At 45.0% G+C, this 134,041-nt stretch overlaps 1 protein-coding gene across 1 annotated transcript; it reads right to left on the minus strand.

Moving 5' to 3' along the window:
- Window positions 1–39,777: 39,777 nt before the first annotated feature.
- On the minus strand, window positions 39,778–121,637 carry LOC137421085 (pleckstrin homology domain-containing family A member 1). The gene is made up of 11 exons (XM_078771916.1): window positions 121,484–121,637; window positions 116,182–116,238; window positions 113,536–113,581; window positions 112,954–113,051; window positions 108,367–108,480; window positions 106,903–107,019; window positions 94,689–94,757; window positions 89,867–89,931; window positions 89,663–89,726; window positions 76,343–76,423; window positions 39,778–40,160 (listed from the first exon to the last, which is right to left on the minus strand). The coding sequence occupies exons 1-11, from the start codon at window positions 121,622–121,624 to the stop codon at window positions 40,089–40,091; spliced, it is 924 nt and encodes a 307-aa protein (XP_078628042.1). The 5' UTR covers window positions 121,625–121,637; the 3' UTR covers window positions 39,778–40,088.
- Window positions 121,638–134,041: the final 12,404 nt, after the last annotated feature.

The following is a 134,041-nucleotide window of genomic DNA, read 5'->3' on the forward strand; positions in this document are numbered from 1 at the left end:
ACTCACTTTTCTAAATTTCGTTTTAAATCACTATCACTATCACTATCACCATCACCCGTCTACTTATTACATCCTCTCGGTGCGCCAATTCACGTCTACAGCCCGGCTTCGTACAGCCGAGCAATGAACGCGGATTCTTTTGTGCCGGCGGCTGGATGCGTCCCGCATTCGGGGCAGGGGCGGGGGCTTACCCGGGCCGAGATCCCACGCACCACCTCGGCGTGGAGCCATCCAATGTCCCGATCTCGACCTGCCGGCACGTCTCAACAAAACGTGGTCGCCATAACGACCCTTCCTATCCAGCTGCCCGCTCCGCCTAGTGGAGCTTGGACGCGGCCTTTCCAAGCGAGGCACAGCGTGGATCGCGTACGGCGGTTCTTTCGAAACCGCCGTGGTTCGGATCCCCGCTGGTCCTCGCGGCACGCGAAGCTGCCCGACGCGCACCGAGGGCCCGATTCGGCTATAAGTCGCCCTAACCGCTAAACCGGTTACCGTCGACGCTTCACCTGGACGCTTACATGCATACGCTACCCCTTTCTTGCTCATACATGCAGCCATCTCCCTGCTCTTGGTCGTACCTTCTCTAACACACCTCGGTACACTCATTCCGCTCACCGACTTGGTCACACACCTGACCACCGAACACCTTGGCACACATTCGTCGCTCGCACACCTCACCAACACACCTCTTCGCGCCCCTTTCTCGGTCACCTCCTTTGTGACAATCACAGGTGTGCTCTCACCCGCACACCCAACCGCGTGCCTCACGACCAACTCAAGTGTGCATCCCCACAAACGCTCTACCATTCGAGGTGTGCATCCTTCCATTCCAGGTGTACATCCTCGCTCACCTGTCACAACCAACTCACGCTCCGTTTCACTCTCACTACTCTCACCTCCACTCTTGACAACGCACTCACCCTTCCTCTCGACAGCGCACTCTTTCCTCATGCACCCGTCCGTTACACACCTCTCTCGTGCACACTTTTTCGTTACTTCCTCCGTAACACTCACCACACCGCGCTTCCATGTACCCCCTCGCACACGCGCTTCGACCAACTCACTCTTGACGGCACACTCACTCCTTGGCGTGCACTTTTTCCTCACACACCCCATGGTCGGACATTCTCGCACACCTCTTTTTTCACACACCAGACCTGTCGCACACTTCACCAACGGCCTTTCACGAACACCCGGATCCAAAGCAACCCCCAAGCCGACTGAAGCTTTCCTCACATCATATACATTGCCACTCACCTCCGTACTTCGTCGTCGCACCTCCTCTGCCACCTGCAAACTTTTTATTTGGTTAGTGAGCACCTCATCATGATTTGAACACAGACCTTGTACATATTCCATTACCTCCTCCTGGATTTCTCTCTTAGTTTCTGTCCGTCCCTTCTTAATTTCACTCACCTCTTCTTCCACTTCCTCTAGTTTTTGTTTAACCTCTTTTATTTCTCGGTGCGTCTCCTCAAGTTCGTCCTCTAAGGCTACCGTGACCGTCTCTATGTGCTTCCTCACCTGCCGGTCCTTTGTCTCCATTATCTCTGTCACCTCGTCCACCCTCATTGTCAGTTCCTCACGTACCATCTGACATTGCCTCTGTGTCGCTATCAAGTCATTTTTAATTTCTTTTTGTGTCGCCTTTAACCCTCCGAGTACTGCAGTGTTCCTTTGAACCTGCTCCACTAACTTCGTTTGTCCCTCTGTCAGCTGTTCCACCTCCTCCGTCAGATCTTCTATTCCCCCTTGTAACTTTGCCGTATTATTTCTCACTTCTTTCTCCATACGCTTCTCACCTCGCTTTACCTCCTCGCGTAGCCCCGAAACCTCCTCACTTACCCCTCGTCGTATTTCCTCCATCTCTTTTATAGATGCCACCCTCATCTGTCCCAATTCATCCCTCTGAGCATCCAGTTTGGTTTCTACCCCGATTTTCACCTCCTCTATCTGCTCTCCCATTTGTTTGATTTCCCTGGCAGATTGTTCCCCTATTTCCCGCAATTTGTCCTCCATCCTATTTTATAACCCCATTAACCCATTTTTCATCCCCTCTATCTGATTCTCCTGGGCAGCCATTCTGTTTTCTACCCCCGTTAACCCATTTTTCACCTCTTTTATCCCGTTGTCTAACCCCTCAAAATTATTGTCTAACTTCCCAAATTTCTTGTCTAACCCCTCACCGGTACTCCTCGCTTCGTCCCTCATTACCCCCATTTGGCCCTCCAATCGCTCACTATCAGCCCTCGCTCCGTCCCTCATTACCCCCATTTGGTTTCCCATTACCCCCAATTGGCCCTCCAATCGCTCACTCTGAGCATCCATCCGGTTCCCCATTACCCCCATTTGCTCACTCTGCAGTTTGAGGGACGCCTGCATTTGCGCCATAAATTGCTCCATGAGGGCCTGCATTTGGGCCATCCCTCCCACTTGTGCAGCGGGTGCGGCCGCCGTAGCTATGTGCGAGGCGCCATTTTGTGCGTCTGATACTCCCTCAACCGCCTCCTCATTGCTCCCCTCCATTTGATCCTGGGTTACTCCTAACCCCTCCTCTAGCTCACCCACAGGCATTCGATCGCCTTGATTGTCCATGGCGCGATCTCAAAATTCGGGTTTTGCTTTATAAAACAAAATAAATTTCGGCAGCTTGTAATGTTGAGCGCGTTAAGCGCGCTTCGGGTCCGATTTCGGGTCCGATCTCCCTCCTCGACACCAATTGTTACTCTAATAGTACAATTGGTGTTCCAAAATTTGGGCCTAACAAATTTAGTCCCAGGTCCGAATCCAACTCCTCGACACCAAATGTTACAGACGCGGCTTTAAATGTTATATTGACCGAGCGGTGGTGTATTTAACCGCGTCCGAACAGTTACTCCCCGATTAGAACCCGATTCCACCCGACGTTGACCAGATCGCCCCACAGATATTCAATCGGGAAATCTCTAAAGCGACCGAAAGAGAAGGAAAAGAAGAAGAAGAAGAATACGGAGGAAGAACAGATTTATTATACACACACAAGCAATGGATGGAAGAAGCAGTAACACAGCGAATCGTTAACTTACACTATTCATTTTTACTTAGCCCCAAGACAACGAGCAGGACAGGACGTTCACACTTACACAGGGGATAATGCAGGTATGTAGGGCTTGAGGTGGATTGCTTGATAGGGAGGCAAAGTCGGGAGGCAGCAGCTCGCAATTCCTCACGGTTTTGGCGGGAAAACCCTCCGTCGTGTATCCGCTGCGGTAGACGTCACGCGCTGGTTCGGCACACCTGCTCCTCTTCTTGTGGTGGAGCCGTCTCCCTCCTTTCAGCGCGTCTCTCCAAAGCTGGTTTCCTTGCCGAGTACCTCTCCTCTTTGGCTTGGAGCGTTTCGCATCTCACCGCTCCTCTTGGTGCCGCCTCTTTGCTCCTCCCAGGTCATCTCCCAAGGCCTCTGGTAAAGCAGTCCCTTACAGTCGCTTTTATCACCTCGGGCGAAATCAAGCCGCCGGCTCCGAGGGCACGCCTACCGGGTCGCTCACCGCGGTGTTGATTGGCTGTTAGGGCTGGTTCACTCCTTCCCTCTTATGACGAGGTGGAGACACGCCTTTCTTCCCCAACCCTACCTCGTGGCCAATGGTGGTTGAAGAAAACCGCCCAAAATGCGGAAGGCAATTGAAAGGGAGGTTTTGGGGAAATTGGAAGGGCCTACGCTTATTTTGTTTGATACAATGCAAAGTCAATCTAGTGGGAAACACATATTTAGCCTACATGGAATAAGGAAATACACTATTTAAAAGATATATCGTGACCTGCGTGTAAGTTTCATGGAATTAACTAGGACGGCTGCGACCATTATTTACATTACGAGGATGTTACCATACTTTTGTAACGTTCACATTGTAACGTTTCCACATTCGTTACAATATATATATATATATATATATATATATATATATATATATATACATATGTTGGAACCCATCTGTGGATCGGTCCCATCGGCCGATGGGTCTGACCCGTTTGCGGATCCGCAGATGGGTCGCCCGACCCATCTGTGGATGCACGAGAAATGACAATGCAGACCCATCGGCCGATGGGTCTGCGCCATCTGCGGATGTGTTGTTCACCTTGAAGGAATGTGTATGCATCAATGGTGGATGAGTATGCTTATTTGAACCTAAAAATAAGCAATTGATGTCAAACGGTTATCGACAAACCACATGTCACGGACTGCTTTATAAACATTTATGACATCAATTGCTTATTTTTAGGTTCAAATAAACATACTCATCCACCATTGATGCATACACATTCCTTCAAGGTGAACAACACATCCGCAGATGGCGCAGACCCATCGGCCGATGGGTCTGCATTGTCATTTCTCGTGCATCCACAGATGGGTCGGGCGACCCATCTGCGGATCCGCAAGCGGGTCAGACCCATCGGCGGATGGGACCGATCCACAGATGGGTTCCAACATATACATATATATACGCATATTTTTTTGACTGCATAAAACACATGGAAGGCCTTTGCTCCCGCTTACGAAACACAATACCAAACTCGGAACGAAAATCCATGAAATAATTTCCATCGGAGAAAAGTTGGGATAAAATCTTTCAACATGAGGGATGCCAAAAGATAATTTAAGGCAGTGATAACCAAAAGGGTTTGAAGTAGGTCTAAATGATGCATTGAATCAGGAAGCATGGCAAGCTGTCAAAGAAAATGGCTTTATCTCCCTCATTGCTTGATATCTCTGGCAGGAAGAGCTTGGCTAGGTTACCAGAAGACAGGCCGGAATGTTTTACGGATGCGCGCACATCTACTTCGGATAGACAGCAACCTGCTTGTGGTGACAACTATCTGTCCCAAAGCTGAGAATGCTAAACAACAGGAATCCTTGGCACAGCAGTAGGCCTTGAATTAAATATAAGAATGCCATCTATTTATTCATTCACATGGGAGGAAGGGTTGGAGGGTCCCAAAGAAAGAGAAATACAAAATATAAATGGATGCTGTGTCTTCAGTTTATACCATAAAGATTGTCACCGTAAGAGATTCCTTTAAAACGCAGGAATGTGGACAGTCACCACCATTAATGTTAACTTGAGATTCCTGTACTTCGGAGTAAACAAGCACATCCTCTGAAAAACATCTGCCTTCTGAGAGACTGTGTGCGCATTTCCCAGATAAATGCTCACATTTAGGGGAAACCGAAGGAGCCCGAAGAACGTTGCTCTCGACATCCCACTGGTGAGTGAGTTAGCGTTATGTACGTTCTAACCAAGTCGCACTGAATCATCCTGAGCACCTACAAAGCATCCGGTGTTGCTAAACATGCCCCGTGGGTTAAGCTCGGCTTGGCAAAAACCTAGGAGGAACTTGCACTTGGACAATAATGGCCGACACGGTTATTCTGATGCAACTTCCAGGCTGGAGACCCAAGGGCAGACCAAAAAGGTAATTGGCTGAATCTGGCTTTTGGCGAGTTTGTGGAGTCAATCGATCCAAGGCAATGCGTAATCCCAGAAACCACAAAAACAAACATGACCTTTGCTGTGGCACCCTGAGTTCTTCCTTGGAATGTAGACCAGGTTGTTGCCAAAAAGACTGCAGTGCATCAGTTCTCATGATTTGCAACTTTCGTCAAACTGATAATTCTCCAACCCGAAGCAGCAACGTCTTCGAACCGCAGACTCAACTGCACAGCGGCCACATGCGGAGGAACATCCAGGGCCAAGTTTTCACAAGCATCTTGCATCTGCAAACACATCTGGATTGCCCAAATCATTACGTCTCCTTGACTAAAAGGTCACTAGACTAGAAACCCAAGAACCTTCTCCCGCATCGAAAAGATGACGCCAATCCGTAGTTTCCACGGAATAATCGCCTTTAGAAGAAATAGAAGACACCACGGTGTAATTGAAACGGCCCTTGAACAATTCCCGTTTTGTTTGGGAAAACGATTGTCAAAGCAACAGGTCCTGTTGCTCCGCGACGCAAGACTTATGGCCGCCCGAGACGTCAGCGGTCGCATTTAAGTTTCACGAGATTGCAGTAATGGCTGATCAGTCATTACAAGTTTTTATTGAGGAAGAATCATTGTAACCCAAAAGGGGATAAAAACAACGGAAAATGATGCACAGACTCCAAAACGTGAGTTTTTCACGTATCACGGATGTTTTCATTATTTAATGATGGCAACATCACCAAATCAGGGAATGGTTTCTGATGATCATACATAAAGTAGAAGGTCTTATTACAACAACAATACGTAAATAAAGTTTCATCTTAAAAAACTTTAGAAACAACTTTTTTTTTCCGAAACTTTTGTTTAAGAAACTTTTCCTTTTGGAGTACAGAGGGATCACAATATATAGGGCTAAAGGCAGAGGATGTTCACCATCTTACTCATGACATCGTGCGGAATGAAGGCAAACGGGCAGAACCTGGGAACACAAACCATTCCAGGTCAAAAGCAATGGGAATAAAACCAAAGGTCATAAAAGTTCATTTTTGTGCTTTACAAAAATATCATTGGAACTTCCCTTTCTCCCTCTCATCGATCTTTTCTCATCTTATTTCCCCTGCCTCTCCACTCCTCTCTCCCTCCTTCGCACGTTATTCAGACATCATGCCTTTGACTACCCAATAATACACATGAGTCCTTGAATGTGTCCTTGGTTTGGTCATGCACTGATATAAGGAGCGCAAAAGGAACACCTTTACTGTCATTATGACTCCTCAATCGGATCGGAATAAACTCAATCAGATATAAACTCCTCAATCGGATCGGAATAAACTCAATCAGATATAAACTCCTCAATCGGATCGGAATAAACTCAATCAGATATAAACTCCTCAATCGGATCGGAATAAACTCAATCAGATATAAACTCCTCAATCGGATCGGAATAAACTCAATCAGATTTCAACTCCTCAATCGGATCGGAATAAACTCAATCAGATTTCAACTCCTCAATCGGATCGGAATAAACTCAATCAGATATAAACTCCTCAATCGGATCGGAATAAATTCAATCAGATATAAACTCCTCAATCGGATCGGAATAAACTCAATCAGATAAAAACTCCTCAATCGGATCGGAATAAACTCAATCAGATATAAACTCCTCAATCGGATCGGAATAAACTCAATCAGATATAAACTCCTCAATCGGATCGGAATAAACTCAATCAGATATAAACTCCTCAATCGGATCGGAATAAACTCAATCAGATATAAACTCCTCAATCGGATCGGAATAAACTCAATCAAATATAAACTCCTCAATCGGATCGGAATAAACTCAATCAGATATAAACTCCTCAATCAGATCGGAATAAACTCAATCAGATATAAACTCCTCAATTGGATCGGAATAAACTCAATCAGATAAAAATTCCTCAATCGGATCGGAATAAACTCAATCAGATATAAACTCCTCAATCGGATCGGAATAAACTCAATCAGATATAAATTCCTCAATCGGATCGGAATAAACTCAATCAAATATAAACTCCTCAATCGGATCAGAATAAACTCAATCAGATATAAACTCCTCAATCAGATCAGAATAAACTCAATCAGATATAAACTCCTCAATCGGATCAGAATAAACTCAATCAGATATAAACTCCTCAATCGGATTGGAATAAACTCAATCAGATATAAACTCCTCAATCGGATCAGAATAAACTCAATCAGATATAAACTCCTCAATCGGATTGGAATAAACTCAATCAGATATAAACTCCTCAATCGGATCGGAATAAACTCAATCAGATATAAACTCCTCAATCGGATCGGAATAAACTCAATCAGATATAAACTCCTCAATCGGATCGGAATAAACTCAATCAGATATAAACTCCTCAATCGGATTGGAATAAACTCAACCAGATATAAACACCTCAATCGGATCGGAATAAACTCAATCAGATATAAACTCCTCAATCGGATCGGAATAAACTCAATCAGATATAAACTCCTCAATCGGATCGGAATAAACTCAATCAGATATAAACTCCTCAATCGGATCGGAATAAACTCAATCAGATATAAACTCCTCAATCGGATCGGAATAAACTCAATCAGATATAAACTCCTCAATCGGATCGGAATAAACTCAATCAGATATAAACTCCTCAATTGGATCGGAATAAACTCAATCAGATATAAATTCCTCAATCGGATCGGAATAAACTCAATCAGATATAAACTCCTCAATCGGATCGGAATAAACTCAATCAGATATAAACTCCTCAATCGGATCAGAATAAACTCAATCAGATATAAATTCCTCAATCGGATCGGAATAAACTCAATCAGATAAAAACTCCTCAATCAGATCGGAATAAACTCAATCAGATATAAACTCCTCAATCGGATCGGAATAAACTCAATCAGATATAAACTCCTCAATCGGATCGGAATAAACTCAATCAGATATAAACTCCTCAATCGGATCGGAATAAACTCAATCAGATATAAACTCCTCAATCGGATCAGAATAAACTCAATCAGATATAAATTCCTCAATCGGATCGGAATAAACTCAATCAGATAAAAACTCCTCAATCGGATCGGAATAAACTCAATCAGATATAAACTCCTCAATCGGATCGGAATAAACTCATTCAGATATAAACTCCTCAATCGGATCGGAATAAACTCAATCAGATATAAACTCCTCAATCGGATCGGAATAAACTCAATCAGATAAAAACTCCTCAATCGGATCGGAATAAACTCAATCAGATATAAACTCCTCAATCGGATTGGAATAAACTCATTCAGATATAAACTCCTCAATCGGATCGGAATAAACTCAATCAGATATAAACTCCTCAATCGGATCGGAATAAACTCAATCAGATATAAATTCCTCAATCGGATCGGAATAAACTCAATCAGATATAAACTCCTCAATCGGATCGGAATAAACTCAATCAGATATAAATTCCTCAATCGGATCGGAATAAACTCAATCAGATATAAACTCCTCAATCGGATCAGAATAAACTCAATCAGATATAAACTCCTCAATCGGATCGGAATAAACTCAATCAGATATAAACTCCTCAATCGGATCGGAATAAACTCAATCAGATATAAACTCCTCAATCGGATCGGAATAAACTCAATCAGATATAAACTCCTCAATCGGATCAGAATAAACTCAATCAGATATAAATTCCTCAATCGGATCGGAATAAACTCAATCAGATAAAAACTCCTCAATCGGATCGGAATAAACTCAATCAGATATAAACTCCTCAATCGGATCAGAATAAACTCAATCAGATATAAACTCCTCAATCGGATCAGAATAAACTCAATCAGATATAAACTCCTCAATCGGATCGGAATAAACTCAATCAGATATAAACTCCTCAATCGGATCGGAATAAACTCAATCAGATATAAACTCCTCAATCGGATCAGAATAAACTCAATCAGATATAAATTCCTCAATCGGATCGGAATAAACTCAATCAGATAAAAACTCCTCAATCGGATCGGAATAAACTCAATCAGATATAAACTCCTCAATCGGATCGGAATAAACTCATTCAGATATAAACTCCTCAATCGGATCGGAATAAACTCAATCAGATATAAACTCCTCAATCGGATCGGAATAAACTCAATCAGATAAAAACTCCTCAATCGGATCGGAATAAACTCAGATATAAACTCCTCAATCGGATCGGAATAAACTCAATCAGATATAAACTCCTCAATCGGATCGGAATAAACTCAATCAGATATAAATTCCTCAATCGGATCGGAATAAACTCAATCAGATATAAACTCCTCAATCGGATCGGAATAAACTCAATCAGATATAAATTCCTCAATCGGATCGGAATAAACTCAATCAGATATAAACTCCTCAATCGGATCGGAATAAACTCAATCAGATATAAACTCCTCAATCGGATCGGAATAAACTCAATCAGATATAAACTCCTCAATCGGATCGGAATAAACTCAATCAGATATAAACTCCTCAATCGGATCAGAATAAACTCAATCAGATATAAATTCCTCAATCGGATCGGAATAAACTCAATCAGATAAAAACTCCTCAATCGGATCGGAATAAACTCATTCAGATATAAACTCCTCAATCGGATCGGAATAAACTCATTCAGATATAAACTCCTCAATCGGATCGGAATAAACTCATTCAGATATAAATTCCTCAATCGGATCGGAATAAACTCAATCAGCTAAAAACTCCTCAATCGGATCGGAATAAACTCATTCAGATATAAACTCCTCAATCGGATCGGAATAAACTCAATCAGATATAAATTCCTCAATCGGATCGGAATAAACTCAATCAGATATAAACTCCTCAATCGGATCGGAATAAACTCAATCAGATATAAACTCCTCAATCGGAAGTCCTCCCGTTGACTAAGAGTGTGTTGTAACACCGTCTGTCTGTCTGTGAGCACAATATGTCAAAAAGTTGTGGACTGTTGCAAGAGGAAGAGGAAACCTGCACATGGATCACGTTCTGAGAGGGTTCAACGCTCTCATCTGCTGTCAAGGAATACCATGAGAAGACAAGACAGCACTTGATAGCCGCGGCTATAAACAAGGACTTGGTGTTTATACAGGTAACCACCGACGATAGAACTTGTCTTCTTTTTACGAAAGACACCATGGGATCTATAAGGTCCACCGGATAATGATCTTCACCTTGTATTGGAGGCAAAAATGAAGGACGAGAGCAGCAAAACGAAAGATGCGAAAGGAATCGAAATCATACTACCGGAAATGAATGTATTTATCAAAACGCAATTCTGTAATTATATATATATATATACACACACACACACACACATAAATATGTATGTGTATGTGTATGTATGAGGATGTATGTGGTCATAAAGTATAACATAACATTCTCTTTGCTAAATCCCCCACTTGACTTTCTCTCTCTCTCCATCCCCCTCCTGCCTTCCTAATAAAGTGCAGCACTCTCCTCCCACACCTCTCTGTCGCGCTCTCCCCTCCTCTCTCTAACCCTTCCTCTTTCTCTAATTCTCACCCCCTCCCGCACAGAGTTTATAGTAACGCGTGGTGAGGCGTCGCTCTCCAACCACCCCCTTCCTTGCTCACCCTCCCCCTCTACTCCTTCCTCGCTCACTCATCCTCCTCCCCCGTCCACTTCCTCGCTCACCCCCTTCACCCCTCCTCTCTCTCCTCCTCCTCTCCACCTCTTTCCTCCTCCCCCTCCCCTCTCTCCCCTCTCTCCTTCCCCCTCTCCCTCCACCCTCTCCTCCCCCACTCTCCCTCCCCTTTCTCTCCCACCTTCTCCCTCCCTCTTTCTCTCACCCATCCTCTTCCTCTGAATAAGATATGTTAATGATGTCATCGGTGCCTTCGTTGTGACGTCATAATTCGACAAATACAACACATCCATCCGATCGCTATTTTAAAATTTCAGCGACTGTTGGTCTGATGGACACTAAATTTTCACCATCGGAGCGCCTCATCCTTTAGAATATTTTCTTGATAATCATGACGTCATAGGTCATGTGGTACAGGCGCAATCTTGGAAAAAAAACAAAAAATGTTGCACCTCTATATCTCCAAAACCGCTGCACGGAAAAAATTGAAACATGGCTCATTGTAAAGAACTCCATATGGAGAAAAGGTGTTGTTAACGATGACGTCATTGGTGCCATAATGATGACGTCATAATTGGACAGGGACAACGCTTAGTTTGAAAAGTATTGAGCGTGATCGATACAACAATTATCTATCTATAATTCCACTAATCTCTGTGTGTATGTTTGTTTGTATGTTTGTATGTTTGTATGTTTGTATGTTTGTCTGTGACCGCTGTTTCTCGACAACTACCGGTCCGATATACTTGAAACTTGCCAGGTATATTGCTGGGGACCCGAGGATGTGCCTTTTCAAGGTTTTAAATTAATCGCAGAAGTAGTTACCGAGCTATGTCCAAAAAACGATTCAACCAATCAGAGAGCAGCGAGCTATCACGTGTGCCAAACGTGGCGAACAGACTCTGCCTCGGATGGCACATTTGAGAGCGTATTCATTTATTTCCCGTCGGCAAACTATGTTGCCGTTAAACTATGTTTTAAAACTAATAAAAACTAATTTGCGATTCATCGTATTCATCGCTTCACATTTGCGACAGTGAAGACTTCACTTCCGGCAGCCAATCACAGGACGCGTTGTTGCGAGCCCGAGAGCCTGCGCCATTACGGTTCGTAATTCGATTTCTTCTGGAGAAAATAATAATTTCTCGATTTCTTATGCGCATTATTTCTCCCAATTCAGTCAGAGCGAAGGGCGGAAGCGAAGAGCGTTGTTTTTTTTGTTTACGGGCGTACGGGCGGGGTAGAGCGTACGGGTAGCGTTTTTTTTTTTTTTTGGCAAGGAACGGGCACCCACGTACGGGCGAGCTATGGCGATTTAGCCGTTCGCCGTTCGCTTTGGCGTTGCGAATGGGCCAAACCATTTCATGTAAATAGAGGGGGGGGTTCTGTGGTCGTTGCGAATGGACCAAACCATTTCATGTAAATAGAGTGGGGGGGGGGATATAATTTTAGATATATATATAGTACGGGCATATATATAGTACGGGCATGCCCTAGTATTAGAAAATACCAGCAACGGTACCCGCTCTATGGGCGGGGCTTCAATTGGAAGGCTCAAATGAAAAGGCAAAATATCAGAAATTGAAGGCTTTTTTCATTTAAACGATTCATATAAACATCAGTTGAATCCTATCACACGCAAATCATCAAAATCTAAACAGTACATGGCGCCCATTTTGAAAAAAGATTGAATTCTGTAACACGGAAGCGGCCGCTACACCTGTTTCTCAGTCGCTTTGCACACGCTTCCATGTTACTTCGGAGCCGCACGTTTATATAGGAAGAGTTCGTCAGGAGTCGATCTACTCTCCTGGTACGTAGAATAAACAGTATTTGTAGAATTTCAACAAAAGCCACATCACTGTTCATATCGGTAAATATTATTCCATCGTGTTTGGAAAAACTGGAAAATTGGAAAACTTGGAAAAACAATATAGCCTATTTTACTCCCAGGGGACCCAGGAATACCCACCCAAAATATCGTTGCGATCGGTTGAGCCGTTTTTGCGGTACCTTCAAACGGACGGACGGACATTTGGTGAATTAGAGTAAAGATAAATTTATGATGTCATCACTCACGTGGCCATATTGGATCAAATTTTTTTAAATGTTCAAAAACAGAAGAGTTGGCTCACAACAAGTTGACTGTGCAGGGTAAATATTCCATGAATACCATCGAGTTAAAAAGTGTACAGAGTGAAACCTTCTCAAGCCCATCATATGTCAAGTTTCCTTCAATAGTTTCATTCCTTGTCATGAAGCCATGTCGAATCCAGACAATCGTTCAGAGTTTCTATGTGCCCAATCTTTCCTTCCGGTCGAGTCCTTCATCAAAACAGATGTTTTTAATCACCATTAATGAATGAATCCTTCTCATCAACAGGGCCTGACTGGTTCTCACTCCAGTAGCAAAACCAACGAGCAATAAAAGCACAACAAAAGAGTGACCAGCTCCAAGTTAAACAATAAAACAGTACATGTTTAATATGGAACACGCAGTTCCAAAAGATAACATGGAGACGTTATTGTTATGTAATCCTGTGTGTGATATGAGGTCACAAACACCGAGGGAACCATTTGTACATTCATGTCGTTTACACTTTCTCATATTGCGTCATCATGTGCAAGAGCAGACAATGTTCCAAAATATCAAACCAAATAAGTGCAACGTCACACTCTCCTCCAAGATGTCCAGCCTGGGTTTGAATCCCGACCCAGATATAAACTGTCATCCAGGTAATTCACAGGTTAGGATGATCCACCGATGTGTGGGGTGTCGCTCTGGTGGACGTTAAAATGTCGTCGATCTGTCAGTATTATCTGGTGGACGTTAAAATGTCGTCGATCTGTCAGTATTATCTGGTGGACATTAAAATGTCGGCGATCTGTCAGTATTATCTGGTGGACGTTAAAATGTCGTCGATCTGTCAGTATTATCTGGTGGATGTTAAAATGGCGTCCTATCTGTCAACATTATCTGGTGGACATTAAAATGGCCTCCCATCTGTCAGCATTATCTGGTGGACGTCAAAATGGCGTCCTATCTGTCAGCATTATCTGGTGGACGTAAAAAATGGCGTCCTTTCTGTCAGCATTATCTGGTGGTCGTCAAAATGGCATCCTATCTGTCAGCATTATCTGGTGGTCATTAAAATGGCATCCTATCTGTTAGCATTAGCTGGAGGACGTAAAAATGGCGTCCTATCTGTCAGCATTATCTGGTGGATGTTAAAATGGCGTCCTATCCGTCAGCATTATCTGGTGGACATTAAAATGGCGTCCTATCTGTCAGCATTATCTGGTGGATGTTAAAATGGCGTCCTATCTGTCAGCATTATCTGCTGGACGTTAAAAATGGCGTCCTTTCTGTCAGCATTATCTGGTGGTCGTCAAAATGGCATCCTATTTGTCAGCATTATCTGGTGGTCATTAAAATGGCGTCTTATCTGTTAGCATTAGCTGGAGGACGTTAAAATGGCGTCCTATCTGTCAGCATTATCTGATGTATGTTAGAAATTGCGTCCTATCTGTCAGCATTATCTGGTGGACGTTAAAATAACGTCCTATCTGTCAGCATTAGCTGGTGGACGTTAAAATGGCGTCCTATCTGTCAGCATTATCTGGTGGACGTTAAAATAATGTCCTGTCTGTCAGCATTATCTGGTGGACGTTAAAATGGCGTCCTGTCTGTCAGCATTAGCTGGTGGACGTTACAATGACGCCCTATCTGTCAGCATTATCTGGTGGACGTTAAAATGGCGTCCTATCTGTCAGCATTATCTGCTGGACGTTAAAATGGCGTCTTATCTGTCAGCATTATCTGGTGGACGTTAAAATGGCGTCCTATCTGTCAGCATTATCTGGTGGACGTTAACATGGCGCCCGATCTGTCAGCATTAGCTGGTGGTCATTAAAATGGCGTCCTATCTGTCAGCATTATCTGGTGGATGTTACAATGGCGTCCTATCTGTCAGCATTATCTGGTGGACGTTAAAATGGCACCCTATCTGTCAGCATTAGCTGGTGGTCATTAAAATGGCGTCCTATCTCTCAGCATTATCTGGTGGATGTTAAAATGGCGTCCTATCTGTTAGCATTAGCTGGAGGACGTTAAAATGGCGTCCTATCTGTCAGCATTATCTGATGTATGTTAGAAATTGCGTCCTATCTGTCAGCATTATCTGGTGGACGTTAAAATGGCGTCCTATCTTTCAGCATTAGCTGGTGGTCGTTAAAATGGCGTCCGATCTGTCAGCATTATCTGGTGGACGTTAAAATGGTGTCCTGTCTGTCAGCATTAGCTGGTGGACGTTACAATGGCGCCCTATCTGTCAGCATTATCTGGTGGACGTTAAAATGGCGTCCTATCTGTCAGCATTATCTGGTGGACATTAAAATGGAGTCCTATCTGTCAGCATTATCTGGTGGACGTTAAAATGGCGTCCGATCTGTCATCATTATCTGGTGGATGTTAAAATGGCATCCTGTCTGACAGCATTATCTGTTGGAAGTTAAAATGGCATCCAATCTGTCAGCATTAGCTGGTGGTCGTTAAAATGGCGTCCTATCTGTCAGCATTATCTGGTGGACGTTAAAATGGCGTCCTGTAAGCATTATCTGGTGGTCGTTAAAATGGCGTCCTGTCAGCATTATCTGGTGGACATTAAAACGGCGTCCTATCTGTCAGCATTATCTGGTGGACGTTAAAATGGCGTCCTATCTGTCAGCATTATCTGGTGGATGTTAAAATGGCGTCCTATCTGTCAGCATTATCTCGTGGATGTTAAAATGGCGTCCTATCTGTCAGCATTATCTGGTGGATGTTAAAATGGCGTCCTGTCTGTCAGCATTATCTGGTGGACGTTAAAATGGCGTCCTGTCTGACAGCATTATCTGGTGGATCTTAAAATGGCATCCTGTCTGTCAGGATTAGCTGGTGGATGTTAAAATGGCGTCCTATCTGTCAGCATTATCTGGTGGTCGTTAAAATGGCGTTCTGTCTGTCAGCATTATCTGGTGGATGTGAAAATGGCGTCCTATCTTTCAGCATTATCTGGTGGTCATTAAAATAACGTCCTATCTGTCAGCATTATCTGGTGGAGGTTAAAATGCCGTCCTATCTGTCAGCATTATCTGGTGGGCGTTAAAATGCCGTCCTATCTGTCAGCATTAACTGGTGGATGTTAAAATGGCGTCCTATCTGTCAGCATTATCTGGTGGATGTTAAAATGGCGTCCTATCTGTCAGCATTATCTGGTGGATGTCAAAGTGGCGTCCTATCTGTCAGTATTAGCTGGTGGATGTTAAAATGGCGTCCTATCTGTCAGCATTATCTGGTGGATGTTAAAATGGCGTCCCATCTGTTGGCATTATCTGGTGGATGTTAAAATGGCGTCCTATCTGTCAGCATTATCTGGTGGACGTTAAAATGGCGTCCAATCTGTCAGTATTATCTGGTGGGCGTTAAAATGGCGTCCTGTCTGTCAGCATTATCTGGTGGTCGGTAAAATGGCGTCATATCTGTCAGCATTAGCTGGTGGTCATTAAAATGGCGTCCTGTCTGTCAGCATTATCTGGTGGACGTTAAAATGGCGTCCTATCTGTCAGCATTATCTGGTGGATGTTAAAATGGCGTCCTATCTGTCAGCATTTTCTGGTGGATGTTAAAATGGCGTCCTATCTGTCAGCATTATCTGGTTGACGTTCAAATGGCATCCTGTCTGTCAGCCTTATCTGGTGGAAGTTAAAATGGCGTCCTGTCTGTCAGCTTTAGCTGGTGGACGTTAAAATGGCGTCCAATGTCAGCATTATCTGTTGGACGTTAAAATGGCGTGCTGTCAGCATTATCTGGTGGACGTTAAAATGACGTCCTATATGTCAGCATTATCTGGTGGACGTTAAAATGGCGTCCTATCTGTCAGCATTAGCTGGTGGACGTTAAAATTCCATCCAATCTGTCAGCATTATCTAGTGGACGTTAAAATGGTGTCCTATATGTCAGCATTAGCTAGTGGTCATTAAAATGGCGTCCTATCCGTCAGCATTATCTGGTGGACGTTAAAATGGCGTCCTATCTGTCAGCATTATCTGGTGGACGTTAAAATAGCGTCCTATCTGTCAGCATTATCTGGTGGATGATAAAATGGCATCCTGTCTGTCAGCATTATCTGTTGGACGTTAAAATGGCGTCCTATCTGTCAGCATTAGATGGTGGACGTTAAAATGGCGTCCAATGTCAGCATTATCTGGTGGACGTTAAAATGGCGTCCTATATGTCAGCATTATCTGGTGGACGATAAAATGGCGTCCTATCTGTCAGCATTAGCTGGTGGATGTTAAAAATGGCGTCCTTTCTATCAGCATTATCTGGTGGTCGTCAAAATGCCATCCTATCTGTTAGCATTAGCTGGAGGACGTTAAAATGGCGTCCTATCTGTCAGCATTATCTGATGTATGTTAGAAATTGCGTCCTTTCTGTCAGCATTATCTGGTGGACGTTAAAATGGCGTCCTATCTGTCAGCATTAGCTGGTGGTCGTTAAAATGGCGTCCGATCTGTCAGCATTATCTGGTGGAAGTTAAAATGGCGTCCTGTCTGTCAGCATTAGCTGGTGGACGTTACAATGGCGCCCTATCTGTCAGCATTATCTGGTGGACGTTAAAATGGCGTCCTATCTGTCAACATTATCTGGTGGACGTTAAAATGGCGTCCTAACTGTCAGCATTATCTGGTGGACATTAAAATGGCGTCCTATCTGTCACCATTATCTGGTGGACGTTAAAATGGCGCCCTATCTGTCAGCATTAGCTGGTGGTCATTAAAATGGCGTCCTATCTGTCAGCATTATCTGGTGGATGTTAAAATGGCGTCCTGTCTGTCAGCATTATCTGGTGGACTTTAAAATGGCGCCCTATCTGTCAGCATTAGCTGGTGGTCATTAAAATGGCGTCCTATCTGTCAGCATTATCTGGTGGATGTTAAAATGGCGTCCTATCTGTCAGCATTATCTGGTGGATGTTAAAATGGCGTCCTATCTGTCAGCATTAGCTGGTGGTCGTTAAAGTGGCGTCCTATCTGTCAGCATCATCTGGTGGACGTTAAAATGGCGTCCTGTCAGCATTATCTGGTGGACATTAAAATGGCGTCCTATCTGTCAGCATTATCTGGTGGACGTTAAAATAGCGTCCTATCTGTCAGCATTATCTGGTGGAAGTTAAAATGGCGTCCTATCTGTCAGAATTATCTGGTGGATGTTAAAATGGCGTCCTGTCTGTCAGCATTATCTGGTGGACATTAAAATGGCGTCCTGTCTGACAGCATTATCTGGTGGATTTTAAAATGGCGTCCTGTCTGTCAGTATTACTGGTGGATGTTAAAATGGCGTCCTATCTGTCAGCATTATCTGGTGGATGTTAAAATGGCGTCCTATCTGTCAGCATTATCTGGTGGATGTTAAAATGGCGTCCTATCTGTCAGAATTATCTGGTGGACGTTAAAATGGCGTCCTATCTGTCAGCATTATCTGCTGGATGTTAAAATGGTGTCCTATCTATCAGCATTATCTGGTGGACGTTAAAATGGCGTCCTGTCAGCATTATCTGGTGTCCGTTAAAATGGCGTCCTGTAAGCATTATCTGGTGGTCGTTAAAATGGCGTCCTGTCAGCATTATCTGGTGGACGTTAAAATGGCGTCCTATCTGTCAGCATTAGCTGGTGGTCGTTAAAATGGCGTCCTATCCATCAGCATTATCTCGTGGACGTTAAAATGGCATCCTATCTGTCAGCATTATCTGGTGGATGTTAAAATGGCGTCCTATCTGTCAGCATTATCTGCTAGATGTTAAAATGGCGTCCTATCTGTCAGCATTATCTGGTGGATGTTAAAATGGCGTCCTATCTGTCAGCATTATCTGGTGGATGTTAAAATGGCGTCCTATCTGTCAGCATTATCTGGTGGAAGTTAAAATGTCGTCGATCTGTCAGTATTATCTGGTGGACGTTAAAATAGCGTCTGATCTGTCAGCATTAGCTGGTGGACGTTAAAAATCCCAGTGTCCTTCAGGAAGTTATCAGCGCCCCCCTGAACAAATCACAAATTTCGATTAGTCACCAGCTTTACCTCACCATTTGAAGGACAGTGTGCTCGGAGAAACAGCGTTACCTTCTGTCACTGCATGCAATCAGACCCGTCGCGTCGAACCCTGACTGAGGAACTATAAATGGTGAGCACGCTATCAAATTGATGAACTATCCTGCTAATTCCAAAATCATGACCTAGAACCGAACACGAATTTGTGTTCCTTTGAAAATTGCTTCAGGACCTCAGCTTATAACACATCAGCGGTGTATCCATCCACCTTTCATAAGAGAGTAGGCTACCGGTAGTTGTGGCAAAGGAAGTTTCACAGCAAGAAATACACAAGTGATGTTGGAAGTTAGGTAAAACTTGCACATGTGAGCACATGGGGTTTTGTTCTCTTCCCCCCTTTTAAATAATTCTCTATTTCTTCCATCAACAGATGCTCGCAGACCGTTAACGCGATCACCTTACATGGACACGGTTGTGGGGCAATCGGGACAGGTACAGCAAGTGCTGAATACTTCTGGTAAATTTGATCGAGTCCCCACTCCGCAGGCTGCTGGGGTATAAAATACAATAGAGCAGTGAATCTCCTCTCTCTCTCTCCTGAAGGCTGCCTTAGAACAGGGAGTCAGAGAGATGCTGCCCATGACCTTTCCCCGCTCGAAGTCGGAATTCATGTCCGTATCTCTTTTGCTTTCTTTTCGCATCTCAAGTCTGTCTCATTTTACACCCCCGTTTCAACATCTACCCCTCCTCAGACCAAAATGCTTCTTCTGCATCGTCATTTTACCTCACGCTGGCTCCAGCGGCTGCCTCAACATGACACGCCATTTTCAGCACCCAGGCAAGGTCTGCCTTACCGACACCAACACCCATCACGTCAGGCAGACGAGTCCTCAGAAGCCCTGTAAAGCATCATGTGGGTCAGACGGGGCAGCAGTGGTGTTGCCCAACATCACAACGCTCCCGACCAAGAGGAGGGAGGAAAGAAGCGCGAAGAGTGGATGCAGGTGGCTGGGCTGTGGTAACGGTCACTTATGCTGGGGGAAATCGCAGATTTTCTAAGGTGCATTCTAGACCCCATACCCTTTCTCTACCCTCATCCTCTACATTCACTCTTTACCTCAACCCCAAACTATCTGTGTCCTTCATGCGGGTGTCAGGATCGGTTTCGATGTAAGTGAATGCTGTACGTGTTGCCATGTGGTAATATTCATGGACTTCATTGTTCCTTCTGACATTTCCCACTCTTTCACTTCATTGCTGTGTTTGTAATAAATGAATGAAAGTGTTGATTCGTGCCTTGATTTATCCTGCTTGGGGTTGGTCTGAAATAGCGTTCCCGGGGGCAATTGGTCCGAGTTTGTAATTGTAATGGTAGCTCACATAATGTAGCACACGACATTTGTTTGCTAAACTAATTAATTACCCACCGCGTAGTTGCTGGCATTTTGCCTCATTTCACTCACCGGCATGGTAAACCGACCTTAGGTAAAACTCAAACATCACCTCTCTGCCAATAACCTGTATGAAACATTCCAATCCGGCTTCCGCTCCAACCACAGTACTGAAACTGCTCTCCTCAAAATCACCAACGACCTTCTCCTCTCCTCTGACGCTGGCAACCTCAACATTCTCATCCTCCTCGACCTCAGCGCCGCCTTTGACACCATCGATCACACCATCCTCCTCACCCGACTTGAAACCACCTTTAACATTACCGGCACTGCCCTCTCTTGGATTAAATCATACCTCTCTGACAGACGTCAGTTCATCTCCATCAATAACTGCAAATCCCCTACTGCTCCCCTCCCCCAAGGTTCAGTTCTTGGCCCCCTCCTCTTCATCCTTTACTTGTCCCCCCTCGGTCACTTAATCCGCCGTCATGGTCTCCAATTCCACTGCTTCGCCGATGACATCCAGCTTTTCATCTCCACCAAGTCCATCTCCACCGCCACCCACTCTATCCTGACAAACTGCATCACTGAAATAAAATCCTGGCTTCAAATCAACTTCCTCAAACTTAACTGTGATAAATCTGAAATAATCATCATTGGCCCAAAAACGCTCACCAAGTCCACCCATAACTTTGCCCTCAACATCAATGTTTTCCCAGTATCCACCTCCCCTCACATCCGGAATCTTGGCATCATCTTTGACCAAACCCTCTCCTTCGACAAATACACTAAACAGATCACAAAGACAGCCTTCTTTCACCTGAAAAACATCGCCCGTCTCCGTCCATCCCTCTCCTCCGTGGCTGCAGAAACCCTCATCCACGCCTTCATCACTTCCCGTCTGGACTACTGCAATAGCCTCCTTTATGGTTCACCCTCAACAATCACCAATAAACTCCAATACATTCAGAACTCCGCTGCCCGTCTACTCACCCATTCCCGGACCCGTGACCACATCACCCCCGTCCTTTACAAGCTTCACTGGCTCCCCATCTCCCAGAGAATCCAGTACAAAATCCTCCTCTTGACCTACAAAGCCCTCCATAACCTGGCCCCATCCTACCTGGCTGACCTCCTCTCCAGACACACTCCCACCCGCAACCTCCGCTCTGCTGGTACCAACCTCCTGACCCCCCCCCATCCGGACCAAATTTAGATCCTGGGGGGACAGGGCCTTCTCCATCGCTGCTCCCACCCTCTGGAACTCGCTACCTCACACCATCAGAGACTCCTCCTCACTCACCACATTCAAAACATCACTCAAGACCCACCTGTTCAACACTGCATTCAACATTTAACCCACAGCATCTAACCCCTGACTATCTCCTCTCCTTCTCCCTCCTTTGTGCTTTGAATATTTCCCTATTGATTCTTCTTTTTTTGCAATTGTTTTTATGTTTTGCTATGCATTATGTTTTGCACTCTGTCAAAGCGTCTTTGGGCTTCCTGAAAAGCGCTATATAAAATAAATGCATTATTATTATTATTATTAGGCACGGAGATCTAACCAGAGTTGAGAGTTGCAAATGGCGGCCATGGTCTCTCGTAGGCATTCCCTCCTCTTGGAGTTATCCAGAAAGGTGACGTTGGTAACAATGAGCTATTCCCTTCTCAACAGTGCACAGGCCTGGGAGTGTGCGTGAGTGTATCAATTTCAGGCTGGCCAGACCGGTCAAGTCCATTGTCGAATGTCAACCATTGGACACAGCTTAATGCATCGCTGGAGGTTCTTTGTCAGTCCTTTGGTTGACTGGGGTGGCCACTGCTGGAAGGTGTAGTATACTTGTGTAGCACTTCATGGGGCAGTAGCATACTTGTAAAGAGCTTCATGGGAAATATCCAGCATTCCATCTGTTTTTCCCCATACAAAACACATCTATTGAACAGAGAGATGAGAGAGATCACCTTTAGAGGCGATTTTTCCCCGCAGAGCAGGGGTTGGCCTTTTTTGGGCACCGTGGTCCCCTTTTTTGAAGCAATGTTTTATGGCCGGATGCCCTTCCTGCCGCCAACCCTGATAGTCACCTTTTTGTGACACAGGGAATTACCAGTGAACTGGTACTCAATTTGCCTACCTCGGAAGGATGACAGGCTGAGTCAACCAGCCTGGCGTTAATTCAGCAATCGACCGGGATTCAAACCCAGGATCGTAGGATCCCAAGCCGGCACCCTAACCACTAAGCCAACACCAGCCAACACCATCTGTTTTTCCCATACAGAATACAACTCTTGAACCTGTATCAAAATTTGTTAAAGCCACAGTCAAGTCACTATGACAGGTGCTTGTTGTGTGCCAATGACCTACTACCACAGGTGGTTGTTGTGTGACAATGACCTACTACCACAGGTGCTTGTTGTGTAACAATGTGGTGGAACTCACATATGTTAAACACACTCATACTGCCTTCATGATGCAACAACTCCTTATTGCCACCCTGGTACATGTTGAATGATCACAGGCATAAACTAGATGGTATTTATAGAATAATTACCCCACACAGTCAACTTGGTGTGAGCCAACTCTTCTGTTTATTAAAGGTTTTTTATTTCTTTGATCCAACATGGCTACCATACCACGTGACCAATGACATCATACATTTACATTCTCTAATATAATTGTTACGTAGATCATGCTCATTAACTTTCAAACTGATCGACCAAGCGTTGTACTTGTCGAAGTAAGGCACCAATGACGTCATCGTTAACAACACTTATTCCCCGTGGGGAGTACGTGACAATGAACCATGTTTCAATTTTTTCCATTGAGTGGTTTCGTAGATATAGAGGTGCAACGTTTTTACAAGATGGCGTCCATACCATGTGACATATGACGTCATAATTATCACTAAAAATTATACAGGAGGAGGAGCTCCTATTTGTGTCAATTGGACCAACATTTGCTGAGAAAATGAATTTTAAAAATGCAGGCACGTACATACGCCACACGTACACACCCAACCCATTACTTAACCCCGCTTTTCGCTTTGCGAGCGCAGGGTAATAAAGCCCGATGGGAATAGCCAAGGTTTTTCTGGCCATGTGTATTTTTTGAAGAAGAAATGTATTTTTATAGAATTTTTTTTTTGAAACGTTTGTTCACCAAGTTTTAAGCTTCTAAGCACGATCTGCACACATGGGTGCATGTGCAACTGGTAAGCCCTACTGTGGTTATAACCCAGAAAGAAAACTTTGAGGCCTCGAGGGTCTGTTAAAACCACGCAAACGAAAAGGAAAGCCAAGGCCTAGTCAGCAGACAGCTGTGTGAGTTGGGCCTTTGTCCAACACTGGCCTGGGAGGGAAATTGCAGCCGTTACCTTTCCCGACATATTCCCTTCCATAACAAGTGGTGTGAAAATGTGTATTTTTGTTTAATTTTAATAGAGAAGAAAATTACAAAATTGCACTTCCAAAAATATGGTCAAAAATCGTATAGAAATTAAATCCATCTACTAAATTGTGATGAAGAAGATCGAACAAGGACATTTTCCATTGGACGCATCAATGGTAGCTTGTTGAAGCATCACAAACCTTTGAATAGTACATGTTGCACATCATGGGGATGAGGTAACTACAAGTAAGAGAGCCAGAATTAGCCAAACTGAGCAAAAATATTTTGATTTATAAGAATATGCAAGGAAACGTGGACAACGACAACGTTAAATTAATCCATCACCAATTCACTTGTTTCTTTTGAACTTAATTAGCCCGTGCTCTGCAGGAGATGGGGTTTTGCAATCACTTCTGTGTGTCTCTGAGTGTCTGTCTGTTTGTCTGTCTGTCCGTCCGTCGGTCCAGACGGTAACTTTCTTTTTACCATTTCACCAAATTTTCACCAAAACTTTATTATGGTAATACGGAGAAGGCAAATTAATAATTTCCTCAAAAGGTCAAAGGTCAGCATCATATAAAATCATCAATTTTTATCCAATTGACCTGAAATTGAAATTTACCATTTGCGTTTTTCATCAAATTTTCAACAAAGCTTTATTATGAGAATATGGAGAGGGCAAAATAATAAATTGGTCAAAAGGTCAAAAGTCAGCATCACATAAAATCGTTAATTTTCATCCGATTGCCGTGAAATTTTAAGAATCTGCATATTTGGTTACTGAATTAGTTCACCAATCAAAAGCTAGAAGCCGATTGGGGTTTTTTTTCGATCTAAAGGTCAACGGTCGAGGTTGTGTAAAATCAATTTTCACCCGATGGACCTGGAATTCAAAGAAATTGCATACCAGGTCACTGAATTGGGTAGGAGTTGATTTATAAATAAATAAATAAAAAAATAAAAAAGGGCAAGGGTCAATGTTCCATAAAATCATAAATTTTCATCCAATTGAACTGAAATTAAGAATTTGCATATTGGGTCACAGAATTGGTTCACCAATCAAAAGCCAGGTTTTTTTTTTTTTTTTTTTTTAGCTCTAAAGCTCAAAGGTCAAGACTGCATAAAATCATCAATTTTCATTTTGTATTAAAAACAAAACAAAAACGTATTCGTTATTTTGAGCATACGGAAGAAGGCAAAGACGTCTGAATACAAACGGATGCAGACGGGCATTGCATTTTCAGATGCTTTCTCGTTTCTTTGAATTCAATAAACTTTTTTTGCTTAAGTCGGAGACCAGCACCCAATGTCCTATTCTTGTGAACGTCACTCTGTAGAATGTCCTAGTGGCAAACGCTGCCCCCTCCATTGACGACAGGCTCAATACAACACCCTGTGCCTGCAAAGCACCAGAACGGCAGCTTATAGTCAGTTATGTAAGCGAAGCAAGTTAGACGAATCAAAAAACAAACAAAAAAAAAAACCGAGTGATTAGAGACAACACTGTCTGACATTGGGCCAGCATGCCTTGACATTAGGAAGCAAAACAACACCAGCTGCAGGCCATTACAGTAAAGCACAACACATAGCAATGACCATCTGTATACTCAAGACCCATTGCACCAATGGCAGTCTTCTAATCATTTGGGCCTGCCAAAACGGTTCCCTGGAGTGTCTGGAAAGAGCGTGGCAATCCATTGTGGAACAAGCCATGGTGTCCAAGATGCTCCATGACCCACGGATCAACGTACAGGGGATAGTTTGGCAGGCACTCGTTTCAATATTTGTGGTTTCCTTCTGCATTCATGGTCTGGTGGAGTCTGTACCAGCCTCTCCCACCCAACCACAATGTGATTGCAAAGCAGAAGAATGGCCTGCTTGCAACACAATACCATATTATCAGACATCAAGGCTGGTGATTACGCAATAGGTGGCAGACACAGACAACCACAGAGCAGCTGCAAAACTAAACTTGGACCCAGAATACATTTTACATCCATCCACATCTCTGGCATGTGTTAACAAGAGCATCCATGTCCATTTGGATGATTAGAAGGAAGTCCAGATCACTGGAGAACTCAAAATGCATGTTCACGCTAAGTCAGTTCCTGGGGTTTGTCATCAAGTGACTGTTACTTACATGTGAAGTGTTCCATTGGGTCCACAGCAGCTGGTATCTTTGGTTTTTCTGCAATTTCAAATGGAATTGACCGTTTTCAACTGAGATTATATAATTAACTGTTATAGTGATGGCAGCAATTCCTGGAAGAGGACCAATAGATCGAGTAAGAGTAGTCATGGAAGCAAAAGCCACAGTCGACGATGGGATGATCGAGACTTTTTAATGATTGCTGTCTACATGGTTTACAAAGTCCAGTTACCTCCTGATAATTATCTACCGGATACATTTTATATACACAGATATGTTAATTAATTAATTAATTTTAGCCTTTCCTCTTGTGTGTTCATTATATTCATTTATCAAGTTCTGTGGAGGAGGTAACAGAACTTTGTAAATACCCTGTATATTAAAAGGCTGAATTATTATTTGACTTTAGCCGCTTCTTAAGGTGGAGTGTTTCCGGACATCACTGCCGCATGCAAACTACTGCGGCCACCCAATGTGATTTAATAGACACTGATGGTAATAACCTGGAACGGTTGAACAACCTCGAGTTGGTGTTTATACAGAGGAAGCATTTTGTTAGACACAGTCATTTTTGGAAACATGGAGTAAAAGATCACATTCTCCACTTAGGATGCTTGTCACCCACTGTCCATAAACTCCAAGAGGTGTGTGTGTTTTGTGCGGTGTGTATGTGTATATGTGTATATGTGTATATGTGTATATGTGTATATGTGTATATGTGTATATGTGTATATGTGTATATATGTGTGTGTGTGTGTGTGTGTGTGTGTGTGTGTGTGTGTGTGTGTGTGTGTGTGTGTGTGTGTGTGTGTGTGTGTGTGTGTGTGAATGGGGGGGAGGCACTTTCCCCTTCCTCTTCTCACCGTTTCATTCAGCTTGTTCCTTTCCATTCTGCTGTCAGCTGATTCCCGATCCTCACCCATGCTACTATATTAATTAGAGTATTTATCCTACCCTACCCCTGCCTCCCTCACCCCCAGACGTATGATGAAGGTGATTTGTGTTCTGCAGTTTTGCAGTTCTGCAGTTCTGATGATGAAGATGCAGATGAAGTTCTGCAGTCTCAAATAGAGATTTAAAGAGCTTTGAAGACAAATTAATTCCAGGTTTTACTGCCATTTCACTCAGCGTCCATTACGTCACCCGATCTATCACATCACATTAGTTATTCGTGCCTGAAGTTATTTTCAATTTTGTTTAACTGCTAGGCAGGCAGACCGAGTAAAAATATTATCTCACTCTGCGCACGTGCAATCAGGACGAACTCAGTGCCAAGGTATGGCAAAACATCAAACTTTTCTTCATATTCATATTCTTGTTTAAAATATAACATTTAATTTAAATAATAAATCATGCAGTTTCGGCGTCTAAATTATTTTCTCGAAGTCAATTCTGCATTTTAGGTGTCTAAATTCAGGGAAGTTTCATGGTATTATATAAAGCATTAATTTCAATAAAATTAACATGTTCAAGAGCAAAAAATATTGTTTCGATTTAAAAGTGAATAATCCTGTGAGCAGGCATAAATTGCTCTTGTGCTCTCACTCACACTGCCATCACAAATAACCAGGAATAATTTGGACACCTAAAATATGGTGTCCTAAAATATGGTGTAACTAAAATATACAAAATATCTAAAATATAGTACTTAAAATATACCAAAAATATGCAAATACACAAAATATATAAAATATAGCATATAAAATATCCCACAAATATGCAGATGTGTTAACTAAAATATACAAAATATATAATATATAGTATATAAAATATCCCAAAAATATGCAGATATATTAACTAAATTCTTGTATACAAAATTTATAAAATATTTTATTTAAAATATACCTAAAATATGCAAATACACATTTTTGAAAATATAGTATATGAAATATACCAAAGATTTGCAGATATAATTTGGACACCTAAAATATGCAGATATAATAACTAAATATACAAAATATTGTATTTAAAATATACCTAAAATATGCAAGTACACAAAATATATAAAATACAGTACAGTGCATAAAATATCCCAAAAATATGCAAATATATCAACTAAAACAGACAAAATGTATAACATATAGTGTATAAAATATCCCAAAAATATGCAGATATAATAACTAAAATATACAAAATATAGTACTTAAAACTTACACTACATGACCAAAAGTATGTGGACACCCGAACATCTCATTACAAAATCATGGGCATTAATATGGAGTTGGTCCCCCCCTTTGCTGCTACAACAGCCTCCACTCTTCTGGAAAGGCTTTCCACTAAATCATCGATTCCCAACCGTTTTCTGATCGAGTACCACTTGGAGGTCCCGTACCGTCGCCGCGTACCACCTGGTTCCAGAAAAACTCAATCCGCGTACCACCTGGTTCCAGAAAAACTCAATTCGATAAGATATCAGGCTTATTTCAATTTAATGCGAGGGCTGCATCTGTTTCTTCTCCAACAGCTGGTCGATGCGGGGCATAACTTTGCTCACAGCACATCGGAAATCATGAAATATATCAGAAATCAGAAATAAAAAAATTATCAGGCCAAATCATTTTCTTTAAAGGTTGAGTCGCGAACCACCTGGAAGGCCCTCGCGTACCACTAGTGGTACACGTACCACAGGTTGGGAACCATTGCACTAAATGTTGGAACATTGCTGTGGGGATTTGCTTCTATTCAGCCACAAGAGCACGAGTGAGGTCGGGCAATGATGTTGGGCGATTAGGCCTGGCTCGCAGTCAGCGTTACAATTCATCCCAAAGGTGTTCGATGGGGTTGAGGTGAGGGCTCTGTGCAGGCCAGTCAAGTTCTTCCACACCAATCTCTACAAACCATTTCTGTCTTGCAGGAAACAGGAAAGGGCTTTCCCCAAACTGTTGCCATAAAGTTGGAAGCACACAATCGTCTAGAATGTCAGTGTATGCTGTAGCATTAAGATTTCCCATCACTGAAACTGAGGGGCCCAGCCCGAACAATGAAAATCAGCCCCAGACCATTAACCCTCCTCCACCAAACTTTACAGTTGGCACTATGCATTCGGGTAGGCAGCATTCTCCTGGCATCCACCAAACGCATGTCAGTCCGTTGGACTGCCAGATGGTGAAGCATGATTCATCACTCCAGAGAACGCGTTTCCACTGCTCCAGAGTCCAATGGCGGCGAGCTTTACACCACTCCAGCCGATGCTTGGCATTGCGCATGGTGATCGCATGGTGATCTTAGGATTGTGCGGCTGCTCGGCCATGGAAACCCATTTCATAAAGCTCCCGACAGTTGTTCAGTTGTTCTGCTGACGTTGCTTCCAGAGGCAGTTTGGAACTCGGTAGTGAGTGTTGCAATCAAGGACAGACAATTTGTGCATGCTACGCGCTTCAGCACTCGGTGGTCCCGTTCTTTGAGCTTGTGTGGCCAACACTTCACGGCTGAGCTGTTGTTGCTCCTAGATGTTTCCACTTCACAATAACCGCACTTACAATTGACCGGGGCAGCTCTAGCAGGGCAGAAATTTAACAAACTGACTTGTTGGAAAGGTGGCACCCGATGACGGTGCCACGTTGAAAGTCACTGAGCACTTGAGTATGGCCCATTCTACTGCCAATGTTTGTCTACGGAGATTGCATGGCTGTGCGCTTGCTTATATATATACCTGTCAGCAATGGGTGTGGCTGAAACAGCCGAATCCACTAATTAGAAGGGGTGTCCGCATACTTTTGGTCATGTAGTGTACCTAAGATGCAGAAATAATTTGGATACCTAAACTATGCAGATATAACTAAAATACACAAAATATATAAAATATAGCACATAAAAATATCCCTAAAATATGCAGATATAATTTCTAAAACACACAAAATACCAACATTCCTCTATTTACACTCATTCGTTTCACACATTTTCGGTTTAACGCCATGGAAGAATTAGGGAACACTTCGATTTATTCCTCCTATACTCTGTTTAACACCTATTAATGCCATTTACCACCTTTAATATTTACATTTAAATTAATGTGAAAAAACATTCGTTTTACGCCTTTTCGCTTTACACCCCGATTTGCAAGAACGCACCCTGGAAGTAAATAGAGGAATACCTATATATAAAATATCCCAAAAATATGCAGACATGACAACTAAAATATACAAAATATATAAAATATCGTACTTACGAATAAAATATACCTAATATAAGCAGAAATAATTTAGACACCAAAAATGCAAGATTGGCTAAATAAGTAGTTCCTCGTTCAAAAACTGATAAGATGGACAAACGGACAGAAACAAACCAATTGCTCAACTCTACTTTTTGCTTTGCGCGCGTGGGGCAACTCAGGGACCAGGAAGTGTCATTGAGGCAGAAATAAGCACCTTGGTTTCTGAAGATCTTGGGTACGAGTTGTACATCCCATGTAGGTGGCCTCTACCTGCTGCCCCATTCAGCAGTGGCTACATTGGCCTCAACCCAACTATATGCCCACTTTCACAAAAGATCTTCCACAGATCTCCAGATGTTTAAAAGTTTGATCCAAAGCACAGAGGCGACAGATGGCTTTACACTCCCGTTGAAAGATGCTGTGCTTCATGATGCGCCCTACTGGATCAGGTCTCAATTTTTCCAGCACGCACAAACACCTCTGAGTTCATGGACAGTGCATGACGAGTATCCTGAATGAATAAACGGGATCATTACTCCATGTTCACAAACGATTTTTTTTGAAGGTAATAGTGTACCTTCAGGCCCATCGACACCCTGCGGCTTCAGCCGTGAATTTTTTGGCAAGGGACATGCAAGGCAAGTTTTATGGCAGCTTTTGAACAGGTTACACATCTTCAAAAACTCTGACGTCAGCCATTGTGAGATGTGAGTGCGGCTTAGAAGAAAAAAAACAAAAACAAAGAAAACAAAACAAAACAGGTGAGCATGTGCTGAAGATCATATGACCAAGTATAATGGATCTTGCAGCAACTTGCCGAAATGAAAACAAAAATATAGAATAAAAATAAATCGCTGCAAGATGGCTTTTTGGCACAGCTGTAAAGCATTTGCAGGAAAAGAGATTGCCAAAGAAAGTAACGCCCCAGCAATAGTTGCAGGAAAGAGGATGCAGGGCAGGGTCTTGGACATAGAGTATACTGTTGTACAAGATAACTGTTTGTGAATGGATCTGGTTTCATTCAAAACATCATCCCTCACTTCATTAAATGGGAAAAAGGAAGAAGGTGGAGGATGCATTCCAAACAGTCGTTGGGTTTGGGCCCAAACACAATTTCATTTTTCCACCAGCTTGAGCTTGCCTTGGTTTTAAATATTCAATATATTTGGATCCCAAAGTACAATTCATCTTCAAGTCAGATATGTACATGAAGGATAAAATTCAATTGTAAATCAGAGAATACTTTTACGTTTGTCGGGGGTAGGCAGCGATGACTTTAGACCAGGTAGATTTGTATAGATTAGTGTGCGCCGATTGTCACGAAGGAGGACAACCACCATGTAATAAGTAGGGGTTTTGTTTAGCCGTTTGTCGCGTAAGAGTGAACAATTGTGGCCATACGAGGATGGCCCTTGTGTTAACTAGTTGTAGGGATTATGTTAACTACTACCTTGTTTGTCAAACCTCTAATTTACATCCCTTGTCCCTTATGGCACCGCATTAGACACGTAGAGCAGGAACTCTCCATTAACTGCTTTAAATAACAATAAAAACCAACCGGAAGCCGGTTCTGAGCACTGCCGATGGCACGGCAACCAGCTACATCACCACAGGATCAGGCAGGCCGAAAGCTACACCTCGACGAGACACAATTGGTCAGGGTTGTGATTGACAGGCAGACTGCGTCACGAAGGCGGACTGCGTGTTGAGTGGTGGTGAGCTGAGCCTGTGGTGTCGACCTACGGGGATTGGAGAAGCACCGATGACATGAGAAGTTGGCCGAGAAAAGAACGAGCTGATGGACTTTTGGCCCACTTGGTACTAGACTTTGGTGGGAGACGGCTGTGCGGACATTTCTCTCTTCATTGGGCTTCATCGCAGCAGCCGTGTTCAGGGACCTTGCTGGTGGTCGTAAAGAGGCAGAGCGCCAAGAACGAAGAGCCACGGTTGATGTGCCGAATTTGTGTGGACAGGCAAGGCTGGGGAGCAGGCTGCACGCCTGCTTGTTCGCCTCGTGTGGGAGGCCTTCATCGATGCCTAGTGGACAAGGGCGCATCGAGGCCTTCTTCCCGCCAAGGCAGAAGCGGCGTTGGGCCTGCACGCTCGGGGCCTGACATTACTGACAAGACACCGATCCGAGTTAAGTCATCACCATTAAATTACACCATTATTTTCCAGTTCTTTTTTTACATTCCCCTTTGTTCGTGTTTAAGTCTGGTGTGGAGGATCCCATAGGAATTTAGTTGTACCATCGCGCTTTCTTGTTGATCAGAAATTTTATTTTAATAAATCATTGTCATTTTTTTGTACATTTTAAAGCTGTTTTTGTTTGAGTTTATTTATGGCAGGTTTGAGGACTGCCGGTGGGATCCGTGCAGGTAAGCGCTCTTCAACATCCTCCTCATCCTCCTCCCCACGTGTTTTAACTCCGCCACATTTGAAGAACGCCTTGGGGTAACAGCTTGTTCGGCTATCCGTTCCTTGGAAAGATTTTAAATCACCAGGAACGCGATAATGCTATATAAATAAATATGTACATACATATGTATATAGATATGTATGTATGTATGTAACTATGTATGTATGTATGTATGTATGTATGTATGTATGTATGTATGTATGTATGTATGTATGTATGTAACTATGTACGTAGTGTGTTCAAAAAGTATCCGACCTTTGTTCATAAAAGATACTCGCATCCAGATAAAAACATCTTTTATAATCTCGTTCAAAGTAGTCCCCTTGGGCTGCCACACACTTCTCCCAACGGTTCTGCCACTGTCGGAAGCAGCGCTGGAACGCCTCTTTTGGGATGGCGCGCAGCTGGTCCGTCGCATTCCGCATGAAGTCTTCTCTGGAGTCGAAGAAGACGGTCAGCATGACTTTGACATTGCTGCGGACCTGCCTTGCTTTTATTGGCCTCGGGGATGTTGGATGCTTCCATTGTGACGACTGCAACTTGGTTTCTGGGTCGTACCCATAAACCCAGGACTCAACGCCAGTGATCACTGTGTTGAGGAAGCTGGGATCGCTGTTCACAGTCTCCAGCATGTCCTGTGCGATCTCCAAACGGAGTTGCTTCTGCTCAATCGTTAGCAGCTTTGGTACGAACTTCGCTGAGATTCTCCTGAAGCCCAAATCCTCCTTCATAATGGAATGAACGGTGTTGAATCTTGCGGATCGTTTCCACTTGGGAATCGCCAAGCTTTACACAAAATTTGATGCAGTAGCGTTGTTCAAGTTTTTCCGTCATTTTGTCAAAAACGAAAATCCGACGGCGCTCAATTACACTTCCTCACTCATCGGCGGTCTGCCGTCGAATGACAGCTTCTGCAGGTGGGAAAAAATTCACCCGTGCGCATTAGGATCACCTACATACGTGCACCAATCAACGCCTCCCTAGCTTCTTTTTTTTACGCACGAAAAATAAAGGTCGGATACTTTTTGAACACAGTAGTATATATACATATATATACATATATATACATATATATACATATACATACATATATATACATATATATATATATATATATATTGTTACGGACCACGGATAAGATGTTAATTTGCCGAGCGGATGGCGCCGCGGCCCGAACCGTTTTTACAATGACTAGACCCGATCCTGAAACGTTGGCCAAATCGTGCCACAGATGTTCAATTGGGAAAAGACAAAGACGACACGGATGTGAAGAAGAGGAAGACGAAGGCAAAAAGGTTTGAAATACGATTATTATTTATTACTATTTACAGGATTGAAAGAAACCAAGGAAGAAGGAAGGACAACAAAATAAAGACAGAAAGAGGGACGGACCAGAAGGACACAGTGAAAACTTAGCTTACCTATTCAGTCTTACTTAACCCAGGACAGAACAAACAAAAGACGACTCACACGAATGGGGAATGGAGGCAGGAGTGAATGGCTGGACCGGGAGGAAGGTTCAGCTCGGACCAGAGGACGGCCGGGCCGGGAGGGAGCAGCCGCCACCCTTCCTCAACAGCAACCTGCCGTCAACGCTCAAGCTGCGGCGGTCAAAGCTGCGATGGTTCAAAGCTGCTGTGGTTCAAGCTCCGGTGGTTCAAGCTGCTGTGGTTCAAACTCCTGTGGTTCAAGCTCCGGTGGTTCAAACTGCTGCCGTGGGGACGTCGTGTGCTTTCTCAGGACTCCTGTTCATCACTCCTGTGCACTTGTGTCAAAGGCTTCCCCCGCGCTTCTTTCGCGCACTTGTGTCAAAGGCTTCCCCCGCGCACTTGTGTCAAAGGCTTCCCCCGCGCTTCTTGTCAACCGCTTCCACGTGCCCTTTTTATAACGCCGCGGGCGATCAAGCCGCCCGCCGCTAGAACACGCCCATCGGTGAGCTCGCCTCGGCCCTGATTGGTCGGCACGGCCCTCTGGCTCCACCCTTGATGACGATGGGCGGGCACGCCCAGGATTCGGCAGCTCCTCCCCCTTCTTCTCCGAGCCTACCTTGTGGCTAATGGAGTCGCGGTGAATGCAGTTGGCAATTGAGGCTTGATCCAGTTGGCAATTGGCAATGCAGTTGGCAATTGATCCACGATCACAAATCCTTAGCCTAATACACAGAATAAGGAAATAACTGTCAACAAGGAGGAAATCTATGATTGGCTAACGTGAGTGCTTATGAAATAACTACGGAACGACCTTTGACCTTTATACACAGACTGGAGGCAGGAGGGTCCAGAATAAAACAATCAAAAAAAACACAATCCTCATATCCACAACAATATATATATATATATATATATATAAAAAGCTCGCAGTGTTAGTGTGAGAAATCTCTGAGGATATCCCAGAGACTCAATAGCTCAGTGGGCTGTCACCGCGTAAGTGATGAGGGTCCCGGGTTGTGTCAGAATTTTTTCACGCTAGCCCCACGCAGGAATTTACTTCCTGTTTCTCATATATATATATATATATATATATATATATATATATATATATATATATATATATATATATATATATATATATATATATATATATATATATATATACACATGACATTAATTGGACATTCCTTGGAGTTGTGAAAACACAAACACCATGTCTATTCTTTTTAAAGGCCATTTTGGAGCAAAGCATTTGTTTTGTTTGTCAAACTGAACAGATACCGAAGGGTGACGACGCCACACCGTGGGTAACGGAGGTGTTACAACCAACGCGTTTTCTCCATCGTGGGAAACACGGAATCATCATCCTCTCATTTCCAGAACCTTATTGCACATTTTTTGTGTTATACATATTACATACATACAAGGCAATTTTTAATCCCCATCTTGCCACCTGCCATTTTTTCACAACAGCTGTCCAAATTAGATCAATACATGACATCATAGTTTGGCTTCATAATATATTATATTACTGCAATATTAAGACTTTTCAGTAAAAATACTTTGATGTACTCGTACAGGTGTGTTTATTATTTTTATTTTCTATTAAAATCTCTTCATAATTCAAATTTTTCTCCCGTGTGCCTACCACTTGAACATGTGACAGCTGAACAGTTAAAAATAAGAAATAAATTATGCCAGCAGATATCGCCCTTAACTCATATGACAAAGTTTTACGTCGACATACCGACATTGTTCTTGAATGGTAGATTTTATTCAAGGGTTGAAGTATTACGGATAACGCGGCGTTTGTCATATTGAGCATTGCAGAGATTCATCACATTCCGAGCTCATTCCATAAACACCTTAGTCAGTGGGAGGGAAATTGAATAACTTTAGTCTCAAATTGAGATAATTGGTTTAACATTTATTTTTGAATATGACGGTCTAATTATACATTCTTGGCAAAGTTGACGTCAACACCAACAAAAAACGTTGAAAGGAGCCTTTGGTATACAAAACGGTATTTCTTTGATTCCATTTGAAACTTCACCTCATAGCCACCGTACAAAGAGAAATGAGATGAAACGTAATGCCTCCGATGACCTTTGTCAGCGGAGGCATAAAAAGTTTATCAAAAGGTGAAAACTGATTGTGGTGTCTTGAAACGTGTGATGGTAAGAATTCAAAACTCTCAATTAAGTAACGATGATCTCATCACATCAAAAATACCTTTATTTTCCGAAAATCCACCCACCCCTCCCCAACCGCAATAATACAAATAATCATGGCATTTCCAATAATAAGAAGGCATTATGGTGAACCTCTGTCAAAACCCTGTTCAATCTGTTAATGCTTTACCTTCATATATCTCTTACAAACTGTCTGGGGGGAAAAAAACTTTTACAGCTAGTCACAGGGTTGAAAGTCATGAGAGCCATGGTCCGTTTTGTTACATTGTACTGCATGCTTGTGCGAGTAAAGTGGCCGTTATTTCACCAAAACTTCCATTATACATCAACAACAACAAAAAAATACAAACATCCAATCCATACGTACCAAAGGGAACAAATTCACCACTCGCATGCTTTGCATCAATTCAGCGATACATTTTTTTTTAAATTGCACATAATATTTCCAGGAGTAACAAAATGGTGGAATATCAGATGGCATTCATGCATCATATAATTTGGTTAGAGTGTATGTATATATATATATATATATATATATATATATATATATATATATATATATATATATATATATATATATATATATATATATATATATATATGGCATGTTTGTTTGGTGCTGTGGATTCTGGATGTGTTGTTGTTGTTGTTCGCACTGGCTGGGGGTGGGGGTATGTACGCATCCAGGTGCAGTTGCTGCATGTGGATGTGGATGTGCCCCTGCTGGCCCACCTTAGCTGACCGTATCGAGGTTGAAGGGCCGAAACTGGATGATGCTGGGGACCTCGACTGAGGACCCGGTCAGTGCGGCACACTTGTGACCAGGTGTGTTTTGAACTTATATATATATATATACAGTCACGTGAAAAAGTAAGTACACCCCATGTATAGTTTTGACTTTTTCCACATATTTCAACATACAGCTATTTGATCTTCATTTCAACAATATTGACAGATAAAGGTGATATCATATAACAAATATCATGAAACATTTACATTTTGTAGTCCATTGTATAATTTAAATAAACATAAATGTAAATTTCGAATGTGGAAAAAGTAAGTACACCCCTACATTTATCACTACTTCAAATACCTAAAATTAGAATCAGGTGCACCAGCTCAGGTGCAAATGATTAGAACATTGTTGGAGAGGATCTTGGAGGAACCTGTGTTATTTAAACCTCAGACATTTAGTTTGATTTGCTCTTTGTTGTTGAAGTGTGCGGCGTCACCATGTCTAGATCAAAAGAGCTCTCTGAGGCCTTCAGAAAGAAGGTCATAGATGCCTACGAGTCTGGGAAGGGATTAAAAAAGATCTCCAAACAATTTGAAATCAATCATTCGACTGTCCGGAAGATCATCTACAAGTGGAGAACATTCCAAACAACTGCCAACTTGTTCAGGCCAGGCCGCCCCAGCAAGTTCAGCCCGAGAGCAGACCGCAAGATGCTGAAAGAAGTCTCCAAGAACCCCAGAATGTCATGACGGGACCAACAGGTAGCTCTTGCCACTGTTGATGTCAAAGTGCACGAGTCTACCATTAGAAAGAGGCTGCACAAATTTGATCTACATGGAAGGTGTGCCAGGAGGAAACCATTACTGTCCAGAAAGAACATCAGGGCAAGACTAAAGTTTGCCAATGAACACCTTGGCAAAGACCAGCACTTCTGGAACAATGTGCTCTGGACAGATGAGTCAAAGGTAGAGCTATTTGGGCACAGTACCAGAAGACATGTTTGGCGAAAATCAAAGACAGCATTTCACCACATGAACCTGACACCAACTGTAAAGCATGGTGGTGGAAATATTATGGTTTGGGGCAGCTTTGCTGCATCAGGGCCTGGGCAGCTCACCATTATATAATCCACTATGAATTCTTCATTGTACCAGAGGGTGCTTGAGGATAATGTGAGGCCACCTGTCGGAAAGTTGAAGCTCAACCGAAGATGGACCTTGCAACATGACAATGACCCTAAACAAACCAGTAAATCCACCAAGGAATGGCTGAAAAGAAAGAAATGGAGGGTGCTGGAATGGCCAAGTCAAAGCCCGGATCTAAATCCCATCGAGATGTTGTGGGGGGGTTTGAAACGAGCTGTGCATGCAAGAAACCCTCAAACATCGCACAGCTGAAAGAATTCTGCATGGAGGAGTGGGCAAAAATTTCTCCCAGTTGATGTCAGAGACTGGTAGACAGTTATAAGAAACGCTTACGTGAGGTTGTATCTGCCAAAGGGGGCAATACCACCTATTAGAGCCAAGGGTGTACTTACTTTTTCCACATGTGAAATTTGCATTTATGTTTATTTAAATTACACAATGGACTGAATGAATGAATGAATGAATGAATATGAATGAATGATCGTTTTTAAGGCCATTTTCCCCGCTAGAGCGGGGGTTAGCCTCACGGGCCCCATGACAATCATGGTTCCCTGTTTGAGGCAATGTTTTTATGGCCGGATGCCCTTCCTGACGCCAACCCTTGGTCGCCTCTTACGATGCGCAGGGATATGCTGTACCTATTCTAAACCGGGGTACACACCGGGATCATTCATCCCAGCAAGCTGGTACTCAATTTGCCGACCTCGGAAGGATGACAGGCTGAGTCAACCCCCCTGGCGTTAATTCAGCGATCGATCGGGATTCGAACCCAGGATCCGAGGATCCCAAGCCAGCACCCTAACCGCTAAGCCAACACCAGGCTAAATTATACAATGGACTACAAAATGTAAATGTTTCATGATATTTGTTGTATTATATCACCTTTATCTCTCAATATTGTTGAAATGAAGATCAAATAGCTGTATGTTGAAACAAGTTGAAAAAGTCAAAACTTTACATGGGGTATACTTATTTTTTCACGTGACTGCATATATATATATATACATACATACATATACATACATATATACATACATATATATACATATATATATATATATATATATATATATATATATATATATATATATATATACATACATATATATATATATATATATATATATATATACATACATATATATATATATACATACATATACATACATATATATATATATACATACATATATATATATATATATATATATATATATATATATATATATATATATATATATATATATATATACATATATATATACATATATACATATACATATACATATATTATATATATATATATACATATATACATATATATATATATACATATATATATATACATATACATATACATATATATATATATACATATATATATATACATATACATATACATATATATATATATACATATATATATATACATATATATATATATATATATATATATATATATATATATATATACATATATATATATACATATACATATACATATATATATATATATATATATATATATATATATATATATATATATATAGTATTTTCACTGAGAAAACTAAAACAGCTGGATAATGGGAAAGGATATGCATTAGACAAGAGTAACTTCGAAGTTATCCATGTCTTTTACTGTCTTCTGTGTTTGGGAATCTGAAGTCATGGCCTCTGTGACATCTTTTGGAGCCTGTGCTGGCCCCTGGCAGTGACTGTTAACTTTGTTCGTCAAATACCTACCTGAGTTTTCCTTCAATCCTTTTGGCCTGCAAGGCTCTGTACTCTGAGATAGCTCTCCCTTTCTGCCAACAGTGGGTTCTTGACTTTTGGACGTCGGACTAGGTGGTGTAGTTAAGTGAGACACGGGAGGACTTTGTCAGAAGGACTCGAAACCTTTTCCTTCACTCCCCCTCCATTCGGTTTCTGTGGAACACAGTTTTTTTGACAGAATTTAAACAAAACAAGTGAAAAGTTGTAAAAAAAAAAATTCAATGTAAAAATCTGGTGAAATTGAATATAACAATATGTTATATTCCCCGTGTGAGGCCTCAGCCACATAACCTCTGTTACCCCATCCCTTCACACACAAAGTTGCATTTGTACCCATTCAGGAGTTTGTAGCTTAAAAGATGTGGCCGTGCATAGAACACACACACACACACACACACACACACACACACACACACACACACACACACACACACACACACACACACACACACACACACACACACACACACACACACACACACACACACACACACACACACCTACAGAGACAGACAGAGAGACAGAGATTTTTGCCGTGTGTATGTGTATATATATGTATATATATATATATATATATATATATATATATATTATACAGTGGGGAGCACAAGTATTTGATACACTGCCGATTTTGCAGGTTTTCCCACTTACAAAGCACGACAAGGTCTGTAATTTTTATCATAGGTACACTTCAACTGTGGAAGACGGAATCTAAAACAAAAATCCTGAAAATCACATTGTATGATTTTTAAGTAATTAATTTGCATTTTACTGCATGAAATAAGTATTTGATACATCAGAAAAACAGAACTTAATATTTGGTACAGAAACCTTTGTTTGCAATTACAGAGATCAGACGTTTCCTGTAGTTCTTAACCAGGTTTGCACACACTGCAGCAGGGATTTTGGCCCACTCCTCCATACAGATCTTCACCAGATCCTTCAGGTTTCGGGGCTGTCGCTGCGCAACACAGACTTTCAGCTCCCTCCAAAGATTTTCTATTGGGTTCAGGTCTGGAGACTGGCTAGGCCACTCCAGGACCTTGAGATGCTTCGTACGGAGCCACTCCTTAGTTGCCCTGGCTGTGTGTTTCGGGTCGTTGTCATGCTGGAAGACCCAGCCACGCCCCATCTTCAATGCTCTTATTGAGGGAAGGAGATTGTTGGCCAAGATCTCGCGATACATGGCCCCATCCATCCTCCCCTCAATACGGTGCAGTCGTCCTGTCCCCTTTGCAGAAAAGCATCCCCAAAGAATGATGTTTCCACCTCCATGCTTCACGGTTGGGATGGTGTTCTTGGGGTTGTACTCATCCTTCTTCTTCCTCCAAACACGGCGAGTGGAGTTTAAACCAAAAAGCTCTATTTTGGTCTCATCAGACCACATGACCTTCTCCCATTCCTCCTCTGGATCATCCAGATGGTCATTGGCAAACTTCAGACGGGCCTGGACATGCGCTGGCTTGAGCAGAGGGACCTTGCGTGCGCTGCAGGATTTTAATCCATGACGGCATAGTGTGTTACTTATGGTTTTCTTTGATACTGTGGTCCCAGCTCTCTTCAGGTCATTGACCAGGTCCTGCCGTGTAGTTCTGGGCTGATCCCTCACCTTTCTCATGATCATTGAGGCTCCACGAGGTGAGATCTTGCATGGAGCCCCAGACCGAGGGAGATTGACTGTCATCTTGAACTTCTTCCATTTTCTAATAATTGCGCCAACAGTTGTTGCCTTCTCACCAAGCTGCTTGCCTATTGTCCTGTAGCCCATCCCAGCCTTGTGCAAGTCTACAAATTTGTCCCTGATGTCCTTAGACAGCTCTCTGGTCTTGCCCATTGTGGAGAGGTTGGAGTCTGATTGAGTGTGGACAGGTCTGGAGACGGCTTTGCGGTCGGTCTTTGCGGTCTTTGTGGTCGGAGACGGTCTGGAGACGTCTTTTATGCAGATAACGAGTTCAAACAGGTGCAGTTAATACAGGTAATGAGTGGAGAATGGGAGGGCTTCTTAAAGAAAAAACTAACAGGTCTGTGAGAGCCGGAATTCTTACTGGTTGGTAGGTGATCAAATACTTATTTCATGCAATAAAATGCAAATTAATTACTTAAAAATCATACAATGTGATTTTCAGGATTTTTGTTTTAGATTCCGTCTTCCACAGTTGAAGTGTACCTATGATAAAAATTACAGACCTTTACGTGCTTTGTAAGTGGGAAAACCTGCAAAATCGGCAGTGTATCAAATACTTGTTCTCCCCACTGTATATATATATATATATATATATATATATATACACACACAAGTAGAGGTACCCGCACCTTGTGCGAAGGAGGAGGGATGGGAAGAGATGAGGAAGGTAAGGGTGGTGAAGGTAAGGGTGGTGAAGGGGAGGGTGGTGAAGGGGAGGGGGAAGTGTGGGGAGGGGTGGGGAGAGGGAGGGAAGGAGGGAATTGGGGAAGGAGGTGGGAGGAGGGAGGGGAAGGGATGGGAGTGAAGGGAAGGCATTAGGTGGAAGTCTGGAGCGGGGTAGGGTGGAAGTCTGAAGGGGGTGGGGTGGGAGGAGGCAGGCGGAGGGTGGGATGAGGGAGGGGAAGGGGTAGGAGGGGGGACCTGGCGTTGCCCGGCAATGCTGGATACCTTTGCAAGTGAAAAATAAAACAGGCAATTTTCTTTGGATTATGTTCTATTTTTAAGCGGTGAAGCTGCTTCAATATTTGGATATGCCCATCCATCAATAATGAAGAAGAACCTTTCTAACCCACCATGTAATTCTAAAGGATTCTAAAGGGTAATTCTAAAGAGTAAATCTAAAGGGTATTTCTAAAAGGTTCTAAAGGGTAATAGTAGGGGAAGGCGGGGCAAGTTGAGCATAGGGGTAAGTTGAGCCACCACCTCCCAGCCAGTTATGAATGAGTCAGACTTTGTGGTGGCGCCATCTATAGATGCCCCATTGCATAACTCCAAATTCTGCCATATTGTTTTCTAAATTGAAACAGAAACCAGTGTTGCAGAGGGAAAAATCCAATTTTCAGCCATAAAAGTAAAAAGGTGGAAAACAGGTAAGTTCACGTTTCTTCCATATGCAGCATAGATATAATATGGATATCAGATGACAATTGTTAGTCCAGGTATGTCTCCATTCTTGTCATAGATTTTAATACGATGGATGCATAGAATATGTGTGTATGTGGAGACATCTCAGAAAGTTCAGACTGGGGTAAGTTGAGCCAGACCCTATGGGGCAAGTTGAGCCATGGCTCAGCTTGCCCCATAGGGTCTGGCTCAACTTGCCAACTTATGTTGGTGGAGATAATAATAATTAGCATTTATAATGCGCTTTTCCCCAAAGGCTCAAAGCGCTTACAGAATACAATATTATTACCCCGGTCATTGGATACATTGCGAGCCTGCACCACACTGGGTGTACCATCTCCACTCCCCGGGGAGCATTCCTTGCCGTGCTGCCATTTCAAGCGCTCTGAGCAAAGCTCGGGCAAATGTGCTGGCAAATCAAGATTTGTGCATTACATTGCTCGGGTTGATGTACTGAATGGAGAGGAATTTCAGTTTGAAGGTGTCTTCCTGCAGAAGGTTGCTGGAAAAGTTGGATCTGACAACCCAGTGTTTGTTCCAATACTGGTGAAATTACACATACTGGTGAAATACTGGTGAAATACTGGTGAAATACCCAATACTGGTGAAATAATGACCAAAGGATGAAGCAGGATTTGAACTGGAAGACATCGTGCATAAGCTGCCACAGCCTAAGTGCATTGGCAGTTCTGCCCGTTGTTCTGGACAGCTTGTGTTCAATTGTGACTTGTCAGTTTGGCAGCTTAATTGACTTGATTTCTGACATGTTTTACTTTTAGTTGCAGATCCAAATGATGAAGCTGGCATTGATGAGCAAGATATTGTGCCTTAATTGCCACAGTCTGACTGTTGGCCTTTCTGGGTGTATTTGGGACACTTTTGTTTTATTGTGACTTAAAACTGTGGCAGCAGTTTTCAACTCAATCCAGCTGCCACATTGAATTATAACCATGAACACAAGGCACATGTAAATATTTCGTTGTGTTGTAACAAGTACATTCAATATTTTTCAGGCAGACCAATTTTTATACTTCAGTTATCTTTATTTGGGGCAATGATCAACTATTTGGGATACTTTTTGTTTAATTGTGACTTGAAACTGTGACAGGTGGATTGAGTTGACTTTTCTTACCACAGTTGACAATCTTGTTTTTCTATGAGAGTGACTCAATTTGTTCGTAACTGATTACTATAACCATGAACACAAGGTAATCATTTCGTTCAGTGTTGTAGAACTTTACAACATTAAATATTTTTCTGGCAAAACAATGGTTTTCTACTTTAGTTATCTTTATTTGGGGCAATGATCAACTTACCCCTATGTGGTACAACTTACCCCAGAGGTTGGATCAACTTACCCCTCAGGCGGGGCAAGTTGAGCCATTTGGCCTCCGTTTTTTCAAAGGTCACAGTGACTTTCAGTGTGGGGATAGAAAGTAAGAACTAGCTACAAAATGTTTCCCAAGGATTAAATTAGAAGGCAAGATACTCATTTGTGCAAGATCATCAGTAAGTTCAGTCCTAACATTCCAAGAACAAAAACTGGCTCAACTTGCCCCGCCTTCCCCTTGTGTTTAATTCTAAAGGGTGATTCCAAAGGGTAATTAATGCTAAAGGATTCTAAAGCATTCTAAAGGGTAATTCTAGATGGCTCGAAAGGGTCATTTTAATGGGTTTCATTCATTTCTAAGCTTTGCCTATTTCATATAAAAAATAGGACCGTGGGTCCAGAAGCTCACCTGGATCAGGAGCAACATTCACTCTAACCCTCCACAGACCTCCTTAGACCCTGATATTTTTAATGCCCTGAACAAACTTTGGTACATCATGGGCGAAGGTGGTTGTGATCAAGTTTCATTGAAATCATGTGTATTTTCGGAGAAGAGAGCAAATACCTATTTTGAGGGGTTAAAATATCCCGTAGAACCCCTTAATGAGCGCAGACGTTAATGTGGTCAATACCCATCATTCGGCATCAGATGTGAAGCTTACAGCCAGGTTTCATCAAAAATGTGTGTGTGGTTTCGAAGAAGAGAGCAAATACCTCTTTTGGGACGGTCAAACCATCCCTCCCCTGTAAAACCCCTTTCATGAACGCAGATTTTGATGGTCGATACACCTTCGTTATGTATCAGATATGCAGCTTCTGGCCAAGTTTCATCAAAATAGTGACATTGGTTCCAGCGATAATGACTGAAGTGTTTACAGTCACTGACTGACGTACCTACCTACAGACACTGCTCGTTCGCAAGAGCTCACCGGACTAAAATCCAGTTGAGCTAAAAATGCCAAACTGAAGCGCTTCCTTCAGACACGAGTGTGATTTTTACCTGGGTTATTGGCTGAGATTCCTTTTATTTTAGCCAAGTTAGTTAAAAAGACACCACAGTATCTTGCAGATACATCCATAAGTTGGTGCGGATGAGGAATAAAAAGCCCACTAATGCAGCACCCCCTGCTGTCATCGGAAGCTGATGGCAATTTTAAAATTTGGGTTGTCTCGATCTGGATTAAATTCATGGTCAAAACGAATCAGAAGCCAGCCATCAGGAGGCCTTTGTGTCTGCAAATCACCGGACCTGAAATGTGCAGGCAAGTGACCATTCTTCGAACCAAATGCAGGTGAAGGGTCAGATTTCTGAACCAAATGCATGATGACTACATAGAAAAAATAGTACAAAGTAGAACGACACTAGGTAGAGCACATACCTCCAATAAGCTGAACAGTTTACGTTTTGTATTCCATTGATAGGCAGGATCTGCATCTCCACCTTAAACAAAAACGAATCGGCTAGTTATATATATATATATATATATATATATATATATATATATATATATATATATATATACACAAAGAATTAAGTTAAGCACCCCCCCCCCCCGTTTTTTTACAACCTCGCACATTACAAGTTTGTTGTCGTCAAAACAGTGTAATATACCCATGTTATTGCTATATTTTCTGGAGAAGTGATATTATGGTCACATAAAAACATAACAATCATGCCGTTTTCAATATTTTAGTCTGAATAATTTAAGGTGAAATTTTTTGGGAATTTTAGGCATATTTTCACCTCAATTTAAGTATGGAGCTATAGGTCCATCACGGACAGTGTGGATGACGTTTATGTTTTCTAACGTACAGTCATTGTTCTGAGAAGACCTCTAGCGATCTTTGCGTCAATAACGTGTGTAGGACCCATGTGATCGGATCACTGACTCAACCCTACGTCTCATAGACCCTGTAAGCCGTCGTATGCGTTGCTGTGGCAGGTTGTTCCCTTCCCGATGTAATGCACGTTCCAATTCATCCAGATTGGCTATTGGAGGGACCATCTTCGCAATTTGTCGTCCCAACATGTCCCGAACGTGCATTACATCGGGAATGGAACAACCTGCCACAGCAACGCATACGACGGCTTACAGGGTCTATGAGACGTAGGGTTTAGTCAGTGATCCGATCACGTGGGTCCTACACACGTTATTGACGCAAAGATCGCTAGAGGTCTTCTCAGAACAATGACTGTACGTTAGAAAACATAAACGTCATCCACACTGTCCGTGATGGACCTATAGCTCCATACTTAAATTGAGGTGAAAATATGCCTAAAATTCCCAAAAAATTTCACCTTAAATTATTCAGAATAAAATATTGAAAACGGCATGATTGTTATGTTTTTATGTGACCATAATATCACTTCTCCAGGAAATATAGCAATAACATGGGTATATTACACTGTTTTGACGACAACAAACTTGTAATGTGCGAGGTTGTAAAAAAACGGGGGGGGGGGGGGTGCTTAACTTAATTCTTTGTGTATATATATATATACACACATATATATATATATACACATATATATATACACATATATATATATATACACACACATATATATATATATACACATATATATACACACACACACACACACACACACACACACACACACACACACACACACACACACACACACACACACACACACACACACACACACACACACACACACACACACACACACACACACACACACACACACACACACACACACACACACGGCCAAAAGTATGTGGAGACCCGAACATCTCAGCCTTATGTGCTTGTCGAACAACTCATTCCAAAATCATGTGCATTCATATGGAGTTGGTCCCCACTTTGCTGCTATAACAGCCTCCACTCTTCTGGGAAGGCTTTCCACTGGATGTTGGAACATTGCTGCGGAGATTTTCTTCCATTCAGCCACAAAAGCATTAGTGAGGTCGGGCACTGATGTTGGGCGATGAGGCCTGGCTCACAGTCGACGTGAGCCCAAAGGTGTTCGATGGGGTTGAGGTCAGGGCTCTGTGCTGGCCAGTCAAGTTCTTCCACACCGATCTCGACAAACCATTTCTGTATGACTGTGCATGGGGGCATTGTCATGCTGAGAAAGGAAAGGGCCTTTCCCAAACTGTTGCCACAAAGTTGGAAATACACTATCGTCTAGAATGTCATTGTATGCTGTCGCGTTAATATTTCCTTTCACTGGAACTAAGGGGCCTAGACTGAACAATGAAGAACATCCCCAGACCATAATTCCTCCTCCACAAAACTTTGCAGTTGGCACTATGCATTCGGGTAGGTAGCGTTCTTCTGGTAAGAATTCCTCATGGCTAAGGCTGCCAAACCCAGATTCGTCCGTCGGACTGCCAGATGGTGAAGCGTGATTCATCACTCGAGATAACGCGTTTCCACTGCTCCAGAGTCCAATGGCGGCGAGCTATACACCACTCCAGCCGACGCTTGGCATTGCACATGGTGATCTTGAGCTTGTGTGCGGCTGCTCGGCCATGGAAACCCATTTCATGAAGCTTCCGAACAGTTTTTGTGCTGACGCTGCTTCCAGAGACAGTTTGGAACTCGGTAGTATGTTGCAACCGAGGACAGACTATTTTTACACACTACGCACTTCAGCACTTGGCGGTCCCATTTTGTGAGCTTGTGTGGCCTACCACTTCGCGGATGATCTATTTTTTCTCCTAAATGTTTCCACTTCACAATAACATGACTTGTAGTCAAGCAGCTTAGCAAATGGATGTGGCCGTTCTGGACAAAAGCACTAAATTTTCCCCACATGCTACCCATAGCTCTAGCTTTCACTTTTTGGTAGGAACCACTTCCTCCGAATACATTATGGTGGCAATCTTGAATTTTCAAAATGGCCGCCTTGTAAAAACTTATATCTATCAATATCTTAGCTTCTAAGCCACTTAGGATCATAATTTTGTCATCTAAACATACATTTTCAGGGTCACGGAATACAACTATACCATTTAAGATAGTGTCACATTGGTTATTTGATCAAAAATAAAACAAGGCTTGGTTATTTTCAGGCGGAAATGTTCCATCATCATAGAGGAAAGAAAAATAAGTAAAACAGATGGAGAAGTTAAGTGACATGTTTTATAGGATGAATATTTCATAAGAAATTAATAATTTCATTTATTTTCAGGTTGACTAGCATGATGGATTAGAGCATGTGCTTGATCTGTTAAGAAAAGACTACAGAGCTTCTGAAATCCCCACTCAATGCACAAAGAAGCGGGGAAAGGTCAGAACCATACAGCTCCTTCGTGAATAACGTTCTTTCAGAGCCCTGGGCACATTGCCAGTGGTGCTAAAATTTGGAGAAGACATGACTGTAGGTGAACTGGTCCTAAACCAGGGTGCATGGCACAAATCTTGCTATGTCAAGTTCAGCAAAGAGAAGTTGGAGAGAGGTACCAAAAAGCATGACAAGGATGATGCTGCAGAGAGCAGCACTTCTGGGGTTAAATGGCCTCGGCACCAGTCGATTGACAAAATGGTCTGTCTGTTTTGTCATCGAGAGGATGGACACCTACATTAATTTAGAACACTTGGAGCTGATGAGACCATAAGAGAGATGGCTACTGAGCTGCAAGAAACAGAGATAATGGTTAGAATACAAGGTGGCGATCTCATAGCACTCAAAGCTAAATATCATCTGCAGTGCTTAACAGAACTACGGAATCGCTACAGATCACTGATGTGGCAAAATGAGCAGGAATCGGGAGGCTCTTCTGAGGAAAAGAAGATAAAGGCAAGAGCACTTGTGGAGCTCTTTACTTATGCAGAAAACTGTGTGGAAGATGGGACCTTCTACTTCAAATTTTCGGTCTTGCATCAGCTGTATGAAAACTGCGTACAATACTTTGGTGTTGATAGGGAGACGAACAGAACCCGATTCAAGGAAAAAGTTCTAGCATACTTCCCACAAGCACAAGAGCAAAGTGATGGCAAAAATAAGATTCTGGAATTTGAACATGGTATGCAGCAAATGCTAAAGCAAGCCATGGCAAGCGATTATGAAGTTGATGCACTACTGCTGGCTAAGGCTGCCAAGATAGTGTGCAAAGATATTGTCAGCTACAAAGGTTTCCACTTTGATGCCAAATTTCCTTCTGGTTGTCAACAAGGAACAGTGCCATCTACTCTCAAGACCCTTATGTCTATGCTGTTGAATGGTGCTGACCTGAAAGACCAAGATTCCACAGATTCGCAGGCAAACCTCAGTCTCTCAGACCATTCTCTTCAACTTCAAGAAACATGCATTGACTTCTGCCAAGTGTCGGCATTCCCTGGATAGGGAACCACCATTGCCGCTGTACATCGGAATGAAGATTCACACAAAGCAGGTTGAAAAAGATCATCACACAGCTATATGACTTGGGTCTCAGTGTAAGCTATGACAGAGTTCTTCAGTTTGAGAGCCAGCTTGCAACTGCTGTCTGTGAGAACTTTCAGGACAAAGGAGCTGTGGTTTCTGCTCTGCTGCGGCGTGGACTGTTTACTGTTGATGCACTTGACAACTTGGATCACAATCCTTCAAGTACAACTGCTAAGGGGTCATTTCATGGCACAGGCATCAGTCTGTTTCAGTTTCCCACTTCGTCTAATTTGGGAGAGAAGCAGAATGACATCAGACTGCCTTTGGCTGATACCAAGAAAAATCACCAGCTGCCAGACAGCTTCACCACAGTGCCAGCTGTGGCTTTGAAGACAGCAAAAGTGTCAGTCCCACAACTGTCAAATGCATCAGCACCAAAAGACTGACAACTCGTAAGCGCACAATTGAAGAAGAAGAGCTGGCTGGAGCATGCTAGACAACAGATGGAGAAAGATGAAGTTGAAAAAGGTGACTATTACCTGGTCAGCATTCCATGCCCCCATGCAAGATGCATCAGCAAATCAGCACACCACCCTTACACAGCTCTTGCCCCTTTTCTATGAGAAGGCAGCTACTGCAGCTATGATCAAGCATGGAATTAAAGTGCTGCATTGGGCTACAGAATTTCTCAATCCTGGACAGATATCAGTTATAGCCTTTGATGCACCACTCTACGCTCTTGCCAAGTTCACTCAGTGGAACTGGCCTGACACACACGGAGAGGATAAGTTCACAGCAATGTTTGGTGGCCTGCACATAGAGATGGCGATGTGGAAAACGTATGGTGACAACTTGGAGGGATCCGGATGGACCAATGCACTGACACAAACTGCCATTGCATCATCAGGCACCGCCGACTCATTTCTCAAGGCTTCACATCTGACCAGAACAAGGCACACTCACCAGATGACTGATTTGGCACTGGCAAAGCTCCAGGAGGATGCTTTTCTGCACACTGAGGGAACACACATTGATGAAGCCAAGGAGGCATGGAGGCAGGAAATGGTACAGAAGAGTCCAACATTCAAGTACAGGGATACTGTTCTCAACTTGGAACTCCTGGGACTCATCTTCATCAGATCACACCATGAGGGGAAATTTCCTCTGTATGTTGAAAGCCTCAAGGCCTTGATTCCATGGTTTTTCGCTCTAAACCACCACAATTATGCACAGTGGATTCCCCCTGGCTGAGCTTCAGAGATAATGTGTGGAGATGGGAGAAACTTCCAGAAGGACAACCATCACTGCAACACTCCACCGATCTGGGATTTATGGAAAAGTGGCCAGACGGAAGCCTCTCCTCAGTGAAAGATACATGAAAGCCCACAGAATCTCGTTTCTCAGTCTGAGAGTCCTTTAGGTGCTTTTTTGCAAACTCCAAGCGGGCTTTCATGTGTCTTTCACTGAGGAGAGGCTTCCGTCTGGCCACTCTGCAATAAAGCCCAGATCGGTGGAGTGTTGCAGTGATGGTTGTCTTTCTGGAAGTTTCTCCCATCTCCACACAAGATCTCTGGAGCTCAGCCAGTGACCACGGGGTTCTTGGTCACCTCTCTTACCAAGGCCCTTCTCTCCCGATTGCTCAGTTTGGCTGGGTGACCAGCTCTAGGAAGAGTCCTGGTTGTTCCAAACTTGTTCCATTTAAGAATTATGGAGGCCACTGTGCTCTTGGGAACCTTCAATGTAGCAGATTTTTTTTTGTAGGCTTCCCCAAATGTGTGCCTCGACACAATGCTGTCTCAGCTCTGCAGGTAGTTCCTTCGACCTCATGGCTTGGTTTTTCTCAGATATGCATTGTCAGCTGTGAGACCTTATATAGACAGGTGTGTGCCTTTCCAAATCATGTCCAATCAATTGAATTTACCACTGCTAGACTCCAATCAAGGTGGAGAAACATCTCAAAGATGATGAAGAGAAATGGGAGGCACCTGAGCTAAATTTCAAGTGTCATAGCAAAGGGTCTGAATACTTATGTAAATGTGATATTTCAGTTTTTTATTTTTAATAAACTTGCAAAAATTTCTAAAATCCTGTTTTCTCTTTGTCATTATGCGGAATTGAGAGTGGATTGATGAGGGAAAAAATGAATTTAAACGATTTCAGCATAAGGCTGCAACATAACTGTAGTGAAATCGTATTCGTACTGAACCCGGGGTGATGCTCGCTGCTCGTTGACACCGCTAGGGGCGTGACTATAAGACCCGCTGCTGCGAACGGTGCTCCGAGACTTCTCCTGTGACATGTTACATCTGGTAGACTCGCTAACGGTACGCCTGCATAGATTATCCAGCTTGCTTGCATTGAATGATATGAATGGACCCATGAGATGTCACATCGTATACTTATTGTATTTTCTACTTTACAGGATGATGTTATGATCTAAATGCAATTAAATCAACCCGTTGGACTAAAGTTGTGTGGACCTGATTGGTTTTACACAACAATAACAAAATGTGAAAAAAGTGAAGGGGTCTGAATACTTTCTGGATGCTATCTCTCTCTATATATATATATATCTCTCTATATATCTCTCTATATATCTATCTATCTATCTATCTATCTATCTCTCTCTCTCTCTCTCTCTCTCTCTCTCTCTCTCTCTCTCTCTCTCTCTCTCACTCTATATATATATATATATATAGTTACGGGCGCGGTTTAGATGTTATTTACCGAGCGGTGGTATTGCCGCGACCGAACAGTTATTCCCCGAACTAGACCCCGATTCCACCCAGACGTTGACCAAATCGCGCTATGCCAAATCAATGATAGAAAGGACACGACGACTGGGAAAGAGGAAACGACGCAAGGGGTACAGTTCTCAAGACCTCCGGAGGAGGGTATAATTACAGTGGTGGAGAAAAGGGGGTAGATTACAAGGCAGTGAGGTAAAGACACAGAAGGGATGGGCACTTAATTACCATCTTATCTTATCCCAGACAGACCACAGGCAAACGGAACAAGGCTGACTTACACAGGGATTGATGGCAGGAAGGGACAGGTAGTTTAGTGTGGATTATAATGACGTGGGAGCGCTGAGTGTAAGGGAAGACGGAGGAGCGCGAGTTTTAGAAGGGAGTAGACAGAGCAGATGATGCAGTGTGAATGGAATGCTACCACTCACTACCACTACCACTTGACTATGGGTGCACTGTAGTGCACTACAGTGATATGTCACTATGGGTGATACCACTTGACTATGGGTGACAAGAGTTAAGTAAGAGACTTGGTACCTGTAGTGGGGACGTAGTAGCTTAGGGTTTGATAATGACGTGGGAGCGCTGAGTGTAAGGGAAGACGGAGGAGCGCGAGTTTTAGAAGGGAGTAGACAGAGCAGATGATGCAGTGTGAATGGAAGTGCTGGTGAGCGGCATCGGTGAGGCAATGCTCCGAGGTGTGTGTGAGTGTACAAGTGATGAATGAGAGAGCATTGCGGATGAGTGTCATGGTGAGTAGTGAGTGTTGTGGATCAGCGCGAATGCGCTTGGGGGAGAGAAGGGTGCAGGCAGCACCAAGTATGAGAGCACAGGTGTGCAAGTACAGGTGTGTGGAATATATGGAGCAGAGAATGAGTGGTGTGGAGAGAGTTGGAGTAAGTGGTACAGAGTGGTGTGCGTGGTGCGAAGGTGTGGATGGGGGAAGAGTGGACCCCCATCACGGATACCCGGGGCGGGTAGTGTAAGTGTTAGGTAGAGGGTATAGGTAAATTGTGGTTGGATATTGGCATCTGTGGTGCGGGTGGAAGAATGATGATTGGATGGGTGCATTAGTGTTGTGGAAATGGCTGGGCGTGTAGCCTGTTAGTGTGTGTAGTTGGTTTGGGCACTCCGCCACTGTTAGATGTTGGCCAGGTGAGGCCGCAGGTGGGCTCTGGGAGCCGGTAGTAGTTGTTGTGGATGGGGCCCGAGGAGCCGGAGGACGGACCCGGGTAGTCCAGTGCCAGAGGGCACCAAGGGGTGACAGAGCCAGGAGGGGCCTTCCCCAGTAGATAGGTTAGGTTAAGGAGCAGGTAAGCTCGGGTGGCAACTGCAGTGGTGGAGGTGTGCAGGTGGGTAGACCTGCTGGGAGAGCTACACGCCCCAGCCCAGAAATTGTGCAAGGGCACCGGGAGATGAATCGGGGGAGTGAGACCCCAAATTGAGAAGCACCACAGTTTGGTCAATGGGAATTGGTTTTTAGAACCCATAGTGTAAGTTGGCCAATGGATTGGCAGGGAAAGACCCCGGGTAATGTAAAGTTGTTAAAGTCATTTAGGAAATAGTTAGGATTGATGAACCTGTCGCACCATACGCAGCCACTTACCTGAGGTGATGCTGATGACTCCACACCTGTGTTTTCTTTGTTTTGTGTTGCAGGAAAGGGAGAATTGCTGTTTGGATTTGTGAGACGCATCACGACGTGGATGAGACATTGGGGTGATTCCATCTCTCCCTCCTTAGGAGGGACTGATGATGAATTGGTGATGGCAGATTTTGATGTTGAGTTGGAGATGGCAGATTTTGATGAGAGTTGGAAATGGCAAGATCAATGGCAAGATCAATGTTTCAATCAATGATCAATGATCAATGGCAAGTTTCAATGGCAAGAAATGGCATCTATGTCACCCATAGTAGTACATCGCACTACAGTGCAGACTACCCTTGCCCTTGAAGGGGTGTTTAACATCCGCACCCCTTCTAGCTTACCCCACTAGCGACGGGACATTTACCCTGGACACGGATGCGAGCCAGGAAGGATTGGGCGCAGTTTTGTCCCAGACACAGGAGGGCGTGGAGAGAGTGATTGGTTATTATAGTCGGGCCTTAAGTAGGCCCGAGCGAAATTATTGTGTCACTCGCAAAGAGTTATTGGCTATGCTGGCTGCCATGAACCATTTCCACCCGTACCTGTATGGGCGGAAATTTTTGGTTCGAACTGACCATTCCTCCTTGCAATGGCTCCTTCGGTTCAAGGAACCGGAGGGCCAAATTGCAAGGTGGTTGGAAAAGTTGCAGCAGTACGATTTTGATGTGACCCATCGGGCCGGGAAGGCCCATGGTAATGCAGACGCACTCTCTCGGCGTCCTTGTCTGGGGGGAAACTGTAAATTTTGTGCGAGACACGAGGAGAGGGAGCAATTGGGCGATTCTGCCCCGATTCTCGTCGTCCGGGCAACCCGGGTGAGAGGGCCAATTTTGCCACTAACCGCGGACGAGGAATTTGGAGAGTTGGCTTGGAGCACGGCCCAGCAGGAGGATCCTGTTCTGGGGCCGGTGTTCCAATGGGTCAAATTGGGGCAAAGACCAAAGGGGGAAGAGGTCACCCCCCTCGGGGCGCAAACAAAGGCGTATTGGGCTCAGTGGCAGACCCTGGAGTTGAAAGGCAACATCTTATATCGCAAGTGGGTGGAGGTTCCCTCTGATAGAACTTCCTGGCTGGTGATAGTCCCTGACAAATTCAAGAACGTCATATTACAACAGGTGCATGGAACCCGCTCCGGCGGCCATTTGGGCAGGACAAAGACAATATCTCGAGTCCGCCGGAGGTTCTATTGGGTGAATATGGGGCGCGACGTACAGGACTGGTGTCGGAGATGCGACGCCTGTTCTGCCAAAAAGGGACCAGCACGGAGGATGAGGGCCCCCCCTTCAATTACATCAGGTGGGGGCCCCCCTTGAGCGGGTGGCTATGGATATTCTAGGACCGCTGCCCCGCACCCGCCAAGGTAATAAGTATATCCTCGTTGTAATGGACTATTTCACCAAGTGGCCGGAGGCCTACGCCCTCCCCAACCAAGAAGCCGGGGTTGTGGCGCAGGCCTTCGTAGAAGGATTTGTATGTCGGCACGGGATTCCACAGGAGCTGCACACCGATCAGGGTCGAAATTTTGAAAGTCAATTGCTAAAAGATGTGTGTAGACTCCTGTCAATTCGAAAAACCAGGACCAAGCCCTTGCGGCCACAATCTGACGGGATGGTGGAAAGGTTCAATCGAACATTGATCCAACAACTGGCATTGTTCACCACCACCCATCAGGATGACTGGGACGAACATCTCCCGTACCTGTTGATGGCCTACCGAACTAGCCAGCACAGGGCCACCGCATGCAGTCCAGCGTTGCTTATGTATGGGCGGGAGTTACGGGCTCCCGCCGACTTGCTGTGCGGTCCCGTGCCAGACACCACGGATACACCGCCGAGGGAGGGTTATGCACGTCACTTGGAGGAAGGCATGGAGCGGGTCCATGCCTTCGCCCGCCGCCAGCTCCATCTGGCGGGGGCCAAGATGAAGCGCAGGTATGACGACCGGAGCCAGGGGAGTCAATACGCTCCGGATATGAAGATTTGGTTCTTTAATCCCCGGAGGCGAAAGGGCAGGTGCCCAAAACTCACCTCCCCCTGGCAAGGCCCGGGAGTCGTCCTGTCGCAAATCTGTGACGTGGTCATTAAGATCAAAATGGGGCCACGGGCCCCCCCTCGGATCGTCCATGCCGACCGGATAAGACCTTATGCCGGCGAGCAGGCGCCCTCATGGATCGCCTCGGCTCTAGATGCCGAGGCAGGACCCAGTACCTCTTGCGACGGGGGCTCGTAGCGTCAGAGGACTGGGGGGATGGTAGTGGAACCCCCCGCTGTGGTGGGATGGCAACGCTGTCCTCCCTTACAGAAAGGGGGGGCAAAGGAGCACTAGCTTATGGGGTTGATGGCAGTGAAAACTAGCCCGGGTGGGTTAGGATATTGTGTGTAGGGCCCTAGAAGATGACATTAGGTAACGGTAAGATTAGTTAGTGACAATGACACCTGTAGTGGGGACGCAGGTAGATTAGAGTGGATGATAATGACGTGGTATGTGCTTAGTTTAAAGGGAAGACGGGGAGCACTAAGTTAGCAGGGCAACAGGTAGTACAGATGATGCCGTGTGTTTGAGGATTGAACAGGTGAGATTGAACAGGTGCGATTAAACAGGTGTGATTGCACAGGTGTGCAACTGGACAGGTGTGTGGAGCAGTGTATGAGTAGGAGTGTTAGTGATAAGTTGTGCTGACCAAATGGTCCAGGGAGAAGGAGGGTGCAGGTGGCACCAGGTGTGATTGCACAGGTGTGCAACTAAAGGTGAATGGAGAACAGGTGTGTGGAATAAATGGTATGGAGTATATGGAGGATTGGAATGGATGGTCGTGGAGTGAGTATGATGGAAATTGTGGAGTGGAGCGGATGGTGCGGAGGTGTGAATGGGGGAAGAGTGGACCCCCATCACGAATACCCGGGGCGGGTAGTGTAAGTGTAGGTAGAGGGTATAGGTAAGTTGTGGTTGGATATTGGCACCTGTGGTGCGGGTGGAAGAATGGTGATTGGATGGGTGCATTAGTGTTGTGGAAATGGCTGGGCGTGTAGCCTGTTAGTGTGTGTAGTTGGTTTGGGCACTCCACCACTGTGAGGATGTCGGCCAGGTGAGGCCGCAGGTGGGCTCTGGGAGCCGGTAGAGTTGTTGTGGATGCGGTCCGAGGATCCGGAGGATGGACCCGGGTAGCCCAGTGCCAGAGGGCACCGAGTGGGGTGACAGAGCCAGGAGGGGCCTTCCCCAGCTAGATAGGTTAGGGTGAGGAGCTAGGTAAGCTCGGGTGGCAACTGCAGTGGTGGAGGTGTGCAGGTGGGTAGACCTGCTGGGAGAGCTACACGTCGCAGCCCAGAAATTGTGCGAGGGCACCGGGAGATGAATCGGGGGAGTGAGACCCCAAATTGAGAAGCACCACAGTTTGGTCAATGGGAATTGGTTTTTAGAACCCATAGTGTAAGATGGCCAATGGATTGGCAGGGAGAGACCCCGGGTAGTGTAAAGTGTGTTAATGTCATTTAGAGGATAGTTAGGATTGGAGTCTCCTCGCACCATCTGCATCCACTCACCTGAGGTGACAGGTACTCCACACCATGCCATGTTTTGATTATTTTTTACTGTGCAAATGTTTGGATTGTGAGACGCATCATGACGTGGGTGTGACATTGTGCTTTGTTTTTCCATCTCTTCCTGCTTATGAGGATTGATGATGAATTGGGTGATGGCAAATTTTGGTTAGAGGGATTGTGGTGACGAATTTGGTATTGGAGAAATATGGGGAGACGAGACATTAGCGACGAATTTGTAAAGGTGTAAATTTTGTACATATGGGGTAAGGGCAAGGGTAGTGTAGGTGACAGGGGGGTGACGTACGGTAGGGACGAGCTTTCTCATTTCGCTCTCCGTACGCATTTCGCCTTGCATTGCCTTATTGACGTGTACCCTTGTGACCTTACCCCTCGCTCATTTCTCTTGTCCCCCTTTTGTCTCCCACATGACCTGTGCGCCATTGGGCGCCGAGGGGAGCGTGCGTGAGTCGGCCATTGTGTGCCCGGAACTCTCAGAACCAGCTGTCTGCATCGATGCACCACATTATGGACCACATGTCTGTGGCCGAGCACCACTTATGGACCCCATGGGTTGGGGCATGGCCCCTCTGCTGGAACCGGCCATGAGGGCCCGAAATCTTGCTGGCGGACCTTGGCCACAGGGCACCGATGCCCCACAGGTGAACCACACGTAGTAGGCCCTGTGGGCCATAAATAAAATAAATAAAATGGACACGTTTAGGCAAGCTTTATTGCAAATAGGCCGCCAGTAAGAAAATGAAAGAAAGACAACAACTGGAAGACAATAATAATAGCCAGCAGAGGGAGCCGAAGAGCAAGAGACACCTGCAGGGTTTAGGTTTGTTGGTTTTATTTTATTGATGAACAGTGGTGACTGCACTGATTGGTGCTTGAGAATGTATTGGTGCGTTTTGGGTGTTTTCATGGTGCGTCGATGCAGAGCAGACTGTCTCCCCCCAGAAAGAACAATCGCAGGTCCTGGGTTAGTTTTGTAAATAAAGTAAATAATGCTCCCCACCGTCAATGTATAGTTTGAAGACCATTCCGCGATTCGGTTATCCTGTGGGTATGTTTCTGTTAGGAGAAGGGTGCAACGTCGCAGGGGGACATATTTACTCATTTGTGAATATCTGTAAAACTGTCGCACTCAGGGTTGAGTTAATAGTAGAGGGAACTACATCTGAGTGCCACACTAAAGTAGGTAAAAATTTATCGGGTCGGTGCGCCCCGAGGTAGAGAAGGGTGCAGTGTTGCGGATATGGGATTTACATCCATCCATATCCGCTTGTAAATATTCCCCTATTTCCTCAATACTCCCCAACTCTCCCCAATCCCTCAATCCCTAGTCCCACTTTCTGTAATCAACACTCTGTAGACCCGACCTCCCCCTATTTCCCCCCATTAAATGTCGCATCCAGGTCCACCGCATCTCACGTAGACAACTATAGGACATCTTGCTAGTTATTCTTAGTCTATGTCAGTTAAGGATTCGTTTCCATTTATTCTGACCCTTCGTTGCACCAGAATGTGATTGTATGGCACCGTTAGGAAGTTTAGGACCTCCCAATACCTCCCCCGCAGCTCTTCCTCACAGTTCTCAGTAACAACAACAACAACAACAACAACAACCACGAGTGCGGGGAGTGCGCGTCCTCACTCCGGCTTGGTTGGCTTGGTTTGGTTGGCCATATGCTCGACGGGGTTAACAAACAGGGGCTCCCTGTCGGCCCCTCGTCAAGGGCGGAGCCCGGTAATCCCCGCACCCAATGGAAGCGGCGGACACCGGCCCCCAGTTGGGGCGGAACCAACCAGCCGAGGGCGTGTGACTCCCCGTTGAGCATGCGCAAGAGAGGGAGTGGTGACGTCAGATGCGCGCAGAGCTGAAGGAGAAAGGACGCACCCTCCGAGCGCCGAGAGACCTCTGCCATTAAGAAAGACCTCCCAAAGACTGAGCTGTATCCTGTCCCCGAGCCAAGGTGCACCTTGTGCCATCGGTCTACCTGCCATCAATCCCTGTGTGAGTCAGCCTTGTCCGTTTGTCCGTGGTCTGTCTGGGCCTAAGTAAGCCAGTTAGATAAGCTAATCTTTGCACTGTGTCACCTGCTGTAAATAACCTTGACTGCTCCTTTTCGTTTGTGTGGTATAAATAATAAATCTGTTCCTCTTCTGTACGTCTTCGTCCTCTTCTTCCTCTTTCCATTCGATCGCTTTAGAGTTTTCCCCAATTGAATGTCTGTGACCGCGATTTGGCCAACGTTTGGGGTAATCGGGTTAACTGTACGAACACGGTGGCCATTCCGCTCGGTCAAGCAACATCTTTAGCCGTGTCCGTAACAATTTGGTGTCCAAAATTTGGGCTAAATAAATTTAGTCCCAGGTTCGAATCCCACTCCTGACACCAAAATTGTTACAGACACGGCTAAAGATGTTGCTTGACCGAGCGGAATGGCCGCCGTGTTCGTACAGTTAACCCGATTACCCCAAACGTTGGCCAAATCGCGTCACAGACATTCAATTGGGGGAAAACTCTAAAGCGATCGAATGGAAAGAGGAAGAAGAGGACGAAGACGTACAGAAGAGGAACAGGATTTATTATTTATACCACACAAACGAAAAGGAGCAGTCAAGGTTATTTACAGCAGGTGACACAGTGCAAAGATTAGCTTATCTAACTGGCTTACTTAGGCCCAGACAGACCACGGACAAACGGACAAGGCTGACTCACACAGGGATTGATGGCAGGTAGACCGATGGCACAAGGTGCACCTTGGCTCGGGGACAGGATACAAGCTCAGTCTTTGGGAGGTCTTTCTTAATGGCAGAGGTCTCTCGGCGCTCGGAGGGTGCGTCCTTTCTCCTTCAGCTCTGCGCGCATCTGACGTCACCACTCCCTCTCTTGCGCATGCTCAACGGGGAGTCACACGCCCTCGGCTGGTTGGTTCCGCCCCAACTGGGGGCCGGTCCGCCACTTCCATTGGGTGCGGGGATTACCGGGCTCGCCCCTTGACGAGGGGCCGACAGGGAGCCCCTGTTTGTTAACCCCGTCGAGCACATGGCCAACCAAACCAAGCCAACCAAGCCGGAGTGAGGACGCGCACTCCCCGCGCTCGTGGGTGTTGTTGTTGTTGTTGTTGTTACTGAGAACTGTGAGGAAGAGCCGCGGGGAGGTATTGGGAGGTCCTAAACTTCCTAACGGTGCCATACAATCACATTCTGGTGCAACGAAGGGTCAGAATAAATGGAAACGAATCCTTAACTGACATAGACTAAGAATAACTAGCAAGATGTCCTATAGTTGTCTACGTGAGATGCGGTGGACCTGGATGCGACATTTAATGGGGGGAAATAGGGGGAGGTCGGGTCTACAGAGTGTTGGTTACAGAAAGTGGGACTAGGGATTGAGGGATTGGGGAGAGTTGGGGAGTATTGAGGAAATAGGGGAATATTTACAAGCGGATATGGATGGATGTAAATCCCATATCCGCAACAATATATATATATATACAGTGGAACCTTGACTTACGAGTTTAGTTCGTTCTGTGACCGAGCTCGTAACTCAAATTGCTCATTTCTCAAATCAAATTTCCCCATTAAAATGCATTGAAATGCTATTAATCCGTTCCAGCCCGCCAAAAACCACACCAATTTTTTTTTAAATATACAGTATATATAAAAATATCTCGCGCTTTATATTTCACCTGTATGCAGCATACAAGTTGGCAGGATGGCCTGGACTGGAGGTACGCACACTTGACTCTAAAGTCTAAACTGTCCAGCCTGGGTTTGAATCCCGACCCAGCTATAACCTGTCATGGGTGAATCACAGGCAGGGTGATTCATCAATGTGTGTACCACTAAACTGGGCGCCCCGTTTGCGTCCCATTAGTTGTTGGATGTTAAGGATCTCACCGTGTTTTCCACAAAGAGAAGGCGAGCTATCGCCGGCACTCTGAACAAGTTGTGGCCTGGCATGCTCTTCTCCTCTGCGTTACTGTATATACGTCCTCCTCGGCATCTTTTTCCAGAAGAGCCCTGTCTCGTCACAGTTGAAGATTTGCTGGGGGATGTATCGTTCGGCTTCTATCAGTTCGGCAAAAGTTATAATAAAATCTTCAGCTGCCTTCACATCCGCCTCACCAAGTCGACAACACGCACACCTCGCTCATGTTTTTCGACGATTGCGTGTTTTATATCCAAGCACATCATCCTCTGCTTCTTCTCAGTTATAATAAAATCTTCAGCTGCCTTCACATCCGCCTCACCAAGTCGACAACACGCACACCTCGCTCATGTTTTTCGACGATTGCGTGTTTTATATCCAAGCACATCATCCTCTTCTTCTTCTCAGTACCGTGTTTTCCACAAAGAGAAGGCGAGCTATCGCCGGCACTCTGAACAAGTTGACGGCAGAGATACTGTACTTGCACGGCAAGATAACCACGTGACCACAACCCACCTGGTGGCGTAAACTCAAAATAACCAACATGCGAAAACAAAAATGCAGCGCTATACGACAGAGATACTGTACTTGCACGGCAAGATAACCACGTGACCAGAACCCACCTGGTGGCGTAAACTCAAAATAACCAACATGCGAAAACAAAAATGCAGCGCTATACGACAGAGATACTGTACTTGCACGGCAAGATAACCACGTGACCGGGTGGCGAAAGCTCGTAACTCAGATCTCGGCTCGCATCTCAAAGCAATAAACCATATAAAGGAGTGTGTGTGTGTGTGTGTGTGTGTGTGTGTGTGTGTGTGTGTGTGTGTGTGTGTGTGTGTGTGTGTGTGTGTGTGTGTGTGTATGTGTGTCTGTCTGGATGTCCGCTTAAAACACAAGAACTACACATCGGAGAAAAGTTTAGACACAGATTCGGAATCAGCATAAAATCCCAGTGGTTTTAGGCTATGTTTTATTTTAATATCAATGGTTTAAAAAAACCGCGCCAGCTGCAATTCCATGGTGTAGTTTGTGGCGGCGCTAGACGTTCGGGGTGTATTGCAATGGTTTGTCGGGTTTGGCTGTGGGTCCAGAATAGCTCCAATTTCCTTTTGTGCTTCTACATTTATTTTGATTCTTCTGTTACAACGCCTTCCTTATCTACCTTAGATCCCCCCGACGAGGCCTCTACATAATTTCATGCGGCAGAATTTCGTGCATTTTGAGTGAAAGAAGTGAGACGAAGTTGAAGGAGGAAGAAGAGGCGCGATCACTCTGGAGGCCTTGATCGTGAGTGTAAATGGCGGGAATTGCGTTTGTATCGCAAAGTAAAGGATCTGCATTCATTTCTGAACTTGCATTGGTGGATTGTTATACATCTGCATTATTTTTCATAAAAAAACTATGTTGAACTTGAAGGCTCCAAGCACAGACTATATAATTATATAGCCCTCATTGAGGTAAAAATAAAAGTAAAAATCCTGCTATCGCTTGCCAAGCTAGCCGTTCCCCTCTCCCCCTCCCCTAGCCTCCTCCCCTCCCTCCTCTTCTCCCCTCTCCTCCCCCTCCCTCCTCTTCTCCCCTCCCCCCTCTTCTCCCCTCCTCCCCCCGTTCCCCTCCCCTCCCCATCCTCCTCCCCTCCCTTCCCCCGCCCGGCAATGCCGGTTACTTCCCATGGCCAGCTGTACGTGGCTGCTCGAGGGTTGGAATACCAAGCAATCTTTATGTCTTGGCACCAAGTAAGAAAACCAGAAATGTATACCAAGAGGTTTTGAGAAATTGAAAATTGACAAAACGTCATGGAGGAAATGTACTGTGATATTGCTCTAAAATATACATGTTCTTTTCATCATATATTTGTATTATTCTTATTCAACCCGGGCGAAGCCCCTCCTCTCCCCCTCCCCCTCCCCTCCCCTCCCCTCTCCCCTCACCTCCCCCTCCCCCTTCCCCCTCCTCCCTCCTCCTCCCCTCCCTCCTCTTCTCCCCTCCCCCCCTCTTCTCCCCTGCCCCCCTCCCCTCCCCTCCCCACCCTCTCCTCCCCTCCTCCCCCATTCCCCTCCCCTCCCCAGCCTCCTCCCTTCCCCCCCTCTTCTCCCCTGCCCCCCTCTTCTCCCCTCCCCACCCTCTCCTCCCCTCCTCCCCCGTTCCCCTCCCCTCCCGTTCCCCTCCCCTCCCCATCCTCCTCCCCTCCCTTGCCCCGCCCGGCAATGCGGGTACTTCCCATGGCCAGCTGTACGTGGGCTGCTCGAGGGTTGGAAAACCAAGCAATCTTTATGTCTTGGCACCAAGTAAGAAAACCAGAAATGTTGTACACCAAGAGGTTTTGAGAAATTGAAAATTGACAAAACATCATGTAGGAAATGTACTGTGATATTGCTCTAAAATATACATGTTCTTTTCATCATATATTTGTATTATTCTTATTCAACCCGGGCGAAGCCCCCCCTCCCCCCCCTCCCACTCCCCTCACCCATCCCCCTCCCCTCCCCCTCACCCCCTCCCACTCCCCCTCCCCCTCACACTCCCCCCTTCCCCTCCACTCCCCCCTCCCCCTCCACTCCCCCCTCCCCCCCTCCCCCTCCACTTCCCCCTCCCCTCACCCCTCCACCCCTCACCTCCCCCCTCCCCTCCGCTCCCCCCTCCCCCCTCACCTCACCCCCTCCCCCTCCCCTCCCACCTCCCCTCCCCTCTCCCCCTTCTCCTCCCCCTCCCTTCTCCCCTCCCCACCCTCTCCTCCCCTCCCCCTCCATTCCCCTCCCCCCCCCCGTTCCCCTCCCCTCCCCTTCCTCCTCCCCTCCCTTCCCCCGCCCGGCAATGCCGGGTACTTCCCATGGCCAGCTGTACGTGGGCTGCTCGAGGGTTGGAAAACCAAGCAATCTTTATGTCTTGGCACCAAGTAAGAAAACCAGAAATGTTGTATACCAAGAGGTTTTGAGAAATTGAAAATTGACAAACGTCATGTAGGAAATGTACTGTGATATTGCTCTAAAATATACATGTTCTTTTCATCATATATTTGTCTTATTCTTATTCAACCCGGGCGAAGCCGGGTACCTCAGCTAGTGTATATATATATATATATATACATACATACACATACATACATACATACATACATACATACTGTCGCGTGACTACCCTTGGTGAACACCGTAGGGTAACACGGATGACCGATTGCGAGACTTTACACTCCCGAGGCGAAAACTCAATGGCGGATTCAAGCTCAACACAAAGTTAAACGCGCGGGAGGCCAGACGCAACGAGCTCCACAGCCTTATCTATTAAAATGACACACCCAGGAAACTGCGTTCAAATATGTACAGAAAATAATATAAGGATTTATTATTGCAAAGTAATAACAGTGAAAAAAACACGCGCCGGTAATACTAATAACTAAATCGGGACGTCCCCACACGACTGATATCAAACACAAAACGAGGGAGATTAATTACGAAAAGAACACGTCACGTCGTTCAAAATGTACGCGGATTCGGGCTTATCTGGTCTTTCGTCGTCTTTGTGGCTGCCGTCCAACACCGCTCCTTTCGGCCCGATCGCACACCTCGCTCCAAGTTCCACGGCCCTCTGCGTCCGCCACCAGGCCTCGTCGGTCCAACGGCCCACACACACCACGAGCTCCTTTGCTGCAACGGTCCACCGCAGGGCTGCACGAAGCAACCAAAACCAAGTGCCAACTGCCAACTGCAACGAGCTGTGGGCACGAATGTTCAACGAACCGTGTCCTGTGCCAACTCCGACGAACTGTGCAACGAACCGTGTCCTGTGCCAACTGCCACGAACTCTGGTACGGAACTGTAACAACGAACTCTGCGACTCAACTCTCTCAACTCTGGACTCCACTCGAACTCTCCAACGAACTCTGGACTCCACTCGAACTCCGAAATGGCGTCCGACCGTCGCCTATATTGGTGGCCGATGACGTCACATTGGCGCGCTCCTCAGCCAATCATAGCCTCCCAACTCGCCCAGGTCACGCCCTCTGCGGCATGCGACTCCTGACATCTCCCGTCCGTGACCCCGCGGTCCTGGTGTAACACGTGCCAGCGAGGTTGGTAGGCCTTTGAGGTGCGCAGGCGAGGTTTGTAGGCCTTGGAGGTGTAAACGGTGGCGGTGTATTGTGGCGGTGTTCTTGGCCTGGTGGTGCCCATTTATTACGAAGTCAATGTCAGGGAAAGGGAATTATTTAATGTTGCACTAAGGACCTAACTAATGTTTATGTGGTTTGCAGTGCCATAAAGGACAAAGGTTTGATTACTAGGTGATACTCACAGGGGCGTTACCTTTAATCCCTCACTATTTAACACTCGGACCTCCAGGTAGATCCACAATCATACATCTTACCCCGACAACCGCCTGAACATCAATAACTTATTACATGTAGAGTCCCTGTCACGACAGCCGAATACCTACCTATTCAGATCTACCTAGCTCTAGATGTTGCATTACCAAATTCATAACACAGCCCCCCCACTGGAACCGTAGCTCCTGCAAGGTTCACCGCAGGGCTACCATTCCAGCCTTAACACTTACTGTCACACACTTAATTAACCTATGAAATAAATCAGGAAGGGCTGTGGGAAGTGAGTCGGACTACCTACCTACACTTCCTTAACATGCTGAACCCCTTAACCATCATGCAAGTATGTACATCTTCTTCGTTGTTCCTGTGGAGGGAGGAAACAACAACACACAACACTAACTTAACCACAAAACTTAACCATCTTTCCAAAACTCAAAACTCTAACCTTTGTACATACCCCGGTCTACAGACCGCGTCCCCCGGTGGATGCCACAAGACTCAACCTTACCTGCGGGGCCATCCCCAATGCATCCCCCTAAATTCCCTCGGGCCCTGTCCAGATGTTACAGGTGAGTGACACGGCTCGGTGGATTTAGCCCACATTCATGCTACACAGACCCCTTAACCACTCATTCTCATTCCATAGGTCATCAAGGCATTTCAAAAATCAATAAGGTTCTTCTTCAATACACCCCCCTGCAGGACCATGGCATTGATGTCATTCACGTGTGTGTGCATTCCTCAACTAGGCAGCGGGGAGGTACCGCACAAAAAGATTGTGGGGGCGCATCAGGCTGTGGTGCCCGCAGTCCCAAAAACAAGTCAACCGACTTACAAATTCATTGCCCCCCCCCCCCCTTTACCTCTTGGCCCCGTGACAGCCCAACAGCCCCTTTCCGCCGTTACCTCGCCGGTGAGGGTCTCCACACACACCAGGCTCCTTTGCCTCCTGCTTTCGCGCAGCAACACGGGTCACCGGGGGACTTCCTCACCCCGCGGCGCCCAACCAGACCCTCCACCGACGAGCTCCAATTTCCAGTTACCACCGGCTGCCAGGGGTAATTGCCGCAGAGGGGGGCCCGCAGGCATCGCTCCTCAGAGCTTGCTCTGTACCTGCGGACACACACACCTTCCCCACCCATGGTCCCCAAAACACACTTCCTCCCCCGCTGCCATTCAATTCTCCACACAACTCAGCACAATTCAGTACAATTCATAGATGGTGTAAAAGGTGTTACAAGGCTTGCCATGGCCTGCCAATGTGAAATCCCATTCACAGTTCGAATCATTAAATCCTTACACCTTTCCATTAGCACATTTCCAAAAAGCACAATTTATCGCCCCTCATTATCTCCAATAATCATCACTCACTCTCCAGGTTCCACTCTCACGACCACATCAAAACACCTAACCACAACACAAAAACATACGCCACCCACAAGACACTGTGGCTCCCATTCCATCCCCTCACCGGCCATGTCATCACTCGCTCTCACCTCCCAACTCCAAATTACATGTCCCCAATTTCCCAAAGCAAATCCTGAAGCCTGGGACAGTACTCCTCAAAACACTCACCTCAAGTGCAGGTAGTTGCAGGTTGGTCAGGTTCAAAGGTGCCATCCACCCATACAATTCCCAAAATTTCACATTGGGCCAACCAAATACTTCCAAATTTCTCTTTTGTCCCCACTACACTGGCAGGTATGTGGATCCGCATCCAACGGTGATCATCACTACACTACCTGTGGCCACGACAGCTCTGCACCTCTACCGTGCAAGGGTCACCGGGACAAGGTGAGCAGTCAAAACGCCAACATGGCCCATGAGTGTCCATAAGGGCGCGACCCACCATCCATCCTTCGGCCCCCCTGCGAGGAACACAGCTGCAGCAGCCCCAGCTGGCCAATGTGGTGAGCACTTGCTGCCACAACACACACTACCGCACACACAACCTCGGCCCTGGGGGGCACGGTCGCAGTGCGTGGCATCCCTACAGCCACGTCCCCTGCACCTCCCCATCATCCCCCAGTCCGACTACAGAACTGCAGCCCCCCAGTGCTCACCCACACTTGACCACACCAAGGTTCAGTCAACAGCCATGCTCCACCAGGAGACCCACCCAGAAGACATGGTCCACACACCTCGGACACGCACAGCACCACGTTGACCCTCAGGCTACACAACTACATCCCCATCATCCCGCGTCCCAAATATCAGCACAGTTGCCCCCGCAACCAGTTGAAAGCTGTGTCTTGCTACCCTATTAATTTCATCACAGCCTCCAACACTTTGGTCTACACACCTGGATCAATAATGGCGTCACTGTACAGTGTCCACCATGGCATTTCAAAATCCACCCTTAAATTTCCATCTAACCCACAGATTACCCATGCCAACCATTTGTCACATTTCACTAACCTCACCAAAGAAGGATGCTTTGCCATACACATGCCAGCCGAGCATGGCCCATATGCTCGGCACGTTACACATCTCCCGATTCACATCCCCATGGCTCTCTTCCCAACCCGAGAGTCCATAAATCACAACGGAGCATCTGTGGAAGGTCACTCACACCATCACGTTCCACAGATGCCCCAATGGTTGTCCGGCAGGCTATCTCCATCCCTGTCCATTCGATTTGACCCGCGTCCATAGACCAACCACCATGCCAGGTCACCACATGCTGGTTGTCCCAGAGTCCCTGGAGGAGAGTGCCAGGCCGCATGCCCGGGTGGTCACCACATCAGTCCCAAGTTGGCCGTCCGCAGTGCCACCACCAAAGCGCGACCCACAACACCTCCCCCTAGTGGTCCTCAATAAATGCCAACCCAGACTTGAGAAACCACCTCGGACCCCTCTGGAGGTCTTAACCCCCACCAGGGTCCGGTGACCCTGCCGGCCCGAGCCACCAGCTCGGACGGCGCCCCGACGGACAAGGGACGCCACACTCCACCAGACCCCCCGTGGGACCCAGGTCGTACCTCGACACCCAAGGCTGGACCCCACGTCCAAATCTCGCCATCACAGCCCCCCAGCTGGCTGGCATACCCAAATTTTGAAAGGGGCAACTTTTGCCCGAGGCCATCACCCATGACCTCTCCATATCCAGATCCCGCAGCCCGGGGACCAATCCAAACCATGGCTGCTCCAAATCAATTTCCCATTGTAATTTTATTTTACAAATTTTCATTCCCACTGCCATTCCGCAGCTGCAGGGAACAACCTCTACCACCGGTTGTTCTGCCCCTCCCTGCAGTTGATCCAAATTCCCTACAGGGACCAAATCTCCAGAAGCTCTATCTCCCGATCCTCCAAGATCCAAATCCAGCCCGGAGCCAACACACTCCCCCAACTGGTTGTCCAATTTTGGAGCCTCTGTTTCCAAATAGCAGTGTACAGTGAGCGTCCCCTCGGTCATTCCAACCACCTCCTTGGACCAACTCACCTCTTCCCCCAGACTCCTTTGGGCCTGAACAAGCTCTACCTCCATGGGACTGTCACAGGTCTCCAGCCGCTGGATCAACTCATCCTCATCATTACAAATCATTCCTGGCCCCGCCAGGCTTTGATCAATATCCCCAATAAATACTCGGTCCGGCTCCATTGCACGGACCCCCAAAAACTCTACCCCCTCTTGCTCCGCACCACCGCCCTGGTGCTGCACAATTCCAAATTCATCCCCCGGTTGGGGTGTTGTGACATCCACACGGTCCCGATAAACAACCAGGCCAGAATGTGGGAAACATTCCCCATTACAACTCTCACATTCCAAATTTCCTTCCCCGCTCACCTGTGGACACTCCACGTTTACCTGCAGGCCTTCCCCATTTACTTCAATTGCCATTCCCTGTGCAATTCCCAATTTTGCCATTCCCGGTGCAATTCCCTGCTCGTGAGCAACATGCACATCTGCATGGGCCGTACTCTCTCCTGTTCCCAATCTAGCTTCCCCCCGTTCCGATTCAATTTTATCACTCTGGGCATTCAGTTCCCCTTTTAACCCATCAATTTTATTTCCCATTCCTTCAATGTGTCCCTCCAATCGATCACTCATTCCCTTCATTCCTTCCCTCCATTCCTTCCCCTGTGACTTCATTTGTTCATTCAATTCCCGACTGGCTCGCTCTCTCTGTGCGTACATGTCTCCCATCTGCTTTCCCAATCGCTCACTGTTCTTTTCCATCTCTTCAATTTGTTCCTCCAATCGATCACTCATTCCCTTCATTCCTTCCCTACATTCCTTCCCCTGGGACTCCATTTTTCGAAGCAATTGACCCAACATCTGGTCGGTTGTCGGGGCCGTTCCTACTACTCCCGACTCCCCGGTGGGGGAGGGGGATAAGTTGGTGCTCGGGACGAGGGAGGTTCCAAGGCTCACCTCTGCATCTAATTCCCCTATTTCCGTCTCACTCCCGACGCTGACGGAGGCCTCGCTGCGTACTTCCATCTCATCAATTTCCGACATCCGCTTTCCGGAAGATTGTTTCCCGCGCGCGTATTTATTTTAATAATTCCTGAAACAATTTAAATTTGACGAAGACACGATATCGCGCTCCGTTTGCCCGATTGATTATTAAATTTCTCCGCCTCGACTATAAAAATTTTGCGTTCGAACGTCGGGCGCAATGTACGCCCGACCGTGTCGATGTCTCCCCGCGGACAAAAAAATTTGTCCGACCGTGTCGATGTCTCGCCGCGGACAAAAAAATTTGTCCGACGGGTTCAAATCCTCCACTCCTGACACCACTTGTCGCGTGACTACCCTTGGTGAACACCGTAGGGTAACACGGATGACCGATTGCGAGACTTTACACTCCCGAGGCGAAAACTCAATGGCGGATTCAAGCTCAACACAAAGTTAAACGCGCGGGAGGCCAGACGCAACGAGCTCCACAGCCTTATCTATTAAAATGACACACCCAGGAAACTGCGTTCAAATATGTACAGAAAATAATATAAGGATTTATTATTGCAAAGTAATAACAGTGAAAAAAACACGCGCCGGTAATACTAATAACTAAATCGGGACGTCCCCACACGACTGATATCAAACACAAAACGAGGGAGATTAATTACGAAAAGAACACGTCACGTCGTTCAAAATGTACGCGGATTCGGGCTTATCTGGTCTTTCGTCGTCTTTGTGGCTGCCGTCCAACACCGCTCCTTTCGGCCCGATCGCACACCTCGCTCCAAGTTCCACGGCCCTCTGCGTCCGCCTCCAAGCGCCACCAGGCCTCGTCGGTCCAACGGCCCACACACACCACGAGCTCCTTTGCTCCAACGGTCCACCGCAGGGCTGCACGAAGCAACCAAAACCAAGTGCCAACTGCCAACTGCAACGAGCTGTGGGCACGAATGTTCAACGAACCGTGTCCTGTGCCAACTCCGACGAACTGTGCAACGAACCGTGTCCTGTGCCAACTGCCACGAACTCTGGTACGGAACTGTAACAACGAACTCTGCGACTCAACTCTCTCAACTCTGGACTCCACTCGAACTCTCCAACGAACTCTGGACTCCACTCGAACTCCGAAATGGCGTCCGACCGTCGCCTATATTGGTGGCCGATGACGTCACATTGGCGCGCTCCTCAGCCAATCATAGCCTCCCAACTCGCCCAGGTCACGCCCTCTGCGGCATGCGACTCCTGACATCTCCCGTCCGTGACCCCGCGGTCCTGGTGTAACACGTGCCAGCGAGGTTGGTAGGCCTTTGAGGTGCGCAGGCGAGGTTTGTAGGCCTTGGAGGTGTAAACGGTGGCGGTGTATTGTGGCGGTGTTCTTGGCCTGGTGGTGCCCATTTATTACGAAGTCAATGTCAGGGAAAGGGAATTATTTAATGTTGCACTAAGGACCTAACTAATGTTTATGTGGTTTGCAGTGCCATAAAGGACAAAGGTTTGATTACTAGGTGATACTCACAGGGGCGTTACCTTTAATCCCTCACTATTTAACACTCGGACCTCCAGGTAGATCCACAATCATACATCTTACCCCGACAACCGCCTGAACATCAATAACTTATTACATGTAGAGTCCCTGTCACGACAGCCGAATACCTACCTATTCAGATCTACCTAGCTCTAGATGTTGCATTACCAAATTCATAACAATACATACATACATACATACATACATACATACATACATACATACATATATATATATATATATATATATATATATATATATATATATATATATATATATATATATATATATATATATATATATATATATATATACTGTATATGTATATATATATATATGTATATACACTGTAGATACAAGATGATTTGTAATACTGACTACCACCAGGTGTCGCTATACGATACACATTTACATAGAGAGAGCTGGTACCTTCCCTACACCTTGTGCAGGTTTGGCCAAAAATATTGGCACCCTTGCACTTTTTGCTAGTAACGCAACATTTCTTCCAGAAAATTGTTGAATTTAAAAAATATTTTGGTATCCACATATGTATTTCCTTGGTTTGCAGTGGAACAAACCAAAAAAAATCTGAAAAAATTACGAAATCTTAGCTTATTCCACACAGAAATCCTAACATGGCCCAGACAATATTATTGGCATCTTTTAGAAGTTGTTAGAATTCAAGCAGGTGATTCTGCTTGGGCCCAAGTTTGTATAACGAGGTAAAGATGAACCGATTAGATTTTGGGGTCAAAAGGTCAAAGATCAAAGTCTGTAATCGGTTTATAACTTGAGAACCGCTAATGTGATCCAATTCAAACTTGGTACAGGCATGTTTAATGCTGTAAAGATTAAGTGATTAGATTTTGGGGTCAAAGGTCAAATCTGTAATAGGTCTATAACTTGACAACTTGACAGAAAGCAAAAAGCAAATATCTATTTTGGCGGTCAAACCTGGACCCACTTTGACCCCCCCCCCCACCCCACACCCCTTTCCCCACCCCCATAGACCCTCAAAGGGGCAAAAAAAAATTAATGCCGTGAACAAACTTTGGTACATCACGGGTGATAAAGGTTGTGGTCAAGTTTCATCGAAATAGTGTGTAGTTTCAGAGAGAAAAGCTAATTCCTATTTTGGGGGAGGGGGAGGGGGTCAAGTCTAGATCCACTTTGACCCCCGGTGGACCGCCTTAGACCCCGATTTTTTTTTAATGCCGTGAACAAACTTTAGTCACAACACAACAATTACCATTTGTGCCAAATTTGGTCGCTATCCCATCACCGGTTTCATCGAAGAAGTTTCAAGTGTTTTTTGGACGGACCACTGATGGACGGACTGACGACGCGCCATCGCATAAGCTCCCCTGAACTTCATTCCAGGTGAGCTAAAAATTAGTCAAAGGTCAAGGTCAATAGCATCCAAAACATATAAAACACCTATTAGGCCCAATTAAAAAATGTATCAACCAAGTTTGTTATGCTCAACATTCCATCATGTAAAACACTTGATAGGTCAAAATTTTCCAAACTACCAAATTGCTGTTTCCATGGCAACTATTGTTAATTTGGATTTCACAAGCATCATGCTGTGCATGATATCTTTCCTGTTTGTCTGCTCTCCTATTTGTGAGCAGGATATTTCAAAGTTATGGACTGATTTGGACAAAACTTGTTCGACAGGTTGGGTGTATGACAAGTACAAGCTGACAAGATTTTGGTTAATGCCCGGATGCAGATCCAGGCTATCAGTGGGATACAAAACTGTAAACTGTTCAGCCTGGCAGAGGAATGCGCTCTATCGAGGTTCTCCAAATTCTCATAATAAATGTTTGTTGAAAAGTTGATGACAAAAGCTTAAATTGCACAAAGTTATGGCTTGGATAGACACTGAAGCTTAATGGTAAATAAATAAAGAAACATAGAAGCGATTACAAAATCCGGCTGTCTCGCGCAGCACAGCGACAGAAAGGCTGATAAGGCATATTTCTGCTCACTGTGACTGCTCTTTAACATTTTACCCAATGATTTCATAATTAAATATGTTTAATTAGCTTTTTCCATATTCTCAATAATAAAGGTTTGTTCAAAATTTTGTCAAAATCTCAAACAGCAAAAAATAAATAAATAAACTACAATGGCACTCTTCGACATCACGATATCGACTGATATGCCTCCGCCCACATTATTACATTATAATACTTGTATCAAGTTTGATTTCAATCCATTCAGCTGTGCCTAAGTTAGCACATTTTTACTTGACATGACCTCTGACCTTTGACCCCAAAATTTAATCAGTTCATGTTTACATTATAATACATACCTGCACCAAGTTTTAATTTCAATCCCTTCAGCTGTTCACAAGTTCTCACATTTTTACCTGACATTACCTCTGACCTTTGGCCTTTGACCTCAGGATCACAAAAATCGAATCATTTAATCTTTACATCATTATACATACCTGTACAAAGTTTGAATTAGATCACTTCAGCCATTCTCGAGTTAAAGACCTATTACAGACTTCGATCTTTGACCTTTGACCTCTTGACCCCAAAATATAATAAGTTAATCTTTACCTCATTATACATACCTGTGCCAAGTTTGACTAAGATCCCTTTGGCCATTCTCGAGTTATCGCGGAAACGAAAACCTATCATGGACGGACAACCTGAAAACGTAATGTCTCCGGCACCTTCATCGGCGGAGCCATAAAAAAAAAAAAAGGAGTGGCCGAAGGAAACGGTTCAGTTTGGCATTTTTCATACGAGGTAGGCAAAGCCTAGAAACGAATGATACCCTAAATAATTACTCTTTAGAACCATATAATTACCCTTTAGAACCCATTAGAATTACCACCCTTTGGAACTCATTACGATTACCCTGTTGAACCCTTTAGAATCACCCTTTAGAATCCTTTAGAATTACGCTTTAGAACCCTTTAGAATTAAACACGGTGGATTAGAAAAGTTCTTCATTTTTGACAGACGGATGGAGGAAGGACATAGCCAAATATTGAAGTGGCTTCACTGCTTAAAAGGTTATGCCCCAGAGCCTAGGCAGACAGACAGAAGTGATTGCAAATTCCCATCTCGGGCTGTGTGGTGAACGTGCTAATAACATACACCAATTCTGCAGGCATTCAGCCATCCGCAAGGATGGGTTCTTCACTCGGGCGATTAAATGCAGGTAAATTAAGGTTACGATGTGAATGCAACATAAGATTAAGGTTACGATGTGAATGCAACATAAGATTAAGGTTACGATGTAAATGCAACATAAGATTAAGGTTACGATGTGAATGCAACATAAGATTAAGGTTACGATGTGAATGCAACATAAGATTAGGGTTACGATGTGAATGCAACATAAGATTAAGGTTACGATGTGAATGCAACATAAGATTAAGGTTTTGATGTGAATGCAACATAAGACAAGAAAGAGCAATCAGAGATTGCAAACCCTCACCAGGATGTATTTTAAGTGGTTTTTAAGGCTTTTGTGTTAAAACAAATATGGCGGCCGAACCACGTGAACGATGACGTCATTTTTTTTTTTCTCCACCAGTTTATGCCTACATGGTGCTCAAAAAATTTCATCTTGATAGGATGAAGTATTGTACTTGTCGAATTATGACGTCATAATGGAGGCACCTATGACATCATCATTAACATTTTATTCCCTGTGGATAGTTCTTTCCAATGAGCCATGTCTCAATTTTTGCTATTCAGCGCTTTCCGAGATAAAGAGGTGCAAAGTTTTTCGATTTTTCCAAGATGGCGGCCGAACCACGTGACCCATGACGTCATAATTACAATTAAAAAATTATACAGGTGGAGTTGCACCTATGGTGAAAATTTACTGTCAATCGGACCAACGGTTGCAGAGAAAATCATATTTATTCTGTGCGGACAAACAAACAGACAAACGGACAAATGGACTCAAATGCAATACCCTCTCCTCTGGCGAGGGTAAAAATAAACAAACATGTCCACTCCCGAAATCTTATTTTCTGGAATATTATTCCTGGAGTTAAAACTTCATGTACATAGACTCTTGGTAGATACCAGCAGCAAAGTGACACATTTTTTGACCAATAGGACTCAAAACCGTACAATAGCTGAATAATGGATCGTGAAGCTTACAAAAATCTACCAGCTCAATTCAACCAGTCTCGCAGACATCAAGACAAAAATATTCTTTTCAAACTTGTTTCACAAGAAGGAAATATGTTGGCTTCATGAAATCAAGTTGCAGTAGCTTGCCGAGCTGCTATCCCCGCAATATGGAGCAAAATATTCACCGATAATTTTACTTTGTAGTCAAGTTGTATGTACTATTACTATTCCCAAATGAGCGTCAAAATTCTGTTCAAAATCATTTGGAAATCTAACCGCACATGCTGCTTCAACCAAGCAGCAGCAACCTCGACTGGTATCCGCACTCACCATAAACGACATCAAACCGAGGCCTTTGCACGTCGAATTGATGGCACCAATCCAGTTCTGCATTTCCAATGGGCTATCCGCCTACGTACCAGTGGGATACAAGCCAGAGTTGGAATAGAAAAGCCACATGCGCTACTTTTATCTTCATTTCTCATATTTAAAGACATTTTAGATCCTATTGTTGCAAAATATTTTTTCAATCGGGCATCATGTGCTTCTATGAAGTGTATTTGTTGTCAGCTTAAAAGGTGTGTGCAGGCTTATGTTGCACACCAAGTTTGAAGTACAGTCCCTACAGTAACATGGGTTCATCCGAGAAAAACAAACTGGTGGTTCTCTGTAAATGAATGCATTCAATGACATTTACTTCTTACTATAAAGGTACAACCTTTCAATGATGGCAAGGCTAAAAAATCATAACCAGAAGTTTTGTTCCAAAACATATATATTATATATATATTTTTACTACAACCACACTCTCTCCTCCTGCCTTGACCAGCTTGCGCCTGTAAAAACCAAAACAGTTTCTTTCACCCATTCTGCTCCCTGGTTTACCCCTGAACTCAGCCTGATGAAAACTCGTGCTCGCCAACTTGAAAAACTCCGCAATAAAACAGGTCTCAGTTCACTCCCAAGCCTACAAGGACCACCTACAACACTACAAAGATGCCCTCTCCCACGCCCGCTCTGCCTACTACTCTCAAATTATCCACTCTGGCTCCGGAAACCCAAAAGCACTCTTCTCGACAATAAACAAACTCCTCTGCCCCCTGGACACCACCACCCAGTCATTCACAGTAGACAACTGCATCTCCTTCCTTTCTTTCTTCCAACGCAAAATTGACAACATCTACAACAGCTTGACCACCGCCGCACCCGCTTCCCCTCCAACCACCTGCCCCCCCTTATCCTGCTTTCCCCCGTCTCAATTCTCCCCCGTCTCCCCTACTGACCTCTCTGAACTCCTCATAGGATTGAAAACTGCCACCTGCACTCTTGACCCCATCCCCTCCAGCTTTGTCAAGGCCTCCCTCCCTGCTCTCTCTCCACTTATCATTGCAACAATAAACTCCTCCCTGTCTACAGGCATCGTCCCACCATCCCTCAAAATTGCTGCTGTTACCCCCATTCTAAAAAAACCTGGTCTAAACCCTGACACCCTAAATAACTTCAGACCCATCTCCAACCTACCCTTTCTGTCAAAAGTTTTGGAACGCGCTGTAGCCGCGCAACTCAAACATCACCTCTCTGCCAATAACCTGTATGAAACATTCCAATCCGGATTCCGCTCCAACCACAGTACTGAAACTGCTCTCCTCAAAATCACCAATGACCTTCTCCTCTCCTCTGACGCTGGCAACCTCAACATTCTCGTCCTCCTCGACCTCAGCGCTGCCTTTGACACCATCGATCACACCATCCTCCTCACCCGACTTGAATCCACCTTTAACGTTACCGGCACTGCCCTCTCTTGGATTAAATCATACCTCTCTGACAGACGCCAGTTCATCTCCATCAATAACTGCAAATCCCCCACTGCTCCCCTCCCCCAAGGTGTCCCCCAAGGTTCAGTTTTTGGCCCCCTCCTCTTCATCCTTTACCTGTCCCCCCCCTCGGTCACTTAATCCGCCGTCATGGTCTCCAATTCCACTGCTTCGCCGATGACATCCAGCTTTTCATCTCCACCAAGTCCGTCTCCACCGACACCCACTCTATCCTGACAAACTGCATCTCTGAAATAAAATCCTGGCTTCAAATCAAATTCCTCAAACTTAACTGTGATAAATCTGAAATAATCATCATTGGCCCAAAAACGCTCACAAAATCCACCCATAACTTTGCCCTCAACATCGACGGTATCCCAGTATCCACCTCCCCTCTCATCCGGAATCTTGGCGTCATCTTTGACCAAACCCTCTCCTTCGACAAATACACTAAACAGATCACAAAGACAGCCTTCTTTCACCTGAAAAACATCGCCCATCTCCGCTCATCCCTCTCCTCCACGGCTGCAGAAACCCTCATCCACGCCTTCATCACCTCCCGTCTGGACTACTGCAATAGCCTCCTCTATGGTTCACCCTCAACAATCACCAATAAACTCCAATACATTCAGAACTCCGCTGCCCGTCTACTCACCCATTCCCGGACCCATGACCACATCACCCCCGTCCTTTACAAGCTTCACTGGCTCCCCATCTCCCAGAGAATCCAGTACAAAATCCTCCTCTTGACCTACAAAGCCCTCCATAACCTGGCCCCATCCTACCTGGCTGACCTCCTCTCCAGACACACTCCCACCCACAACCTCCGCTCTGCTGGTACCAACCTCCTGACCCCCCCCCCCCATCCGGACCAAATTCAGATCCTGGGGGGACAGGGCCTTCTCCATCGCTGCTCCCACCCTCTGGAACTCACTACCTCACACCATCAGAGACTCCTCCTCACTCACCACATTCAAAACATCACTCAAGACCCACCTGTTCAGCACTGCATTCAACATTCAACCCACAGCATTTAACCCCTGACTATCACTTCTCCTTCTCCCTCCTTTTGCTTTAAATATTTCCCTATTGATTCTTGTCTTTTTGCAATTGTTGTTTTCATGTTTTCTTATGCATTATGTTTTGCACTCTGTCAAAGCGCCTTTGGGCTTCATGAAAAGCGCTATACAAAATAAATGATTTATTTATATATATATATATATATATATATATATATATATATATATATATATATATATATATATATATATAAAACTGTAAGAAATAGTAGAAACTCCACAGTACGAGCAGGGCGTCTCATTTGCATTGAATAAATAATCGTTAGATTAAATAAGACGCGGACGTAGCTTCAGGATGTCGATTTTTAATTGTCGACAAGCTTTCGACCAACAAAGGTCTTCTTCGTCGGCCCCAAGTTCAACTTCCGTTGAGGACTCAGAAGAAGACCTTTGTTGGTCGAAAGCTTGTCGACAATTAAAGATCGACATCCTGAAGCTACGTCCCCGTCTTATTTAATCTAACGATTATATATATATATACATATATATATATATATGTATATATATATATATATATATATATATATATATATATATATATATATATATATACAAATATATCTATATATACAAAGCCGACGTACTTCCAGTCCCTCGAGCGACGAGGCTTGCTTCGATCTCTCCACGGCATCAAAGTTTGAGTGTTTTCCCGTTCGTTTCTTTGTCAAATTTCCGCTGCGTATTTTGTTGTGTATGTGTTATTGTGTGTTTCTATTTGGTTTTGGTTTTGTAGTTGTTGCAAATTTGTGTGTAATTAGTCGTTTCTTTGTTCGCGCCTCGTGCGCCTCGTGCGGCCTGGTGTCTCGTGCGGCCTCCGCGTCTCGACTTGTGCCCCGCCCCCTATATCCCGTTTTTCTTTCACCTCTGTTCCTGCTTTCTCAAATCCACGTTCTCACTTAGAGACTTTTCCCAGATTGTTTTTCATGGTTTTGTTTAAATATTTTTTTAAATGTTTAAACCGCAGCCGTGATGCTGACGCCACCCCCCCCCCCCCCCCCCCCAGAATTTCAATGTTTTAAACGTTTCCCAGTGTGTACCCTGGATAAGAATAGATACGCCGTATCCCTGCGTGTTGTAAGAGGCGACTAAGAGGGTTGGCGTCAGGAAGGGCATCCGGCCATAAAAACATTGCCTCAAAAAGAGAACCATGACAATTATAACTACATGTGGGCAGGGTACAGCCCGAAGTGGAGATCGGTTTCTGAGGTTTGGGACATGGAATGTAGGGACAATGACAGGGAGATCAGGAGAAGTGGTGGAAGTATTGGTCAGAAGAAGAGTGGACATATGTTGTGTGCAAGCGATGAGATGGAAGGGAAGTGGTGTGAGAATGGTGAAGGGTACGCAGGGACAGAAATACAAGTTTGTGTGGCAAGGGTGCCTGGGGGGCGTGAATGGTGTTGGTGTCCTGTTTTCTGAGGAGTTTGTAGACAGTGTGGTGAGTGTGACTAGAGTGAGTGATAGGTTGATGGTGAAAATGATGATTGGAAAGCTCTTGGTGAACGTCATCTCGGGATATGCTCCGCAGGTTGGTCGGAGCGATGTGCGATGTGTGATGTGTGATGTCTGGTGTGCGATAGAGAAGCCGATGGAAAACGTGAAAGATGAGGAAGTTGTTGTGGTAGGAGGAGACCTAAATGGACATGTGGGAAGGAGTATGGATGGTTTTGATGGAGTTCATGGGGGTTACGGATATGGTGTGAGAAATGGAGAAGGTGAAAGGATTTTGGAGTTTGCTGATGGAGCTGATTTGTTGATTTGTAATACTCAGTTCCAGAAAGAGGATAATAAGCTTGCTACATACACGTCAGGTGGGTCGACGACAACCGTTGACTACCTGATGGTGCGTAGGCGAGATAGGGGGCACCTCCGGGACACAAAGGTGATCCCGGGGGAGGAGGCTGTTTCACAGCACCACTTGGTTGTCTGCGACGTAAGGGTGAAAGGTGCGAGGAGAGCTCGGCGGGTGAAGTACCAACCGAGAATGAAGGTGTGGAGGTTGAAAGAGGTGACAGTAAGGGAGGCATTAAAAGAGAGGCTGAGTAGGGTCGAGGATGATGTGGTTGAGCTTGAAAGTGGTTGGATGTCAATGAAAGCTAGTCTGTTGGGAGCCGTTGGTGAGGTATGTGGATGGACAAAAGGTCCACCGAGGCACTCGGAAACATGGTGGTGGGATGATGAAGTTGGAAAGAGGATTGACGAGAAGAGGAAGAAGTTCAAGGAGTGGCAGAAGGCGAAGGGTACGGGAGCAGAAACAGCAGAGCATGAAAGTTATAAGGCAGCCAGATAGGCTGCAAAGAAAGAGGTAGCAAAGGCCCAGGAGGCATGTAGGAAAATGTTCGGAGAACGCTTGGATTCGGAAGAGGGTCAGAAAGCAGGATTCAGGATTGCAAAGCAGATAGCGAAAGAGAGGTGTGATGTGATGGGGGTGAGTTGCTTGAAGGATGAAGTGGGCCAAATCGTTGTCGACCCAGATGGAATTAAAGGAAGATGGAAAAGATATATGGAAATGCTGTTAAATACAGAGAATGAATGGGATGGCAACATCGAGAGTAACCCAGTTTTAGGACCGGCAGAGAAGATAACTGAGAAGGAAGTTGAGGAAGCGATAAAAGCAATGAAGGGTAGAAAAGCGGGAGGGCCGACGGGAGTTGTGGGAGATATGTTGAAGGCAGCAGGAAGTTTGGGTGTGAAGAGAATGACAGAGATCTGTAATCTGGTGGTGAAAGAAGGCCGCATTCCAGTGGATTGGGAACTGAGTACCCTCGTCCCTCTATACAAGGGGAAAGGTGACCCTCTGGAGTGTGGCTCATACCGAGCGATAAAGTTATTGGAGCATGGAATGAAGGTATTGGAAAGGGTGTTGGAGAGGAGGATAAGGAAGAAAGTGAAGATCGACGAAATGCAGTTTGGATTCATGCCAGGAAGAGCAATGACAGATGCGCTTTTCATTGTGAGGCAGTTGCAGGAGAAGTACATGGAGAAGAGGAAGAAGTTGTTTCTTGGGTTTGTTGATCTGGAGAAAGCATTCGATCGGGTTCCACGCAAAGTATTGACATGGGCATTGAGGAAGTTAGGAGTGGAGGAATGGTTGATCAGAGTAGTGATGGCAATGTACAAAAGAGCGCGCACAGCTGCAAGGACGAAGGACAGGAACAGTGGTGAGTTTGAGGTGAAGGTGGGAGTGCATCAGGGGTCGTTACTAAGTCCACTACTATTTGTAGCTGTGATGGAGGTGCTGGCTCAGAACGTAAAGGAGGGTTTACCGTGGGAGTTGTTGTATGCAGATGATCTGGTGTTGATTGCGGAAAGTATGGATGGATTGAAGGAAAAGATGAACACGTGGAAGGAATGTATGGAGACAAAAGGTCTGAAGGTGAATATCGGAAAGACGAAGGTGTTGGCAAGTGGTAAAGCATGTGGTGAGGTGGAAAGAACTGGGAAGTGGCCCTGTGCTGTGTGTAGAAAGGGTGTCGTAGTGAACTCCGTTCAGTGTACAATGTGCGCTGAGTGGGTTCATCAAAAATGTAGTTGTCTGAGAGGGTCATTAACCAGTGTGGCAGCTACATTCAAATGTAAGGTGTGCACAGAGGGAGCTGCAGATGGAGGAAATGTTGAGTTGGATCTTGGAGACGGCGTGAAGGTGGAAGGTGTGAAAACATTTTGCTACCTCAGAGACATGCTCAATGGAGAAGGTGGATCAGACTCGGCAACGGTTGCTCGAGTGAGATGTGCATGGAAGAAGTTTCGGGAATTGAGTGGCGTGCTGATGATGAGGTGAGTGTCGTTGAAGCTGAAGGGAAAGGTGTTTGCTGCATGTGTGAGAAGTGTTATGATTTATGGGAGCGAGACATGGGTAATGAACGTAGAGCAGCAACGAAGGTTGGAAAGGGTGGAAATGTGAATGGTTCGACGGATGTGCGGAGTATCGTTGAGAGAGAGGAAGACAAATGATGAATTGCGAAAGATGATGGGAATAGAGCCTGTGATTGATGCTGTGAAGAGGAACAGGTTGAGATGGTTTGGTCATGTGTTGAGGAAGGATGAAAGTGACTGGTTGAGAAGAGTGATGGAAATGAATGTAGAAGGAAGTAGAAGACGGGGAAGACCGAGAAAGACTTGGCTAAAGATGGTGGAAGAAGAAATGCGGGCAAGGGGGTTAACGAGGAGAGATGCAGAAAATCGGGCAAAATGGAGAAGATTGTCATGGTGACCGCAAGGCTAACCCCCGCTCTAGCAGGGAAAATGGCCTTTAAAATGCATGTTGTTTGTTGTATGTTATATACAAGAGTATATATAAATATATATGTGTTTTTATATATATAGTAGTTGTCTGAGAGGTATATATATAGTATATATACTATATATATAGTATATATATAGTATATATATATATATATATATATATATATATATATATATATATATATATATATATATATATATAATCGGAAGAAATTAAATAAGTAGCGGACGTAGCTTCAAGACGATTGATCTTTAATTTTCGGACAAGCTTTCGGCCAACACAGGCTTTCTTCTCAGCCTACAAGAACAGCAGGCATGCATATATGTCATTGTTATGATGTTGATATATGAATGAAATACATACAAAAAGAAGAGATCTCGTTAACGCTCACTCACCAACCTCAATTTAAACAAAAAGTGAGCCTATGTTACAGTTGGTACTGTACACGCGCACATATATAAACACATACTCACATACTGTTTATATTTATGTAAATACACTGCCTACATTTGTTAATGTCATATATAAAGGTAAAAATATGTTTATGAAAAAAAAGGGATGTAAAAGGGATGAAAAAAAGAAAAGTGAATGAGCCACGGTGAATGAGTTGGAACATCCATTAATCGTCAAAATTTATGCCATGAGGGAATGTTGTCCGCAGTTTGTGTATCAAAAAAGATTCACGTTTCATAATTGTGGTGTGTAATCGATTTGTAGCCGATTGGATGGCAGAGATTTGTATATCGTTTATAGAGTGATCCAGTTGGTTAAAATGTATAGTGTAAGGTCGAGATTTTCCCTGATTGGTGTGAAAGTTACTGATCTCTGACCGTGTGTCATTAAAGAGCGTGTAGAGTGCGTTTTCAGTTTTGATTCCGAGATCAAATTCTGAGAGTACGTAAATAACGGTCATCAAATTTTGATCTCAGAACAGTTGGACATGCGCAGCCAGATACAATTGGTCTACCTGGATTGTTTACCTTGTGTATTTTACCTTACATTACCCAAACCAAAAAGCACCTGGGAAACCACGTGTTGACAATCCATATCTACATGTCTATATGGAACATGCGAGCAATTAAATTGAAAATGTGGCGCAAAAATACAATTCTTCCAGACATAAGGACAATCTTACAAAGGCAGAGCGACGAGCACTCCACAATCTCCAACATAATGAAGACTTAGTCATAAAGCCAGCAGATAAACGTTCTGCCGTTGTCATTATGTCGACTACCGATTACTCGATTAGTCATGATTCTCCCCTCGTACCTTAAGGACACAACCAGTTTTCTGACTCAGATCCGAGGATTGAACAAAACATACTCACCTTTCAAATCCCGAATAATTTTCGCCACGGCAGATGTTACGTCCCTCCACACAAATATTCCACATTCAGAAGGCCTGTCTGCATGCCGCAAAGCACTGGATACACGACAAGTCCAAATCCCATGGAGCCAAGACCTTATACACCTATTGGAACTGACACTCAAATTGAATAATTTCCAATTCAACTGACGACATTACATTCAAACTCAGGGCACCGCTATGGGTACACCTGTTGCACCATCGTACGCCAACATCTTCATGGGAATGATAGAGGCCAAGATCAATGCACAACCTCATCACGGCATCTTGGAAAAATCCTGGGTACGTTATATTGATGACATCCCAGTTCATCTGGTCAAAATCCCCCCGTAGTCTCATACAATTCCAAAATAAATTAAATTTGATTCATCCGACCATCAAGTTTACATTCGACAGCTCACAGTCCGAAGTTCACTTTCTAGACACATCACTCATACTTCAAAATAACAGACTCGAAACAGAACTATACACCAAACCAACAGACACTCACTCTTACCTTCTCCCTTCTTCATCTCATCCTAACCATACAGTCAAGCACTCAGAGTAAGACGCATGAGCTCAACAAAAATGGCAGAAGAATCTTCTCTCACCATTAGAAACACACTTCATTGCAAGACATTATGACCCTCACTCTGTGAAAGAAGCAATAAACCGAGCAAAACGCATACCGAGAGCAGACCTTCTGACTTACAAACCCAAACCTGCAACTAACCGTGTCCCACTGGTAACCACCTACTTCCCTACCTCATCCCAATTGCCAGGTATTTTGAATAAGGCCCCTCCCTCCTCTCCTCCATCAGTCAGAAACACTCTGCACCACATTTCCTCAACCTCCACTGACATCATTTCAACATGGTCTGACACTCGGACCTTTCAGTAAAAGCAAAGCACCTACAGCCCCACAGCAAAGAAACTAAGATTCCAGGCTTCCATAAATGCACAGCAAGCAAATGTATTATTCACAACCATTTATTAGAAGGAAACAAATTCTGCAGTTCTAGCACCGGACAAAAGTTTCCCATCACCACCTATATGGACTGTAAATCTACATAGGTCATGTAATGAAATTGTGTCTAAGTTGAACCCAGGTGCTATGCTGTCTCCGACCACTGAGGGGCTTCCATAAGAACTCGGACAGACATCGCTCCGACACATTCCTGTGACATTTATTCTGTGTGGTAGTGCATACTCGAATGGTGCGTATTGCTAGATGTTCCAGGCTTGCTTGCACTAATTGCTAATCCATTGTTACTTCTATGATTACGGTATACTGATACAATGCTTGTTGATTTCTTACAGGTGTTGCTGGAGATCGATACTGAATTAAACCTACCATTGGGACACCCTGGTGTTGGTGTGGACACCCTGGACACCCTACCAAGTCCCTGGTGTTGGGCTAGCGGCTAGGGTGCCGGCTTAGGATCCTAGGATCCTGGGTTCGAATCCCGGTCGATTGCTGAATTAACGCCAGGGGGGTTGACTCAGCCTGTCATCCTTCCGAGGTCGGCTAATTGAGTACCAGTTCACTGGTAATTCCCTGTTTGTCGTTAAAGGTGGCAAAAAGGGTTGGCGTCAGGAAGGGCATCTGGCCGTAAAACATTGCTTCAAAAAGGGGACCGAAAAACAACAACAACCACGGTTCCCGAAAAAGGCCAACCCCCGCTTTGCGGGGAAAAATGGCCTCTAAAGGTGGTTTTATTGGGACAATGTTGTAGATCTGATTTTTCCAACAGGTCATACACCTAATCACTTGTCAAAAGTGCACCAAACAATATGTTGGAAAAACTGAAAACACTCTACACACTCTTTAATAACACACGGTCAGAGATCAGTAACCTTCACAACAATAAGGGAAAATCTCTACCTTACACCATACATTTTAACCAACCGAATCACTCTATAGACGATATTCAAATCTGCCATCGAATCAATTACAAATCGATCACACACCACAATTCTGAGACGTGAGTCTTTTTGGATACACAAACCTCAGACAAAGTTCCCTCATGGAATAAATGTTGACGATTAACGAATGTTCCAACTCATTCAATCCACCTCAACTCAATCAACTCATTCACCGTAACTCATTCACTATTTTTTCATCCTTTTTACCTTTATACATGTAGTTAACAAATGTAGGCAGTGTATTTATACAAATATGAGCAGTATATGAATATGTGCTCGTTTGTGTTTATATATGTGCGCTTGAGCAGTACCAACTGTAATGTAAGCTCACTTTCATTTAAATTGAGGAAGGTGAGTGAGCGTTAACAATATGTCTTTTTGTATGCATTTTATTCATATATCAACATCATACCAATGACTTCTCATCATGCCTACTGTTCTTGTAGACTGAGAAGGCGGCCTTTGTTGGCTGAAAGCTTGTCTGAAAATTAAAGATCAATCGTCTCGAAGCTACGTCCGCTACTTATTTAATTTCTTCCGATTATTTATTTAATGCAAATGAGGCCCCCTGCCTATATTGTGGAGTTTCCGCTATATCTCACAGTTGTGTGTGTGTGTATATATATATATACATATATATATATATATATATATATATATATATATATATATATATATATATATATATATAAATAAAGAATTTAACTCCAAGAAGAAAAGTGTACATTAATTTTTTTTTCCACTGGTGATAATTCAACCACTTTTGCCATTGGATGCTGGTCCTGCTAACAACTCTGAATGTGCTGCGGCTTTCTCTGAACAATGGCCGGAGCCCGTAAATGTCAAATAGGTGAGGTCTACCTGGATGGTTAGGTCACCATCTCACGTCTACCTGGACTTTGTGGGCATTCGAGAGTGGCATTGTGCTCTGTCAGGCAAGATTATTGCCTGCAGCATCAAGGCCACCTGCATTACTGGCTTTATGCCTTTCTCTACCTGCACAGTCAACATGTTGCTATCAATGGATCTCCCACTCCATTCTCCATGGCTGCTCGAGTGCCACAAAATAGTATGCTCGGCCCAGTCTCATTCTTCATCTACATCAACAACCTCCCCTGATACTCTGGAAAATCCTCTATTCTTTTTTGCAGATAATTCCACATTGTATCACACAGTACACCATCCACCTGACAGATGGGCAGCAGCTGTGTCATTCTCTGCTGATCTGGAATCAATTGCATGAATGAATGATCGTTTTAAGGCCATTTTTCCCCACTAGAGTGGGGGTTAGCCTTGCGGGCCCCATGACAATCATGGTTCCCTGTTTGAGGCAATGTTTTTATGGCCGGATGCCCTTCCTGACGCCAACCCTTGGTCACGCTCTTACGATGTGCAGGGATACAGTGTGCCTATTCTGAATCGGGGTACACACCGTGATCATTCATCCCAGCAAGCTGGTACTCAATTTGCCGACCTCGGAAGGATGACAGGCTGAGTCAACCCCCCTGGCGTTAATTCAGCGATCGACCGGGATTCGAACCCAGGATCCTAGGATCCCAAGCCGGCACCCTAACCGCTAAGCCAACGCCAGGCTTGAATCAATTGCATGTTGATCTTAATACTGAAATGTTTCAATCTTGGCAAATGTTTCACACCCTATCGCTACAGAATGATCAAACTAACCTTCCGATCCATTTCCATCGTCAACCACTGGAAGAGGTTTAATTCCTTTAATCAGTCAGGCCTCATCATCAATCATGACCTCTCTACTGGGCTGACCATACAGAAAAGCCAGCATTCAGTCAAAAATTGGGGATGCTCCATCATTTCTTGAAAAATCAGAACTACACAGTCAACGAAGGCCTTTGTCCATTGCTCATTGGATTACAGCTCTCCCCTTTGGGCTGACACCCCTGTTATCACATCTGCATCTCCTGCACTCAGTGGAATCAAAAGCTCTCAACAGTTGTGGCCTCTCCTGCCACGAGGCAAAAGCTCAAGGCCTGTTGCTGTCAAACCACAGACGAGTCTGTGGCCTCTATCACTACATATCCTCCAGTCGAGATCCCTCGGTTCTCACAGTCATTCAAATGCTTGCGGCACAAACTGTTTTCCCGCCAGGCCACATTTTTCACTTTGGTTCTCGCTGCATCCTGTCAGATGCAGCAGCGGTATTTCCGTCTTGTCAAATTCTTCCTCGTATTTCTTCTGATGAATGCGAGGTCTTTAAGGACAATGCATAAATAAGAGCTACTGTCCTTGCATTACTAGAGATGTGTATGGGTTTTGTAGAATATAAATAATTGTATTTCTTCTTGCATTCCCACTCTATGTTAAATACACTTTCTCAACATCACTTGGTCTCAGAATGATTTGAGTGTCTGATTGCAAGCCACATTGGCTATGAACATCTGTTAAAGGACCTATTGGGTTTATTGGCGATTAGTGTCCACTGTCCAGCACAAAATGTACCTGCGTCCGATCGGCCACCGCTCGGATTGCTAATTTGGGTGATTGGGCGCACAGCATTTATCAGCAATTCTCCCTACAATCTCGAGCATTGCACCTGAGCACGTTAAAGCAAAAAAGCAGGCCTGAGACCCTGCTCGGAGTGCCCGAATCAGCTGGCCAGCGTGACCACTGACACGGTTTGTTAGGATTTGGACTGGATAACCGGGATGAATCCGGTGACTAACAATACCTTGCATCAGCTTTGCACCTGAAAGTCGTCCTGAGAGCTCACTTTCGTCATACAATGCCAAAACGAGTAAAAGCCTCAAAGGTCTGTAGCTTCAACCTGACCATCATTGCATTTAACGTTGTTATTTAATTATTTAACGTTGTTATTTTAATTTTATTTTAATTTAACGTAATAATTTTTTAATATTCATTTAATAAATAAATTTTAATCGTAATCCATTTAACGTAATAATAAAAAATATATTTTAATTTAACGTTGTTATTCAAACATGGCGTCAGGAAGGGCATCCGGCCATAAAAAAACATTGCCTCAAACAGGGAACCATGATTGTCATGGGGCCCGCAAGGCTAACCCCCACTCTAGCGGGGAAAAATGGCCTTAAAACGATCATTCATTTAAGGCTCCAATCCAACAGCTTGCCAAAATACAAATGTTTACCAATGGCTCGTGCACAAAATGCAATTGAAAATGAAATGTCATTTTCATGATGGCGAGGCTGTGAATATGCTGTGGCATTTGTGCGGTTGCGAAAACTTGTACCTGAACCAAAAAAGTCCTGTTGTTGGTGATAATTTCAAACAAGTTGTCCCGCATGCTTGCCATCCTGCAACAAAGGGTACAAACAATTAGAGGCTGTAAAACGTACATTGCCAATCATTGGCTGAATAGAGAATGAGGGTCATCAAAATAAGTAACCACGACCGAGCTTTTGCATCAAATACAACGCCGCGAAAACAAACTTACGCGTTTTTCGATTCCTTCGCGTTCTTGATGTCTTTAACCTGCACCACCTTAATAGGCTCTTTCTCCTGCAGTACACCACGAGAGTAGAGGATGTACAAGTCCACCGTCATCATGAACGGAGATAATTTCAAATCGTTCATTTAGAAAACTCAAATGATGTGAAACTATTTTTTGCGAAATAACAGATGCGGTTCTTTAAAGTTATAGCTTTAAGTGACACAAATATGGATTTAAAACAAAATCCTGAAATGTCTTATGCAAATAGAGCATCAAAATTCGGCAGGCCTCTGAAACATACATTTTGGGTGGGGGGGGAGGTGGGACTTGCATTTCGTACAGACTTTTTTTTTTTTGTATACAGGATCGAGGCTCGTGAAAGAGCTAACATTTATCACACACAAAAATCAAACAGACACACAAAACATATAATAAGGGGAGCAGTAGATAGAAATGTTGTGCACAAACACAACAATTGACAGCAGGGACATCGGGAGATCTGTGGGAGGGAGAGGGCTTGAGGGGAGGAGGCGTGGGAAGGGGGGTGGGGGGTGGCAGAAGTATAAAACACAAGGATACTGCAAGGACTTCCAGGAAAGAAGTTGGTATTTCAAAAAGGTGGATCTGGGGTGAAATTAGTGGGGGTAGAAAAGACAAAGGTTTTGGATGGGGGAAGATAAGAGATGGTGGTGAACAGCTGTTTTAAAGACCTGGAGGGAGAAGTGGGATTGAAGTGAGTGGGGGAGTTTGTTCCAGAGGCGGGAGAAAAGGGGAATAAAGGAGTGAAGGTGAGCAGAGAGTCTTGATTTTGGCAGTTTAACAATAAGAGGGTTGCAGGCAGATCTTGTGCGACCTGAAGGAATATTTGGGGGACAGAGCCCAGAGAGAGCTGGGGGAGCAAGGCCGGAGAGGAGTCGGTAAAGACAAAGACAACCAACGTGCCTGCGGTGAGGTAGTGAAAGGCCCTCGGAGTTAGCTTCATCGCGGGAGATTCCAATGATTCTGAAAGCTTTGGTTTCAACAGCGTGAAGCTGAGCTAGGTGTGAGGCAGGAGCACCGGCCCAGAGGGGAGAACAGTATTCCATTGAGCTGCGGATGAAAACCTTGTATGTGGTGAGGAGCTCAGCTGTGCCAAGGGAGGACTTCGCATGACGGAGGATGCCCAGTCGGCGACTGGCTTTGGAGGCCAGATTGGAAATGTGGTTTTCCCAGGAAAGATCATGGCAGATAGTGAGACCCAAAAGCTTGAGTGACAGAACTTCTTGGAGAGGATTGTTCATAAAGTAGATGGGAGGGTTGTCCAGACGGTCTTTTCGGAGAGACATCGTAAGAATGTGAGATTTGTCAGGATTGAAAGACATGTTCCACTTGTTTGACATGTCTGATTTTGTCCAGGTCTGCAGAGAGTGAGGAGGCTGCAGACTGCCGATCTGAGGGATGAGGAATGGAGCGGCAGAGAGTGGAGTCATCAGCAAAGAGGTAGAGAGGATTTTCAAGAGTCAGAGAGATTATTGATGAAGACCAGAAAAAGCACAGGGCCCAGAACACTGCTTTGGGGAACTCCAGCCTGAACAGGAAGGGGAGATGAGAGAAACCCATTCAGGGCCACACGTTGACCACGACTAGAGAGGAAGTCCACAAGCTATGCGTGGAGATTTCCATGGATACCATAGGAGGAGAGTTTGGTGAGCAGAGCGGGGTGCCAGACCGTATCGAAGGCACGTGATATGTCAAGGGAGACAGCTCTAATTTCCTGTTTGGCATTGAGGACCTCCATCCATCGTTGAGAAAGCAGAAGCAGCATGTACAGAGTAGAGTGACCAGGTCTGAAACCAAATTGATGACCAGAGATCAAGCCATTGGAGAAGAGGAAGGATTTCATATCCGAAGCAATGATGGATTCCATGACTTTGCTGATAATTGGGAGAAGGCTGATTGGTCTGTAGTTGCTAGGATCTGTTTTCGCGCCTTTTTTGTGTAAAGCGGTGATGTTGGCAGATTTCCAAGCTAATGGCAGATGACCTTGAGCAAAAGAGAGGGCGAAGAGAACAGAGAGAGTGAGTGAAAGAGCGGAAGAGCAGGATTTTAGGACCCATGGGCGGATGCCGTCAGGTCCAGTTGCAGAATCAGAGTCGAGGGTTGACAGAAACTTCTCCACCTTGTCAGGAGAAAAGGACACAGAGTCCAGGAGCAGCTGGGTATGACTGGCTATCGTGGGTACAGAGATGGGTTTGGGACACAAGATTTAGAGGCAAACACAGAGTTGAGGCATTCATCTTTTTTACGAGCGGAGTCAGCTGTGTAGCCGTTTGAGGTAAGGGAGGGGATGGATGGAGGGGGAACAAACGCGAGAAACAGATTTGACCAGATGCCACCAGGATTTGGAAGAGGGAGACAGGTTTGAGAGTTGTCTTGAGAGAGGAGAGATATTGTTTCCTGGCTCTCCTGAGGGCAGACACACACTTGTTTCGGGCTTTGTGAAAGGAAATGAGATTTCCTTCCGTTGGATTTGCTTTCCAGGAGGCAAAGGCAAGTTGTTTCTGGGCAAATGCCTCATCACAAGATTCTGTGAACCATGGATGGGAGGAAGGGTATGACAACTGAAGACGAGATGGGATAAATCTATGCATGAGAGAGAGCAATTTACTTTGGAAAACTTCCCAGGATGAGTTGATGTCAGAGGCGGTAGAGATGGGAGACCAGTCCAGATGATTGATGGCTGCTTGAAGACCGTGCCAGTTGGCCTGAGTGAAATGCTAGACTCGACGACGCTGAGGAGGCTCTCCGAGAATGGCCAGAGAGATATCCACTTTAACAAGCATATGGTCAGATGAACCGATTGAAGCAGAAATGCAGCAGACATTTGCAGGGAAGTTAGTCATAACCAAGTCCAGAAGAGAAGATGCTCCGTTGACTGAGATCCGGGAAGGAAATTGACAGATTGTGTCAGTCCCAGTGAGTCACAGAAGTCCTTTGCTGAGGTGCCATGGCTGGTGAGAGGTACCCACACCCAGCCAACTGGCATGGTGACAATTGAAATCACCACATATGAGGAAGAGAGAGTTGGGATGAGTAGATGGAAGTTGGTCCATATTATCAGACAGTGAGATGTAGATGGAGTCATCACTGTTTGGTGGATGGTACAACACACATATGAACAAAAGCACAAATGCACCAAATGACAAAATGGCTTGCACCAAAAACAATGCCCTTGTATATCCATCAAATTTTACCTTTTTTCAATCCAACAGTAAAATATTGTCACGTAATTCCCCAGGTGAACACCACACAGATCACAAATGGCCAAAGCAAGCTTTAACTCCGAGGTGACGATCAAATGCGGACTTTATATATGCGCCGGAGGAAGAAAGGGAAGAGGAGGAATGAAGGGTCTAAGCTGTTGTCTGCTGGCAGTCCCAAAGTCTGCACAGAAAATAACTCAAACGAAAAACAGGTTTAAAATGTACAAAAATAAGTAACAGATTTATTAAAACGGAATGCCGGTAACAAGAAAAACGCGACGAAAAATAAAGTTCTATATGGAGCACTCCCAGAACAGACACCGTACACACACACAGAGGGGAATTCAAGAACTGGAAAATAATAGTGTAATTATGGCACTTAGCTCAACTCGCTAGGTGCGTCAGCAATCGTCAGGCCCCGATCGTGAAGTCCAGACGCGGCTTCTGCCTTGGCGGGAACAAGACCTCGCGGTCCATCTCGAATGGCAGGCGCGCAGCCTGCTATCCAACCGCATTGGCAAAAACACCAGCTCTTCCGCCTCGTCCTGACCACCACTGGTAAGATCTCCACCAATCCACACACAGTCCGCTTCTGACATCATAAGTCGAACCTTGCCAATCAGCGAGTCCCTTCCTACCCCGGCCTTCCCGTTGGTCAACTACCGCCCAATCACTGTCCTTCTGGGCGTGGCTCTCGGCCTGCCTGAGCTATCTGTGCCTGCCAAGTCGGGGTTGTCAGCCCTAGTGCTTGATGTCTGGCTTCCGGTTGGTTTTTATTGTTATTTAGTGAAGTTTAATGGCAATTCTAACATGTGTCTATGGTGCGGTGCCATAAAGGACATAGGATAGATCACAGAGGTTTGACTAACAAGGTAGTTGTTAACATAATCCCTATAACTCGTTAACATGCCCCATTCCTCATAATAGGGATGAAGATACGCCTTAATCCGACATCCGGGCTAAACAGGTCCTCTACTTATTACATGGTGGTGGTTCTTCTTCTTCACGACAGTCAGAGCATGTTACCGACACAAATATACCTGACTACATATCACTACCCCACCAACATAACAATATCAAACAAAATTGTTTTAATTCAACAAAGTAAAGGAACAGGTTCTTCCAACAACCTCCCCTTCGATCATTAGCTTCGACGATTGACATTGTTGCCCATTCTATTTTGTGTGCAATTTATACAAGTGTCCTCATCTGCTTCTACTTGTCTTCTGAGATGTAGGACAAACTCTGTTTTGAAGGAATAACTTGTTTGAACCTAATGGGAATGTAACAGTCATTTTACATCTGGTTTTACTATTAAAATGGGAATTGAAAAGCTTCAAACAACTTCAAAAGCTTAACTTCATCCCTGGTTAAACTTCATCTCCTACTTTCATACTCAAAATGGTTCAATGAAGTACATCGGACGCCACAAGTTGGCTAAGGAAAGAAGTATAATTTTTCACTGCTTATCACATTTCCTATTACGTAAACTTCATTAGCAAATGACTGACCAATCAAAATGCAACTCTAGGATCAGCCACTCCAAGAAAGCCTTCTCCAAGAAATGACAAAAATGTTCCCACCTCCTCAGATTTGTAGTATCGCAGCATGTTCTCATCCAATACAAAATACCTTCTTCTCCACGTTTTCATCTGTGGAGCAATTATGCAGGACACCACACACAGCAATTATTAACCATTGACAATAGTCTCTTGTAAGAACTGTTCGTGATCTAAAGATATTTTGCTCTTCTAAAAAAAACCATAGGGCATTCAGTCAGAGGCAGAATAGCTCTTATGGTAATGTCTACCTATATATTAAAGCAACCGGATTTCTCCGTACGTCCATAGTTCTGTTACACTCATTTTGCTGGGACGTAATTACGGCATTAAGTCGAGCGCTGGTGGAGACCTTTACGGCGGTGTATTATTCACGACTCAATGAGAATTGCATTTTGCAACTTAAAATAAAACAATTTCATGCCTGATCCCTGGGAATAGAGAACGAATATAAAACAATATAAATGACTGCTTTTTGCGAACAAGTGTGCGTATCACTGAAATCAACACTGCGTTAACAGTGAACAAAACGCGTCTGGAATAAACCTGATATAATTTGACGCGCCGTTGACCAATATGCATCCACCCACATCAAGTCGTTGCTTATTCTAACTATGACCTAAAACCTCAGGTTATAAATATATATATATATTGTTGCGGTTTTGAGTTTTGTACAATAAAGGTTAATTTCCCCCTCATAGTTTAGTCACATAAACAACACGTAGCCTCGCAATAGTGCAGTTATTTCTTAGTATTTGTGAGCATAGTCCTTTTCCTGTGTTAGTCTTGCGTTGAGTAGAATAATGAGAGTAAGTCCTTTCATCGCCTCCATTGCCTTATGCCTCCATGGCCGCCTTGTGCTGCCTTTGGCTTTTTGGCGTGAATTGACACGAGGCGGGCCTGGCGGGTCGAGTCAGGACCGAATGAGGGCGGCGAAGAAGTCGACGGTAAGCGCAAGCCGCCAATCAGGGCTCAAAGGGAGTGGGTGCGACAATGCGTCACAGAGCATAGTTGGAACATTCGAGAGGGCTCAGGGCGTGTCCATATAACCCGTTGCGCAAAGCCCCCACCAGGAGCAGTTCGGGGTGAGCAGTTGAGTGCGGTGAGTTCGGCGAGTTATGAGCTATTGGAGAGGCGCGTATTGATGAGGGTTACGAGATCGGAGAAAGACGCGCATGAACCATGTATAAGGGCTCGTATTAAAGTGACGCTCGGTTGAGCTTGAGGCTGAGCCTCTATTGCATTGGGTTACGTGAGTGATAGCGCACTGGTAACTCGACGCGCTGTGGAAAGCCGCTGAGAGACGCGTACATTCCTTCCCGCCTTCCTGCCTCGTCTGCTGCCTTTTGTTCGAGAGACGCGCTGCGAGGATCCTTTCCACCACCTGCTTACCATCTTCGCGGGACGTGCTGGGACCGTGGAGAGCACGCCAGGCCGCCGATCCTGGATGACCAAGGCAGCGCGTGAACATCATCCTGCCTGCAATTCCCCTTTGTGAGTGTGACCGGGCCCGTGTCTGGGGTTAATCTAAGACTGACTAAGTTCTGCTCTGTGTCTGCTTTCTACCGACTTGTACATTGTGTAAATAATAATAATAAAATCCTGTTAGTCCTTTATTTGTCCATCCTGTGTTTTCCATCATTGATTAAGTGTGGTACGAATAGAACCGCTCGAATCGGGTTCCAATACTGGAAAACTGCACGGACCACGTGGTACGCAATCCGCTCGGTGTACTCAAATTACACGTGGCTCGTGTGAGGCTTGCTTCCCCGCTTCTGTGGCGGCACAGGTATTTAGGTACGTGCGAGACGGTCCCGAAACCCTACCTTGCGTTTGCCCGGAAGGGGCATTTCAAGTCTCGGTTACGCCGGCCCAGAAAGAACAAGGGGCTTAATCCCCCCTTGGTAAGGGTAGGGAGGGCGGCAGAAAATCGTAACAATTGGTAGTCAGGAGTGGGGATTTGGAACCCCGGACCAAATTTTTGGACACCAAAATTCTCAAAATCACAAGCGGCCGAAATTTAGTTTAAGAATCCAAATTTAATTCGTACCATGGCTAGCCAAGGCGGTCGAATGCCGGTGGGGGTAGATGAAGAGGTAGAATTGATAACCCAGGACCCACAGGAAGTTGGTAGAAGAGGAGGAAATTGATGAGGGGGCGGTAGCTGGCGAAGAAAATGGCGGCGCCTCGCATGTGGCGGCGGCAGCCGAGCCCGCGGTGCCAGGGAACTGGGGTCTTTTTGTGATTCAACTCGCGGTGAGCTTCGAGGAAGTGAAGGATGGCATGAAAAAAATAAATGGGGCAATGAATGCCCAAAAGGACGATATGAAGGCAATGGGTGATCAATTGAAAGAAATGGGAGACAAATCCACCCAGGAATTGGAAAAAATGATGGCAGCATCAAAGAAGGACATAAAAAAAGCGGGGAAGTACATAAGGCGCAGGTTGAGCGAGGAGGTCGCAATGGGACGCAACGGGGTGACGCGGAGTGAGGAACGCGTGGAGAGCGAGGTTAGGCAGAGCGCAGCTAAGTTGACCGGGAGTATAGAAATCGCGACGCAGGGTGTAGAAAAGCCGACGGTCGCCGAATTGGAAAAGAAAATTTTATTGGCGCCGGCCATCGTCGAAGAAAAAGAAATAATTCAAATTGAAGAAATGATTGAAACCGAAGAGACAGTAGAATCGGGAAATGAATAGCGGGAGAAAGTAATGGGATGCGCACAAAGTTTGTATTTGCATCGTGACGTCGGGCTTGCTAACCAAATGGGAAATTTGCAGGTGCTGGCGGGAAAGGAGGTCTCCAAGGTGAGTAGAAATTATGGCGCGAATGTGTTTGGCGCGAATGGGTTTATGGCGCGCTTGGGAAAGAAACGAAACCCTGGCGGTCGTGGAAGGTCCATTGTGCGGTGTACGAGGGCGACTGGTGCGCATGTGAGAGAAAAGTGTGCACTGGAGCGCGGGTGTGAGAGAAAAGTGTGCACCAGAGTCTGCAGTAACGGGAGAGTGTGTTACAGAGTGTATGACAGCAGGTGCACGAGAAGAGTGCGTGGAGAAACAGGAGAGTGCACCCCGTGGGTGTTACAGACTGTGTGGGGAGAGTGTGTTGCAGAGAGTGTGCAGGAGTGCACACCAGAGCGTGTTGTAGAGTGTGTGCAGGAGTGCACACCAGAGCGTTGTAGAGTGTGTGCAGGAGTGCACACCCGGGGGTGTTAGAGTGTGTGGTAGAAGAGTGCGTAGAAGAAGAGTGCGTACTGAAGTGTGTGAGGGGTGTGAGTGCGCCTAGGTGTGTGCAGGTGTGTGCAGGTGCGAGTACAGTGTGTGAGGGAGAATGCACACCAGAGAGTGTGGAAGGAGAGCGTGCGGTAGCAGAATGTATGGGAGGTGCAGGGACGCCTGGGTGTGCGAGTGCGGAGTGGGTCGCGAGTGGTGAGAACGCGGCTCAAGCATCGACACCGACCGGGGTAGCGTTTAGCGCGACGGATAGCCGACGTGAGCCCACGGTGAGTTGTGTGCAGGAGGGACCGGCCGGGATCGGTGGTGCGGCGGTTTCACAAGGACCGCCGTGCACAACCCGTGCCGGCCCCCGCCCTGTATGGTTGGTGCCGCGCCGTCGCGGCAAAGGCAATCGGCAAGGTTCAAGGGGAGGGAGGAGATTTCAGAGCCGCACACCTTTGCGGGTGCGGTGCTCCGACCGTGGGCGGTTGGGGCCATCATGCGTGGGACCGCGAGGCACCGCGCAGGGATGGAGCCCTGAACCTCGGACCATCCATACCTCCCCCTTTGGATCGAAAATGCCGGACGGACACCACATACAGGAGACCAACCAACCGAATGGATCGCTCGACCTTTCGAAGCCGAGCTGCGACGACATACATCCACACGAAGAGGCTCGAGTATAGTGGACTGATGAGGCTAGTGTACCCCGCGTGGGGGAATGGTAGTGTTACCATTCCTCACACGGACAGAGCCCATGAGCATTCGATTAGGGGGATGGCAGTGTTAGGCACATGGAGATGCCAGCGAAGGTTACCTCCATGGGGCACCGAAGCTAGCCAAGGGAGGGCTAGGATAATGATAGGGAAGTAGAAGGCAGACTGTAGAGGACATGAGATTTAAGTAGTGACATCTGAACTATAGTGGGGACGTAGGCAGTTTAGATGGTTGTTAATGACGAAGGGAGTGCTTAGTGTAACGTGATGACGGGGAAGCACGAGTCGAAGGGGAAAACTAGGTAGATATATGATGCTGTGTGTGTGAGGAGTTGTGTTGTTGAGAATAAATGGAATTGGTTTGAGTGAGAACAAAAGGTGTATGGAAAAAGGTGTGTGAGCACAAAAGGTGTGCCAGATATTTGGTGTGTGGAAGTAGAGGTGTGCAAATAAGTGGTGTGGAATGCTTGTGGTGTGGAATGCTTGGTGTGGGTATAAAAGGTGTGGAATGCATGGTGCGAAGGACTGAATGGGGGAATAGTGGAACCCATTAGCGAAAGCCCGGGGGGTAGTGTAAAGCCAGGTAGAGGGCATAGGCAAAATTTGTATGGATATTGACACCTGTGGTGCAGGTAGTGGCAAGTAGTGCTTTGGAGGGTGCATGAGTCAGTAAAATGGCTGGGCGTGTGGTTTAATTGGTGCGTATGGTTATTGGGGCACTCCGCCACTGGTAGTTTGTCAGCCAGGTGAGGCCACAGGTAGGCTCTGTGAGCCAGTTAGGGTAGTTATGAGTTGTTGAGTGGGGCCCGAGGATCCAAAGGAAGGACCCGGGTTGCCCAATGCCAAGGTGGGCATCAGGGGGTAAAGAGCCAGGAGGGGCCTTCCCCAGTTTAGGTTGTCGCAGGAGAAGGTAACCTCGGGTGGCGACTTCAGTGGCGGAGGTGCGCAGGTAGGTAGACCTGCTAGTGGAACCACATGACCCAGCCCCAAAATTGTGCAAGGGCACAGTATGAAAATTCAGTGGGAGTGAGACCCAAATTTTGAAGAGCACTACAGGGTGGGCAATGGGAATTCAGTTTTTAGAACCACATGGTTTAAAGATGGCCGATTGGCGGGGTACGACCCCGGGTAGTTTAAAAATAAATGTCAGTAGTGTAGTTAGGATGAGAAATCCCTTCGCGCCATCCACAGCCATGCACCGAGGAGGACGAAGCTCCACACCAGGGCCAAGTGAACTGTTTGAGTGTAAGACGCATCGTGACGTAATGAGTTTGTGGTTGTTCCATTCCTTCCTTCCTTCCTGGGATGGATTGGGAGACGAATTCGGAGGTAGAAGGAGATATGGGAGACAAGACGTAGAGACGAATTTGTAAATACAAGAAAGGGCTAGGGTAGTCTAGGCCGACATTGGGGGGTACGGACGGTTAGGGACGAGCCTGCTCTGCTCGCTCCTCCGCGCCCCTCACGCTGCATTACCTTGTTTTGCTGTGTACCTTTGTGCCCTTTTCCGCTTTGCTGGTCGTGCTTTGTCTCTCCCCCCACCCCAGGACCATTTTGGAGGTGGAGCTGTGCAGCACCATCAACCTCTGCAGCATTCCTTGCTGCACCCTGCTACATCTGTGCAGCATCCCTGCTGCACTTTGTTACATCTGTGCAGCTGAACTGTGCAGCACTTTGCTGCCATATCCTTTTGTTTAACTTTTCTGCACCTGTGCAGCACTTTGCTGCACATTACACACAATATGGACCACAAGTCTTGTGGCCTTGCACCTCTGCTGTGCAGCACCTTGCTGCAAATTCACCTTGCATCTTCGGACCACTTGTTTAGAGTGGCATCAATGTCACGCAGTCGGACCACCTAAAGTTGGCCCTGCTTGGCAATGAAATAAAATGAACGCATTTTGTTGTGCATTTTTATTATGGTGTGCTAGGGACGAGAAGATTTGTAAGTTTAGTTAGCCCTGAAGAGCAGGAATGGCCTGTATGCCGGTCTGGGGGCTATCCGGTTTGATATATGCACACAGAAGATGCAAGAAGCAAGATGCAAGAAGCAAGCAGCAAATGTGATGAATTTATGAGTGTATTTTTTGTGCTTTGCTGTGCTTTCTCTCCCCTACAATCTTCTTTTCAAAAAGGACAGGTCCTGGGTCGTAGAACTGTAAATAAGGTTAAGGTTTTTTTGGGCTTGTATATAAAATGCTGCCCACCGGGTATATGTTTAGTTTGACAAATTCCGGATTCGGTTAATTGTGGGCGTGATTCTGTTAGATTAGCTACTCAACGCAATAGGGGGGACATATTTAGTGTTTTAAAACTGTCACACCCACAGGTTAGAGTAAATGTTAGGGGGCACCACATCTATATGTCACATGTAAAAGTAAAAGTTAATTTTCCAGATCATTCTCAAAACCGGCCGTTCCAATTTTGTTAGGTTCGACTCGGGGATGAATCTGACGAGGGAGAGGGGTAGTGTTGCGGTGTTGAGTTTTGTACAATAAAGGTTAATTTCCCCCTCATAGTTTAGTCACAAAAACAACATGTAGCCTCACGATAGTGCAGTTATTTCTTAGTATTTGTGAGCATAGTCCTTTTCCTGTGTTAGTCTTGCGTTGAGTAGAATAATGAGAGTAGGTCCTTTTATCGCCTCCATTGCCTTATGCCTCCATTGCCTCCTTGTGCTGCCTTTGGCTTTTTGGCGCGAATTGACACGAGGCGGGCCTGGCAGGTCGAGTCGGGACCGAATGAGGGCGGCGAAGAAGTCGACGGTAAGCGCAAGCCGCCAATCAGGGATCAAAGGGAGTGGCTGGGGGCAATGCGTCACAGGGCGTGGTTGGAATGTCCGAGAGGGCTCAGGGCGTGTCCATATAACCCGTTGCGCAAAGCCCCCACCAGGAGCAGTTCGGGGTGAGCAGTTGAGTGCGGTGAGTTCAGTGAGTTATGAGCTATTGGAGAGGCGCGTATTGATGAGAGTTACGAGTTCGGAGAAAGACGCGCATGAACCAAGTATAAGCGCTCGTATTAAAGTGACGCTCGGTTGAGCTTGAGGCTGAGCCTCTATTGCATTGAGTTACGTGAGTGATAGCGCACTGGTAACTCGACACGCTGTGGAAAGCCGCCGAGAGACGCGTACATTCCTTCCCGCCTACCTGCCTCATCTGCTGCCTTTTGTTCGAGAGACGCGCTGCGAGGATCATTTTCACCACCTGCTTGCCATCTTCACGGGACGTGCTGGGACCGTGGAGAGCACGCCGGGCCGCCGATCCTGGACGACCAAGGCAGCACGTGAACATCATCCAGCCTGCAATTCCCCTTTGTGAGTGTGACCGGGCCCGTGTCTGGGTTTAATCTAAGACTGCCTAAGTTCTGCTCTGTGTCTGCTTTCTACCGACTTGTACATTGTGTAAATAATAATAATAAAATCCCGTTATTCCTTTATTCGACCATCCTGTGTATACCATCATTGACTAAGCGTGGTACGAATAGAACCGCTCGAATCGGGTTCCAATACTGGAAAACTGCACGGACCACGTGGTACGCAATCCACTCGGTGTACTCAAATTACACGTGACTCTGCGAGGCTTGCTTCCCCGCTTCCGTGGCGGCGCAGGTATATAAGTACGTGCGAGACTTGGTCCCGAAACCCTATCTTGCGTTTGCCCGGAAGGTGCGTTTCAAGTCTCGGTTACGCCGGCCCAGAAAGAACAAGGGGCTTAATCCCCCCTTGGTAAGGGTAGGAAGGGCGGCGGAAAACCGTAACAATATACAGACTTGGCATTTAATATGGAATATTTTTTTTGTGGGGGTGAACTTACTTTTCAAGATGACTTGGAACCAAAAGTTCATTGGAATTATGTTGAAATTATTCTAGATTTTGTTCATGTGACCTTTAAAAGAAACAAAAACCACATTTGACATTTCGAAGCAAATAAATTGATCCTTGAAAGTGATGTAAACTGAAATCGAACTCAATTCACAGACAGTACTGTGTTAAACTTCTGTACGTTTTCCAGAAGTATCTCTATTTTGCACATTAGCCAAAAAAAAATTCAACAAAAACAAAAGCTAAATTATGACTGGGATTATGGACAGTAAAATTACAGTTCAGTACTTCGTGTAACCCCCACGAGCATTCAGGAGAGCACGTACACGTCGAGGCATGCTGTTCACGAGATTTGCCAAGGTTTGGACAGGAATCGCTTGCCATGCAGTGACAATAGTCTGCTGCAATTCACGCACAGAGGTAGGCTGCTGGTCCAAGTTGTCGATTTGACACGTTAATTCTGCCCACAAGTTCTCTATCGGATTCATATCCGGGGACATGGCAGGCCACTCCATATGCTCTACACCACGGTCAGCAAGAAAGTGTTGGATCATGCGAGCACGATGAGGCCGTGCATTGTCATCTTGGAAGAGAAAGTTTCCTCGAAAGGCTGCACGAGCAAATGGAAGGAATGTTTCTTCCAAAATGACCCTGTACTTGAACTGGTTCAGGTTTCCATTCAGAACAACCAGGTCAGTTTTGCCCCCTGCATGAAAAGCAGCCCAAACGGTCACCCCACCACCTCCAGCTTGGACTCTGGGCACTATACAATCTTCGATGTGGGCTTCATGCACTTGTCTGCGCACTCGGACGCGGCCATCTTGACGATAGACCAGAAATCTAGACTCGTCACTGAAGGTCACGTGATTCCAGTGTCCTGGCTGCCATTGACGAAGCTCTCTGGCCCACTGCAATCAGCGCTGGCTGTGTTGTCTGGTCAGGCGTGGCTTTCTCAGGGGACGCCTGGCACGATAGCCTGCTTGAACCAGTCATTGGTTGACTAGCCTTCTGGATACAGGCACATTTGTCAGTTGCTGCCACTCAGCCCTAAGCCGATTAGCTGACTTGGTACGGCCATTGCAGACTAATCGGTGTTGCCGGCGATCATCTCTCCTTGTGGTTCAGCGTGGCCATCCTAGCCTCGGTATTGGAGTAGGGACACCCCTCTGGGTCATCTCGTTTCAGGATCTTTGACACCTGACCTTGAGTGATGCCATACTGCCGAGCAATAGCACGCTGTTTCATGCCAGAATTTCGTAAAGCCACCACTCCATGACAAACAGCATTGTCAAGTTGACGGACCAACTCCAGAGGAAGCGGCAATAACTTTTGTAGACGTGCAGCAGTTGTTTTCCACTAATACAGAACGCAACAACCCTTATATACCCAATTGTGAAGCCAATCGTCAAATGTACCTGTCCTTACATTTTGTCACGCCACCTGTGATATAATCCTGTTATTGACTTCATGCTGCGAAAGACAATCAGTGACATGGTTCTTTCAACAAAGACATCACCGAAGGGTAAAAGAAACTCACCAGATTGATATACTGAGTTCAGAAAGTAAGCCCAAGTCAAGAAAAAAAAAAAATTCCATATTAAATGCCAAGTCTGTATATATATATATATATATATATATATATATATATATATATATATATATATGTATATATATATATATATATATATATATATATATATATATATATATATATATATATATATGCTATGTTACATTGCTCAACAACTGTCAGCGAAGCAATGGGTTCAATGCTAGTTTTTCGCAAAGCTTTCTGGGTCCGATGTATCTCTCCCCTCCCCGTATCAAGTCCCATCCCAATATTTACACATCACAAGTCATGCTTGCAGGAAAGTGCTAGTTAAGCTGGTTATACCACTTGCAGCAATTGCGGGTAGAAAAATGTATTACATCATTTTCAAGAGTCAAAAGCCACACGTGCTGATACCATGGCCAAGTAAACATGATTAAATAGTACGTTGTTGTATTAATGACCTCGAGAGTTTCAATTTAATAATTAATGCGGATTAAGGCAAAGAGATCACAAGGTTGACATGTGTAAGCATATCTCAACGACGCGCAACAGTTTACGTTTTGTATCCCAGTGATAGGCTGGATCTGGATCGGGACCTGAACCAAATTTCTAATGGGCTTGCTTTTGTCACCGACGTAATTAATTCACCAAGTTGTCATAACCTGTTCACAACGTTTTGAAATGTCATGCTATATATTGTTTTTGGCCCTATCTCTCAATGGCAAAGAATTACTTCAGAAATTAATTTTTTTTTACCGAATCCAGATTCGGATCTTCCCCAATATCATAACAATTTGGCTTTGTCACACACCCAACCTGTCCACAAAATTTTGTCCGAATCCATCCACAACTTTTAGAGATATCTTTTTCACAGACAGACACACAAGACAAACAGACAAACAGGGGTTGAAAACACAACCTCCACCCACCGAATGAGCCACATAAGGTCTTTATGGTACAGTATTCATCGAATTTTGAAGAATTACATTGTGGCTGGAGACGACCCACAAAATGGTGGAAATTTTAATTTGTCAGAGTGGTCTACGTAAGACCCGATTAAAATGATTCTATTTGAATTGGTGGATATTTTGGGAAAGTGACTGTAAAAGTTGCAAAGCGAGTCCGATGCCTCTACGATGGTGCACCCATTTGCTTCATCCCCTGGAAACAAAATGTACCTCGACATGCATTCGTACACATGAGCACCGAAAAACTCCAGTCAGGGTCCTTTCTGGCATGTTCACAACCCGACGCAGCTCCCTGAAGTTATTTGTAGTGGCAAAGGAAGTACTCATTTTTATCTGGCCCAAGTATAGCATTGGAAGCAAGTATATTAAAGGGACAATTGATCGAAGCAAAATTATTTTTTTTTTAAACATTTTTTTGCAAGATTATGGATGAAAAACTCAAACAACCTGATCATGACCAAGGCTCCTTGAATACCCTTGCTTTTTTAAAATAAAGCTAGCGTCGATTTTAATGACAATTATATAATTGTAAATCTTCCGAAAGCCTAATTTCCAAATGTCTCTCCAATACTACTTCTTCTTCTTCCTCCATTTGTTTCAAAGGTGCAGAGAAGAGCTACTAGCACACTGAATGGATTAGGACGTACCAGAAAAAAGGGGGGAAAAAGAACAGTAACAAGGGGGGTAGGGGTTGACACCAACAGCATAGTTAAAGGACAAAATAGAGGGAGACGTGGACAAAGAATGGGTGTGGGGAGGAATGGGGGGGGGGGGGCAGGAAAGGATGCATGGGGTGGACAAGATGGACACAGAAGGAAACGCTCAGGAGGGAGAACTGGAAATTTGGAAGGAGGAGCGATTGGGGTGGGGTCAACAAGGGTAGAAAAGATCATGGTTTGGGATTGGGGACGATCCGAGATGGTGGTAGACAGCTGTCTTGAAGACCTGGAGGGAAGAATGAGATTAAAGATTGCGGAAGTTGGTTCCACAGGTGGGGAGTAGGGGGGGGGGGAGAACTCTTCTATAGAAGAGAACAGTAATACATCAAGTTGAGCCAAAAATCTCCCCAAAAACACTTTTTAAAAGACAAGCAGGAAACTCACCCACTGCCACGAGTATGTAATGCTGTCTGGACATAAAGAGCAAAATATCTACCGAGTTTCACAATCATAGCGTCTCAAGGTTGGGATGGGAGATTTTGACTCCACTTGCAAAAGTTCTTCCATTAGCCTTAGATACTCAAGAACACAAACAAAAAAAACTGATACCCCAAATTCTTTTATCAGTAATTCTGCATTCAGCAGAACACAGTGACACAAACATTGGGGAAAATATTGGGGTTGTGTTTAAACAAAGGATTCACACAGATCGAGGATAAAAGGTCAAACTAAGTAAACCTCAACACGAACTGCATTGCTAATAACCATGAAGGAGCTCAGGACTCATTTAGAATGTTCTTCACCTTATGGCTCATTTCTGTCAGTTTAAGTTCAAGTCCTCACCCCACGTCCACTACCACCCACCATGGCTGCCACGAGCAAAACATCGTCAACATTCGGGTATCGCCTGCATGCAGTTTGCCAGCTTTGGCTGCCTTCATTCTGTGGTTCTACTGCAGATTATTCTGGCATTAAACCAGTAACATTCACAGCTGTACCACGCACAGAATCCTAGTGACAAAAGTGGGAACAGGAAGATTATGGGGCGTCAAAGATAACCCCAAAAGGGCAATACCTTTGGCTCGTATTAATCACCTATGCTTGGTGGAAAAGCTTTCTTCCCACAATCCAAGATATTCATGCCTCATGCTCAAGACCGCATTCGAGGTCTGAACGGACGTGGTTCACTGCCTGCATTTCCTTCAACTGCCGATACCGATAAGTTATTTTTCTTGGTTCTGTGACTGTATATGATCACATCATATGGAAAAATAAATAAAGCAAGCTGGCATCGCAACTGCTCGACTCACCACAAGGCCCTGCTTTACGCAGTAGCCGGTTTTGATAACTGCCGCCTCTACCCCAGAAATTGAGGAATACCATCCATGGCTGCCCTTGGCTTCGGTCCCTTCCTTGGTCTCTGGGCTCTGTGGTTGTTCAACACGTCAGGTATGAGACAATGAAAAGGATCAACCATATGTTAGAGCCTTGCAGACTGCCTATATACAGTAGTATTAACTGAAATAACATTGTAAAGTGCCTCTTTACATTGCAATGCTTTTGTCATAAACTATGAACAGTCCACAAACTCAGTAGAGGCAAGACAATTACATTGCACCACCACATACAATCTCCTACATGAGAATTGATTTCGATTTACAGGCCTGCAAATAATCATCAGACTATGGTAATTATCAATTGTGTAATATCAGCCATAACCTGGAAAGTTGAATTTTTAAACAAAACGTAGGAAACCAAAACCACAAAATGAAGCAGGCAGCTGTACAAGTGGATGGATTGCAGAAAAGCCGTGACCATGAGTGTCAGGTTTCACAATCTGTAAAAGAATGCTCGAAACCGAGTCAAAAATAAAGGTTTCCTTTTTTTTCTGTCACATGATGCCCTTAAGCCCCACACCTATGCCAGCTGTGTCCACAACGCCACCCTGTAGTGCCATCAAGTTTTGTAATGCTCATATTCACCATTCACGATGGATGCACAAGCTCGTCTTGATCAATCCTGGGTTGGAAAGCTTCTCGGCATGACAGTTAAATCACGCAACACATGACATCAATGCTGACTTCTGTGCTTCTTCGTTTATATACAGCACGAAGCTGCGGGGTAGCATCATTGGCTGAGGGCTTGGCTGTGCCGCTGATGCAACGCCCTCTGGTGGTTAGGTAGGGCAGGAATTTGGAATTCGTTTAGGGTGCCGGCAATAGCTGGCCGACTCTTCGCGAAGGATCCCATGGGATCTTTAACATCCACCAACAAATGCTGGCAGACGGGATGCCCAGTTTAACATCCGAGGGATGGCACACATACTGACGAGTCACCTTGCCTAAGAAACACCAGGATGACAGTTTATAGGTAGGCCGGGATTCAAACCCAGGGTAGACAGCTTAGAGGCGAGTGTGCATACCTCCAGGCCATCGTGTAAGGACATCGGTGCGATGTCATGACATCAATGAACCAGCATGTTTACACGTCTCGTAACCATTGCACGTTTTTTTATCCACACATGTTGTGTTGTTGTTGGGTTTGTTTGATTGGTGTCAGCATTGTCGCACATACAATTGGATAGACCATACAAGTGGATATTGTGACAACATCACACTGGAGGATCTGAAGTGAAAATTGCGACAATGGTTACAACAAATTTTAAACACGAGGACATGCGTGAACTGCATTAACACGCTGATGGAGACAAAGCATCAAGGTGTGGTACCCATTGCTCGAGCACGGGACATCGCACCGTGTACAATCCACAACACCTGCGATAGACGAGAAAGGACGACAACTCCACCGATAACCTCTGTGCGGTAGGCAGATTCTTGGGGCAGCGTCATGTTCAGTCCAAGCTCGCCTCCAGTATCATTACGGATAACCTGCAAACACAGTGAACCTTATGGTGATCACTCCATCTTACTTGCCAACCTGAATCCACACACAAAGTGCACAGGTGTGCACACGCACACGATTCCTTCACCTTATTGAAAGACTATCCAGAAATCTGGGAACTGTCCCTTGACTTTTCTACCCTTCAATCTAAGAACCTCTACAAACAGCGGGTTCACAACATTCATTGTGCCTTAATATGACCCAAACAGGCAAAAAAAAAAAAAAAAAAAAAAAAAAGCATGAAATTACCCTGAACAGAAAAGACAAAGACAAACTGATGGACATCTTTGTTCTCAATAATGATCTTTTTGTCTTGCTCAATGAAGGCCAAGTCCAAACACAGATCTCGAACACACGGTTGAATATGTCATGCATTGGATTTGGAAATTAACATTCCCAACATACAGCAAATTGGACCGTACAAGGTAAACGATATTCTTCCATCAATTAGCTCATCAAAAACATTAATTCAGAGTTTCACAAACTAGAACGTCACTCGGTAAATCGCATAGGCTCGCCCAGTAGCTCATTCTGAACAAAAACACCATTATTATGGCCCACTGCTATTATGGCCAATACGCCCGTATAATCCATGCACCATATTATGTCACATGCATTGCCACTATCCATAGCTTTATTGATCACTGGGATAGTTAGCAACCACTTTGTGCATTTAAGACTAAATTGCATCATTGAAGGTGAATGGGGAAAAAAATAATTCAAGCTTTCGACTCAAAAATGTCAGCCCAAGACTAGTCAATCATATGTATGACGTTTAGCATCGATCTGTTAAAGTGGTTCTGGAGAAGAATTTTGACATTTTTATTTTCAATCCAACATGGCCAACAGAACACGGAATGGACGACGTCAAATTTAAATCTTCACTCAAATTGGGTCGTACATCACATAAATGCATTTCAGATTTTTTGGATAAGGATTTCGATTCAACCAATTCAGGCTGGAATACCACTTCACTGATAACATCATTGCTATCACTTTATATACCCCATGGAGAGTTTATAACATTTGCCAAGTTTCAATTTTTTTCATTGAGTGGTTTTGGAGATAATGATGCCCAAAATTTTTTAGTTTTTTTTTGTATACAAGGTCGAGGCTCGTGTAAGAGCTAACATTGATCACAAAAAGACAAACTGACACATAAAACATAAAACATATGACAAAGGGAGCGGGAGAACAAGATGGAGAGCAGGGACATCGGGAGATCTGTGGGAGGGAGAGGGCTTGGGGGGAGGAGGCATGGGAAGGGGAAGAAATATGGCTGTCAAATATGGCTGCCAATAAATTGTCTCTTTAATCCAATATGGCTGCCATACCACGTGACCGAGGTTGGCAGAGTTATCAATAAACATATTCTCCATGGGGAGTCACTCCTGTGCTTAAAGTTTCGCATCGATTGGACAAGTGGTTGCAGAGAAAAAAAAGAATTAAAACGAAAATATATAAACGTGGGTGGACGTGGAGACGTGAGCATGCACACATTTTGCAATAGTCCTGCAACCCTTTCTGGCCAATACTAATTAAGCGCAAAAAAAAAGCAAATAAAATCCAGGACCGTTGCTTAACCGAAAGGATTTGTCATTGATGGCGACTGGCGAGGGAAACTCACATGTATGAACACGTTTGGTGGAGGCGAAACTCATAAAACTCAACTTGCTATGGCAATCGAGGAGCGAAAAGAGAAGCCAATCAATGATGAGTAAACCCAAAAACCACAGAGCTGAATATACAGATTGGGCGAAGGAAATTTAACACAACTGAACCGGATTACACGTTTAAGATAATCACAGGAGCTACAAAAATGAACGGATACAAACTTGGAAAAATTCAGCAGGTCACAGGTATTAACAAGGTGCATGCATGTGCGGCGCACAATAACAAACGAGTGTAAATATCCATCGTATAACAGGACTCAAACTGGGATTCCACACAATTTTCCAATTGCAGAAACATGTTGTTTTGCAGCATTTTCTCCGTACGAGGTGTCATAGCTTCCAGAAGAGTTGCTACGTTGTGTACAACTCGCTTGGCTGGCAGGATAGCCGAGAGGAACACACACACTCGCCTTTTAGATGTGTTGCCTGGGTTTGAATCCCAACCCAGCTATAAACTGTCATCCCGGTGTTTCTCAAACAGGGCGATTCATCAATGTGTGTGCTGTCACTCAGATGGACGTTAAGCGGACGTCCCGGCATTAGTTGGTAGATGTTAAATATCCCACGGTGTCCTTCATCAACAGCACAGCCGTGCTCCCAGCGATGATGCAACCAGCAGTTACAGGCTGCATCAAAAATGAATGAATTCAACTCGCTGCGCATCGCAAAGAGGTTCATCAACAGCCTCTTCAGCACTCGCTTGAAGCCTTGGAACAAGGTGAGGAGGAAAAACTGACACTTGGCCTGTTTTATCATCCATTAGAGATATGCATTATTGCATTTATCCTTATCCACATTATCGTGTCCAGAAGTCAATTAACACCGCCCATTGGACGAATGGACCAAACCGGATTTTTTACTCCCTCGGACTGCATTCAATATACGACGGCTGAGCGCGCATGGGAACTGCAAGGAGCACATGATATCCTTAGTTCTGATTTAATGGGGTCCATTGCCCTCCACAAATAACAGGGGAGAATAAAACACGACGGTGGGGTAACAACAGCAGGATTGGGGGGTTGGGGGAGGGGGGAGGGATGGAGGAAGGGAGAAGGAAACTGATTTGCAATAAATAATTCTTGACAATGAAAATATGTAAAAATCGAAGGCACCACACACCAAACTTGAGCATGGATGGGGAGGGAAGCGAGAACTGGGTGAGGCCTTATCGCTTGCCGAGGGTCATCGAAACAGCTGTGAACCATCCACGAAGCAGGCGAGGAACCAGAAGACGAGCCATATTGTTTTTGGCCCGATCTCTATGAAATTTATTACTCTTATGCCTCCGCCCCCGAAGGTGGCCAGAGGCATTATTTTTCGGATTGTCCATCCGTACGGGCTAAACCTCGTTTTTCTCAGCAACCACATGTCCAATTGAGACAAAACTTTCAGGGTAGGAGTGACACCCATGCAGAATGTTTTTATAATTGTATTAGGTCATGTGATAATTGTGATGTCACAGGTCACGTGATATGGCAGCCATCTTGGATTAAACGCAAATAATAATAAAAAAATTTCTTGTAAACGGCCGAATGGAAAAAATTTAAACTTGCCACAATGTGAAGTACTCCCAATGGGGAACAAAAGCATGATAATGATGACATAATAGGAGATGTGGTAGCCCAGCCAAAAATGTTTTAATCAAATTCCTTATCCTAAAAATCTGAAATTGCATGCACATGATCTATGACCCATTTGTATTGAAATATTAAATTTATGACATCATAGTTCACATGGTTTGGCTGCCATATTGGATTTAACCGAAACCCTTCAAAAAACATCTTTTCCCAAATCACCAAATCTATTGCCTCGAAACTTTACGTGTCATTGACGAGGCATGGCAATTAAAAGATGATCACGAAAACATCATTGGTCACATGGTGTGGCAACCATATTGGATTGAAGGAAAATATTAAATAATTATATCTCTGAAACCGCTTACCCGATCAATGCAAAATTTTACAAATATCATCTAACACCACTGTTGAATATAGTTTGAAATTGATGATGTTGTAGATCACGTGGTTTGGCAGCCATCTTGGATAGAAAAACAAACCTTATCCGATCAACACAAAACTTCACAAACGTGATCCCTCAACCATACATATGCAGAGTGTACATTTTTTTTAAGATCATACGTCACGTGGTGTGGCAGCCATATTAGCTTGAAAGCCAATATATATATTTTTTAAATCTCTTCTCTGAAACTGCTTCACCGATCGATGTGAAACCTGTCATGGTTGGTGAAAATGTGATACTTGAAAACAGCTGAAGGGATTTAAATCAAACTCGTTTATTTTTAGGACAGTGACCGAGGGCATCTACCCATTGTGTGACTATGTGGAGGCATATTGGCAACACAGTCACATTGCTCTGGTTAAAAATTATGGTATACAGATCCAGATCTTCACCAAAATCTAATCAATTCATCCTTGTTACACAACCAACCTGTCCTCCAAATATGTCCGAATTTGTCCATAACGTTTTGATATATCTTGCTCACAGACAAACAAAGACAGGGTTGAAAACAACCTCAATCCACCTTCGGTGACGGAGGTAACGATTAACCCATAATTTGTGGATAATCTCTCCAAGTGGCTTCAGTGCTGCCGATGCTATTTTAACCCTCTATTATATAATCACTCACCAACCACCATTTGCCTGCAATGTGACTTTTCAACAGGCCTGAAGTGATGTTGCACTCGATTTATTTGAATGCTTTTTATAGGAAGTACAATGGCTAGCCCACAATGTGATAGATAAGGTAAGCAATTGGGTCTTCCTCACCGTGACCTTGCACGCGTTGTTTAAAGTCTCGATCCAAGTCGCCATCTCGGCGGGACTGCTGGCGTGCATAAAAATCTTTTTCATCCCAGTATTGATAACTGAAAATAAATTAGAAGGTGGGGAGATAAGAGGTGCAAAATAAATTACATTTAAATCGCTGGAAGCTAGAAAGATAATTAAATTTTTTAAAATCTGTTTTCCATTGGCTGAATGAAGATGGAGAGGAGCAAAGAGATTCATTTAAAGGCTGGGCCTGCAGGGGAGAGGTCATCATGTGTTAGTGGTATATTATAAGGATGACAAAGAGAATGTCGGGTATGGTGCATGATTGCAAAAAAAAAAAAAGGAGATAATTGTAAAAATAATAACTTGTACACACAATGGCATCAATTTGATTGACGTACAAAATAAAACAGGGCACCCAAACAAAAAAAAAAAAGATGGAAAAAGTCAAACGTGGAAAGAGGAAAACCAAACAGAGGCGGGCAGGAAACCTGAAAAGGAAATGCAGCAACAATGAAAACATTGTACACTGCGCAAGCGAGGCCGGTACGCTTTGGACCATGGAGCGTCACCACTCACCGAAGCAGTGCGGTACTTTTGGACGCAGTCTCGCAGCACTCGTCACCTGTGACATCCAGAGGCGTTCAGGTGTCAGGGGCAATATCACTTTGCATGCAGGTTTGCATAAACAATAAAGGTGACACTAATTCAGCCCGAGACAACATTAAGAATTCAAAATATATACTTAGAATTGTATCAAGTGCAAAGAAAATTATTTATGAAGATTCAAACTGCCACAGATTTCAAAATCAGTGTCACAAACAAGGAAACACTGCAATGTTGCTTTCACGATACACCGTTAACAACTGCAGCCATTTCTCAAACCTGGACAATAAATATTTGTACGAGGATGATTCAAGGTTCAGATGCAGAGGTTGTATGGTAGGACATGCAAAAATAATAGTCAATTGCTGAAATTATATCCAATGGTATCTACCCTGAGCAAGTTATGCAGGAAGTTTAAGGACAAAGCATTATGGTCGACATGGTGGCCATCAGAATGTTTATTGCGGAGGAGGACAACAAGCGAGTTGAAATGGCAAAAGCCTATGCACAACTTGGTGATGCATGTCGAGTTCAAAATATGCAGAGAGTGTCTGTTTCTTGGGAATTATGCGGCGATCGTCGAGTGAGAATTTGTGGCTGACGTACTCCCTCGAGGTCAGGAAGTACCATTTCCATATATATGTATATCTCACACACACACACACACACACACACACACACACACACACACACACACACACACACACACACACACACACACACACACACACACACACACACACACACACACACACACACACACACACACACACACACACACACACACACACACACACACAATCGCGCCTTTTAACAAAGGACATAAAGTGCTGAATTTTGGAGAAGTGCAGATTAATACAATAAAATATTGCGAAATAATTGGACGTCAATGTGGAAACTCATTCATTCACACTTGAAATTCAACAAGGACAGGGCAAGAGGGGTGGGGGCAACAAAAGGACATCACGTATGATTGAAAAGCCACTCTTGCATAGCTGGTAGTCCATACAATCTGGAGCATTTCCTGGAGGGAATAGATTTCCTGGAAAGAATAGTGACGTCTGATGAAACATGGGTCCATCATTTCACGTCAGAAACAAATCAAGCCAGCAAGCACAAAGTGGTGATGTTCTTGTCATCCACCACCACCGAAAGGCATGGTCTTCTAGGCTCAGCTGTCAGCCAGAAAGCTGAGGGAACAAACCGGTCAACAGGATATGTTGACCTGTTTGTTATAATTTGAGCACTTGCTTCATGATGCTTTGACTCAAAGTTCAAATCCCATATACTGTATACCATGTTGCTTTTGCCCAAATCCCACTATTTTTGGTTTCAAATTGTAACGGTTTAACCCGTAGAGTAATACTGTCTGAAACAGCATTTGTCTGTCCGTCCAGTGTATGTATGTATGTATGGCCCTCACAAAGATCCAATCAGAGCTGAGGATCTGGTCACATGACAGGGGGACAGCATTTAGCAACCATTACAGTTGCATCTTTTACTAAAAAATAAATATAAACCTTCTGTGGAACGTTTTGAGATCCCAGCAGGTGTCAAGGTATGGAGGAGGTTTCAGAAATTCCTCAATACAATTATGATTTTGAAATGCGATTGACGCGGACCTTGCTCCTGAAAACGGAAGCAAACACATGATGACTGTTCGATTTAACATATTTTGATAAATTATAACTATGGTATTAATTTGTGATTGGAATGATGTTGTTTGGAATGAAAATAGATATATCGAGTTTAAAGCAGAATGAGGAAATGACGTAAGGGTTTCCATCCGTGACATTTGCGGATTCCCCATTTGTGTTTCGCCATTGACTGCCTGTTGTAGCCTGGTGTTGGCTTAGCGGTTAGGGTGCCGGCTTGGGATCCTCGGATCTTGGGTTCGAATCCCGGTCGATTGCTGAATTAACGCCAGGGGGGTTGACTCAGCCCGTCATCCTTCCGAGGTCGGCAAATTGAGTACCAGCTTGCTGGGATGAATGATCACGGTGTGTACCCCGATTTAGAATGGGTACACCGTATCCCTGCACATCGTAAGAGGCGACCAAGGGTTGGCGTCAGGAAGGGCATCCGGCCATAAAAATTTTTTGCCTCAAACAGGGAACCATGATTGTCATGGGGCCCGCAAGGCTAACCCCCGCTCTAGCGGGGAAAATGGCCTTTAAAACGATCATTCTATTCTTATTCATTGACTGGATGTAGCAACATTTACACTGGGTATGTTTTTTGTCCAAGTCCTTCCTGAACCTGGTGCCAATGCCTGACTTTCAACTGAAGGTGGCACAGGAATGTGGAATTTATTGAAAAACAAATTAATACTTACATTATTTGCTAACAGTTAACTGGTATCCCCACCCACATCATACTATACTCTTAAACTAAGTATCAAACAAGCTCAGCTATGCCATTGTTGGACTATCGGTCTTGTTTTAAAGAAGGTCAACTCTCACCATCTTTTGCCAATTACAATAAAAGCAACTGCACTCGTCCGTCTTAAAGAGATATTACACTGCGGGCAAAACGAATGAATGTTTCACTGTATCTGGACAGTACATAAATACTGTACACAGAACATGGCTGAAGTGATGGCACAGTCATATTACCCACCATCGATATATAGCAAAGGCCGATTTGTCCAGCTGGCTTGGGGTTCCTCATCATTTTCTGAAAAGAAACCGAAACCAGACCACTGGGGGTGAAAGCCATACCACAATCCACGGCAAAACGAACAAAAACCACACACTGTAAGCAAAATCCTGTTTTAACTTCCAGTCGTATCTATAATCGGAGCCAAAACGAAACAAACTTGAAATCTGCATCTATCTATAATTCCATTAATCTCTGTGTGTATGTGTGTATGTGTGTTTGTATGTGTGTTTGTATGTGTGTTTGTATGTGTGTATGTTTGTCTGTGACCGCTGTTTCTCGACAACTACCGGTCCGATATACTTGAAACTTGCCAGGTATATTGCTGGGGACCCGAGGATGTGCCTTTTCAAGGTTTGAAATTAATCGGACAAGTAGTTAGCGAGCTATGGCGATTTCTTTACCAAACACCGCAAGCCGTTCGCTTTGGACCAAACCATTTCATGTAAATAGAGGGGGGGGTTCTGTGGTCGTTGCGAATGGACCAAACCATTCATGTAAATAGAGGGGGGGGGGGGTTCTGTGGTCGTTACTGCCACGTGGTTTCAAAGTTTTTTTTTGTTGTTGTTGTTTGCACGCATGTTTTTTTGCACCCACGTACGGGCACGCCCTAGGATGTTTACACACACACACCCCTACACAAATTTTTTTTTTTTTTTTTTTTTTGGCAAGGAACGGGCACCCACGTACGGGCACGTCCTAGCTTATATATAGTACGGGCATGCCCTAGTATTATCAATGTTGGAACAGTTTAAAATTTAAAAAATTAATTTTCATGATAAAACGACCCAAAATATGATTTTGTATAAGAGTGTATTACATACTCCACTTGCTCGGCAAAACAAACAAGACCTGACAGGAGATTGAGCACGCAGATGCTTTTGCATCCGAAAAACGCAAGAGGAGCAACATTTTCATTCGATTGCCGTGAAATCCTAAAAAACAACCCTGCACAAATGTGGATGACCATGAATAAACAATGAACAACGTACAAATTCCTACCAGGAACTACTGGGGGCACTGCATTAGCGACACATCGCACCTTCGGCCAATGACGTGACCCCACAGCCTTGTGCTGCATCCAAACGAAGAAGACTGGATTGATAAAAACTAGGCAAGGCTTGAAACCAAGCAACATTTCCAGGCGTTTGTGTGTGCGATGCTTTATTTTAAAGGGTTCCTGATGTCGTAGAATTATAAAAAATAGTACTGTTGGGAAGTTACTCATGAATTATCTTGGAACAAAAATTCTACTCCCTTTAATCACAAAGATACCTGCTTTAAAACCTGTCTTTCATGGAAGGAAGAGGAAGAAGAAGAACCTGGAGCTGTAATGTAGCGGTTCCAAAAGTACAACAGTAGGATCCTTTTAGAATATAGGGTGACGGGAACGAACAAGCACATAAAGAACAAGAACGAGCTATCAGAGATTGCAGACCCTCGCCAGGATGTTTTCGGTGGTTTTTAAGGCTTTTGTGTGAAAACAAATATGGCGGCCGAACCAAGTGACCGATGACGTCATAATTATTGTTTCTCCACCAATTTATCCCTAGATTATGCTCAATAAATTTCATCTTCATCAGATGAAGTTTTGTACTTGTAGAATTATGACATCATAATGGAGGCACCTATGACATCATGATCAGATGTTATTCTACATGGAGAGTTCTTTACAATGAGCCGTCTCAATTTTTTCGATTCAACGCTTTGAGATAGAGCTGCAAAGTTTTTCGGTTTTTCCAAGATGGCGGCCGCACCACGTGACCTATGACGTCATAGTTATCATTTTTTTAAAATCTACAGCTGGAGTTGCACCTATGGTGAAAATTTCCTGTCAATCGGACCAACGGCCGAGATAATCATATTTATTCTGTGCGGACAAACAAACAGACAAACAAACAAACGGACTCAAATGCAATACCCTCTCCTCAGGCGAGGGCAACTAGAACGGCACTCGGTAGGGCACATACCTCCACCAGGTGCATACCTCCGCAGTTTATGTTTTGCATCCCACTGATGTGCTGGATCCGGACCAAATATTATTGGCTTGTTTGTGTCACCTAACAAACTCATCGACGTTTCATCCAAATCCAAGCACAACTTTTTGAGATATCCAGTTGAATATCGTTTTTAGCCCCATCTCTCAATTGTGAAGAATCACTTTAAAATTTCTCACATCCAGATCTTCACCAAAATCTAATCATTTCATCCGTCACAAACCCAATCCCCCCACCAAATTTCGCCTGAATCCGACCACAACTTTTTGAGATATCCTGTTCACAGTCAGACAGAGAGGCAGACAGGGGTGAAAGCATAACCATCCACCTTTGGTGGCGGAGGTAACTAGAACGGCACTCGGTAGAGCGCATACCTGCACCAGGCTGAACAGTTTATGTTTTGTATCCCACTAATAGGTCGTATCTGGATCCGGATCTTCACCAAAAAATAATCCGCTTGTTCTTGTCACCTACCCAACCCATCCACCAACTTTTGTCATCACTCGTCCACACCTTTTTGAAATATCCTGCTATGTATTGTTTTTGGCCCTCTCAATGGTGAAGAATCACTTTAAAATGATAGTATCCGGATCTGGATGTTCACCAAAATCTCATTATTCCTTCCTTGTCACACCCAATTCCTGTCCACCACGTTTCGTCAGAATCCATCAACCTTTTGAGATATCATGCTCACAGACAGGAGGTAATAACAGCGACACCAATAACGACTATGTGGTATAAAAAAAAAAAACCTTTTTTTCAAGTGTTTCACTAAATTTTACACCCTCATTGTGACTCTCAGGTAGACATGCAATACGTTTCAAATACAACATGCTCTCTTGATTAAGGATGCCAGCAAAGCGACGGGGATGTGGGATTTCATCTTCACACCGGCCGCTTGTTCTTGTATTATTTTTTTTAATGAAATAAAAAAGGGAAATACGGATCAGAATAATTTGACTCATAAAAATTTTTGCAACCAGTAACGAGTCATTCATTTACCATTTTTTCAATAATACGAGTTCCCTTACCAGGAATTTCAACCGGAGGGGCCATTAAGCCAATCAAGCGTGCGCAATGGTTGCAAACCTATGGTTGTTTGTCCGTGCGCTATCCTTTTTTTATGCTGAGCGTCAGGCAAATTGTTCACCAAAGTAACAATACAAAAACTTTCAACTGTTCAATATTTATTTAGACAAGGTCCCCTCCAACAAATAGATTCAAAACGAGTTCTATGCTATCAAATGAAGTCAAACATTCAATGGTTCCACGAAGAGTGTGACTCAAATAAGGAAGGCGACGTTACAACCAGCACTATTCACTACATAATCACGTCATGGTATCCCATTTCTTTTTAAACTTTTAGGCACATATTGACCTGTATGTAATACATCATTGTTCATACAAGGAATACTAGCTGTGCATACCACAGGAATAGTAGCCGTGCCTACCCCAGGAATACTAGCCTTGCCTACCCCAGGAATACTAGCCGTGCCTACCCCAGGAATACTAGCCGTGCTTACACCAGGAATACTAGCCGTGCCTACCCCAGGAATACTAGTCGTGCCTACCCCAGGAATACTAGCCGTGCCTACCCCAGGAATACTAGCCGTGCCTACCCCAGGAATACTAGTCGTGCCTACCCCAGGAATACTAGCCGTGCCTACCCCAGGAATACTAGTCGTGCCTACCCCAGGAATACTAGCCGTGCTTACACCAGGAATACTAGCCGTGCCTACCCCAGGAATACTAGTCGTGCCTACCCCAGGAATACTAGCCGTGCCTACCCCAGGAATACTAGCCGTGCCTACCCCAGGAATACTAGCCGTGCCTACCCCAGGAATACTAGCCGTGCCTACCCCAGGAATACTAGCCGTGCCTACCCCAGGAATACTAGCCTACAATACTAGAAAACCCGAGGAATACTAGCCATGACTACCCCAGGAATACTAGCCGTGCCTACCCCAGGAATACTAGCCGTGCCTACCCCAGGAATACTAGCCGTGCCTACCCCAGGAATACTAGCCGTGCCTACCCCAGGAATACTAGCCGTGCCTACCCCAGGAATACTAGTCGTGCCTACCCCAGGAATACTAGCCGTGCCTACCCCAGGAATACTAGCCGTGCCTACCCCAGGAATACTAGTCGTGCCTACCCCATGAATACTAGCCGTGCCTACCCCAGGAATACTAGCCGTGCCTACCCCAGGAATACTAGTCGTGCCTACCCCAGGAATACTAGCCGTGCCTACCCCAGGAATACTAGCCGTGCCTACCCCAGGAATACTAGCCGTGCCTACCCCAGGAATACTAGCCTACAATACTAGAAAACCCGAGGAATACTAGCCATGACTACCCCAGGAATACTAGCCGTGCCTACCCCAGGAATACTAGCCGTGCCTACCCCAGGAATACTAGCCGTGCCTACCCCAGGAATACTAGCCGTGCCTACCCCAGGAATACTAGCCGTGCCTACCCCAGGAATACTAGCCTACAATACTAGAAAACCCGAGGAATACTAGCCATGACTACCCCAGGAATACTAGCCGTGCCTACCCCAGGAATACTAGCCGTGCCTACCCCTCGCTTTGTTGACCTATAATACATTATTGTTCATACAAAGAATAAAAGCCGTGCTTACACCAGGAATACAAGCCGTAGCTATCCCTCGTTTCACTGACTGTGTGTGTGTGTGTGTGTGTGTGTGTGTGTGTGTGTGTGTGTGTGTGTGTGTGTGTGTGTGTGTGTGTGTGTGTGTGTGTGTGTGTGTGTGTGTGTGTGTGTGTGTGTAGTCGATGATCATGGAAAGGTGTAATCAATTCAAGACAGCACGTTGCATTTCACACGTATTACATTTCCATGTGCAAGCCTCAATAGTGACTTTAAAATGTGAAACATGAAAAATATATATATATATATTTTACAACATGCAGTTGTTGCTGTCGTCGTAGTCCTACCTGTGGTTGTTGTAGTTTGTGTTTTCTTTCTGTATATGATTTATTTGAGAGGTATTACGATATATAATTACGTGTGCTCCTTCCATGTCTGTCACACTATATTCTAAAGGGTTCCTGCTGTCGTAATGTTGAATCCGCTACATTGAAGGTTAAGGTTTTAGCTTTTCTGTAACAGCAGCACGCACACACGCACCTCCTCCTCTTAGTAATAGATGTAAAATAAAACGTTTCCTTAAATCAGAAAGACATCTGCATATATGGTAACCAGACTCAGAAAATAATCAACATGGCATGAACTACAATTTCTTACCTGCGGCTCTTCGATGTACCAAGATAGTACATTGTTGGGCAAATCGAGGACCAGGTATCTCATTGCAAACTGCTGACATCCCTCGGTCTCCTCGATGTGCACGAAACCACCAAAACATCCTTTCTGCCCCCAATTGGCCATTCCTGGGAAAGGTGGACCTGGGCATCACCGAGATGGCCAGAGCACCCCGACTGCCGATATCAACTACATGTATGAGTATATGGTGTTTCACTTTCAGATATCATATGTATTCCCCACTTCTCACTGCACTTTAAAGTTGAAATATAGACAATCCAAAGGTCCTTCTGGAAATTGATACAAGTTCAATAACACAGCAATGTTTTGATTATCAAAATCAGTCAATTTTTCGGCCACCCTGAACACCTCGATGCAACATTCAGAGGCTTCTCCACCACCACCAAGGTACACATGTACACCCAAAATCACATTTTATCTTGTATGCTTCTTCACATAATGTGCACAAACTTCTCTATAGGAAAAAAAACAGTCATATGATGGGGGGGGGGGGGGGGGGGAGGATATTGGCGGAATATGGACCTCAAAGAATGCTGAAATGTTTTTTTATAACCTCGGAGTATTGTTTTCAGCACTTTCAAATGACATTTTTTCATCATGAAACTCAGAAATTTTTGGCAAAGTTGTATGACCTGCAGCCATAAGAGGAAAAATGCAAATACAACGAATGCGATGGGTGAAGTGAAGGTTCATTTTGTTTGACACTCTAGCCATTCAACGAGGGTAGAAAAGTTCATGGTCTTGGATGAGGACGACCTGAGCTGGTGGTGAACACCTCTCTTGAAGACCGAGATTGAAAAATGAGATTGAAGGAAATGTGGAAGTTGATTGCACAGGCTGGAAAAAGGAATAACAAATGAGTGGAGGTGAGCAATGATCCTGGATTTTGGTGTTTTTTGGGGGGGGGGGGTTTGTATACAAGATCGAGGCTCGTGTAAGAGCTAACATTAATCACAAAAAACATAAACGGACACATAAAACAAATAATGAAGGGAGCAGGAGACAAGATGGGGAGAGAGAGGGTAGCACACAAGTACAAGAGTATAGAACAGGGACATCGGGAGATCTGTGGGAGGGAGAGAGCTTGGGGGGGAGGAGGGGTGGGAGAGTTATAAAACACATTTAACAGGGGGTAGAAAAGATAAAGGTTTTGGATTGGGGAAGATAAGAGATGTTGGTGAACAGCTGTTTTAAAGACCTGGAGGGAGGAGTGGGATTGAAGAAAGTGAGGGAGTTTGTTCCAGAGGCAGGAGAAAAGAGGAAAAGAGGAATGCAAGAGTGAAGGTGAGCATAGTCTTGATTTTGGCAGTTTCACCAGAAGAGGGTTGCTGGCAGATCTTGTGCAACCTGAGGGAATATTTGGGGGACAGAGCACAGACAGAGCTGGGGGAGCCAGGCCGGAGAGGAGTCGGTAGAGGACAGAAAGACCACCAACCTCCCTGCGGTGAGTGAGTGCAAGGCCCTCAGAGTTAGCTTCATCGTGGGAGAGTCCAATGATTCTGAAAGCTTGGGTTTCAACAGCGTGAAGCCGAGCTAGGTGTGAGGAAGGAGCAGCAGCCCAGAGGGGAGAGCAGTATTCCATTGAGCGGGGGATGAAAGCCTTGTATGTAGTGAGGAGCTCAGGTGTGCCAAGGAAGGACTTCGCATGACGGAGGATGCCCAGTCGGTGACTGGCTTTGGAGGCCAGCTTGGAAATGTGGTTTCCCAGGAAAGATCATGGCAGATAGTGAGACCCAAAAGCTTGAGTGACAGAACTTCTTGGAGAAGATTGTTGAGAAAGTGGATGGGAGGGCTGTCCAGATGGTCTTTTCGGAGTGACGTAGTGAGAGTGTGAGATTTCTCAGGATTGAAAGACATGTTCCACTTGTTTGACCAGTCTGACTTTGTCCAGGTCTGCAGAGAGTGAGGAGGCTGCTGCCTGCCGATCTGTGGAATGAGGAATGGAGCCGCAGCGAGTGGAGCCATCAGCAAAAAGATAGAGGATTTTCCAGAGTCAGAGAGATCATTGATGAAGACCAGAAAAAGCACAGGGCCCTGAACACTACCTTGGGGGAACTCCAGCCTGAACAGGAAGGGGAGATGAGAGAAATCCATTCAGGGCCACACATTGGCTGCGACCAGAGAGGAAGTCCGCAATCCATGCGTGGAGATTTCCATGGATACCATGTTAGAGATTTCCATGGATAGTTAAACCAGAAGGGGGTTTATGGTGGACCACGTGTGCCTTTGAGAAACCTGGTGGGTGGAGGAGGGAGACAAAGCTTGGAAAGAGCAGAGGGTGCAAGACCAGAAAGGTGGTGGCAGAAGACAGAGACCACTGACCTGTCTGTGACGGGAAAGGGATAGGCCCATCGACTCAGCTTCATCACAGGACATTTTAATGCTCTTGGAGGCCTTGGTTTTCACGGCGTCAAGCTGAGCAAGGTGTGAGGCAGGGGTTCCAACACAGAGGGGAGAGCAGTACTCCAAGCTGCAGATGAAGATCTCGTAGGTGGATAGGGGTTCATATGTGCCAAGGAAGGACTTTGTACGACTGAGGACACCCAGTCGGGAGCTGGCTCTGGAGGCCAACTTTGAAAACGAGGTTTGCCGAAGAAAGATCATGGCTGATCGTGAGACCCGAGTTTGAATGACTGAACTGCCTCAAGAGGATTGTTAAGAAAGTAGGTATGAGGGTTTGCAGACTCCTTTTGGAGAGGGAGAGAAAGAGAGCAAGACAGAGAGAGAAAACGTGAGAGTGGAAGATTTGTCAGGATTGAAAGACATATTCCAAGTGTTTGACCATCTTGTGATTTTTATTATTCAAAGTCTAAAGAGAGGTAAGAGGTGGCAGCCTGCCTGTCTGAACGATGAGGGATGTCACGGCAGAGAGTGGAGTCATCAGCAAATAGATAGAGGATTTTCAGCTCGAGATCACTGATGAAGATAGGGAATAGGATTTGTCCCAGAACAATGCCTTGGGACATTCGAGCCTTGACAGGGAGAGGAGATGGAAGGATTACATTGAGAGCCACACATTGGCTATGAGAGTAGAGAAGTCAGCAAGCCATGTGTGGAGTTGGCCTTGGATGCCATCGACAGACAGTTTTGAGATACTGCATCAAAAGCATGCGATATGCCCAGAGAGACAGGCCTGATCTCATGATTGACATTGACAGCCTCCATCCATTGTTGGGTGAACAGAAACAGCATGTCCAGGTTGGAGTGACCTGGTATGAGGTTGTTTGAGAAAAGGAAGGATTTTATATCAACTGTGATGATGGATTCCATTACCTGGTTTATGATTGGAAGCAAGCTGAAAGGTCTGTAGTTAATGGGAAATCATGCAGATATTCAAGCAGATGGAAGATGACCTCACACAACTGGCAGGGTGAGAAGGGCAGAGAGAGGATGTGCATGAGCAGCACAGCAGGTTTTTAAGACATGTGAGCTGATGCTGTTCTGTCCATTTGTCGTCAAGACTCTCCACCTTCTGAGGCGAAAAGACACGGTCTCAGAACAGTTGGGTACGACAGGAAAGGATGGGTACTGCGAGTGAGGGATTGGAGACTCAAGATTTGAAAGCAAACACAGAATTGAGGTATTCAACCTTCTCACGAGCAGAGTCAGCTGTGGTGCCATTTGAAGAGAGGGAAGGGATGGAAGCTACATCAGAGACAGACTTAACAAGATGCCAGCAGGTTACAGAGCAGGGAGACAAATTTGAAAGTTCATTCTTGAGGTTGGACACACGTTGTTTTCCTGCTCTCCTTAAAGCAGACACTTGTGGACGTTTTTGAATGCATTTTGATTGCTTTCGGTCGGATTTGCCTTCCAGGAAGTGAAGGCAAATTGTTTCAGAGCAACTGCCTCAATACAGAATTCAGAGCATCATGGGTGGGAAGAAGGGTAAGATAATTGAAGACGAAATGTGATTAATCCGTGCATGGGAGAGAGAGCAGGATTCTGTGGAATAATTCCCTGGATGAGTTAACATCAGGAGCAGTAGATATGGGAGACCAATCCTAAAGAGAGATGGCTGCTTGCAGTCCCTGCCAATATGCATGACTGAAATGCCAGACTTACTGGTGTTGAGACAGCTCTCTGAAAATATACAAGCAAGAGGGATGTTGACTTTCACAAGCATGTGATCAGATGAACCAATTAGAGCGGAAGAAGAGCCGGAGACATTTGCAGGAAAGTTAGTCATCAAGTCCAGAAGGGAAGATTTGCCATTGGGAAATCTGGGTTGCAAAGTTCACAAGTTCATAAATTGAGTCAGACTCATAAAGTCACACAAGTCCTTTGCTGAAGTGCCATGGCTGGTGAGAGGTACCAACCCCCACAGTCAAGTTGCATGGTGATCACAATTGAAATCGTCACACGAGGAAGACAAAGTTGGGATGAGTGGTTGAAAGTTTAATGTCGTCTGAGAGATGTATTCATCACTGTTAGTGGGACAGTACAACACACAGATGAACAAGAGGTGGGAGTGGAGGTTAAGTCACAGCCAGAGGTACTTCTGGGGAATGGGAAGTGCAAGACCAATACATTGACAGGGAAAAATCAAGTTATTGATGTAAAGTGCAACCCCACTGCCGGGTCGTGGTTCAGGCCTATCAAGTTGGAGGACACAATATCTATATTATAAAACAGGAGTGTCTGTCTGTCTATCTGTCTGTCCGTCCCCAAACTACTCCCTCAGCTTTAGGGATAGCCCCGCCAAACCTTCCGTGGAACGTTTTGGGGTCCCAGCAGATGTTGTAAGGTGGTTTCAGAAGTTCCTCAATAAAATTATGATTTTGAAATTGACTCCATACCGACATGCTCCGGAATCCAGAAGTGAACAGATGACAATGGGCTGGTTTGATAATATCTCAATACAATCATGATTTAACACAGCATTTTGTTATACTATTCATGTATGATTGGAATGATGCTGTTTGGAATAAAAATAGAGATATTGAGTTTAAATATTGTTATGTTTGTGGGGGGTACACACTGATTACCTTAGACTTTAGAGTAAGGTAGAATTGTATAGGTAGTGTGCTCTGTATGTCACGATGAAGAAGAAGAACCCCCATGTACATGAGTAGGAAATTAGTTCAGACAGGTTGTCGTGTAAACACGTACAAGTGTCCCCATGAGAGGGGTGGGGTTATGTTAATTAGTTAGGGATTATGGGTAATTAATCCCCTGTATGTAATGGCCTCTTATTTTTTCCTCTGTTCCTTATGACAATGCAACACACACACACACACACACACACACACACACACACACACACACACACACACACACACACACACACACACACACACCACAGTGAAATGGGCACAGCCTGCTGACTTCATGCTCAGCGGCGAGAGAAGCAGACTGCACAGTGAGGACTAGTTCACACTTGCGGGCAGTGCAGCCTGTGGTTCCCGCGCAAGGATGTGGAGACCTGAGACAATCCTGGACGATTCCTGACGAGGTTCAAGAGCTGCTCAGAGCTAAGTCCTCCACACACACATTTTCATTTTCACAGTGATTTTTCCCATTGTCTGTATACGAGTCTGTGTGGGGACGTCCCATTTAGGAATATTATTTTATCGTGCATTATTTGGTTACCGGCATTTCTTCAATAATGCCAGTATTTTTGTACATTAAATCATTAAATTCTGTGTCGGGTTTGAATTAATTATTGCAGGGTCGAAGACATCCGGTGGGACCCGTGAAGGTAAGCGCTCGCGGCCTTTCTCCCCCCCCCCCCCCCCCCCCCCTTCCCGGGCATATAAAGAAGGTCCACCATTTACTGAACGCCTTAGAGTTAAAGCTCGTTTGGTCATCCGTCGCCCTGCGGTGTTCACTACAGAGTAGACATGACAATATGAAGGAGAAAATGACGTGGGGTTTCCACTTTCTAACCGTGACTGACATTCGTGGATCCACCATATGCAGATTCGCCATCAACTGGGGATAGAACCATTCAGATGGGGTACAAGTCCTTCTTGAACCTGATCTCCATGTCTGATGTTTGTTTAAAGGTGGCACAATAATGTGGAATTTATTGGTTCATCATTTCCCATTCGCCGTTTTTTGCCCAAGTCATTCACGAACTGGCTGTCCATGTCTGATGTTTGACTGAAGGTAGCACAGGAATGTGGAATTTATTGGTTCTATGGTTTAGCATTCACCATTTCCGCATTGTTTGTTTGCTTTTGGCCTCCCACCCATGCCTAGCATGGGTACCTTGCTAGTACTGTATAACCAGAGAGAGAGACACTTGGGAGTCAGGGACATCCTGTGGGAGAAAGGATTATGTCAAACTGATGATGTCTGGTTTATTGGTAGCGGTCTGGATTGAGAGAGCCATCAGATTAGACCAGAGATCTTGGATGATTGAGGTCCACACAGTTATAGATAGGGAAGGAGGAGGCATTGGGAGGATACAGGATTGGGGGTGGGGGGAGGTGAGGCTTTGGGGGGGGGGGGGGAATAGGCTGAGGGGCAAGGTTTGAGTGTGAGAGGTGCAGGGGAAGGATTGAGTATGTGGGGTGTGGGTGAAAGTTTGAGTGTGAGAGGTGCGGATGAAAATTTGAGTGTGTGGGGTGTGGGCAAAGTTTTGAGGAGTGTGTGGGATACGGGGAAAGGTTTGTGTGTGACGTGCGGGGGATGGGGGGGGGGAGTATGGAGTGTGTGGGATGTGGGGAATGGTAGGAGAGTGTGGGGTGAGGTGAGGAGAGGTGCAAAAAGGGGGGGACATGAAGCTTTGAGCTGGTGGGGGTGGAGGTGCATGCTTATTCTCATTCTAAATTCCCAAGCTTGACAAACTGGGGTGAGGTGCTTCAAGTTGTATAAGTATTCAAAATTTCAGCTTTCTACAGACAGACAACAATATTCCATTTTTTCAAAAATGGTGGGGGATAACTAGAACGGCACTCGGTAGTGCGCATCCCTAAAAAAGCTGAACAGTTTACATTTTGTATCCCACTGGTAGGCCGGATCTGGATCCAGACCTATCTCTCCACACTCTCCACAGGAAGCACGACACAAGAATGAACTCTCAAACCTGTCTCCTTCCTCCAAATCTTGGTGACGTCTGGTCAAATCCGTTTCTGGTCTTTGTTCCCCCTCCATCCCCTCCCTCATCTCAAATGGCTACACAGTTGACACCGCACGTGACAAAGCCGAATGCCTCAACTCTGTTTGCCTCAAAATCCTGTGTCCCAAACCCATCTCTCTCTGTTCCCACCTTTCCCAGTTGAACCCAACTGCTCCTGGACTCTGTGTCCTTCTCTCCTGACAAGGTGGAGGAGTTTTTGTCAAACCTCGACTCTGATTCTGCAACTGGACCAAACGGCATCAGCCCATGGGTCCTAAAATCCTGCTCTGCCGCTCTATCTCACCCTCTCTCTGTTCTTTTCACCCTCTCTTTTGCTCAAGGTCATCTGCCAGCATCCTGGAAATCAGCAAACATTACCGCTTTACACAAAAAAGGTGCAAAAACAGATCCTTGCAACTACAGACCAATCAGCCTGCTCCCAATTATCAGCAAAGTCATGGAATCCATCATTGCTTCGGATATGAAATCCTTCCTCTTCTCCAATGGCTTGATCTCCGATCATAAATTTGGATTCAGACCAGGTCATTCTACTCTGGACATGTTGCTTCTGCTGTCTCAACAATGGATGGAGATCCTCAATGCCAAACAGGAAACCAGAGCTGTCTCCCTTGACATATCACGTGCCTTCGATACGGTCTGGCACCCAGCTCTGCTCACCAAACTCTCCTCCTATGGTATCCATGGAAATCTCCTCGCATGGCTTGCGGACTTCCTCTCTGGTCATAGTCAACGTGTGGCCCTGAATGTATTTCTCTCATCTCCACTTCCTGTTCTGGCTGGAGTTCCCGAAGGTAGTGTTCTGGGCCCTGTGCTATTTCTGGTCTTCATCAATGATCTCTCCGACTCTCTGGAAAACCCTCACTTTCTCTTTGCTGATGACTCCACTCTCTGCCGCTCCATTCCTCATCCCTCAGATCGGCAGTCTGCAGCCTCCTCACTCTCTGCAGACCTGGACAAAATAACAGACTGGTCAAACAGGTGGAACATGTCTTTCAATTCTGACAAATCTCACACTCTTACTGTGTCTCTCCGAAAAGACTGATTGGAAAACCCTCCCATCTACTTTCTCAACAATCCTCTCCAACAAGTTCTGTCGCTCAAGCTTTTGGGTCTCACTATCTGCCATGATCTTTCTTGGGAAAACCACATTTCCAAGCTGGCCTCCAAAGCCAGTCGCCGACTGTGCATGCTCCGTCGTGCGAAGTCCTTCCTTGGCACACCTGAGCTCCTCACCACATACAAGGCTTTCATCCACAGCTCAATGGAATACTGTTCTCACCTCTGGGCCGTTGCTCCAGTCTCACACCTAGCTCGGCTTCACGCTGTTGAAACCAAAGCTTTCAGGATCATTGGAATCTCCTGCGATGAAGCTAACTCCGAGGGCCTTTCACTCACTCACCGCAGGCAGGTTGGTGGTCTTTGTCTTCCACCGACTCCTCTCCGGCCTTGCACCCCGAGCTCTCTCTGTGCTCTGTCCCCCAAATATTCCGACAGGTCGCACAAGATCTGCCAGCAAACCTCTTATGGTAAAACTGCCAAAATCTAGGCTCTCTGCTCACCTTCACTCTTTCATTCCCCTTTTCTCTCGCCTCTGGAACAAACTCCCCATCTCCCTTCAATCCCACTCCTCCCTCCAGGTCTTTAAAACAGCTGTTCACCACCATCTCTTATCTTCCCCCATCCAAAACCTTGATCTTTTCTACCCCCGCTAATTTTTACCCCAGATATACTTTTTTGAAATTCCAACTTCTTTCCTGGAAGTCCTTGCAGTGTCCATATGTTTTATACCTCCCACCTCTCCCCATGCCCTCTCCCTCCCAAAGTTCTCTCGATGCCCTTGCTCTCAAATGTTGCGATTTTGTCCTTCCCCCTCTCTCCCCATCTTGTCTACCGCTCCCCTTATTGTTTCGGTTTGACTTTTTGTGCGATTAATGTTAGCTCTTTCACGAGCCTAGATCTTGTGTACAAAAAGAAAAAAAAAAGAAAAAAAAAAAGACCTGAACTAAAATCGAATCAGCTTGTTCTCGTCACCTACCCATCTCGTCCACCAGAAGCTTTCTCTAAACTTGTCCACAACGGCATCAGATACCATGCTATATATATACATACACATATATATATATATATATATATATATATATATATATATATATATATATATATATATATATATATATATATATATATATACACACACAATATATATATGCACATACATATTGTTGCGGATCTCCCGAAGCCCGTCGACGTACAGAGGGTGGGTTAAACCCCTTTTCCCCCTCGGGTCTTCGTGTCCACGAGGCCGAATCGCCACTCCCGCAGCGAGCGTGGAAAAGGGTATCGGGTCGACTCCACACGGACCTTTGGTACTCATGCTGCCATGATAACGGGGACAGGACCTCGCACAAGCCACGCTAATCGAGTACGCCGAGCGGTTTGCGTATCACGTGACTCGTGCTGTTACTTTTATTGAACCCGATTCGAGCGGTTTTATTCTTACGATGCTAGGCCAATAGATGGAAAGGATGGGAACGATCAAATGGAGAAAGAACACAGGTTTATTTATAATGTACAATGCTCAGGCTAAAGGGAAGGGGCACAGAGCAGATGCTTAATCAATCTTAACTTATACCCAGACAAAGGGCCCACTCACTCACGCGGGGGAAAAGAAGGAAGAACAAGTTCGCGCGCCAAACGCGCCTAGACACCGGTCGCTCCCGGACAGCTCGCCCGGCGTGGCCCTCGGGTGTTCACGGCACGTGTGCAGGGAGCGCAGGCAAGGAGGTCGCGCGTCTGTGGCCCAGAATGGACTGTCTCCATAAGCGCGATTAATACAGCTGCAGAGCGCACGGCACGGGGAGAGTTCGTTTACAGAGGCTATAACAAGCAACTCGATCCACTCCTGGTTACAATGTCTCTTTGATCTCTGACTCGTTCTGCTTCTCACCATGTCTCACTCAGCTCTCTCTCGTTCTCGGCAAACTCTCTCTCGTTCTGGCGCGGGGGGCTCGGGGCAGGGTTTTATACAGCCCCTCCCCGGTCCTGCCCGAATGTTCCAAGCACCTCCTCTCGCCGCCGTTGTGAGCCACTCCCCTCGAGCTCTGATTGGGGGCTCGCTGCTTACAGGCCACTCCCTGCAGCTCCTCCCTTCGGCCTTGCCAGACTTTTTCCAGGCCGAGCACATGGCATTCTATTCCAATTGAGGCCTACACTTACTGGCCTGCTCAACACAAAACTAACACAGGAAAGGAGACTATGCTTACATTTACGAAGAAATAACTGAACTAAAGCAAGGCTACATGTTGTGGTGCGTCTACCTACGAGGGGGGTCATCCTTTATTCACAAAACCGCAACAATACACACACACACACACACACACACACACACACACACACACACACACACACACACACACACACACACACACACACACACACACACACACACACACACACACACACACACACACACACACACACACACACACACACACACACACACACACACACACACACACACTTTACCGTGGCCCTATCTCTCAATGGTGGTGAAGAATTTAAAAAATTCTAGCATCCGGATCTCGACCTACATAATCACCTAAATTGAATCTATTTATCTTTGTCCCACACCCAACCTGTTCAGCAAGTTTCATCCAAATCTGTCCCATAACGTTTTGAGACATCATGCTTACAGAGAGACAGACAGATAGGATGAAGATAGAAAATGGCTGGTAAAAATGAGGTAAAAATTAAAACTGATGCTTCGGGCCACAGGAGGGCCTGGTTCCCCCTTCCAATACTTACCAAAATAAATTTCAACCGAAGTGAAAATACCATCTGTGATGTGATTGCACAGAACCCACTGCGACATGATTGCACAGAACCCACTGCGACATGATTGCAAACTTTTTAACGCAACGGACTAACAAGGAATATTGGTTTGGAAAAGGCAGAGAATGAGGGTGATAAAAATGGCAGGAGACGAGAGGTGTAAATACGAGTACATCTCTGTGAGAACCAATGTTTTGGATCGAGCTCACCGGCCCGATGGGTTGTGTCAAACACTAGTACCTATCAAATTTGTATTTTGGCATTATGTGCGTCTTCTCCAAGTTTGAGTCCTATACAATGTATTTAGTCTGACGGAAAGGAAGTTCAAAGACAGAACATGGTGCAAGCGCCCTTGAATATTCCAAACACGTCTTACACTGTGCATAGTTTATTTTTCGAACACAAAACATCTTCAAAAAGAGAAAAGAAAACTGAACGACCGAGTTCCACTGAACAGATATGGTGAGAAGCCACACTGCGACTTGTTTGAACAAAACATTTGCTAGGTAAATAACAGTCCTTTCAAAGTCAACGGCATACGCCAAAATATATATTCAGACAAAGAAATAAAAGTTTGGCTGACAGAATAGCAAAGAGGGTACGTACATTCACTTTTTTTTCCTTTTTTTTTTGTATACAGAATCGAGGTTCGTGAAAGAGCTAACATTTATCACACAAACAAATCAAACAGACAAACAAACAAAGTATATAAAAAGGGGTGCGGTAAACAAGATGGGGAGAGAAGGGGAAGCACATAAACATAACATTTGCGGGCAAGGACATCGGGAAATGTGTGGGAGGGAGTGGGCTTGGGGGGAGGCGGCGTGGGAAGGGGGGGGGGGAGAAGTATAAACACAAGGACACCAAGGACTTCCAGGAAAGAAGTTGCTATTTCAAAAAAGTAGATTTGGGGTGAAATTAGCGGGGGTAGAAAAGATCAAGGTTTTGGATGGGGAAGATAAGAGATGGTGGTGAACAGCTGTTTTAAAGACCTGGAGGGAGGAGTGGGATTGAAGAGAGTGAGGGAGTTTGTTCCAGAGGCGGGAGAAAAGAGGAATGAAGGAGTGAAGGTGAGCAGTGAGTCTTGATTTTGGCAGTTTAACCATAAGAGGGTTGCAGGCAGATCTTGTGCAACCTGTAGGAATATTTGGGGGACAGAGCCCAGAGAGCTGGAGGAGCAAGGCCGGAGAGGAGTCGGTAGAAGACAGAAAGACCACCTACCTGCCTGCGGTGAGTAAGTGAAAGGCCCTCGGAGTTAGCTTCATCGCGGGAGATTCCAATGATTCTGAACGCTTTGGTTTCAACAGCGTGAAGACGAGCTGGGTGTGAGGCAGGAGCACCAGCCCAGAGTGGAGAGCAGTACTCCATTGAGCTGCAGATGAAAGCCTTGTATGTGGTGAGGAGCTCAGGTGTGCCAAGGAAGGACTTCACACGTCGGAGGATGCCCAGTCGGCGACTGTCTTTGGAGGCCAGATTTGAAATGTGGTTTTCCCAGGAAACTTCAGCCATACTTCAGACAGCCATATCATATCAGCCATATCTCCTGGGTTCAAATATCGACTCGGCTATAAACCGCCACGCTGGTGTTTCACACGCAGGACAAG

This window comes from Myxine glutinosa, chromosome 2, assembly GCF_964187855.1.
Source record: "Myxine glutinosa chromosome 2, kmMyxGlut1.1, whole genome shotgun sequence".
NCBI classification, from domain to species: domain Eukaryota; kingdom Metazoa; phylum Chordata; class Myxini; order Myxiniformes; family Myxinidae; genus Myxine; species Myxine glutinosa.

Excerpts from the sequence above, each read along its gene's own strand:
- LOC137421085 (XM_078771916.1), bottom strand. The coding sequence starts at position 121,624 with ATGGCCAATTGGGGGCAGAAAGGATGTTTTGGTGGTTTCGTGCACATC. Across the intron at positions 107,020-108,366 it reads TCCTTTCTCGTCTATCGCAG|AGCCCAGAGACCAAGGAAGG; the intron begins GTGTTGTGGATT and ends GAACAACCACAG. Across the intron at positions 89,932-94,688 it reads GATACTACAAATCTGAGGAG|GAGAAAGAGCCTATTAAGGT; the intron begins GTGGGAACATTT and ends GGTGTACTGCAG.